General features: G+C 38.1%; 2 protein-coding genes, 1 long non-coding RNA gene and 1 pseudogene across 4 annotated transcripts; 2 read left to right on the top strand and 2 right to left on the bottom strand.

Moving 5' to 3' along the window:
* Nucleotides 1-5,734: 5,734 nt before the first annotated feature.
* Nucleotides 5,735-6,498, bottom strand: LOC127432242 (transcriptional and immune response regulator-like). The gene has a single exon (XM_051683161.1). The coding sequence runs from the start codon at nucleotides 6,361-6,363 to the stop codon at nucleotides 6,070-6,072; it is 294 nt and encodes a 97-aa protein (XP_051539121.1). The 5' UTR covers nucleotides 6,364-6,498; the 3' UTR covers nucleotides 5,735-6,069.
* Nucleotides 6,499-24,633: 18,135 nt separating this feature from the next.
* Nucleotides 24,634-31,311, top strand: LOC127432243 (uncharacterized). Its single transcript, XR_007895731.1, has 3 exons — nucleotides 24,634-27,050; nucleotides 27,140-27,291; nucleotides 28,746-31,311. It is a non-coding gene; the product is annotated as an uncharacterized LOC127432243 (long non-coding RNA).
* Nucleotides 31,312-33,636: 2,325 nt separating this feature from the next.
* LOC127432238 (serine/threonine-protein phosphatase 2B catalytic subunit gamma isoform-like) lies at nucleotides 33,637-95,365 on the bottom strand. Of its 2 annotated transcripts, XM_051683154.1 has the most exons (14): nucleotides 94,884-95,350; nucleotides 75,163-75,360; nucleotides 70,679-70,803; nucleotides 54,408-54,519; nucleotides 51,547-51,692; nucleotides 46,493-46,632; nucleotides 46,238-46,315; nucleotides 46,026-46,120; nucleotides 43,563-43,688; nucleotides 43,291-43,368; nucleotides 41,995-42,079; nucleotides 41,393-41,490; nucleotides 38,134-38,160; nucleotides 33,637-35,793 (listed from the first exon to the last, which is right to left on the bottom strand). In XM_051683154.1, the coding sequence occupies exons 1-14, from the start codon at nucleotides 94,933-94,935 to the stop codon at nucleotides 35,621-35,623; spliced, it is 1,533 nt and encodes a 510-aa protein (XP_051539114.1). In that variant the 5' UTR covers nucleotides 94,936-95,350; the 3' UTR covers nucleotides 33,637-35,620. The 2 variants fall into 2 exon arrangements, with proteins under 2 accessions (XP_051539114.1, XP_051539115.1); XM_051683155.1 differs by lacking the exon at nucleotides 38,134-38,160 and having other exon boundaries at nucleotides 94,884-95,365.
* A 5,679-nt stretch (nucleotides 95,366-101,044) lies between these two features.
* LOC127432239 (5-hydroxytryptamine receptor 7-like) lies at nucleotides 101,045-112,824 on the top strand (annotated as a pseudogene).
* The last annotated feature ends 31,355 nt before the right edge of the window (nucleotides 112,825-144,179 follow it).

Raw genomic sequence — 144,179 nt, forward strand, 5'->3', positions numbered from 1 at the left:
ACACTTTCATTCCCATGTCATTTTTTGGAACTCTTCTGTGAACACAACAGGAGATGCTAGGCAAAATGTTAGCCTCAGACACCATTCCCTTTCATTGTAAAAAAAGAAAGAAAGAAATGCAATAAAAGTGAATGGTGACTGGAACAATCTACCTAATATATCTCCTTTTGTGTTCCACAGAGGAAAGGCATACAGGTATGTGTTTGGTACAACATGAGGGGGAGTAAATGATGACAGAACCTTTTCTTTTGGGTGAATTATCACTTGTTTGGTTTTGCCCCATTTCCGTGAAGATGATTTTAAAGCACACTTTTACCTCAATTTTAATCTCAATTTGTCTCTAGTAGTTTTATTTTGATTTTGGCCTTTTTAAAGTGTGGCAGTGTGGCCACAATGTCCAAAAGTGCCATATTTTGCATGTTCAAATATTGAAGATGTGAGTCAAAAACAACAGCAACAACAGCAAAAATATGTTTGAACACAGAAGTAGAGAACCAGACATACAAATGCATGATCCACACAGGATAACCCAAATAGAGTATTTTTCTGGCAGCACACCTTGGTCTTCCAGTTCAGTATTCAATGAGCTTGCCGGGCAAGATATATTTAGTGAGATATTCCGAGTTGAACTTTAATCAGCAGAAGGCATGACATAGTTCAGCTGTTTATCATGGCCTACTCTGACCTTCAGAGCTCAACACTGTGAGTAAACACGGTGGGAGGGACACTTTTACCAAAACACGTCTTGCTGAAGGAGTTCAGATGGACTGTTTCACACTTTTACTCTGTGATTCTCTTTAACTGTACAATCATTTTTACAGTAAAAAAAAAAACAAGTGAAAAGTTATCATGTAAATTACTCTATAAAAGCAGAACTCTCTGTAGTCAGTCAGACAAGACCAAAAGTATGAATAATGTTGTAACATAGTCAGTCTTTGGGACATGTTTCCACATTTTCTCTGCAGGCAAAAAGACCCCCCACCCCCTCTCCCAAACAACTAAAATAATAATTACTATTATTATAATAAAAACTCCTCAGAACCAGTAACTTCTAAGTGGCAAGGACTGGAAAAAAGGAGACAAAAAGAAGAAAAATTTGATTCATAACAAATGAGTTTAGACAGTTGGACTATATTTAAGGAAATGTGATACTATGTTTGACTACAACTGCCACCATAGTTACTACTACTGAAGACAAACAACAATTTGATCTTGTGACTTGTGAAAACACATCAATCCATCACTAAATTATAGTTTTATTCCTTGGTAAAAACAATTTTGCTTAAATCTGCAATCATTCATGATTTGGAATGTATTGTGGTAAGAGCCAACAGTAATTCTGAAACAGACCCTCATTAACCCAAGAAAACTGGTAATTTGTAATTTATCCTTTTCCAAAACAACTTCATATGTCTGAACCCGTATGATACCCACATTTAAGAGTGTGCGGAGTGGATTAAACTAGATGTAACTGACTCTCGCTCGGGCAATATCAGTTAAACACACTCTTATCTCAATGAACAGACACATTTAGTTCCATGACATCTGTTGTGACTTTGCTGATTCAGCATGTATCGATTGCCAGAAATGATTTCTAGCATCAGAAAGTCTCCTCTGACCATAAAATAATGCTGGCTTATGCAAATACTTTTGAGACAATGAGATGCTTTTTTGAGTAACAAGTTAAGATAATGCTTACTCAAAATAACCACTTCAGAAAAGGGTGTACCATTTCCTGTTAATTTCAAACACATTTGGCATTTCATAACATCTTAAGTATTTTATAAGCAAATGAATCTCCATTGTGATTGGATCAGTCAATGTGAGCCCACTTTGAACGTTCTTCATCAATAAATCTATTCCCCCCCACACTACAATGCATTTTATGAGGGACTATAGCCCCTGCAACAGGAGAGCTTTTTACCCCAAATAATAGGCAGAGACTATTTGCACTAAGTATCTTCTTAACCCTAAGTGCAAATAGTGGCAGTAACTATTTGCACATCTAATTAAATACCAACATACAGTATATGGGCATCACTGCAGTGTCTTTATTGTGTTTACTTAGAATCCCACAGACACCCTATACAACCCCTACCCCTACCCCTAAACCTAACATTACATTACAAAAATTAACCATGGTTTTACTACAGAAACCATAGTATCACCATGGTATTTTTCTAGTAAAATCATAGTAACAACAAAATTAAAACATGGTTACTATATTAACCGTATTCCCTATCATATTACTGTAGTAACTCCATGGTTAATTGCATTAAAACTATGGCTTCTGCCAAAAAATATGGTTACTACAATATTACTATAGCAAAACCAACAGCCACATCACACTGTAGCTCAAGACCAGTTGCCCACTGAAGCTAAGAAGGGTTGAGCCTGGTCAGTACCTGGATGGTAGACCTCTTGAGGAAAACTAAGGTTGCTGCTGGAAGGGGTATTAGGGAGGCCAGCAGGGGGTGCTCATCCTGCGGCCTGTGTGGGTCCTAATGCCCCAGTACAGTGATGGGGACACTATACTGTAAAAAAGGTATCGTCCTTCAGATGAGACATTAAACTGAGGTCCTGACTCTCTGTGGTCATTAAAAATCTCAGGACACTTCTCGAAAAAAAGAGTAGGGGTGTAACCCCGGTGTCCTGGCTAAACTCCCCCCTATTGGCCCCTATTGATCATGGCTTTCTAATAATCCCCATCCATGAATTGGCTACATCACTCTACTCTCTCCTCTCACCAATAGCTGGTGTGTAGTGAGCGTAATGGCACACTATGGCGGCTGTCGCATCATCCAGGTGGATGCTGCACACTGGTGGTGGTTGAGGAGAGTCCCCTGTTCACTGTGTAAAGCGCTTTGAGTATAGAGTCAGAAAAGCGCTATATAAATGTAACATTCATTAAACTTTATTTAATTTATTATTAGTAGTATTAAAGGAAATATTAAGAGTGGAGACAGGAAACAGGATGGGGAAAACTGGGGCAAAAAGGGAAATCAAACCCGGGTCGTCTGTGCGAGAAAACACATCCACAGCAACTTTACACCCCACCCCACTGAAGCAACACAAAGGGGTGTAGTTTGTCTTTAATTTCAATGTTTTCAACATACATTTTGAGTGCAAATAGCCACACTGTGTGGGCAATGCTATTTACACCTAGCGCAAAGAGTCACTCCGCAAATTACAGGTGCATCTCAATAAATTAGAATGTCGTGGAAAAGTTCATTTATTTCAGTAATTCAACTCAAATTGTGAAACTTGTGTATTAAATAAATTCAATGCACACAGACTGAAGTAGTTTAAGTCTTTGGTTCTTTTAATTGTGATGATTTTGGCTCACATTTAACAAAAACCCACCAATTCACTATCTCAACAAATTAGAATACATCATAAGACCAAAAAAAAAAAACATTTTTAGTGAATTGTTGGCCTTCTGGAAAGTATGTTCATTTACTGTATATGTACTCAATACTTGGTAGGGGCTCTTTTTGCTTTAATTACTGCCTCAATTCGGCGTGGCATGGAGGTGATCAGTTTGTGGCACTGCTGAGGTGGTATGGAAGCCCAGGTATCTTTGACAGTGGCCTTCAGCTCATCTGCATTTTTTGGTCTCTTGTTTCTCATTTTCCTCTTGACAATACCCCATAGATTCTCTATGGGGTTCAGGTCTGGTGAGTTTGCTGGCCAGTCAAGCACACCAACACCATGGTCATTTAACCAACTTTTGGTGCTTTTGGCAGTGTGGGCAGGTGCCAAATCCTGCTGGAAAATGAAATCAGCATCTTTAAAAAGCTGGTCAGCAGAAGGAAGCATGAAGTGCTCCAAAATTTCTTGGTAAATGGGTGCAGTGACTTTGGTTTTCAAAAAACACAATGGACCAACACCAGCAGATGACATTGCACCCCAAATCATCACAGACTGTGGAAACTTAACACTGGACTTCAAGCAACTTGGGCTATGAGCTTCTCCACCCTTCCTCCAGACTCTAGGACCTTGGTTTCCAAATGAAATACAAAACTTGCTTTCATCTGAAAAGAGGACTTTGGAACACTGGGCAACAGTCCAGTTCTTCTTCTCCTTAGCCCAGGTAAGACGCCTCTGACGTTGTCTGAGGTTCAGGAGTGGCTTAACAAGAGGAATATGACAACTGTAGCCAGATATCTTGACACGTCTGTGTGTGGTGGCTCTTGATGCCTTAACCCCAGCCTCAGTCCATTCCTTGTGAAGTTCACCCAAATTCTTGAATAGATTTTGCTTGACAATCCTCATAAGACTGCAGTTCTCTCGGTTGGTTGTGCATCTTTTTCTTCCACTCAACTTTCTGTTAACATGCTTGGATACAGCACTCTGTGAACAGCCAGCTTCTTTGGCAATGAATGTTTGTGGCTTACCCTCCTTGTGAAGGGTGTCAATGATTGTCTTCTGGACAACTGTCAGATCAGCAGTCTTCCCCATGATTGTGTAGCCTAGTGAACCAAACTGAGAGACCATTTTGAAGGCTCAGGTAACTTTGCAGGCGTTTTGAGTTGATTAGCTGATTGGCATGTCACCATATTCTAATTTGTTGAGATAGTGAATTGGTGGGTTTTTGTTAAATGTAGCCAAAATCATCACAATTAAAAGAACCAAAGACTTAAACTACTTCAGTCTGTGTGCATTGAATTTATTTAATACACGAGTTTCACAATTTGAGTTGAATTACTGAAATAAATGAACTTTTCCACGACATTCTAATTTATTGAGATGCACCTGTATATCCTTTCACATATTGGACAGTTATTGAAAAACTTTTGATTTAATCACCTTGAACAAAACAGAAAACGACAAATAAGTATTTTGTCTCAAAATAAATGATAATAAATCACAGAATAATTTAATAATAAAGATTCATAATAAAGTTAAATAAATACATTTCAGGGATTCTCATCATTAGCTACATAAATTTGCAACATTTAAAAAAATATTATTAAACATTAAAAATGATTAAATATTAGATACAACTGCCTAAAAATAAACCTTTAAACATTATATGCAATGATCTCATGGATCAGGAAACCTTTGCTGTGCACAGTGACAAACAGGCGTTCAGGAAAGTGCTGTAGTAGTTTTTGTTGCTGTTTAAGTGTTTTGAGAGAAAATCAAATCAAATCCTTGTTTTCTTTAAAAAAAAAAAAAATAAAAAGAATAAAAAAATAAAAAAGCAAAAACCTGGGTTACAGTAAGGCACTCACATTGAATGGGGGCCAATCCATGATGTAATGTGACAAAACCCTAAAACAATGACTTAACTTTACAGGTTTTATTTTAAAAGAAGAATTAATGTAAGTGCTTTTATTAAATTATAAGACTCACATTTCTGCCTTTAAACCCTCCAAAAACTGGCCCCATTCACTTTCATTGTAAGTGCCTCACTGTAACCTTGATTTTTTTTTTTTTTTTTTTTTTTTAAAGAAATGTATGGGCAAGTTGAAATTATTTTCATGTTAATTAACTTTATGACACAAATGTTGTGGATTGAGCTTAACTTGCATTGAACCTGGAATATTCCTTTGATACATGACAACCCTATGTACTTTTTTACTTCCTTACACAACTTTTTTTTTTTTTTCTCAGTGTCTTTATCAAGATCACACAGTTCTGTGTGATAGGACTTCATATTTTTATCAAGTTGGTGTCAACAATAAATGGACTGTATAAACCTCAAATTCAACTCAGAAAATATATTCAGTCAAGTATTCAAATTTTTTATTTGAAGTCAACACTGGAAAACAGACAATGCTAATTCTTTTCATAGTCTCTATACAGTAGCACCTTGCATCAGTCTATATTAAGATGTTCTCTGGGAGCATCAACACTGAGGTCGCACGACATTTCTACAGCCGCAGCTCAGACTTTTATCTCTGATGTTCATACCATACTGACATGGTTCGACTAGGAAACCATCACAAGTTCAGCACAAAGCTTTGAGGTACACCAGAGTCCAGCGTTGGGTTGCACATCCCAATATCACAAGTCATTATGGTCCCGATCTGTGCAAACATCGGCACAATTTCCAAACAAACTTCAACGAAACTTGAACGACTGTAGCGACAGTCCAGTAATAAGCATAAATCTGTCTTTCTTGTCCTGTTGAAGAGCCATGAGCGCTTTGGACACGTCCTCAGGATCCTGGTAGAGCGTGAGGATGCTCTTGGCTCTCTCCACCGCCTTCAGGTCTCCTGCTTTCTCAAAGAGTTTCACCAGAACGTCCTGGTTGATGTTCTCGAAGATGTTCGCCAACGCTTTCTTGCGGTGCGCCGTGTCGAACTTGACGACGCTCATGGCGGGACGCGTGTTTGAGGTGGAGAAGGCAGACATGGCTGTAGAAGAATACGGTTTTCAAGACGTCCTGTGTCTGTTAGAGGTCTGCTGTTGGATCTCTCTGACTGCAGCGCTGGAGATAGCAGCCGGTTTTTATAGGGGGGTTGTCTGTGACCGAGAATTCCCCATTGAAGTGACTTCATACATGACGGTAAGTGACCGCCCAAGTTCAACTGCTGCTTTCTGGAAGCAAGACGCACTCAGGGAGCTCCTGCTCTGACGCAAAGATTAGCTTAGCTAAGAATTCATTAATAAAGAATATGAAGGAAACTTGTTTTAAAGCTATATCCTACCTACCTTAAAATCTTACGGTTGATTTCAGTAACTTTAACACCGTTACAGTAGTTGAATAGGCTATATGAATATTGCTAGATATGGCAGTACTGTACCAAAACGAAATTAAAATAGTTCATCAATAATTGGTCTATAATATAACACTGTATTACAGTATTAGTCTTATATATTCAATTGAGCAGAGGTGTGCAATTATTTTGGTACAGGGGCCACATCAGCCACCAAGTAGAACATGGAAGAGAGAAGATAAACAGTTCTACATAGTTGTATCTTTTAAGCCCTGAAGTAGTAGTGCACTCATGCACTTAATGAATGATGCACAATTTTCTGAAGTGTTACTGATGGGACCATTCTGTGATTGCTTGAAGTTTTGCTGCTACTTTTATGTGTTATGTAAAACTGAATAAAGGCTAAATCAAATTATTGTTTATTTGACCATACTTCAATGCAGTGGTCATTTAGTATTCAATTTAACACTCTACATCAGTTTGGTTTAATAGTAAAATAAAATATTCGGAAATGATAGATTCTATTATAGATTCTATTATAGATTTGAATGTTTGCCGCAAAGTGGATAAAGTTGTTTTATACTCAAAACATTATCAACTCATTAACACGCTCATGGGTCATGATGTGGGCCTCCTCAATGGTTTGTTTGGCACCCTATTCAGCACACAACTGAATAAAACAGGCTGCATGACACTGAAAAAGGATTACTGCCAGAGTAACATTCACATACAGCATTTTACAAATAACACAAAGAATAAACATATTCCTCTCTTGCTTGGTTTTGCTCCTCCGTGTGAGAATGATGCGAAAATCTATTGAGATTTTACTAAATTTCATCTCTGAAAAGGTTTGTTCGCAGACTTGGCACTAAACAGCACACACAGCATCACGAATGGACACGGAGTGGCTGCATCACACTTTTCTTTGAGCATAATATTGCACTATTGAGTGCTAAGCTTCCTTTTTTCCCGAAGAGGAGAGAGAAAGTGCGCTCCCATGCATGGTTGCCAGATTGCATAAATTAAGAATGACATAAGGCAAAATATTTCCAATTTGTGCAAGTATAAATCTCTGCTTGGGGTGTTGAATCTATTATCTGGCAACACTGAGTACATTAAAAGCTTGTGGATTAGCGATAGGTCCCAAAGCCAGAAAAATGATAGATCTAATAAAAAAGTTTGTGATAAATCCACCCAAGGGCAGTAGTTTGCCCTGGTCTGCAATGGAGGGTGCTTTAAGGTTAGTTTGAGGGTGCTTAGCACCCTCAAGCACCCCCATAGAACCGGGCCTGCACTGAAACAATATCACACTTGCAATTGTGCTTTTTTTTTTTTCCATATCAGCGATTCCGGCCAAATCACAACCGTGCTGACATGGAACAACAGCACGATTGCGAGTGTGATGATATTGCTTTTATACAACAGTTCAGCAAACAAATGAACAGCATTAAATAACTTGATTCAGACAAAAACTGACCAGTTATTTCATACATTTCCTCTTCACAGCTAAAGTTATAGTAATCGGGGAATTTTTTTTATTTCTGTATGACTCTCGGTTTCCAACTATTGGTGCTTTATTCACAAATGAATCTTTTGAACAAATCTTTTAAGTAAATTAATTGTTCTCGTTGACTTACACTGGTTCGGTGGTGAAAAGCCCTGTGTTTTAATGAGCCAGTTAAGTCAATGTTTGAATGACTCACTCATAACATAAAAGATGCTCACTTGTCACCATCTACTGGCGTAAATATTCAATCTCCGGAAATGGCGACTGAACAAATGAGTGAATTAAGTCAAAAATGAACAACAAATCAAAATCCCCAAAACTATTGGGAAAGCCACTAGCACAGATGTAATACAAACAGTAAAGTGTCCCAGTGCTGTTGGACTGTATATCAGCACTTTTGGAACACCGCTCGTTCAATCAGATTCAAGGATCGGACTAATTGTTGTGTATAATATTATAAGCAGGATAATGTATAGTCATCCAGTTGTTTTTGCAAAATAAACCAAGACAGGGTGAGCAGGTCCCCGTCGCGAAGCGTCTTGAAGTTTTTTTTGTTGTTGTTGCAATAACAACCAGCTGACTGTACATTATCCCACTTATTACATGGCTACTGATCAATTAAATAAATAATTGGACATTAAATATTGATTTGCGTTGAAATAATGTTATTAGGTGAGAGGTAATAAAATGCTGAACAGCTGAAATCCACCAGTTCTGTTTGTTTATTTTGTAAATAATGACTATCTGACTCCTCACTAAGCATCTTATTACAAGAATACTTGCCAAATAAATAAATAAATGGAAATGAAACATTGATTGGAGTTTAAATGATTTTATTAGCTTACTTGATGAGATTGCACAGTGATCAAAGAAGCAGGAAAGATGACTCGCAATACCCAGATAAGCGAGAAGGGTATAGCTGCAGGCATTGCTCCAAAAGGGGGGGGGAGCTCCAAACCGCCATTAAAGATATAGGGAGCCCCTTACATAAACCTTTCCCTACCTTAACCATGAGTGGAAGTGACGCCCCTTTTTGGAGTTGGCACAAGCCCCTTTTGGAGTAACCCCACCCTCTTTGGGAGATTCCACCCCCATTTGGAGGTCTCCGGCCTGCAGCTATAGCTACTTGGGATGAACGGTCTGATACAAGGAAGTGTGGTTGTTTCTTAGAGATTTCAGACCACTAGATGGCGCCACTGACCAATCAGAAAAGAGTATTCCAGAGCGCCGTGTAATATAATATAACTTTTCTTCTTATATTTAGACTATATTTGGTTCTAGTTGGTCTGTCTAGTCAACGACTGCAAAAATGTTTTGCCAGGTAACCTTTAAAAAAATTTGCTTGTAACATCTACAGGTGCATCTCAATAAATTAGAATGTCGTGGAAAAGTTCATTTATTTCAGTAATTCAACTCAAATTGTGAAACTCGTGTATTAAATAAATTCAGTGCACACAGACTGAAGTAGTTTAAGTCTTTGGTTCTTTTAATTGTGATGATTTTGGCTCACATTTAACAAAAACCCACCAATTCACTATCTCAAAAAATTAGAATACATCATAAGACCAATAAAAAAAAACATTTTTAGTGAATTGTTGGCCTTCTGGAAAGTATGTTCATTTACTGTATATGTACTCAATACTTGGTAGGGGCTCCTTTTGCGTTAATTACTGCCTTGTGTTATTCAATTCGGCGTGGCACGGAGGTGATCAGTTTGTGGCACTGCTGAGGTGGTATGGAAGCCCAGGTTTCTTTGACAGTGGCCCTCAGCTCATCTGCATTTTTTGGTCTCTTGTTTCTCATTTTCCTCTTGACAATACCCCGTAGATTCTCTATGGGGTTCAGGTCTGGTGAGTTTGCTGGCCAGTCAAGCACACCAGCACCATGGTCATTTAACCAACTTTTGGTGCTTTTGGCAGTGTGGGCAGGTGCCAAATCCTGCTGGAAAATGAAATCAGCATCTTTAAAAAGCTGGTCAGCAGAAGGAAGCATGAAATGCTCCAAAATTTCTTGGTAAACGGGTGCAGTGACTTTGGTTTTCAAAAAACACAATGGACCAACACCAGCAGATGACATTGCACCTCAAATCATCACAGACTGTGGAAACAACACTGGACTTCAAGCAACTTGGGCTATGAGCTTCTCCACCCTTCCTCCAGACACTAGGACCTTGGTTTCCAAATGAAATACAAAACTTGCTCTCATCTGAAAAGAGGACTTTGGAACACTGGGCAACAGTCCAGTTTTTCTTCTCCTTAGCCCAGGTAAGACGCCTCTGACGTTGTCTGTGGTTCAGGAGTGGCTTAACAAGAGGAATACAACAACTGTAGCCAAATTCCTTGACATGTCTGTGTGTGGTGGCTCTTGATGCCTTGACCCCAGCCTCAGTCCATTCCTTGTGAAGTTCACCCAAATCGATTTTGCTTGACAATCATAAGGCTGCGGTTCTCTTGGTTGGTTGTGCATCTTTTTCTTCCACACTTTTTCCTTCCACTCAACTTTCTGTTAACATGCTTGGATACAGCACTCTGTGAACAGCCAGCTTCTTTGGCAATGAATGTTTGTGGCTTACCCTCCTTGTGAAGGGTGTCAGTGATTGTCTTCTGGACAACTGTCAGATCAGCATTCTTCCCCATGATTGTGTACCCTAGTGAACCAAACTGAGAGACCATTTTGAAGGTTCAGGAAACCTTTGCAGGTGTTTTGAGTTGATTAGCTGATTGGCATGTCACCATATTCTAATTTTTTGAGATAGTGAATTGGTGGGTTTTTGTTCAATGTGAGCCAAAATCATCACAATTAAAAGAACCAAAGACTTAAACTACTTCAGTCTGTGTGCATTGAATTTATTTAATACACGAGTTTCACAATTTGAGTTGATTTACTGAAATAAATGAACTTTTCCATGACATTCTAATTTATTGAGATGCACCTGTAAATGAACTGCTTAAAAAAATAGCACTTAAAATTACTGAATCAACCTGACTAATAAAAAAAGCACTTTTTAAGAGTTAGATCAGTTAGCAGTAGCTCATTAATGTAACAACAGCACATCACCACTTTTTACAGCGTAGCAGATCACTCAAGTTTGTAGTTTTCTTGCTTTACAGAGGTTGTAATCAGCTTCCCCAAAGTATGTTGTCATAACATCTGGTTTATTGATGACGAGGGAGACACACAGGGTGAGAGCAGTACCTTGCTCAGTGCCGATGATTTCATCTGTACAAGTTTAACATTTTAATGTTTTATGTCACCTGGGAAGTACCTGCATGATGCTCATATACTTAAGCCTTCAAACTTCATGTAAACAACCTCCGTTATTTAAAATTTCAGCACTCATCTTCCTTCAGTAGGACAATACAGTACGTAAAGTAAATGAGCTACAGTACTGTATGTGCTTCATTGGAAGATTAGTGGATCTCATCAGGGATGCTGGTTTGAGGAACAACATGCATTCTTTTAGTTTATGACAATGTCCAAAAATAAGCGCTGATGTACTGTAGCGCATGACGTATGCCATGCATGCATGTCAGATGCATTGAAACGCATGTGCCATAGCAAGGGGATCATACAATGAATGCCTGGCTTTTATGAGTGTAGTAGTTTTTGCCACACATTGCAGAGCTAGCAAACATCTAAGTTTAAGGTCCTCTGTATAGCCTACCCTAGTGTAACGTGGAATTGTATGACAAATACTGGATAGGAATGCTGTGAGAATTCACTGTCTCCCAAAATCTTACATTGAAAGCAAATCTGCACCATTAAGATTATCTACATTTTATTTGATAATTTTATTGATTTCGCATATTTACACACTTTGCCACAAAGTTGTTTGAGTCTGGCTGAATGGACATGAACTTCAACTCACTAATGCAAAGGTTCAGAGCAACATTCATAGCAATCAATTCATTTGAAGTGAACTGCTGTGTGATTAGACTGCTGTCATTAAGTACTAGATAGTGATTTGAGAATAGCGCCCTCTAGTGGTTGAAAAGAACACATAACTGATTTTACTGATCACTGCATGCAAGTGATCATCACAGTTCCTGATAGACTGTGAAGAAACTTAAGCCTACAGCCTAAAGCAGCCAGTCTTACAATTAATTACAAAATTATGAGGAGCAGTAACCTTATTAATAACTAAAAATAAGCAACCCCCTTGACCTAGCCCTCATAATTTTCTGAACATCTGCACATCAGTTAACAATTTTAGACAAAAAGGCACAGAATACAGTTAATGCTGAACATATACAATATGCAGCCTACACAATGACATTAACTGAAAGGTGCATGTACAGAAAATCCGTGAGGAACTTTATTTCCTTGGTCTTTAAACATTTGCATTAAAATATGCCGCCTTGTGGCTTTGAAACATAACGTATTCTAAAAACATGGGTTGTTTACAAATACAAAATAGTTTGTAGATTGTAAAAAGTAGATTCATATATGCAATTTATCAAATCACGTTTCTTGTCCCCATACAACATAAAGACCTCTGAATCACCTTTACCATATGTATACAATATATATTTGCATCAGTCTCATCCAAAAAGACTTGACCTACTTTGTAGACTTCGTTTTCATTTTTCCAGAGAAAGCAAACAATCACACAAAAGGCTATGAAGTAATCTGAAGACTTAGTCATCTTTGCTTTTTTCAGCTTGCTAATATTTTCTGGTGCTTTCTAAAATAACACTTTCTTGTTCCTTTTTTTAGGGTTCAAGTTTGATTATTTGCAAGAGAAGAAAGAATGTTGTATGGGTTAAAACAACATGGGGTTGGGTAAATGATGACATTTTCAGGGCTGGACTGGGACAAAACAACAACAGAAATGGTATATTGGTATATTACATTATTATTGAATCTTAAATGCAGTTAACAATATTAATATTGCATATTTTTGTCATGTAAAAATGCACATTTGACAGTAAAGCACTGGGTTTGAATGCAAATGTTACTGATATTAACAACTAAAAAATCTGTAAAAAGTGAATTAACACAATTTATGTAAGGCTATGTTCAAACATTCTGACAGTAGGACTTCTATACTGATATCAATCTTTTATCAGGCTCTTAATTACTGAATGAACTTTTTCCATTAAAGTTCATTAGAATTAGAATTTATAATTTAGATTATGGTAATCATATGAAAAACCATGCTCCTCATTACTATGGTTAGATGTAATTATGGTTTCTAAAAAAAAAACCTGGCCATATAAAAGTGACTTATAGTCCCCTAAAATACAATATGTAGTATAATTATAATAATAGTAAGATTTATTGTAAATAAATACAATATTTCTGCCAAAACACTATAGTTTCTACAGTTAGTGTAACTGCTATAACTGAAATGTAATAAGAATAGTGATGTGTGGATTGAAAAGCCTGTAATTACTGTTGTGGATGGCACACCGTTTTCCTGTTTACCTCGTCACTGCTGTTCATTATGCTGGGGCTGTTTAATCTGTTTTCAACAAGCTTTGCATGGAGCCTTTAAGGTTTCTATATCTCGCGCTGTGTTTACCACTGTACTGCATGGTGTAAGCGCAGAGTGGGTTCATCAGCGCTCCGCAGGTGGGCCGGTCCCACTCTGCTCTCACGCTGTGGCCAGCAATGCACTGCGCAGTTTAATCAGGCACCACCGTTTTGTCACACTTTCGGAGCATTTGGTGTTTCCTGTGCGTAGCAGTAAATGGCAGCACTTAATAAATAAGAGTGGGACAATTTTGCAGTCGCACGGGAGGGAAAAAGCAGTCGCAAAATGCGACCATAGCCCACTACTCGACCAGCCCACCAGGAACAATCCCAGTGCTCCAGATGGCCAGTCTATCCCTGAAGAATTTTCATTTTTGGGTGTACTGTCATTTTAAGCATGTTTTTGAACTTTTAAATTAGGTCGCACACAAACCAAACAGATCATGAGGGATAATCGAGGTACAGGCTCTTGATTAAACGTCTTCACACATTGCAACAGACTGTACTGTAGATCAACTTTTGAACTCAGTGTCTCACAGTCACCTGGTCATGTTTAAAAGAGCTTAGTGAAAGAGCTTAAAGTTTGAGTTGTCGACTCTAACATCATTAATCACATCAGCAAAATCACAAAGAAAACATCTGATGGATTTTTGGATGGAATCATTTTCAGGAAATTACATTTAATACTATTTTAATCACATAGACTTTTTATATGATTAACATAACATAATCTTACCTGACAGAGCTAGAGAAGCCACCAAAACTAAACTCCACAATGAAATCAGTGCTGCATTCATATTTAGATTCAATGATGCAAGAGTTAAACATGGGCTCCTAGTAAATGAGCCTCAGTTTTTCATGCTTTTTTGGAAAGGCCTTTCTTGATAGTCTTTCTTATAGTCCTGTCTCTGCATATCCAACCCTCATCCACCTATTCATCATCCTGTGATATGGACATAGCATGGTTTAATTTTTCAGCTGGATTTACAGTATGAATTAAAAGTGTGTCAAAAAAATGTGTGACCACATTAAAGAAAGGAAAAACAAAGGCATCCAGAGCTGAGACCAAATAAGCATAATATATGGACATCAAGGCATCCAACTCAACTTTTATTATTTATTACTATATGTAAAACATTACTTATTAATAGTCTTAAATCCACTTAATAGTGTACTCTGATCAGGGATGTGCACAGGGGAGGGGCTCGGTGGCCCAAGCCACTGCCCCTTTGCCCTTCTGGGCTGAGGTGCCCAGAAATTATATTTGCAAATATTCCATTTGCAGACACTTTTTATCCACTGTGTCAAAGCGATTAAGACATGATGAATAGTAAAACACTCTCTGCGTAATTTTTTTATTGTTTATGTAAACATGCGCTAGATGACCATCTTCGGCTGTTGCATCACGTCTCTTGTTTTGCAAGGCAGCGGATCAGGAGCGATGGGGAGGGGTGCGCTTGGCACTTGAGTGGGCCCAAATGCATTAAAAACGTGCATTAGTTCATAAGGTGAACAATCAGATCACAGAGCTAATGCAAGTTCCTAAAAATTTTTTGTTGTTATTTAAACTTGTGTGGTCTGTCCAGTTACTACAATTGCTGCACAGCTAAATCATAAAGTTATAATATAAATGATAAAGTAAGATAAAGTGAGCCCTTAAACTGTTGCTAAACTGAATACATAAAGCAAGCTGTTTTCTAAAATTTACGGTGTATTAAAGTATACATAAAGCCAATGTCAGTCCTTTACAGTTTATAAAAGTGATAATAACATTTAAGTAACCTTGGAATTTAACTGCATAATGTTAAATAACACCAGGTCTAAATTTCAGAAATCACATTATGCTTTGCATATTGTATGTTCAAAATGTGTGTTGCACACTGTTTATAGTAACACACTTTCACAAAAAAGAAGATGAGACAGAAAGACAAAGAGCGGAGGGAGGATGCTAAAGGGAGTGTTTCTTTGCAAAGCTGGATTCAAAACACCAGAATGCAAGCAGGTGAATCATGTGATGAAAATATAGCAAAAGATCCTGCACAGTGCACACTGTGTCTCCAGGAAAGTATTTTTTTCCCCCCTCAAAATCATTTGCCATGGGAGAAAGTAATATATAACTTGCTGTTTGCAAGTAAAGCATATTTAAAGTAAAACTATAGTTATATACATTAATTTACATGAGTTGTGTATTTACAGTGCATTCATAAAGTATTCAGACCCATTTTTTTCACATTCTGTTGTGTTGCAGCCTTATGCTGAAATGCTTTAAAAACATCAATCTATACTCCATACCCCATAATGACAAAGCAAAAACCAGATTTTTGATAAATTTGAAAATTTATTTTGCATTCCAAATTGGGGAGAAAAAGGGGAGAAAATCAAAAAAAAAAAAAGAAAAATGGAGGCCACTGTGCTCTTGGGAACCTTCAGTGCAGCCGAAATGTTATTGTAGCCTTCCCCAGATCTGTGCCTCGACACAATCCTGTCTCTGAGCTCTGCATGCAGTTCCTTTGAACTCATGGCTTGGTTTTTGCTCTGATCTGCATTTTCAGCTGTGAGACCTTATATAGATAGGTGTGTGCCTTTCCAAATCATGTCCAGTTAATAGAATTAGCCACAGGTGGACTCCAATCAAAGTGTAGAAACATCTCAAGGATGATCAGTGGAAACAGGATGCACCTGAGCTAAATTTCAAGTGTCATAGTAAAGGGTCTGAATACTTATGTCAGTGTGATATTTCAATTTTTTCTTTTTAATAAATTTGCAAAGTTATCAAAAATATGTTTTTTGCTTTGTCATTATGGGGTATGGAGTGTAGATTGATGTGAATATATATATGTTTAAAGCATTTTAGCATAAGGCTGCAACATAACAAAATGTGAAACAAATAATACTTTCTGAATGCACTGTAGCGAGCGGTGACAAACAAATGAAATAAACAAAACACACTCTAGCTATATGTAAACATCTAATCTGAGTAGAGTAGTTTAGGTACAGTAGGGCGTACGTAAGACTAAGACTCGAACCCTTTATAAACTGACCCTAAAAGTGGAACTTTGAGCAATCTTGAGCATTACATTAGGACTTAAGTTCTAAGTCTAAGGAACAAGAATGTGCAAAATTTTTATATATGTACATGTACCTTTTAATGTGCTCTAGAGTTCAGTTTTTGTTCCAAGGATCTAGGACCATCCTGAGCCGAGCTAGAGGTTTCCGTAAACAGCTGTATAACCAAAATTTGTTGTGTGCCATGACAGAAAGATGCCGTCGTGGTTAAACCAAGTAAAATAAAATAAAAAACTGGTGGCTGAGAATGGCCAAACTGGTTCGAACTGACAAAGTCTACGGTAAAACAGCGCCAACCCGCATCTCAGAATAGCAATCTGAGAAGATATTTTTCTCACCACAATTGTACAGAGCGGTTATCTGAGTTACAGTAGACGTTGTCAGTTTGAACCAGTCTGGCCATTCTCTGTTGACCTCTCTCATCAACAAGTCGTTTCCATCTGCAGAACTGCCCCTCACTGGATGTTTTTTGTTTTTGGCACCATTCGGAGTAATTTCTAGATGCTGTTGTGCGTGAAAATCCCAGGAGATCAGCAGCTACAGAAATACTCAAACCAGCTCATCTGGCACCAACAATTATGCCACAGTCCAAATCACAGAGATCACATTTTTTCCCCATTCTGATGGTTGATGTGAACATTAATTGAACATTAACCTGACCTGTATCTGCATGATTTTATGCACTGCTGCCACACGATTGGCTGATTAGATAATCGTATGGATGATTGTTGGTGCCAGGAGGGCTGGTTTGAGTGTTTCTGTAACTGCTGATGTCCTAGAATTTTTACACACGACAGTCTCTAGAATTTACTCAGAATGGTGCCAAAAAACAAAAAACATCCAGTGAACAGCAGTTCTGTGGACGGAATGAATGAATTCTGTGGACATCTCAGAATGCTATGCTGAGATGCAGGTTGGCGCTGTTTTGGCGGCACGAGGGGGACCTACACAATATTATGCAGGTGGTTTTAATGTTGTGGCTGATCGGTGTATATATAAATATACAGTATTTATATATATCAATAATCACACTGGTGCCAAAGGTTTGGAATAATGTACAGATTTTGCTCTTATGGAAAGAAATTGGTACTTTTATTCACCAAAGTGGCATTCAACTGATCACAATGTATATTCAGGACATTAATAATGTGAAAAATTACTATTACAATTTGAAAAAAATGTTCAGAACTTCTTAAACTACTTCAAAGAGTTCTCATCAAAAAATCCTCCATGTGCAGCAATGACAGCTTTGCAGATCCTTGGCATTCTAGCTGTCAGTTTGTCCAGATACTCAGGTGACATTTCACCCCACGCTTCCTGTAGCACTTGCCATAGATGTGTCTGTCTTGTTGGGCACTTCTCAAGCTGATCCCACAAAAGCTCAATGGGGTTAAGATCCATAACAGTCTTTTCCAGTTATCTGTTGTCCAATGTCTGTGTTTCTTTGCCCACTTTAACCTTTTCTTTTTGTTTTTGCTTCAAAAGTGGTTTTTCTTTGCAATTCTTCCCATGAGGCCTGCACCCCTGAGTCTTCTCTTTACTGTTGTACATGAAACTGGTGTTAAGCGGGTAGAATTCAATGAAGTTGTCAGCTGAGGACATGTGAGGCATCTATTTCTCAAACTAGAGACTCTGATGTACTTATCCTCGTTTAGTTGTACATCTGGCCTTCCACATCTCTTTCTGTCCTTGTTAGAGCCAGTCGTCCTTTGTCTTTGAAGACTGTAGTGTACACCTTCGTATGAAATCTTCAGTTTTTTGACAATTTCAAGCATTGTATAGTCTTCATTCCTCAAAACAATGATTGACTGATGAGTTTCTAGAGACAGACGTTTCTTTTTTGCTATTTTTGACCTAATATTGACCTTAAGACATGCCAGTCTATTGAATACTGTGGCAACTCAAAAACAAACACAAAGACAATGTTAAGCTTCATTTAACAAACCAAATAGCTTTCAACGGTGTTTGATATAATGGCAAGTGATTTTCTAGTACCAAATTAGCAATTTAGCATGATTACTCAAGGATAAGGTGTTGGAGTGATGGCTGCTGGAAATGAGGCCTGTCTAGATTTGATCAAAAATGACTTTTTTCAAATAGTGATGGTGCTGTTTTTTACATCAGTAATGTCCTGACTATACTTTGTGATCAGTTGAATGCCACTTTGGTGAATTAAAGTACCAATTTCCTTCCAAAACAGTAACATCTGTACATTATTCCAAACTTTTGGAGCCAGTGTGTGTATATATATATATATATATATATATATATATATATATATATATATATCACACACACACACACATATTAGGCTTGTTAATCAATTAAAATTATCAATCAAATTAATTACATGACATGCTGATCATTAACTGAATTAATTGCATATCAATATTTGCTGAGAAAGGCCCCCCAAATAAAAATAATACATAAAAACTCAGAGTATTGATTATTTTCTTTTTTTAAGTGTTTCTATTGTGCTTTGTCCAGCTGTCAAGAAAGTGTAATTTTTAAGTATTTAAAATTTTTTAACGCTCTGTTTTTTATATAATTAATCACACTAAATTAACAAGTTAAATAAATATAGATATATAGGGATGAAATTGAATCTTTGTAAAATTCCCATTATACTTATTTTTGTTTATCACTGCACACTATCCCACTCATTATATGGCTACTTACCAAATAAATAAACAAATACATGTATATGAAATATTTGATTGAAACTATTTCATTATGCGAGAAGAAAGAGGCCATGGTGCGATACAACATGGAACTACCACTGCTATGCAGGAAACTGGTTGTCTGAAACAATGAATTATACAGTTTAGCCATCATTATACAAAAAGTATTTGACCGCAGAATGCCACTGTTGTCCTTTAAGAATCAAGTATTCCAGAGAGCCTTACATGTATATTTAATAGTGTGTTCACATCATGTCGGAATTACTGCAATCACAAGATGGAAACTCATAGATTCTACTGGAGCTATCCACGTCCTCAGACCTTGTAAGTTATAAGTTCCTATGGCAACACTTATAACACCAAAATGTCTGTTGTTAATAACAACAAAATATTTATCACTTCATAAATTCACCCATATACTGTATGTTCTTGTTAAATGTTTCAGAACACACACAAAAAAGCTCCAGGCATAAATGGCATTATAAAATGGTATATCAAACAGAAATCTGTGTTCACTACCTTCAGCTGCTGAGGCTGCTGCCATATTTACATGATGTTACGACCATCAAGTTGGAGCTGTCATAGAATTCAGAGTTCACAACTTATAATTACCAGTTCTAAAAGGACTTACACTTTTTACAAGTCGGAATCTCGTAAAAAAGGTGATTCCGACATGATGTGAACGCACCAAAATTCGGGTTAAACTGGGATTCTACCTCTTGGCTGCACTTATGGGATAAGAAGAACCTGCTGTGCAGTTGGTATCATGCTAAAAGTAAGCAATGATGCTTATTACCTCTTTTTCAGGATTATGCTTCCAGTGCGGCTCTGGTTGGGGTGGTTTCATCCCAGAAGCTGGGTCAGAACTTGGGCACGGAGCATGACGAGAACCCACAGTGCTCCTGCTCTCCTAGTACCATCATGGCGCCCTCTCTCAGGTACTGGCCAGTAGTATAATCCAAAACGATTTAAGCCTACACTTATAACAGGAACTGGCTTTAAATTACCAGTCTAGGATGTTTACGCCACACCATCCCCCACATTGCAATATACTGTTGAGAAAATTTACATTGTTATACAAGATTTAATGTGAATCTTTTGTCCATGTTTTGTACCAAGGCATCCAAAGGAGCTTATTCAGTTGCAAACTGACTAACTAAAGAACTAACGCAATGCTTTCTTCTGTAGTGTCAGTGCTGCACAGCAGTTCAGTAACTGCAGTATAGAGGATTACAGGTGGATCTTAGAGACTTACCCTGGTCTGCAGTGCCTTGAAGACCAGCCTGATGAGGATTCACTGCTCTCTCCTCCAGTGTGTGGAAGCACTTCCGTAGAGGAAGGAGAAGAGTGTTACTGTGGACATGTAGAGGTAAGAATGCTGGATTTTGAGAACGATAAACAATAATCTGATGGGATGCAAATTAAAACATGTCTTGGTCCCAGTCCCCTTCTCTGTCCCTGTGATTTCATGTACATTGTCTCTACTGCCCCAAACATTGAAAAACAGAAAATTCTTCATAAGAGAACAAATGTTGCTGTGTAATACACTGCCTGGCCAAAAAAAAAAAAAAAAAAACGCCGTAATGTTCAGATTTAAGGCAGTGTTATGATCTGGGGTTGCTTCAACGTCTAGGCTCAGCAATGTTATGCAGTAATAAATTTAAGTCAGCTGACTACCTGAATGTACTGAATGACCAGGTTATCCCATCAATGGATTTTTTCTTCCCTGACGGCACGGGCATATTCCAGGATGACAATACCAAGATTCATCAGGCTCAAATTGTGAAAGAGTGGTTCAGGGAGCATGAGGAATCATTTTCACGCATGAATTGGCCACCACACAGTCCTGACCTTAACCCAATTGAAAGTCTTTGGGATGTGCTGAAGAAGACTTTACGGATTGGTTTGACTCTCCCATCATCAATACAAGATCTCAGCCAAAAATGTATGCAACTCTGGACGGCAATAAATGTTGTGACGTTGCATAAGGTTGTCGAAACAATGCCACAACAAATGTGCGCCGAAATCAAAGCTAATGGTGGTCCAGCGAAATATTAGAGTATGTAATGTTTTTTTTACAAAAAAAAAAAAAAAAAAAGTGTAGTTAACCAAAGGAATAGTTAAAAAAAATAAAAATGTGTCAAGTAGTCCATGTAAGTTGTGCATCAAATTTCACATTTTGGTGAGAAACAACCCAAAATGCAAGCAATTTCAGTCATCGTTTATCACTAAAACAGCACAAGTTCTCACATGAACATGTGTCACTGTGAACAAGCTTCTCTCATGGACTCATGAATGCGCAACTACGACGCCATTTTAGTGCCATGAGGAAAATAAATTAATTCTAAGATTTTGTGAATAAATTCATAATATTTTGAGAATAAAGTCAAAATTATGAGAATAAAGTCATATCACTACGAGATTTAAGAGAATAAAGTAAAACTGATGAGAATAAAGTCATAATATTTTGAGAATCAAGTCAAAATTACCAGAAACGGCACATCATTATCACAACGATACAATGCCGAGCCAGCAGCTTCATCAATGCAAGAAATTGATTTAGATGATTTAGTTAAATCATACTTTAGTTTAGGATTTAGCAAAAAAGAAATCCACTTTATTATATTTTGAAGAACAGAGGACAGAAAAGTCGATGTGCATCTCTGATACGCTGTTTGATCAGAGGAGTGCAGCAGGAGTGTGTCTCTGGAACATATGTTGGCAAAACCGCAATTGTGTGTGCAACTGGGGATGACGATGTAATCAGATATGGCTATATTTTTTTCAACAAATATCATGAATATATTTTTTTCATATCGCCCAGCCCTACTGTGTACTTGTAGCCTGACATTATACAGAATGCAATTTGTGACTGCCATATAAACAGACTAGGACTATTTGAATCATCCATTGGAGGGAGGTAGAGGAGGAGGAAGAGGGAGAATGAATCACTCATTGCACACTCTCCCCCTCCTTTGTTAACCATATTTTAATTATTTATTTTAGTCTGTTTTAAACTGCAGGGTCACATTACTCACATGTGTCTTCTAAGCAAATCTGTCCAGTAAGAACATATCTTTCTGTTGCCATTACAATTACCCTTATCAAAGAAGCACAATAAAACGTTATACTGTGTTATGTGTCATGTAAATTTAGATCTATCTTTAGACCTAATTTACACCTATCACATGGCATGCACAGACTGCCTATGAATTTGAATGAGATTTTTTTCAATACTTTTTTTATCCTCTGAAACCGTGTACAATGGCTTTCCAATGATCAAAACATATTAATATAATTTATTAAATGTCCCTTTGTATCTGATAAACTGTGAAAGATGCGAGAACAATACGAGTAGTAATTTATGGATTTAAGAGTGGATCGTAGCTCTTGTTAATTTACGAGCGTTTTTATGTGCTACTTAGATGACGATGCTTTTGGAAAACGTGCTGTAGTAAGTACAATTTAAGTGCTACTAATGTTCAACTGAGAGCATCACCCATGCTGAGCAGGACTGTGCGAACGTCTGTCTGGTTCTTTCTCCAGAATAAATTAAATTCACAACCGCTGCGGTGTCCGGATCCCAATAATAACTTCGTGCTGATGTGCCAGAAGATGAAAAAGGATTTCTTTGTTGCTAAATCCTAAACTAAAGTATGACTGAACTAAATCATCCACATCCATTTCTTGCATTGATGAAGCTGCTGGCTCGACATTCTATCGTTGTGATAATGACGTGCCATTTCTTGTAATTTTGACTTTATTCTCAAAATATTATGACTATATTCTCGAAATATTAGATTTTTTTATTTTTTTACGTGGCACTAAAACGCCGTCGTATGCAGCAGATGTCAAGATTTATACTAAAAAATTACTTACATTTTGGGTTGTTTCTCACCAAAACCTATTACATGAGCCTAATGTACTCATGATCCCCAGTCAACTGCCATTGTATTAAAATGACAGACCAGAATAGACAGAAGTTTGAAGGTGAGTAAATGAATTTTCATTTTTGGGTGGACTATTCCTTTAAAATGGCAATGAATGCTTCTAACTGGGAGTGACACAGAATGAGACTTTACCGTTTTCTTGAAGAACTGCACAAACCCCAGTAGTTGGATCGCAGTGTGCCCAAGGTGAATGCTACGAGAACTGCAAGGTATGGGGTCAAGCACATTAAATGCAAACAATGCAAACTTGGCATTCATTATATCATTGAGGCAGTCAACCCTGTTTACTCACTGAATTATTTATTCAGTACTGCATGTTCCTGACGTACAGCTGTGGCGATGTGGCTCATGTGCCATTTGATTTATAGCTACTGCCGTTCTCCAGAGAGTGCAGGAACAGTACAGGTGAGTGTGACTTTCCTGAATACTGCTGGGATGTAGAGCACAATAACTGAATATGCAGTTAGCAAGCAAAAAAAAAAAAAAAAAAAAAAGGAATTACACAAAAAAATTCCATGCATTTAGGTAAAGACTGTGGGTATCAGAAGACCCTTAATTATTTTTGTATTAAAATTTTCTGTCTCAGACAATGCAAGAAAACTTCTCTAAGGTTAAAATAGACATGCAATAAATCTGTAAACTAAAATATTTGAGGATTCAATAATTATGCCTGTTGCAATTATTACATTGTCTGATATTGAAATCTGATATACAGCCTTGTACGAACAAATATAATTAGAGTTCATATATTTGAGCATTTATGTAAAAATTTAAATTCCACAAGTGTTTAAACATTTTGAATATGGCTTATATTACATATATGAAAATGGCTATTTGTCATATTTTGAAATATGTTGCATAAATGTTTTTTACTGATATAAAAAGGTCACATATATGAACATTTACTTTCAACATACAAGTGTTCAGCATATATTGCCATTTTCAGATTCGTAGCTTACTGAAAGAATAGCACTTCAAATTCTAATCACATTTTATTACACAACTAATGGGGATTTTAAGTGAATGTTAGGGATTCTTTGTATAAGCACTCAGGGTGAAGATTAAACACAAGCTGTGTGATGTACGTGGCATGTGTGCTGTCTGCGATCCCGCAAAAGTTTAGACAAGGATTTTAATAGTGAACGCACAACGTAGAGGAGAAGAGACGGAGACGTTACACTGTTACTATGGAGATGATACAACTGTTTAATGTCAGCATGTTAATATATATATATATATATATATATATATATATATATATATATATATAATTATACAGGGTTGGGGAGTAACAGAATACATGTAACAGGATTACGTATTTAAAATACAAAGTATAAGTAACTTTCCACTACAGTTACAATTTAAAATAATTTGAATACAGTTACATTCAAAAAGTATTTTGATTACTGAAGAGATTACTTTGCATTTTATTGTCATTTGTTTCATTTAATATTTAGTCCTTTCAGATGGAAAATATTTATACATATAAATGATGTGATCCAAAGTGCATTTGAACAGCAGTGAAACACTTTCTTATGATGTGTTACATTCATACGAGCAGACAGAGAAGTCAGTTTGAAGTAAGTTTGGAGCAGAAGAAATAGAAATAAACCTTGTGTAAATTGTCAGCTTTACGCTAAGCTAAAATGCTATTTCTAGCCATTTTACATGCACATTACCAGGCACGATCATATTTTTTATCAAGAAAATTCACATTGGATCATAATTTCTTTGTTCTAGTAAAATATTTGATATTAGGGCAAAAATCTAAAAAAATCCTTCAAACAAGATCAATTTGATTTATCTTGTTTTAGAAACAACATTGCATAAGATATTTCGGTTTTTCAGAGAATGTATTTTTAACATGTGTATTTTGTCTTACTGTACTGGCAGTTTTTATAGTCAAAACAAGTGAAAAAATCTACCAGTGCTGAAGAAGTAATCCAAAGTATTTAGAATACGTTACTGACCTTGAGTAATCTAATGGAATACGTTACAAATTACATTTTACAGCATGTATTCTGTAATCTGTAGTGGAATACATTTCAAAAGTAACCCTCCCAACCCTGTATGTATATGTATGTGTGTGTATATATATATATATATAAATCTTTTTTTCACATGCGCAATTGAAGCCTAGGTGACAACAACAATCATGCATGCTTGCATTCATCAAAAAACAAAAAACAAACAAAAAAAATGGTTACATCTACAGTAACTGGCAAAATCAATGGGAGCGATCTAAACTAGAAGTTGATGGACACTTTTTGTTTTTGATGCACTGCACAGCTACTCTAGATACTTTATTTTGCATGTCTGTCTGTAATAGTGATTTTATTTGGAAAACATAGATGAATGGGTGTTTCTTCTACAGTGGGCGCTCTACACAGTTTTCCTTTGCTGAAAATGTTTGCTTTTGAGAAGAATACAATGCTTCAAAATCGATTCTAATGAAATAATTGAGTGATTTTAACCCAAATAAGAAAAACACAAGAAATGTTGTTACCATTGTAGAAGTAAAAGTCTTCTAGAAAGTCTCAACTGAAGCCTCCACTGGCTCAGATGTTCCTTGAATGCAAAATAGAATGTAAACTGAAGTTAGCCTCAGAGTTTGCCATCTTACATTTTGGTCTTTAAATAGACTGATTTAAGTTTTTATGCAACTGACTGAAAAAAGTTAAGAACAAAATTTTAGATGACTAACTAGTTAGACTAGTCTAAAACAATTTTATGCAACCGGCCACTGGATTCAAACTCTCGACTCCAGGGGTGGTTGCAGGGCTGCCCATTTTACAGTTTTAGCCTTGTTCTATACCCAGATTTTAATATTAAACTATGAAAATCCATTATAAAAATACAAATTACTGTATGTTTAAAACATGTTAATATAAACAGAGAGTAAAATGATGTAACAAACCATTTAAATGATTTTTTCAAAAACTATGACTGTCCCACAGTCGCCAAACAAGTTTGTTTTATTATTTTTTTTAATTAAAAGTGATGTTAAAAGAAATCAAAGAAAATTCCAAGGTAAAATCTACTTGAAGTCCATAGTGCTTAAAGTGCCCGAAGTTAAAGAAACACCCATGTATTAAATTTCAGACATGTCTGGACTGGCTGCGATTTTGTCGTGTTTAGAGTTTTTGCTTTGAGAGTGGACAAAAAAACTAAAATAATTGTTGGAAACATGTGGCATCATCCTTGGTGAGGACATACTGTTATTGAGTGTATGAAACCTCCACTGTTACACAATGTCCTAACCAGCCAATACTGTGACAAAACACTTTATCGATCGCTTGTTTTTTTTATTTTTGTTGTGGCACATTGGTTAGCCCTGCCCACAGCTTCTTGTTGGTCCAAATACCCACACCAAATGAAAAATGGTATTGATTTTGTCAGCATTTTCACTTACAGTGTGAACAGAAATTACATAATACTGGAAACTTGACCTGGTTGGGACATGTCAGAATAATAAGCCAGTTTCTTTGGAAATTATAGCATCTGACTCAGGGTTCAGACTTACTTTGCAAGGTTGCAGTAAAAGATGAACCGTCGCTTAGCATAGGTAAGCATATATTTTATTGGATTCTTTCAGCTGCTGTGGTTGCCATGGATTCCTGCTACAGTCTGAATGCTGAAGGCACACACAATGCCATACTGCAAGCACCAGACACCCAGAGGAATACATAGGGTGCCAGCAAAGGTATGGTGATCAATGTTACTTTAATCAAGAAAAACCATGAATGAACCCCTTCTGTATATATCCCTGACCAACATATTTTTATGCCATAGGGATGTGATGGGTGGGAAACCATTCTGCTCTAATGGCAATGAAGAGCCATTATTTGGACACAAGGTCACTATTGGGTCATGCAAGAGTACAAATTACAGTGACTGCAGATTATGGGCAGATCTTAACCGGGACAAAGTGTGGAGATGGTTTGGTAAGAAATGTTCATTCAACAGACTCCCTGTTAGCCACTCATTTGTGCTGCTTAATGTTAAGGACACAATGCTATAGGCTTCAAAACATTTTACAAGGACCTATTATTAGTAATCTCAGACTCACAATGTGTTGTATGGATCTAGGTTTGTAACAACAATGAATGTTTGCCATTGAGAGCAGTGTATGGAGACAGTAAGAATGGTTCCTCAATACATTTTATAAGCAGTCCACTGACCTTCAAGGCAAAATGGAACATAATTTAGTTCTGTTCAGTGATGCATTTCCAAGTGAAACCAAATATGCATGTAGGGTGAAACTTGATTTTACTCATCAGAATTTGATTGGATTGTGCAAAGTTTGGCTAAAGGCCCAAACAGCCTTGAATATGTCCGCAGAAAAGTCATTTTAGAGTTTGAGACAGTTGTTAGTTTTGATGAAAGTGTGAAAACAAACAGGATATTCAACAATGAAAATGTTAACCATAAAATATTATTGGATCAAGACAAGGGGTAGTTTCATAACAGAATAAAGTCAGGTGGTTGGAGGGGAGTGGTCGAAAAGTAAGAGGGATATGTGACGACAGCCGAAAAAGAAAGTTGTTTTAGAGGCAACGCAAGTTAATACATTTTGATAAAAGATTATGAAGACAACTATTTAAAACATGCACTGATGAATCATGCACAATAAGATATTAAGAAAGTAAAAAGGGTCAATATTGCATTTGGTATTCATTTTGTATCACAATATTGCTTGTGTGGGAGATAGCAAGTAATGAACTAGCATAGTGTCATTAATTACACAGCAAAGAAAGATTGGCACAGTCACTGTAGTGATATCTAGTTTTACAGTGTCTGATGCGGAACACATACAAAGATAATTTGAAGGATGAGGTGTTTTAAGATTTACAAGGTGTTCTTAAAAACGTAAAGTTTGGTCTGTTTCCCCCCCCCATAGCAATCGTATCACTTCGGCAAACATAGATCAAACCATTCAGGTCTTATGGATTACCTTTTTGATGCATTTATCTGCTTTTTGGAGCTGTACATAAAGTTTATACTTAAAAATATCTTTGTTTGTGTTCCGCAGAAGAAAGTAAGTCATACGAGTTTGAGATGCCATGAGGGCGAGTAAATAACGAGATTATTATTTTGGGTGAATTATTCCTCAAATGTCTAAATTTGTCTCACATGTGTGTAATCACAAGCAAGAGTGACAGTGTGAGCCAGGCTGGATGCTTCCAAACTGTTATGAGATGAACAAATACCCTACTGAGTATTCTCAGGAGAGTAATCAAAATCTATGCAAAATATTGGCTTTTAAGTGACACTTTTTGTTAGATAGCCCATTTGTGAACCTGTATTTCCCATAGTTTACTCTTTTGTAATTTGTTTCTCTATCTTTCATTGTAGCACTGTTCAGGGCTCTAACTGTTTGGTTTCTGTCTTCCTGCAGAGGGCTGCATTGCAATAGGCATCGGTTTGGGATTAGGTGTCTATATTCTTGTTTTGGCTATTTCCATGGTCCTCAAACTAAGAACCCTTCGCTCCAGGCACAAGAGGTACTGATTCAACGTTACTGTGAACTTGTGAAGCAAGTAAGTTTGGCCAAAATGGCTAATTGCAATGGAAAATTCTGCCAAAATGGGTATGTCCAAGCTTGAACTACATTAAAAATCCTTTACTGCATGTTTCTTATTTTCTCTTTCGCAAGTCGCCAACTGGTCAAGCAAACGATTACCTCAAATTATAAGCAGACTGGGCAAGTGTACAGTATTCAAATGAACCTAACACTGGCAAGGTCCTAGAATCAATGGGTACTAGAATTCATTGTATATAACTAAATTAACAGTTAGTGCAAGATAACATTCACATTCTGCTTTAAATGTTTAAGATGCCAGGTAAACTAAACCCACAAGTCGGAGACAGAGCCCTAGTGATGAGGCCACATTTGTAAAACCACCTGGGTTAAAATGGCCAAACCAGCAAGTGTCAGTGAGACAGCAGAGGGAGCTCTCTGCACGTTCTTTCTCTTATGAACAGAGCAATTTGAGGTCATAGTTGGATGTTTGAAGCAAAAGATACAGGGGTTTTATTTGCGAAACTTTTTTTTTGATGTTTCATCCATAGTGGGCAATTAAATGAAGTAGTTTGCACTGCTGATACACATAGGAACTGTGTTTAATTGAACACTAAAACAGCAAGAGTGAGATATCACTCAAATTTGCACAGAAAAGGATGTATTATGTATTACTTTGGTAATAAAGTGCTTTTACTGTGTGTGTGTGTGTGATTAAATAGTTTTTGAAAGCTGTGACTAAAGTATCCAATTCTCCAAACTAAAATTCCAATATCATACTTTGTTATAGTTCGATAAAAACAAGTGAATGCAATAAACCACACTAGCAAGGGTCTACTAGATAATGAAGGCAGATTTTAACTTCAATACAACAATACAAGTGTTTGTCATAAATGTCAAGTTGGGGCAATTTGTCATGTTTAAAATGCTATAAATATATTCAATTTATTAACTACAATATTTGGTACGACATACACAATGATATGATTTGATACTTTTGTATGTTATTATGTACATTTTTGCTGCTTCATGAATTTTGTGTTTTGTGATTATTTTAATGTTTAAATTTAGCTGAAAACCCAATAATGGGATGTTTAACGGCATGTTCCATTGTGACAACTTACCCCATGTAGTGTGATGGCATGCCTTGCTTTTGGACACATATGGTTATAATGTGTTCAATCAATGGCATCTTTTTCCCCCATGGAAATGTTCAATAGCTTTTTTGTAGTCAAGACTTTAAGGTATGTGGCTATACAGAAATGGATGTTCAAGTATAAACCTACCCAAAGAATTGTTCACTAGAGTAAAAAGTGTGACAATTGGCCCCAGTCTCCACTATACTGATAATTGTGTGATCTATATTGCTCTCTGGATCTCACACTGAAGCACCTAAAATAAATCAAACTCTTATAACTCTGCTCTTTAGTAGGGAACACTGAGAATGGCAATTTTGAAAGATTTTCATGAGATCAAGATTTTCAGTAAGAGAACGGCCTTGACACAAATAGCCTAAGATAAAGAGAAATGAATGACAAAGAACAGCTATAAGTATAGTGCCAGTGCATGGGCAGCCAATTGTGCTATGCAAAGCATTTCGGCCAAAACGGGTAATTGTAAGCTGTCAACTGTTTGGCTATTGCTATTAGTTACATGCTTAGATATGCATTTCATTAAGTAAATAGGAGTCTTCCTTGATGAAAATATCAAGTACACAGGTTTACAATAGTGTTTCTTTCAGTCAATTGAAATTTAAGCTGGAAATGTGTAGGTTAGCTTTGACTGAATAGAACTGCAGTTTGGTCACAGAAAATAACATCCAGTTGAGCTACAAAGAGATAAAAAATGAGAAACCTCTGCTGGTATTTTCAAAGGCAACCATCACTATTATAATTGGTCATACTAAAGGTTAGGGATTGAAACAAACCCCAAACCATAAGTGATAAACTTTGAGACGTAATTTGTCCTGCATGTTTGTGCTACAGACTTTTTACCTCAAATTTTGCCGCTTGTATCTAAAAACTACTAGGTGGAATGTAGTTTTGGTTCAGAGCTTATTCAAATCGCTCAGATATCATCGCTAATACTGACATCTGTGAAGAACATCCTGTCACTTCCTGAAATATTCTTTTAATACCTCAGCATTAAGATGTTTGCTGACTGTGGGTTATATTCTATCACACATCTTCCTGTATCTCAGTGAGAATGGTGTGCAGTATTAAAAGCTAAAGGACCTTCACATTACCAGCAAAAAACAAGAAAGATTTTTTTTTTCTTTAAAAAAAATGTGCGTGATGCAAAACTTGTCGCTGTAATGCTGAGTTGCTAAGGTGTTATGAGGGTTTTTAAGTGTTTTGCCATGCACTTGCTTGGAAGTTGCTAGGGTGTTCTGGGTGGTTGCTTTGTGGCCCAAGTCCCCATTAGTCTCTGTGTATAGCTCAAGTTCCTCCATCATCTTGATTAGAAAAGTAAAAGCTCATCACTCTACCAAAAACCTCACAATTTGAAAATGTTCATTGTTTTGTGCCAAAGTTTAATGCTTAGGGTTTGCAAAGAAAAAAATACAACTACAGTACCTTGACAACATTATATTTAATCCGTTTAGTGCTAACACATTCGTTTTTTGGGTAGCATTGTTCTGTTGTTTCCAATGTGGCAACTGTGTTACTGTATGTATCTTACAACAAACCAATCTACAGTGTCTGTAATATTGGGTATTGGCAAATGGTCATCAGTTTAGTAAATGTGCATCAAGGGAACAATCTAAAAAAAAAAACAAAAAAAAAAAGTGGACAAACATGAAGGCAGGGGAAAAAAGATCTCTTTTAAAAGCATCCGTTATCATCAGATTACAAAAGCATTATTACAGGTAAAGATAAAGGATCCCTCTTAGATTAAACGTCGAACATAATGATAGCATTTCATCTATTGGATTAGATAATCCCATTTCTCATTGACCATAATGGATCAGTTTGGCTTAAATAAAATAAGCCAGTTTACAGTTAGTTCAATAGCATCTCTACGTGGACAATGTGCTTTTAGAGGATTGTAACAAGAGCTTTGGAGCAAATCACAGGAGCAACAAAAGCATCAGCAAGCCTGACAACAATGAGGCAGAATAGCTGTTAAAACACCAATGCTGATATTCAAGTCAGATATCAAATTTCCTGTAATATATGTGGAAAACACTATTTGTCTGTCTGTATATCTACCTTTTCAAATTTCAAGGCTTTTTAAAACCTTTAGACAAGTCTTTGTCAAGACAATATTCAAAGGTAGTCTAGTTTTAATGTTATTGTTTCTGTTATTCCTTGGTTCGAATTGATGAGCATTCCCATTGCACCAAAATCATTTTTAGCAAGTCAATATCCACAAGTTATGGGTATAGTTAGTAGCCTTGTATACCTGAAAAACAAGATGTAAGAACTAAAGGTTAATGGAATATAATGTGTATTTTCAAAGAAAGCATTAAAGAGCCACTGTCAGTGACACTTAAATCCATAATGAACTCCACTCTGTCAAGCCACAAATGAGAGCCTGGTATTTCACAATGCTTCACTATTCGGCAAGAGAGCGCTATCTACTTATGCCATGATTCACTACCACTGCTTTTCAATCAACAGATCACCTGGTAAAGTAAGCCAGTTTCAATTAAGCAATCCTGCATATCCACACATTCCTAAAGCAGTCTTGAGATTTGTCATTCTACCGGACCACTCATGTTAACTAAGCATAGGCATTATAGGAACAAATGTGAAGTCTACATATAAGTTGCATTACATTTTAATTGTGTCATACTTTTAAATATTCCTTGTAAAACACGTTCATAACTGCATTCAAAATTGGTAAAGACTAGCTATCCAGTTAATAACCAATCTGCTATTAATATGGTGTGCAACTTTTCATTACGGGATTCGTTTTCCACAGTAATTTAAATGCACGATCCACACAATTTGCTGAGGTAATAAGGAACTAAGTGTTTATAGCTTTTCTCTAAAAGCTTGTATTGATTGGGAATAATCAGCCAAAATGCACTGAATAGGTGCTTGTGAAATATTCTGTGGTGCAACAAATGTTATTCAAGAGCCTGCTTCAATTCAAGGCCTTTCAATGAAACAAAAGCATCATTTTATTTTGTTCAGCTGCATCCTTTACATGAGAGTACAGGAAGCTGAAAAACCTACAGACTAAAAAACCATTCAACAAGACCTTCAGACCAGAAGCCTGAGCTTTTTAAATGTTAATCATATGTTAAGGTATAAAACAATATGAACACATCAGCATTTGAACTGACAGTGTATTATTAGTGTATGCCCATAATTGCTAATAAATTGCTTAAATTAAACGTTTGAGTTTTTTCATATATAAATTCTTATGTCAAAAGCAGGATAAACTGTATACTGATCAATATGAAAGGTAAAAGTTTTTCAAATGTATCCTGTTGTCTATTCTTAAACCGACCAGTACATAAATCCTATAATCTCAGCCATGCTCGGCATGTACTGCGCTCTGTTCAGACAGGTAACAATACACCAGCTGTCCTTCACCACGCTTAAGGCACAAAACATTCAAAATTTTGGAGTTGTAATCATAGAAAACCTTGACATGAACAGACCTGAACAGTAATGAAAATGACAAAGCACTAGTTTGCCGCCAGTCAACAGCTCAAACTGCTCAGTTGTAAAAGCAGACACAATATCAAGTGATCAAGTAGAAAAAGGACACAATTCTAAACAATTAACAAGACAAATAATGAAACAAGACTAGGTTCTTTTCCCAACATTTTGTTGTATTTCGTTTTACTTTTGTTTTCCTTTTTTTTTTTTCAATGGAGTGATACATCACCATAAATCGACACAATCGGACACAACGTCCTCCACAGTCCTTTTATTAGCTATTAAGAAAAAAAAATCTTACACATTTTCTGTAGATTCTGCAGGATATGTTTGGAATTTTTAACAGATGGCAAAAATGAAGCCCTCCTACAATGGGATTATTGGTCTAAATGCCCCAATTCTTCTCCAATATTTCGAACAATAGCCCCACCTCTAAGCACCCCTCCCACCCAAAACACACGACTCTCTCAAACCATAGCAAATATCCCTTTTAAATTAAACATGGAGGAAAACGAACAAAACCAAACTGAAGTCTGCAGAAGCTCTTTACATAAAACAGAGACTTGAAAAGACAAACACTTAAGTGGACACAAAAAAGGTGGTTATTAGGACATGACTACCTACTCAGCACGTTTTGGTACCTGTTTAAGGATGTAGGCCTCCCTCAGGTGTGCTTTAAATCACAAAGAGTAAAGCGTTCAAGGCTCTTTTTCCTTCCATTGTTTTTTTTTCTTTACAGAGTGTCTAAACAACTAAAAGGCTGATTGAAGCACTTGCCTCTTTTCAAGCAAATGGAGAGGTAACAACCTTATACAATCAGCAGTTTTTTTTGTCAATGATACAGCCATATATTACATTAAAACAATGATTTTTCTTTGGATGAGAGTTCCTTTTAAATACAGTATTGATAACATGCAAGTTTACCCTCGCAGAGTCTCCTTGTTTAAACGTGTGCACCACAAAACGATGAAGTATTGCGCAAGACATATGGAAACTGGATTGCTTGCGGTATTAAATAAAATGGAAAATACATGTCGTACTGTGTGCAATCTCAATGCATGCACACAGAACTTTTGCTATATGTATTAGCATGGCACATAACCTCAAATGTATAACGTACAGGAAGTCGGAGTTTTTGCACAGCGGAATCGCCAGTTGCCAATAATAACAGTATCGTACAGAAAGGAGAACACAAATGAACAAAATGAGAAAATAAAAAACACACAAGCAAACATAAGCGCTCCTCAAACCATCTCAAGGGCTTTTTGGGATGCCTTTCACTCTTTCACCTTTTGTAGTCTGAGTTACAAACAGGAAGAAAACAAATGAAACAAAGTAAACATTACATTTGGTTGAGGGAACACTCGAAAATGTAAATGTACATAAAAATGTCAACACTTGAGTTATTAATGCACTCCCTTATCTATAATTGGCATTATGAAGTTTTTCCCCACATTTTTTTTCATAAACAAAAACATGTTTTGTTGTTTTATGTCATGAGACTTTTTTTTGCTTTTCTTTTTTTTTTTTTTGCTTCAAAGATATTATCATACTAGCTTTGTGTATTCACAAATAAGCACTCGATATAATTATGTTGGGCACAAAATTCCCATGCCAAGCGCACGATAAACAACATTAAAGAAATTCTGCTGAGCAAGTCTTGGTTGTTTAAAAAAAAAAAAAAAAAAGTCAGAAATAAATCTAAATTATTAACGGAAATTTACAAAATGGATTCTTTCTTTTTCCTTTTTTAAACTACTGAATCTAAGATGAACTTACACCACCCCAATGCTATGTCTATATATATATATATATATATATATATATATATTCTGTATTTAATATACACGTAATATTTATCATGTATTTATTCATTCATCTCGATTTTTTCCACTGTTACAGATCTTACATTTCTTATCATCTATATCAATAAATAAATAAGAACCATAGTTTGTTTTTCACTACGCCCTCTTCATGGTATGTGCGATTCTCCCCCAATCTGGTCCAGGAGAGTTTTGCATGTAGGGGGTATCACCTCTACCAGAACGAGGGAGAACGGGAAGGAAAAGAGAGACAAAAAAGATAGAGAAAGAAATGGATGAGGGAAAGAGAGTGGTAGGCAGCTGCTGCAGGTTACTACGCCTGGTTGTTGGTGCCGTTCTTGTCGGGGGAGTTGGCTGAGTTGGAGTTGGCAGTGCCGCCCGGCAGCATGCTGTCCTTTCGTGGAGGCATTCTCTCGTTTATTCGGTCCAGACCACGTGCTTCTTCGAAACTCTGGATCTTGTGTTGAGGATTGAAGCCTTGGATGGCTGGAAATGGAGGTGGGATAGCAGGAAGTTAGCTACTGCTAGCATCATAGTAACTTTGTGATAACAGCAACAATCCTGGTATAAACTTTGAGTATATTTTGTTTCCTGTTTTGCATTTTAGAGCATTTAGCTACTATTTTAAGTTTGTTGTAAACTAAAAGTAAAAAGTTTTTGTGTGTGTGTTTAAAATAGCCATCATAGTACAGGAACAATTAAATTGTTGGCATGAATGTGTTTTATTCTTGATTAGTAAATATATGTTAATGGGAAAACAAACTGAGGCCTTTGAGAGTTACACTATGGTATACTTTGTGATGACTTGCTAATGCAGGCTAATAACAAATAATGAATCATCATACCACACAGCAATTACAGCCTTCCAGTGAACTATTACAAATACACTTAACATGACAAGGCAAAAAAATATAAAAGAAAACGCTTAAAACATGTTTTTAGCATCTGTGGCATACTGTCGATTACTAGAAAATAATTTGACTCGTCCCTCAGTTTGTAAAAACAAACTGTGCTAACAGTAATTCATTTACAATGGAAGTTTATGTGGCAAGAAGGTAAGAAAAGCATTAATTTGAAGTTAAGCGCTGTTAAGCACTTAATTTAAAATCGGCATACAAAATTGTTATTTGGGCCGTAAAGTTGTCTAAATTGTCCTTTTAGCAGAGCAGTGACTAATGTTTTGGCAAATTATCTTCAGGTTACGTGTTACCAACATACTGTGGGTAGATTGCAAGGAAGTGTGGAAATTGACCGCTTAACATTGGAAGGGATAGGAATTTAAATATTGGATAGGCCTAAAACGTTGCACAGACATGGTTGAAGACTAGATCACACTAGTCTTATGTTAACAAGTATAAACTTTTTAGTCTTGTGTCTAAAATAAATTTTTTATAGAATTTTAACGATTTTCCCGGTGCAATGCCTAGCCACATAGACTTCCATTCTAAGCGCATCATAGTGTAAACAATTTCAGTTTCGATTTACTAAGTAAGGATGAGATTGAAATGTATTTCTGTGTAAACTAACAGCCTGCCACAGGTGCTTTCGACAGAGCTTCACTTGTATTGAACCTGAAACATTCCTTTAACTGGGATCAACAATTCAAAGATGACATATATGCAGACATATTTATTTATTAAAGATACTAATCACATTTTTCTAAGGCTACTGTAGATCACTATCTACACTGCAGAACATCTGCAGTCGCTAAATTAGTTTGTCTACCAACAGGGGGCCATTCTTCCCCAATCAGCACCCAATGAGATAAAAGGTTGCTGAGATAAAGTTAAATGTAACAAAACCAGTCAGCTAAGATAAGAAGAGAGAGAAGTTGAGGTTCTACAGTAAAACTAGTTTCCCAAACCAAACAGATAGCATTAACCAGAAACGTTGGTGTACCCACATCACGGCTGACATTAAAGGCTAAAACAGACCTAGATTTGAGCTTATTTGCACGGCCAGGGCTCACTGCCTTCTTTGGTCAGGAAGTGAAACTGATAAAAAAAAAAAGACTGAGTCTTACGCTGTGGTCCGCTCACACCCCTGATTTTGGCTTTCCCCCCTCAAAACAGCTATGCTTGAAAATGCATTTCTGATTCTGTGCCTTTCTGAAACCACCCTTTCTCAACTGCCAGATGTACCAAAGACAATCACGGCACTGACTCGTATATGAGGATGGAATACTTTCAGGCAAGAATTGTAGCCAAGAGAATTTATCCTGGAATTAAGTCAACAAGAAATACAAATTTATTAACTTTCTTGATACGTTCCTGTTCTTATTGTGAACGATTAATATATATTTTTTTCGTAGTCTTTCTTTAAAATGTAATAACTTGCTCTGCCTCTCAAACAAATGTCAGTTGACATCAACAAGGCCTCTTAAATAAATAAAAAAAATGGGTGTTGTTGGTGTTTCAGGAGGGGAGTAGCTCTTCACAGTTGACTATAAACTTGTTTGGAAGGCCCCCGTTTTACAATACAATCAATCCTCAGTGGATAAAATCAAGTTCCACCTACTTTTTATTCTTGTTACATTACGTACACATACGTCACATTACGGAAGTAAAAAGGGTTGCAAATGTCATTTTATGTTGCCTTTAAATGTTTAGATGAACAAATGAAACTGAACAAAACAAATAAACATCAATAAAATGAAAGAGTAAGCCTGAACATCACTAGTATGTGCACTGCATACAATAGACACACACAAAAAAAGAAAGCAGAGACTACAAAAGGACAAAAGACACACAAAGGACAGACAGATAATCACGGGGGGAGGGTCACAGACAGACAACATTGAGAAGGTTCTACAGATGTCTTGCGTACCTCGTGCTTCCTCTGCTTCTACGGTGGCTGTGTAAGCGTGAGTAGTAGTGCCATGCCCAAAATGAACGGGGAAAGAAAGTGTCAAGTTATCAATGCAATCATTAAAAAAAAACCATCAATCAAATTCCCCTCCCACCATCAGTTCAAATGCTTCAGACAGCACAGGAAAAAATTTGAGAAGTGTTAGTTGAGTGAAGAAGCTTTATCTAGAATATTTTTTTTTTTTCCTAGTATGGTTTGTTTTTGAGAAACCATGTTTTTGAACCTGAAAAACTAAGCCTTCTAAACATTTCTGCAATGGACTGGAGTCTATTTTTAAAGCTTAAGGTATACAATAGCCAAACAAGGAGAGGCTTTCAGCATAAAACTTCACAAGATGTACTGTATATGTGTGATGACAGTTTATAGGTGGTCTTCACAGGAAGATGAGAAGCAAGGCTGGTTTGAGCTCTATTTTCTATTTCTATTCAGCTACTGAAGAAACCTTATTTACTTCTCCTCCCCCAGTTCACCACTGAGACTATATAATCAACAGACAGTGTTGTATGACCTCACTTCACCTTTATGTTTGTCATATAGTGTGTGCAGGCCATTCTTTACAAATACTCAGCAGGCCTGAAAAGGTAAACAATCTTTTTTAATGTAATTGTTTTGTCCTTGGTGTAGTGGTTTGTGCACAAGCTCCGAGTCTGAATTTGGCTCGTGTCATTCTGCAAACCTGTTCCCCCTCTACTCCCAATTCCCTGTCCTCACTATACTGCTATCATCAATTAGTTTTGAACACCTCCTGAAGAAAATATGAGTGGTTCTTGCTTGTGCACAATGCTGTTGTGGGTTGTTGCCAGGGCGTAGTTATGTGATTGTTAAGGTCTTTTGGGTGGTTACAAGGGCGTTAAGAGTGGTTGCCAGGGAGTTACTAGGGCATTGTAATGAAGTTCCTAGGATATTCAGGGTGGTTGTGAGGGTGTTTTGGGTGGTTGCCAGGGCATTGCTATGCAGTTCCTAGGGCATTCTGAGTGATTGTTAAGGCATTGCTAGGCGGTTTCAGTGGTGTTAAACGTGTTCTGTGTGGTTAAGGTGTTGCTAGGTGGATTTGAGGGTGTTCTTGGTGTTGCCAGGGAGCTACTTGGCAGGTAGTTGCTAAGGCATTACTATGCAGTTTCTAGGGTATTTTGAGTAGTTGTTACGCCAATACTTGGTGGTTGCAAGGGTTTTCTGGGTGGTTGTTAGGGCACTGTGAAGGAGTTTTGGGTGAATGCTAGGATGTAATGGATGGTTGCCAGGCAGTTGGTAGGCAGGTATTTTCTAGGGCACCGTTATGCAGTTCCTAAAGTATTTTGAGTGGTTGTTAAGGTAGTGGTTGTGAGGATGTTCAGGGTTGTTGTCAGGGGGGAGCTGCCAGGCAGGTAGTTGCTTCAGTATTACTATGCAGTTCCAAGGGTGTTCTGGGTGGTTGTGAAGGTGTTGCTAGCTGGTTGCGAGAGTATTCTGGGTGGTTGTTAAAGGGATAGTTCACCCAAAAATGAAAATTCTCTCATCATTTACTCACCCTCATGCCATCCCCAGCTGCGACTTACTTTCTTCAGCAGAACAAAAACGATTTCTTAAAAAAAAATATCGCAGCTCTGTAGGTCCATACAATGCAAGTGAATAGTGATCAGACCTTTGTAGCTCCAAAAATCACAAAGCAAACATAAAAGTAATCCATATAACTCCAGTGATTAACTCCATATCTAAAGAAGCTATATAATAGGTGTGAGTGAGAAACAGATCAAAATTTAAGTCCATTATTTTTACTCTAAATCTCCATTTTCACATCATAAAGTTACATGTGGTGCCTGTTTAGTTTCACTTTCACATTTGAAAGGTGAAAGTTAAAGTGGAAATTGAGTAAAAATGGACTTAAACATTGTTCTGTTTCTCACCCACTCCTATTATATTGCTTCTGAAGACATGGATTTAACCACGGGTGTCTTATGGATTTCTTCCATTTCCTTTATGTGATTTTTTGAGCTACAAAGGTCTGATCACCATTCACAAGCATTGTATGGACTTACAGAGCTGAGATATTCTTCTAAAAATCTTCATTTGTGTTCTGTTGAAGAAAGAAAGTCATACACATCTGGGATGGCATGAGAGTGAGTAACTGATGAGAGAACTTTCGTTTCTGGGTGAACTATCCCTTTAAGGGGCTGCGAGGTGGTTGTGAGTGTGTTCTGGATGGTTTCTAGGGTGTTATGGGTGGTTGCCAGGGAGTTGCTAGGCAGGTAGTTGCTAGGGCATTGCTATGCAGTTCCTAGGGTATTCTGAGTGGTTGTTAAGGCATTGTTAGGTGGCTGTGGGGGTTTTCTTGGTGGTTAAGGCATTGCTAGGTGGTTGTGAGGGTAAAGAGAGTTTTTATTAAGATCTACAGATGTTTTTTGTTTTGCCCATTTTATAGTGAGCAAGTCACTTAAAAAAAAGTAATTGCACACTTCTTAACAAGCCACAGCATGACTTGAGTTATCATTTATATCTGTAGCAGAAAGGGTCCAGGGACCAGTTGTAACATGGTTTGTTTAAATTCCAAACAATAAGCACAGTAAAAGTAATGCTTTCTTTTTCTAACACCACAAATAAAAGTGATAAAACGGCCATTTTCTTCTTAATTTAGTATTTCCAATGTGTTACGAAATCTGAATCTAACATAGATGTTTAAAGGCATCTATGGTTTCAATAGAAACAAACCAGACTGTGTTAATGTGCTGTTAGTAGGAGAGCAGCAGCATGCAGCAGGCCGGTGAGTTTAAAAGTGAAGGCCAGGAGAAAAAGCAAGGCACACAGACAGAAACTGGATAAATTGGGTCATATTGTGTCATAGTTATAAGCTCACAGCGGCCCCTCTCACAGTGACAGCATCACCCACAGCAGCCTTTTGGCACCCGTTACAATCTTAGCACCACTTGAAAGTTTTTCAGGTTCCTGTCGGGACAGGAAATTTGAAGTATGTTGACTGATCGATAGTGATATTGTTTAGAGATGTGAAAAATGTAAGGAGGTTTTGGTAATGAAGGGAACTTGGGAATCGATGATGGGTGAGCTGTACCGTGAGGGAGGCAGAGCTGTTGGGCAAGGTGGTGACAGAGATAGACAGATAGAGGTGGAGAGAAAGGTAAAGACAGAAAAAGAGAGTGAGATCGAGCATGAGATTGATGCAGAACAGGCATTGCCCTAAACACCACAGCATAGTAAGTGCAAGAACGACAGGGGCAAGACTTACCGCTCTGTATGGTCTGTCTGCCTCCTGACAACACACCCAGTGGCAACGTTCCAGTCGGGGTCAAGCCCTTTAACTGCAACACACTCTCATTCTCCTCTCTGCAAACACACAAACACAGTACTTGTAAAGTCTCTTACAAATCTAACATATTAATATTTATCATGGAATTGTTAAAATACCAGTCTACCAGGTTTGGACACACTTGTCTGAAATTATATTTCTCATGATCCTAAAACCTTTTGATTTAAAAGGCTTTTGCTTAAAAACTTACATTTTGGGTGTTGTAAATAAATTCATTTGAGGCACAATTTATATTGGTATTAAAAAAACATATTTTATAACTTATTCTAAAATGCTAAAAATAGTAATAATAAAGATTATGTTTGTACAAATGTATGACTGGTATTGTATTTTTTAGAGGTTAATCATGTTAAATATTGAAGGAGCCATTACAAAAAGCAGAACATCATTATGATGTTTGTTTGCGTAAAATATCGTTGTTTAAGCTGAGATAAAAAAAAGTGCATGCGTGCGTGCATGTGTGGCTGCAAGTGCAAAATACTTGGTCATGAGGGTTTTGTATGTGAAGCGCATAATTTCACCTAAGAACAGAGAAAACTCTGGCCATCTTGCCAATGGCACGAATCTTATTTCGGATCACCTCCTTGCGGACTGCCGGGGTACCACCTACCACACACATGCACAAAAGGGGAGTAAGAGTGAATGAAAAAAAGAATAGATAAATAGATAGAAAGAGCTGTTTCTCTGTCCACTTAAAAATTCTTGGACTCAAATAAGCTGCTTTCTATCCAGAAAAATAAACTTGACTCAAGAAAAATACAGTATATATTTTTTTGCCAAGAAAAAAAGCAAAAAATTATAGCATATTCATAACTTAAACAGTCTTATCATAAACATTAATATCTGCAAACATCCTAATTGGCTAGGCATTCAAACTCCATATCAAATAAGGCATTATATCCTGAACTCCCTCAAGGAATAAATAAATCCCATTTCGAATCTAAAGGTTCACAGAAACACAGAGGAAGTGTGTCAGGCCAAGATAAAATTATGCACCATTTGAAAAAAAAAAAAAAAAAAAAAGGACAAATCAAATGGGCATCGAGAACAGTAAATGGGACACTATATTCCTTCATGACAGCTCCTCAGATGTGAGGGGGAGGAGGAGGCACTCAGAATGGGTTCATCTGGTTTCATTACAGCTGAAGAGGTAGGACTGTACTTCATAGGTCTTGAGTAAAGAGCGTTTATACTTTGGATTTAAAGTGAATGGACTGAGAGCCAGGTTGTATTATCTCATGTAAACTGTTGGGTTTTACAAAGGGTACTGCTTGTTTGGTTAGAAGTTTAATGATAAAAAAAAAGAAACAAACTAAATGAAAAGGCTTTAAAGGTGTTTTAGTACAAAATAAACTTGCTTATCACACTATGTACTTCCTGTCCCTGCAGTTTTATATGCATCAAAAAGATGAAATGATACAGTGAGACAACCATTTCTCACAATTAATGCTGAGCTCATTTAAGGCAAGAGTATAGTGTTCTTAATAGCAGTATATGGGTTATTCACTCCATTAAGAACTTTATTTTTTTGAAAAAAGGGGCTTGCTGTAATTAAACTGAGCTTAAATCTATATTGAGAGGGCAAAAAGAAAGGGGAAAAATGAAAAGTTAAGCAAGGACACAATTTTCCAATGCAAATGTCCACAAATGTTTATTAGGCTTGAGTTCTTGAGTGGGGAAAGAGGGGAACAAACATCCTGTGTTTTGATGGGATGCATCTTAATAAAAAGACTTGCATACAAAGTAAGCCAAAATCTAACACAGACTTGGTTATTTAAAAATAATAAATAAAAATGTATCCTTTTACATGTTCTTACCTTCACAGGTGTCATCTCCCTCTGACATGAGTTCGTCATCTGAGCAGATGTTTAACACATTGACGAGCATCTCTGTTACTGAGAACACACAAGAGAGGACTGGTTTTAACACACCATCCCACAAAAAACATTATGTACGTACTGTATATTTTAATTCATGTATACATTTCTGTTTGTTTATATTTGTTTTGTTGATATATCTATAGCTTAAACACATAAATGTGGGGTGATATCAAAAAAGGTACAGTATATGACTCTGGTTCGCTTTTTACCTTTCTCCCCGACGAAGGGCAGTGACCACGTGAACACATCCATGAAGTTGGGCAGCCAGTACGGGTGAGGAGAGCAGTTAAACTGCCGGATGTTCATGACGTTGTTCTCATATTTCAACACAGCAGCTTTGGGGGGGGGGGTGTAAAATGGGCAAAGGGTCAGAAAACCTGCACCAGGGTTCCCACTCTTTTCAAGGCACAATTTTCCAGGACAGTTACAGGACATTTTGTGTGCCACACGGTTGTAATATTTAAGCAAAAACACATAAGAGGCCATTAAAATTGTGGTTTAGACAATTATTTTTTCAAAATTCCGTATTCGAGAATTTACTTAAATTTCATTATCAAAATGGTGTCTAATCAAATGAATTTGTTAAAACTTTAATCAAATGAAAACAACATTGCACTATATTTATCAAATGAAGTGTTTTTTAACAAAATCCTCACAGCACAATCTGAAACACTGGAGATATTTTTGTCAAATGAAGTGCTGCACAACAAAACATCACAGATGTGAGATATTGCTTTAATACATTATTATTATTTAATTGCATTAAACATGATCTTTTTCCCATTTCACATATTCATTAAATCATGCTTTTATTTTGGCATTGTGTGTTTTTGACAGTAGTTTCTCACCTCCGGATAAGCAGTTTGCTACATGGCCCAGTGTGATAATTAAACCCCAAAAAGCTATGATTTCATTAAAATTAATATTTATTCTGTATGTGCTGCAAGCTTCAGAGCACTCTGCTCACTGTCATCTACTACACACATACATAAATCCAAAGCACGCACGATGCTCAGTGTTTTAAGCGTATGAGCAGCCAGCTTCTTAGATTCATTTTGAAGCACACAGCACATGCAGATTATATACAGAGCATTCATAAAGTATTCAGACCCATTCAGTGTTTTCACATTTTGTTATGTTGCAGCCTTATGCTAAAATGCTTTAAATAAAAATGTTTTCACTATTCCCCGTTAGGATGGTATTGCGCAGGTGATGAACGGTGACTGGTTTCCTCCACACATGACGCTTGGAATTGAGGCCAAACATTTCAATCTTCGTTTCATCAGACCGGAGAATGTTGTTTCTCATAGTCAGAGTCCTTTAGGTGCTTTTTTGCAAATTCCAACTGGGCTTTCATGTGTCTTGCACTGAGGAGAGGCTTCCGTCTGGACACTCTGCCATAAAACCCAGATTGGTGGAGTGTTGCAGTGATGGTTGTCCTTCTGCAAGTTTCTCCCATCTCAACACATGATCTCTGGAGCTCAACCAGAGTGACCATCGGGCTCTTCTCTTACCAAAGCCCTTCTCTCCCACGATTGCTCAGTTTGACCGTGCGGCCAGCTCTAGGAAGAGTCCTGGTTGTTTTGTACTTGTAAACATTTTTTGTAGCCTTCCCCAGATCTGTGCCTCGACACAATCCTTTCTCTGAGCTCTGCAGGCAGTTCCTTTGATCTTATGGCTTGGTTTTTGCTCTTGATATTTTTTGTCAGCTGTCAGACCTTATATAGACAGGTGTGTGCCTTTCCAAATTATGTCCAACCAATTGAATTTGCCACAGGTGGACTCCAATCGAAGTGTAAAACATCTCAAAGATGATCCAGAGAAATGGGATGCACCTGAGCTAAATTTCAAGTGTCATAAAAAAGGGTCTGAATCCTTATGTCAATGTGATATTTCATTATTTTTTTCGTATTTTATAGCTAATGCAATTTTTATGACTGGATTCAGTGATTCCATCCGTGTTTTCCAAATCAGAGCCTATGTGGTAGGGTAATGGCGGAATAAGCAGACTCTGAATTATTGAAAATTAATTTACATACCAAGGTATAAAGGTCGCATCACCACGCTACCACCTTGGGTGTGAATTAATTTGTTTTTTAAATCTGCGTTCTGACAGTTGTTGTTGTCTAAAGTTAACAAATCAAATGTTTTTGTAATTTACACTACATCAGTGTTGCAACGAAAAAAAAATTGCACTATCAATACTTGTAAGAAAAATCTTGTAAGTGACAATCAAACAGTTTTATTATACTAAAACATTTTCAAGGACAAATAATTATTTTCCAGGACATTTAGGTATTTTTCTGATTTTCTATGACTGGAAAACTGCACAGAAAAATTCCAGGTTTCCCAGGATGAGATGGAACCCTGTTGCACTGATTTCCTGAGGCTTAAGATTCTGATCTGAAAATTCAGCAACTTGTTGTGTATATTCATCACTCACTCTGACTTCAACTTTCTAGAAGTGGTAGACTGACATACAGGGTTCACACATTTTTTGACCAATCAATTTCCACTGATATCTGAATACATTTTTATTTCTTTATTTTATATTTTTTTAAGAAAAGGACAGACGAGCAAAAAAAATTTGTGGCAATCAACATTATGCCACAACTGCTGTCAATTGAGTTTAACTTGTATTAAACCTGGAATATTCCTTCAAGACCTCTTACCTTTATTGTTATACACATCTAAGTAGTTTGGTGCAGAGAAGATTGTGATTAATGAGGGAAAGCCTGTTGTCTGACTTTTTCTGTACATTCGATACCTGCAAGAGGTTCAGTGAAGTGGAACAGAAATCGACAGGAAGAGAGTTAATTTGAAAGAGCCATTCAAATAGGATGTGAATTTAGGAACTCAGGTGTGTGGTGTGCAATGGACTCACCCTGCATCCTGGGCTTCATGCGCTCTTATAACTGACAACAAGTTATTATTCGTCAGAAAGTCACATACTGCAGGGTAACTGAGAGATGGACAGAGAGGTGTGTAATTAGTGATTTTAATGGTCCTTGCGTCCGTCAAAACCTCAGTGACTAACATTTAAAGCTTCTATAAATGTGCAATTGTGAAGTCAGATACATGGAATGAGTAGGCAGCTACCAAACAAATGTGTGAGTGGACTGTCTGTGGGCTGAAGTACCTGTAGAAATAGGAACATCCTCGCACACTGTTGTGACAAAAGTGCTCTGAGCTCTTTTCGCTGCCATAGTCCTCCCCGGGGTCAGACCACAAAAGATCACACATCGGCCCGAAAGCCGGAGGCTCTTTAAACCTGTCTAACTACAGAAAAACATTCCAAACCCAACAATCAGACTGCAAAAACTGATCAAATCTGCTTTCCAACACCAAATCAAGCACTGCAACAACAGAGTCAATCTGTTTGCATTTGCTTAAAATGAAAAAAATTGTAAAGAGACTTTCAAATGGTCAATGTTTCTTATTAAACTCCAGTATAATTGTCAAGGAAACACTCTTGTACTTACAATATAGACCATTATATTATTACAACTGTTATTATTATAAGGGATGGGAATCATAAGAAACGTATTAACTCCATCCGTTCCATTCAGATACCACTTAATGATTCTGGCTCATTAACTCCAGTACCAATTGTTTTGGTGCTCGCCATCTGATTCAGTAAGTCGCTGAACCGTTTCAAAATCAATAACTTGTTAGTTTAAGACTGATCTGTGAATCTTTGACTGATTTATTTAAAAGAACCACCACACAAGATTCATTACCTCACAAAACTGGACTACATTGGTCGTGCCAGTATGTTTTTTTGTTGTGTATCAAGAGCATCCATTCATAAATATGCATTGTCAAGGCTCCAGACTGTGACTAAAATGGTCGCAAATGCAACCAAAAATAAATGACTGCAACAATCATTTTGAATCTAGTCCCCATTGGCGACAGTCAGGATGTGTGCTTTCACATGCGGTTTCGTCAGATATCATCTTGTGAGTTACTGAATACATCTTTAGAGCACCAGTGTGTCTTGCGCCTCTTTTCACCCTTTCTGTAGATGATACGAGCTCGCTGGCTGCACGCAAACAAACACAGCTCGAGCCATGATATCCGATTTGTGAACAATGACTCTTTTGAACAGGGTCTTTATAATGAATCACCCGACAAGAGCTCGTTTGAACTCAGGAGCTCAGGTAAGCAATTTCAAATCAAGTCACTTTCTCAGCAAATCAGCTATCACAACTGGGAGTGCATATCAAAAATAGACATGTCAAAATAGTAGTCCCATGTGTATTTTGGGCTTATTTATAAATAAATGTTTATAATATACAAATACAAATATGTATAATATATAAAATCAATTTAATATATGCACTCATACATACATATACATACACATATACATACACATATATATATATATATATATATATATATATATATATATATATATATATACATACACACATATATATATATATATATATATATATATATATATATACACACACATACATATATATATATACACATACACACATATATATATATACATACACACATATATATATATATATATATATAATATATATACATATATATATATATATATATATATATATGTATGTGTACATATATATGTATATGCATGTATATATATATATATATATATATATATATATATATATATATATATATATGTATGTGTATATATATGTATGTGTACATATATATGTATATGCATGTATATATATATATATATATACACACACACATACATATACATATATATATATATATATATATATATATATATATATATATATATTTATATATATATATATATGTATGTGTGTATATATATATGTATATATATGTATGTGTACATATATATGTATGTGTGCATATATATATATATATATATATATATATATATATATATATATATATACACACACACACACACACACACACACACACACACAGATCAGCCACAATATTAAAACCACCTGCCTAATATTGTGTAGATCCCCCTCGTGCCACCAAAACAGCACCAACTCACATCTCATGCTATTCTTCTCACCACAATTGGACTGTTGTACGTGAAAATCCCAGGAGATCAGCAGTTACAGAAATACTCAAATCAGCCCATCTGGCACCAACAATGATGCCACGGTCCAAATCACTGAGATCACATTTTTCCCCCATTCTGATGGTTGAGGTGAACATTAACTGAAGCTCCTGACCCGTATCAGCATGATTTTATGCACTGCACTACTGCCACATTAGATAATCGCATGGATGATTGTTGGTGCCAGATGGGCTGGTTTGAGTATTTCTATAACTGCTGATCTCCTGGGATTTTCACACACAACAGGCTTTAGAATTTACTCTGAATGGTGCCAAAAACAAAAAACATCCAGTAAGCGGCAGTTCTGTGGATGGAAATGCCTTGTTGATGAGAGAGGTCAACAGAGAATGATCAGACTGGTTCGAACTGACAAAGTCTACGGTAACTCAGAATAACCGCTCTGTACAATTGTGGTGAGAAGAATTCCACAAGCCTTCCACAAGCTTCTCACAAGAAGTTGCTGGAATTTTTGCCCATTCCTCCAGACAGAACTGGTGTAACTGAGTCAGGTTTGTAGGCCTCCTTGCTCACACACGCTTTTTCCGTTCTGCCCACAAATTTTCTATTGGACTGTGGTCAGGGCTTTGTGATGGCCACTCCAATACCTTGACTTTGTTGTCCTTAAGCCATTTTGCCACAACTTCGGAGGTATGCTTGAGGTCATTGACCATTTGGAAGACCCATTTGTAACTGAGCTTCAACTTCCTGGCTGATGTCTTGAGATGTTGCTTCAATGAATCCTCATAATTTTCCTTCCTCATGATTCCATCTATTTTGTAAAGTGCACCAGTCTCTCCAGCAGCAAAGCACCCCCACAACATGATGCTTCCACCCCCATGCTTCATGGTTGGGATGGTGTTCTTCGGCTTGCAAGCCTCACCCTTTTTCCTCTAAACATAACAATGGTCAATTATGGCCAAACAGTAAAAATTTTGTTTCATCAGACCAGAGGACATTTCTCCAAAAAGTAAGATCTTTGTCCCCATGTGTACTTGCAAACTGTAGTTTGGCTTTTTTATGGCAGTTTTGGAGCAGTGGCTTCTTCCTTGCTGAGCAGCCTTTCAGGTTATATCGATATAGGACTCGTTTTACTGTGGATATAGATATTGTCAACCTGTTTCCTCCAGCATCTTCACAAGGTCCTTTGCTGTTGTTCTGGGAGTGATTTTCACTTTTCGCACCAAACTATGTTATTCTCTAGGAGACAGAATGTGTCTCCTTCCTGAGCGGTATTACAACTGTGTGGTCCCATGGGGTTTATACTTGTGTACTATTATTTGTACAGATGAACGTGGTACCTTCAGGCATTTGGAAATTGCTCCCAAGGATGAACCAGACTTGTGGAGGTACACAATTTGTTTTGGCTGATTTCTTTTGATTTTCCCATGATGTCAAGCAAAGAGGCACCGAGTTTGAAGGTAGGCCTTAAAATACATCCACAGGTACATCTCCAATTGACTTCAATTAGCCTTTCAGAAGCTAATTGCCTAAAGGCTTGACATAATTTTCTGGAATTTTCCAAGCTGCTTAAAGGCACAGTTAACTTAATGTATGTGAACTTCTGACCCACTGGAATTGTGATATAGTCAATTAAAAGTGAAACAATCTGTCTGTAAACAATTGTTGGAAAAATAACTCGTGTCATGCACAAAGTGGATGTCCTAAACGACTTGCCAAAACTATAGTTTGCTAATATGAAATCTGTGGTAAAAAATGAGTTTTAATGACTTCAACCTAAGTGTATGTACACTGTGTGTGTGTGTGTGTGTGTGTGTGTGTGTGTGTGTGTGTGTGTGTGTGTGTGTATATATATATATATATATATATATATATATATATATATATAAAATATATTTAATAGTGATGTGAGAGCCAGCTTTTGATACTTAGGACCACTAAGGGACTTATACACAACTATTACACAAGGTGCAAACATTCACTGAATGCTCAAGTTGGCAACACACTACTATATGCATATCATACTTTATGTAAATACCAGTTATGTAGATTCTGAAGGGCAGTACTAAATTAAAAAATATATTTTATCTCATATTTGTATAAATTCTGAAAGGGGTGTGAAAACTTATGAGACAAAAGGGGAATGCAAATTTGTGCACTGAACTATACAGTATATATATTAAACACCCGATTAATGAGTTATCATTTGTCTTTTCTTTTTGGCTTTTTCTTGTTTTTTAACAACAATCTAACTCAAGCAATTCTGTTGTGTGGCAACTGAACCATTTGGCTCATAAATGTCATTTTATTTAGTCTGGAGCCCTGATTGTCTATTTACTGGCTTTGTGTTATGTGGAATCGAGTCTTTCTCTTTAGGGCTTTTCACACTTGAAATCGTTAACCATGGGCCATTCTAAACCTGAAGGAAACAGAATCCTGGGTTATCCTGTTTCATACTGTTCATACTTTATCCTGGAATAATAATTAATCCTGGGTATTCATTCTCTGATGTTTCACTGTACATTTGTAAACCTCGGGTTAATGTTGTTATTTGCATATTTGTGGTGTTGATAATGACTGGATGAAAACAGCTCGCAATGAACACACAACCTGTCAATAGAGCTGCTCTGCTCTTCTGTGGAAATGTCAGCAAGCAATTCAGCTCATTTTGTCTTTCATCTTCTGAAATATGCCACAAAAACTTGGAATACTGTCTCTTCACCATGGCAGTTATCACATTTGCCACCACTGTTCTACACTTTACTGGTTTCCCTTAGATGGATAACATAAAAAGTGTGTGAAAGTTTCAGCGATGGTACATAGCACATTAATATTTAATGAGGTAAGTACTGAGGCTTTATATGATTGGTTATCTGTTGCTAAACAACTTTCTGAAACATTCGAACACTGCAAGGTTTCACGCTGTATATCTTTGGCACCGCAACACGGGGTTAACCCCGCAAATGCGATGCTAACCCTTCAAGTGTGAAACGTTGCTTTACCCGGGGTTAAGCGCGGTGTGAAAAGCCCTTTTCATTACATTCTATTAATCAGATTCAATTCAGACACAACTATATATTTTATTCTCACAATTCTATATCTATATTGCGGCATCTCTTCATTAACAACACACTTACTTTCCGAATGTCATCGAGGCAGGTGATCTCGGGGGAAAGGCCTCCGTGTACGCACAGGAACTGCTGGTTGAGCAGAGCTGCCAGAGGAAGGCAGTCAAATGCCTCCATGCAGGCATCATACACGCCCTCCGAGTACTTAATCTTGCCTGTGAAGAGAGCACCACAATAAAAACACCCATATTTCTTTAAACTGGCACAGGAGTGAACAAGCTTTTCAAGCCATGGCTGTCACACTGTCCATTTGACATATCGCAGTAATGCTGGGTGGGTGAGGGCAGACTGGGGCTTGCCAACTTTCCAAGGATGGAGGAAAAGATGGAGGAGGTGGTCACATGCCTTGTTAGGTGATGTTGCACTAGGCCCATATGCTAACTGGGAGTAACTGAGGAAACCAGCGCAGTGGGAGGCTGATTAAAAGAGGCTGAGGCTGGAGACAGGTTACACGTGGAACAAGGCTGCATACCGCCAGTAAAAACTTTACATTTCAGAACAGGTCAACTGCGCGGTGCATTGTAAACAGCAGCAGTGACAAATGAGAAACAGGCTGCCTTACGATGAGTGGAGAACAATACTGCAATCTGTCAATTACAGGGGAAATGGCACTTATTATCAAAGGCTCTTTGATGAGCTGGATGACGTTTATCTGCAACAGGGTGGTCACAGGAAGGTTCCTGATTGGCTAAATTAAGGAGCTTTCACACTAAAGTTTTGGTGCGAAGTAGGGCTGGGCAGTATATTGAATATTCACAAAATATTTGTGATTTTGCTGAAGATACCACATTAGGAATATTGTTAATGCAATGATTTACAGCACTTTTTATTTAGCAACTACTTTTCCAAAAGAGCATGTCATTTCACGATCCTTCAGGGCAACACAATTAATCAAAATAACATCAAAATCATTATATTTTCATGTGTGATTATAAAACCGCAAAAGGCTGCAATTAATGACACAGATAAACATGGTCTGGTGTGCTTCTAAATGAATGGGGAACATGCTGTTCTATGTGCTCCAAGGGCTCATGATATGCGGTTTTCATCTGTCTCATCTTTCATCTGTTTCATCTATGAGTGGAATACGTGCATTTTGAAAGCAAAGTGCTTCAGGTTCACAAATTCGTGCAATTCATTTGTAATGAGGAACATTGTAAACTGTCAAATATACATGGCACTTCAAGTTTCCTGCCAAAATAAAGGCTTCATGTCAAGTAAATGTGACAGAAATATATAAATAATGTATAAAACAAATCTAATCCTCAAAATAACAATAATTATTCAGAATTACAATAAACTTGACTGGATCCAATGATAATAATCCAGTATTACAATACTATTCAATGAGCTTCACAATTAAGTGAATAACTGTAGTTTTTACATACCCTGTACCTTCACAAAAAATGTTTTAATAAAAATATATAGGTAAATAATGCTCTTTATTCCTATGTATTGTATGTTAGGGTTAGGGCAATAGGGTTATATTAAATATGACGAAACTGTGTAAAACATGCCTTAATTATTTCTAACTATATTTTGACTTAATGTATTTAACATTTCTAATCTACATTGATACAACAGCTTTGTTTATTTCAAGTTTGGTTAAAATGATCAGTTCCTCTGATAAAACAAAATATTCCTTTTAAAAGCAAATAAATAATTATAAAGATATGCCTGTATATTGAATATAATATAGATATCATTTTGTAATCATATTGCTCAAACCAAGTGCGAATTCCATTCGACATCAGAGTTTGCTTGTCATGAGTGCTTTTTTCTGAATTCAGTAATTGAAATATGTAAATGAAATAAATCAGGTCCAATCTGAAGAAGTGAACCACTACTGATGACATGAATATTTCACGTGTTCAATTCAACTTGACGACAAACAGAACTGATGTCCTGCAAGCAGTTAAATTTGTCATTGCTGCTTGTTTATGAACAAATTGCTTTTGTTCAAGAAGCTAGTATGTTTTACATCTATTGAAATGCATCTGCTGTGGACAGATGCAACTACAAAAAAAGTGAGGTGAATCTATTTTGGTACCTCTCCCTCCATCAGTACCTGTTTATTTATAGTGGTAAAAAGTTGCTGCTAATATTTACAGCGGTATTCAAGTTAATGACTCAAATGTACGGATTCAGATCCAAATTATACAATGTGAAGAGACCTGCGGGGCTGGAATAGAACCAAACTTTTCGGCTGAAACCCCATAGACCTTATTCATGCTAGCGCCATCTTTGATTTTTAATGGGAATGACAACAAAGCTGTGAGGCATAGACTTACCATCTCTTCAATGGGCTGAACTGCAGTTTAAAGTGTTTTTGGATCGTTCTGCGGACAAAACATTGATAAAATATCTGTCCAAGGACATTCAGTATACAAAGAACTCCAGACAACATGAGTTGTGGAAAATCGAATGTGATTTAGGAGCTTTATACAGCTTTATACCATTCGTGCCATTGAAGAGATGGTAAGCCAATCCCTAACAGCTTTGTTGTCATTCCCATTAAAAATCAAAGATGGTGCTAGCGTGAATAAGGTCTATTGAGGGATAGACGATGAGGGTTTCAGCTATCTGTCAGTATTTGTCATGACTGTGATGACGGCTGCTGTAAATCTAAGCGGAGAGTGAAGAGCCCTGACGAACGCCGAGGGATGTGATTGAGCGCATCATCATATAATACTCCTAAGACACAGTCTCTTTCGGGGTGCCATGATGGTAATGGGCAAAAAAAATGCCATGACAGAGTTGAGAGATAGGATGTTGTACAATCTCATTTCACTTTCTCGATAACCATTACACACATAAAGACACACACACACACACACACACACTCTGAGGTGTTAAATAGCTGAGCTTACATTCTTGTTTAAAAGTGAAGTACTCTGTGAGATGCCGACACTCGTGGTTGCCTCTGAGGAGGAAGAGGGTGGTCGGGTGGTTGATCTTCAGGGCCCACAGGTAGAGCACACACTGCAGATGCAAAGAGAAATTTCAAATATGAAATGTAGAACATCAATACCAGGAATGGGAATTTAACAATTATGGTTCTGATTCCACTTAACAGTGATATTAGTAAATAATTTGTTAAAAAAAAAAAAAAAAAACAATGACTGGACCTAACTAAAAAATTCCTACTTTTGGTAACATACTGAGTTTTTTTTTCAAATGTACTTCTTTAAAACTATGTAATGAATGTGAATCTTAACCTACAAGTTGTCATAGGAACAGTCATTAATTGCACTAACAAGCCTTAAAGGGTCATGAAACCCCCAGTTTCTGCACAGTTCAATTCTTACCAGTTCAGTTACCAACCCAAATGAATACACACAATCAAGTAAACAGAATGAGATCAATGTGATTAAGGCTCGAAAAGAATGTGTGTTCTGCAAATATAAAACACACACAATCTTGATTAACATGATCATAACTAGCATTATGATGGCGCCGCGGATGGCTGCCTCGGTGTGGAGTGCTCCTATTGTTTTGTTGTTTTTGTTTGTTTGTCCTGTGTTTAGTAATCTTTTTCCAGTCAGTTTTACCAGAGACAAACTGCTGAACATTCGACAGCATATACCAGACAATCTTTTCCTGGTTTTTGAATATTCAGACGTTTTGCTGGACATTTTAGTTGGAGGCGCAACTCTGCTGTTCAAGTCGCAGGCGAGGGAGATGAGCCGGTGCGCTGGTCAAACTCCGTCGGCGTGGATTTCGAACAGCTCTGCAGAGTATTCATCTAGCAAATCTCCGCTCTCTTCCTAACAAAACGGACGAACAACATCTCCTCACCCGCACAAACAAGGACTTTTCAACCTCTGCTGCCTTGTGCTTCACAGAAACCTGGCTGAGTGAAGCCATACCGGACAGTGTGTTACATCTGCCGGGCTTTCAGCTGTTCAGAGAGGATCGCATCACGGAGTTAACAGGGAAAACGAGAGGCGGTGGAACATGCTTTTACATCAATGAAAGTTGGTGAACAGATGTAACAACGTTAAAGAGGATGTGCTGTCCTAATTTGGAAGCGCTCTTTTAACTGTAAGCCTTTCTACTTGCTGCGGGAGTTTTCCTCGTTTATTCTGGTGAGTGTTTATATTGCGCCAAATGCGTGTGAACACAGCGCTGCAACAGCTGGCTGATCAAATCACAGGCACAGAACAACAATACCTGGACTCAGTTATTATTATTCTTGGGGATTTTAACAAAACAAATCTCACACGTGAACTGCCCAAATATAAACAGTACATTACATGCCCCACCAGAGACAGGAACATACTGGATCATTTTTACACAACAATAAAGGATGCATATCGCTCTGTCCCTAGAGCAGCTTTGGGACTCTCTGATCACTGTCTGGTTCAACTTCTTCCAACCTACAGGCAGAAATTAAAATCAACCAAGCCAGTAATAAAGACTGTAAAGAGATGAACCAACGAAGCACACCTGGAACTACATTCCTGCTTTGACTGCACTGATTGGAGTGTTTCTGAGGCTGCAGCCACAGACCTGGATGAGCTCACAGATACTGTTACATCATATATCTGTTTCTGTGAGGATATGAGCATTCCTACTAGGACTTATTTAAAGTTCAACAACGACAAACCGTGGTTTACAGCAGAGCTCAGGCAGCTTCGTCAGGCCAAAGAGGATGCTTACAGGGGTGGGTATAAAGTCTTGTACAATCAGAACAGGAACACACTGAACAAGGAAATCAGAGTGGCTAAAAGAAGATACTCTGAGAAGCTGGAAAACAAGTTTTCAGCTAATGACCCTGCATCAGTGTGGAGTGGCATGAAACAACTCACAAATTACAGGACTCCTACCCTCAACCCTGTGGTGGACCAACAACTGGCTGATGGCCTGAATGTGTTCTACTGCAGATTTGAAAGGCCCAATCTCACACCCCACACCCACTCTGACCTTAAATTCACACAAACACCAACACCTCCTGCAACCCCCCCTCCTCCTACTCAACCTGCACTTAAGATCTGTGAAGATTATGTGAGCCGGGTCTTTCGGAAACAAAAGACGAGGAAAGCTTCAGGCCCAGCTGGCGTCTCACCAGCGTGTCTTCGATCCTGTGCTAACCAGCTGGCCCCCATCTTCACACAGATCTTCAATAGATCACTGGAGCAGTGTGAAGTCCCATGCTGCTTCAAACGCTCAATCATTATTCCTGTCCCAAAGAAACCAAAAATCACAGGACTTAATGACTACAGACCTGTCGCCCTGACGTCTGTGGTCATGAAATCATTTGAGAGACTGGTGTTGGCCCACCTGAAGAACATCACTGGACCCTTTCTAGATCCCCTTCAATTTGCTGAATTACATTTGACTGCAAATCATATCATATCCTGCAACATCTGGACAGACCAGGGACATATGAAGGATCCTTTTTGTGGACTTCAGCTGGCTTTCTACACCATCATCTCAGCTATACTCCAGAATAAATTACACCAACTCTCTGTTTCCATGTCTATCTGTCAGTGGATTACCAGCTTTCTGATGGACTGGCAGCAGCTTGTGAGACAGGGGAAACTCACTTCTAGCACCTGCCCCCCAGGGATGTGTGCTCTCCCCATTACTCTTCTACCCCTACACCAATGACTGCATCGCCAAGGACCCCTCTGTCAAGCTCCTGAAGTTTGCAGACGACACCACTGTCATCGGCCTCATCTGAGATAATGATGAGTCTGCATACAGAAGGGAGGTTGAACAGCTGGCTGTCTGGTGCAGTCAAAACAACCTTGAGCTGAACACGCTCAAAACGGTGGAGATTATTGTGGACTTTAGGAGGAACACCCCAACACTGACCCCCCTCACCATTCTAAACAGCACTGTGGCAGCAGTGGAGTCATTCAGGTTCCTGGGCACTACCATCTCACAGGACCTGAAGTGGGAGACACACATTGACTCCATTGTGAAAAAGGCCCAGCAGAGGTTGTACTTCCTTTGTCAGCTGAGGAAGTTCAACCTGCCACAGGCACTGCTGATACAGTTCTACTCAGCAGTCACTGAGTCTGTCCTCTGCACTTCAATAACTGTCTGGTTTGGTTCAGCTACGAAATCAGACATCAGAAGACTACAAAGGACAGTTCAGACTGCTGAGAGGATTATTGGTTGCCCCCTGCCCCTCCCCTTCAAGAACTATACACTTCCAGAGTGAGGAAAAAGGCTGGAATAATCACTCTGGACCCCACTCACCCTGCCCACTACCTTTTTGAACTGCTGCCTTCTGGCTGACGCTTCAGAGCTCTGAGCACCAGAACCGTCAGGCACAGGAACAGTTTTTTCCCTCAGGCTATCCATCTCATGAACAGTTAAATTGCCCCATTGAGCAATAACGATGTTCAATACACAGTTTAGTCTTTTTTTATATTTATCCAACACATCCAACCTCTTCTGCCATTTCATTCCTCTGAGAGAAAAAAAAACAACAAAAAAAAAACATTTGCAATGTACATAACAGATTTGTATTTGACCTGTACATAACAGATAACAGATTGTATTAGATTTGCACTACCTATGTGTATGTATGTATGTTTGTGTCTGTACGTATGTGTATAATAATTTTTTTTTTTTTATTATTATCTATGTCTTGCTGCTGTTTTTGTATTGTTTTTTGTATTGTTGTACACTGGAAGCTCCTGTCACCAAGACAAATTCCTTGTATGTGTAAGTATACTTGGCAATAAAGCTGATTCTGATACAGTGGCATGGAAAAGTTTGGGCACCCCTGACCAAAATTTCTGTTGCTGTGAATAGTTAAGTGGGTAGAAGATGAATTGATCTCCAAAAGGCATAAAGTTAAAGATGAAACATTCTTTTCAACATTTTAAGCAAGATAAGTGTATTATTTTTGTTTTGCACAATTTTAGAGTGAAACAAAAGGAAAGGAGCACCATGTAAAAGTTTGGGCACCCCAAGAGATTTTAGCTCTCAGATAACTTTTACCAAGGTCTCAGGCCTTAATTAGCTTGTTAGGGCTATGGCTTGTTCACAATCATTGTTTGGAAAGGCCAGGTGATGCAAATTTCAAAGCTTTACAAATACTCTGACTCCTCAAACCTTGTCCCAACAATCAGCAGCCATGGGCTCCTCTAAGCAGCTGCCTAGCACTCTGAAAATTAAAATAATTGATGCCCACAAAGCAGGAGAATGCTATAAGAAGATAGCAAAGCGTTTTCAGGTAGCCGTTTCCTCAGTTTGTAATGTAATTAAGAAATGGTAGTTAACAGGAATGGTCGAGGTCAAGTTGAGGTCTGGAAGACCAAGAAAACTTTCAGAGAGAACTGCTCGTAGGATTGCTAGAAAGGCAAATCAAAACCCCTGTTTGACTGCAATGGACCTTAAGGAAGATTTAGCAGACTCTGGAGTAGTGGTGCACTGTTCTATTGTGCAGCATTACCTGCACAAATATGACCTTCATGGAAGAGTCATGAGAAGAAAACCTTTTCTGCATCCTCACCACAAAATTCAGCGTCAGAAGTTTGCAAATAAACATCTAAACAAGCCTGATGCATTCTGGAAACAAGTCCTGTGGACTGATGAAGTTAAAAGCTAACTTTTTGGCCACAATGAGCAAAATGTATGCTTGGAGAAAAAAGGGAGCAGAATTTCATGAAAAGAACACCTCTCCAACTGTTAAGCACAGGGGTGGATCGATCATGCTTTGGGCTTGTGTTGCATCTAGCGGCATGGGGAACATTTCAGTGGTAGAAGGAAGAATGGATTAAATTAAATACCAGCAAATTCTGGAAGCAAACATCACACCATCTGTAAAAAAGCTGAGGATGAAAAGAGGATGGCTTCTACTACAGTATAACAATCCTAAACACACCTCAAAATCCACAATGGACGACCTCAAGAGGCGCAAGCTGAAGGTTTTGCCATGGCCCTCACAGTCCCCCGACCCAAACATCGAAAATCTGTGGATAAACCTCAAAAGAGCAGTGCATGCAAGACAGCCCAAGAATCACAGAACTAGAAGCCTTTTGCAAGGAAGAATGGGTGAAAATCACCCAAACAAGAATTGAAAGACTCTTAGCTGGCCACGAAAAGCGTTTACAAGCTGTGATACTTGCCAAAGGGGGTGTTAAGAAATACTGACCATGCAGGGTGCCCAAACTTTTGCTTCGGGCCCTTTTCCTTTTTTGTTTTTTTGAAAAAAAAAAAAAATATTAAAGAAATGTGTCATCTTTAACTTTATTCTTTATTAACTTGAATCGCTTAACTATTCACAGCAACAGAAATTTTGCATGCCACTGTACTGAATTACCCCAAAATGATATGCTGGAAGGCCACAACACAACAGGTTTTTAGGTTTAAGAGGATTATACCTCCATTCTCTTGCTTTTCTATTAAAAGGAGTGTTAACCCACAAATGAAATTTCAGCCATCATTTACTCAACCTCACGTCTCTCCATACCTTTATTGCATATCTGTGGAACACAAAAGTAGATATTTTGAGGAATGTTCACACTACTCTTTTTTTTAAATTTTTTTTTCTTTTTTTTTTTTTTTTATAAAATCCAAGAAAATGGGCACATACTCAAGCTAGAAAAGACACAAAAAAGCACCATAAAATTAGCCAATATGACTTATGTACTATATTCAAAGTCTTCTGAAGCTACAGCTTTTCTTGAGGAACAGACCAATTTTTAAGTTGTTATCCCCTCCCCCTTTTTGTAGCTTTACGTTGTCCATCCCTATTTACTTTCATTGTATAGAAGAGCAGTGTGGTCATTCTGAAAATCATTGATTGAAAGGACACGAGGGAGAGAAAATGATGGCAGAATAATGAATGGATTTCATTTTTGGTGAAAACTTCTATTAAGAATCTTAAGGAAGTGAATGTCATGTACTCCAAAAATGCTGAACCACTAACACACCAGAGCAGGCAAAGCACACTTTGGTGCATTGGTAAGACAAAACTATGATTGTGATCTTTTCACATTCACTTCTGATATCACCTCTCAAGCCAAAACCTCCCAATCTGACATGTCAGACCGGGAATTTCCGGAGCGAAACAAAACTGTCTGAAGTGATCAAATGGTCTGAAGTTGCTTTAAATCTGGACCTGCCAGTCAAGCTTCTCAAATACTCCCTCAGTGCACTCCATTAGCTCATCTTCAATATCCCATTAAACACCCACCAGGCTTTACAGTTCACACCTGGTTAGGTTAACCACAGAATCCAGCTACATATCAGCAGACAGGAATTGCACTGTTAATCAGCACAATAAACATTTCTCTCTCCTTTCTCACAGAAAGGATATGCTGCATTTAGGTCACAGTTATCTGTAAAGAGGCCAAACAGCAGTGCCCGTTTCATCAACCCGCTGGAAGTCCTGAGGCAGAAGCTTTACGCTGAAAGAAATACAAAAATGAAGCATTCTCCACACAGTTCTGCGTTCAGCATTGCGTATTAGGGCGGGGCTAAGTCTGCTGGTATAACCTATGGAAGCGTTTGATGACTGCAGTGCCCCAGTCAAAGGGCATTAGCAGGTGGTGTGGCGGATGACTGAAGTTCAGTCCTTTGTGGTCTGTGATGTCCAGGGAGGGAGTAGGAACTCGGCGTGGCTTTTGTTGTGAAACACACACAGACTGTTTTTCAGTGTGTCTCAGGTGGCTTGCAGTCCCTGGACCCTCAGCTGTGTTTGATGGTATTGAGCAGCGGTGTGTCCGCTCTCTTATACCAGCTCTTTTAACTATGACATTTCTCTCGCCCCTGAACTTTGCAACCAAAGCTCGACACAGAGGTGGAAGCTTTTTGAGAACTTGCACTCGCTGGTCCATTCAGAACAAAATCAGACATCAAGGCCAATGCCATAAAAGCTGCCGGCTGACAAACCGTCATACAAATTGTCATATTTCTTAAGGTGTAATTGTGCTTTATAAACCTTGTCTTTTTACATATTTAACCTCAAATATATAAATCAAATAATAAAATAGGGATATATGATTTACTTAAGGCTTTAAAACTATATGAATGACATGAAAATAATGTTTTAAATATCAAAATATTTAGAAATACTTCAAATATGTCTATTTTTTTGGTCTACATTAGTTTTGGTCAGTTTTACTTTTACACTTGTTTTTTGATATTTTAGTTTTTAAAAAATATATAAAATATATATTTTTATTATATTTACATTATATAATACTATTTTATATTATGCAATAGTAAAATATTTCTGTCATAATGTCTACACTTTTAAATATTATTTTAATGCTCTTTGATTAAACCTAGGAGCCCTTATTTCTCATGAAGCAAAACCTTTGAGATTTCCTTTCATCATTTTATCACAAATAAAGAATGCATCTCCTCTGCATCACTACGTGTCATTAACACTGCGTGTATGAACCCGTTATGACCAGGAATATTTGCCATTACACGGTTGTTTAAAGTGAAATTTAAGCGCTTTGCTTTCACTATCAAAGTTTATATTTGTTCCTTTATATTTTAAATAGGATTTAAAAAGGATTTTGGCGCAAGCCTCTGCTGACAAAGTGTCCCTCAGAGCGCTTGAGAAGCGCTTCAGATGCTCTTCTGGACAGGAGCTGCTCTGGTTGACAACCATGGTGCAGCTCAGTGATGCTCGGAGTTAAACTGAATGACACACAAACAGCTGATGGCATTTACACTGGTGGCCAAAAGTTTGGAATAATGTACAGATTTTGCTATTTCGGAAGGAAATTGGTACTTAAATTCACCAACGTGTCATTCAACTGATCACAAAGTATAGTCAGGACATTACTGATGTAAAAAAACACCACCATCACTATTTAGTCATTTATCAAATCTAGACAGGCCCCATTTCCAGCAGCCATCACTCCAACACCTTATCCTTGAGTAATCATGCTAAATTGCTAATTTGGTACTAGTAAATCACTTGCCATTATATCAAACACCGTTGAAAGCTATTTGGTTCGTTAAATGAAGCTAAACATTATCTTTGTGTTTGTTTTTGAGTTGCCACAGTATGCTATAGACTGGCATGTCTTAAGGTCAATATTAGGTCAAAAATGCCAAAAAAGAAATCGCTTTCTCTAGAAACTCAGTCAATCATTGTTTTGAGGAATGAAGGCTATACAATGCTTGAAATTGCCAAAAAATTGAAGATTTCATACAAGTGTGTACACTACAGTCTTCAAAGACAAAGAACTGACTCTAACAAGGACAGAAAGAGATGTGGAAGGCCAGATGTACAACTAAAGAGGATAAGTACATCAGAGTCTCTAGTTTGAGAAATAGATGCCTCACATGTCCTCATCTGACAACTTCATTGAATTCTACCCACTTAACACCAGTTTCATGTACAACAGTAAAGAGAAGACTCAGGGGTGCAGGCCTCATGGGAAGAATTGCAAAGAAAAACCACTTTTGAAGCAAAAACAAAAAGAAAAGGTTAAAGTGGGCAAAGAAACAGACACTGGACAACAGATAACTGGAAAAGAGTGTTATGGATCTTAATCCCATTGAGCTTTTGTGGGATCAGCTAGACTGTAAGGTGCGTGAGAAGTGCCCAACAAGACAGACACATCTATGGCAAGTGCTACAGGAAGTGTGGTGTGAAATGTCACCTGAGTATCTGGACAAACTGACAGCTAGAATGCCAAGGATCTGCAAAGCTGTCATTGCTGCATGTGGAGGATTTTTTGATGAGAACTCTTTGAAGTAGTTTTAGTTCAAATTGTAATAGTAATTTTTCACATTATTAATGTCCTGACTATACATTGTGATCTTTGGTGAATAAAAGTACCAATTTCTTTCCATAAGAGCAAAATCTGTATATTATTCCAAACTTTTGGCCGCCAGTGTATATTTTAGCTTAAAATTCCCTTATTTGGGCATTAAAATGTGATTGGAATTTAAAGTGCACAATAAAATCGCAGTCATCTCAAATAACTGTGGTTAGAGCAAATAACAGGGATCAGATGGTTATTTAATAATCGTGACAGGCCTAACTACTATATAGGTAGGCTAAAGTTTGTCAACACAAACTTTGATGATGGCTTGACAAAGGCAGGCCTGACAGTTTAACATCTTGTTCTGCTTTTAGCACTGGCACTGTCCACATAATGAAACTGCATCCGAATTGTCCAGTAATCATTAGCTGATTCTTCGAAAAACCTGTGTCAACTGCACCAAAGTTCCAACAAGCTAGCCTGCCGCAGCAGTCCCTCATCAGTCCCATGTATCATGTATTTGGATTTCAGTTAATAGTTAAGACTTGATGTGCTTCTGTGGTATTTATAATCTGCCTTACAAAGGACGCAAAGTTCTTTATTTTTGTCGAGTCCCATCTGGGTTTGTTTTGTAAGAAGTCCTATCTTCATCACTTAATCATTGACACAGAATCACTGTTGTGTGTGTTTTTGTGTACGTCAGTGTAATGTCCCCGGACACATTGCAAAGGTTCCGCCCAACTGCAACCAGCGTTGTGCAAAATTCAGAATTTCAGAATTAACTCCCTTTCAATTCATGAGTTGGAATTTTAATTTGAATTGGCCACACCCCACAGGAAGCTGAATTGGAATGACAGGAAGTGGAATTTACTCAATTGCAATTCAATGATTTTCAACATAGTCACTATACAATTTCAATAGTCTAAGACTTTATTATTTATTATTACATTATTATTTTTGACCAAGCATTCCTATTTATTCCCATAATAGGTAGAATTATAATTTTTTAATTTATAGACATAACATTTCTCTCTCTCTAAAAACAAACAAAATAAAAAAATAAAAACTACAACAACAAAAAACAATCAAAATATTTTGTTTTTGCTGTACAGCACCAGAAATGGTTCACCACGTTGTTTTCAGATAGTTTCGTAAAAATACATTCAAAATATGAATCTATTGATTGTTTAATATACTGAGCAAATAAGAGCATTCTTGGAAAGAGTTCCTCCACTATGGTCCATCAAATGAAAATGTTTTAAATATAGTGAAATAAATGAAATACAAATTTCTATAGGTGGCATTTTAAACATTATTACATTTTATTATATTTATTATTATTAAAACTATAAAAGTGATGTTTGTACAACAAAGGAAATAAGTTTACATTGCTTTTGTAAGTTGAGTTTATCTGCTTCATTTTAAGTAACTTAAAATGTCAACCTGCTATGTGCATATGCATTTTACTTAATTTAAATATGTAATTGTTAAATAAGTAACTAAGAAAACAACTTAAACTCTGTCAACTTAGTCCAAGACAACTGATTCCTTTATTTACAGGATTATTAAACCATCACTATTCTAAGCATCTCATGTACATTTCTAAACATATATGTACTGGAGAGTGATGTGCTTGCTGTCTTAAACCAATAATATCACATTTTTACTTACATGAACACTTGAGTAAAAAAATAAGATGCAGTATTTTAAAATAGCACATACAGACTTTGATACTTGGTACATAAAATATGCTTACAAATTGATAAATTTATTAGAGAAACAAACTCATCCTGACGTCGCAAAACAGCAAGTTACCTACCATGACAAGATCGATAACAACAAGTAAATAAAACCATGCAAATGGCCAAATGATGCAACAATATTATTCATGCCCCAGTGCATGCTGGGAAGAGGGTACATTTTGTGTATGCCAATTTGAAATCAAATAAATGCATTAATCCAACTCCCTGCTGTGCTTGTTGGTTCGACTTTAAAATAATCTAAGCATGTTCTAATATAAAAGCTGCACTGAGATGCATTACTTGTGCTGAAAAATCAGCAAAGGAAATCTTTCAATGTTTTTTCAGCATTGCTTGATTTAAGAATTTTTTTTTTTACAATGTAATGTTTCTGGAAATAATCCATTTGTTATGCATATGATAACGTTTCATGTTATACTGAAAAATCTAATGATTATTAAAAAACAAAACTTGAAAACAGTCATATGAAATTCTTTGAATTTCTCAGTTCAAATTCAATCCAAATTCAGGAATTGAATTGGAATTCTTCATTCAATTCTGAATGGTGCACAACCCTGATTGCAACCAGTGTTTACGACTCACACGAAGCTGAATAAAATGTCAATCTATTGTCAAAATTGGTAAATGCATTAATTGAGTTTACAAAAACAAATTACGAATTAAACGTTTAAAATTATTCGCATGCATTAACACGTTATTTTGAAAGCTCTAGTTTACATCCATACAATGCAAGTCAATGGTGTCCAAAACTTCAGATTCTGAGCTTCAAAAAGGACATAAAGGCAGCATAAATGTAATTACACCTCCTTGCGCATGACGCATCCGCAGTGTGTACAGTGCTCTGTGCATTGTGTCAAGCATGAGCAAGTGTAATCGAGCTTCAAATCATGATGGCGCCAATGAGACTGCTGATGTCAAGATTTATAATAAAATAAAGCTGCAAGCAGCGATTACCGGGTTCAAGCCGCTTAGGGCCTTTAAGTGCATACAAATTAACAACTGGATAACATAAGACAAGTACTGTTGTACAAAGTTCCCTGTATGTCATGATAACGGACTGGTATTATCACAGAATGTGATGTTTTGCTGATGAATGTAGGAAATTTTTGGATGCCATGATGAAACTTATCAGAATGAAAGTCTGGTCATTATGTTGTGTTACATGAAACTTGGATGTGGGATATTTCTACATGATATCTATGATGTTTTATCATAAAGGCATTTCATTGCATGATGGTCATAACATTATATACTATAGCCACAAGCGGCAATCACCAAGGGGGCTAAGCACAAATGGATCTTATTCAAATAGCGTCATATTTGGTTTTTGACGGGATGAAAATGAGGGTGTGAGGGACAAACTAACAGTTTCTTCAAAGGGTTGTGCTGTTGTTTAAAGTATTTTGGATCATTTTGTGGACAAAACATTGAAAAAAGATTCTTTCCAAAAATAAATAAATAAACAAATCAGTAGACCAAATAAAAGGCCAAATAAAAGAAAATATTTAAGGCCACTTTCGCAAAAAATAAATAAAACATTTAATAATTAATTAGCAGGTAAATACAAAACTACTGAGTCTATTTGGATGTCTCTGAACATGTTTTTTTATATTTTATTGTGCATTTATAAAATAATATAATACAACATTAAAACTCTAAGTGAATTCATTATGAATGCATGTAGCCTAAAGTATGTAGCCTATATTGTGACCCTTCTCTTTAGTCACTTGTTTTCCAGCAAGACATGACACAATTGACCTTATTCACAGTAGCGCCATGTTTGATTTTTAATGGGAATGGTAACGAGGCTGTGAGGGATAAATTTACCATCTCTTCAATGGCATGCATGGTATAATTCTGTAAAAAAAGTTTTTTGTCTACTAAGTGCTCTTGAAAAGATATTTTTGCCTGCGGAAAGATTATAATAAATAAAGAGTTACATTTTGGTCTGTTTCTCACCCAAAACCTATCCCTTGGCAGGGTTCCTACAGCTAAAGGCAAGTCAGATTTAAGACTTTAAGACTTTTTTAATGCCACTCAGAATGAAATTTAAGACCAACTTTACAATAACCAAATTTGAAGAAAAAAAACAACATCATTTACTTAGGGTTAGGGACAATTTTGCCCAAATGTTTATTGTAACAAAGCATGCCTTTTTTTGGTCCAGTTAAAAAGTTAGATGATCTACTTCAAATGCTGAAAAAAATGTAACACTTTCTAGAGTGGAACACATGGAAAACATTAACATAAAACAACATAATCATGAATCATCAGTAAAAAGGCACAATTGGCTGAGAACTATAATTCTCGTATTCATTATGTGCTTTAATGGCGGTATGCATATTCAAAATACACAACTAAAAAGCCAATAATAATGTGTCACTTAAATGTGTCAGAATAAGTCTCCAACTCCCTCATTTGACTTTTATGATTGGTGTTTTGTCACTGTGTTCAGACGCCACAGTACCTCTGCTTTCAGTGTAGTTGTACACCCGAATGTTTTCCGGAGATCTGTTGCTGCTTGCCCTGGTGCTGGTATCGGAGATGGGGGTGGAGGCATGGTGGAGACGAGGGTAGAACAGAACTGGGAAATACCTGCTGTCTGTTGGTGGGCTGACTTGGAAGTTTTGTGTTTCTCACTTTGCACGTGGGATTCCACAGCCTTGATTCCCATCGTGCCGAGTTTGGAACAATTCCTGCATAAAATACACCATGCCTCGTACAGAGCATGTGAGCAAAGCGGAGCGGTATGACACTCCTCTCAATAACCCACTCCAGGCGTGTGCGCTCCGCTCAGCCGCTCACGGCCCAAGCGGACACTCCGCTCAAGTACCGCTCACGCTCAATGGTAAAAAAGCGTTCACTCAAATCCCGCTCCGACATTAAACGTCTCTGTAGTATACTTGGTTCCAAGCACGTACACGGGGTAGCAAGCAACTGCCCCTTTGCCCACATGAGCTGAGGTTCCCCTCTGGGTGAAATATAGACTATAGGTCGACATTTATTAAATTATCAAATGATTAGTAATGTACACATCTGAAATTATGTGACTGTATTGTTGTGTTTTTGTATATAAAATCTCGCTGTTTATTTTGGACTGGTTTACAACGGCTGTTAGATAATCGGGTCTACCAGACATTCCTTATCATTTGTAATCAGTCAAATATTTCTCTGTTAGCACATACAGTATGTCATTGAACATCTTCAAATAATGCCTTAAATTTCTGTTCTAAATGACCTTTATTTAAACAAGTCATCAAACACGCCTCTACACGTGATAAAACATATGTGCGTTGGCACGGAAACCCGCATACGCACAAATTTGCGCTTTTCAGTTTAAACTGGACCTGAGTGATACAACCGACCCAGAAAACCACAATCTTTTCAACTTTAAAGTTTGTACGAGTCGTTTATCGCAATAATGAAAACATGGACTGATACCAGGAAAAAATACTGCAGGAAAAAGTTACATTCATAATTGTTTTTCAGTTGTGTCCAAGGAATGATTATACTGTAGATTTGATACATTAATAGGTTTCTGATTTAATGCTATCAGACTTTGGGTCTGTAAATTAAAATGAGCAATTTCTCATCCTTATTTTGTGTTCAGTTTTAAAGGGTGTATTAAGTTATCCAGAAAAGAGCAGTGAATGTTTTTCTCTTTTTCAGTGTTGTTGCTTTAATAATATTCCCTACAATTTTATATGTACAAATCATATGCAATCTAAAGGACTGTGGTTATTTATATAATAATTATTATATTAGTAGATACCATGTGCCCCCTTTGTTTTTTTCTTGATATTTTTAAAGCAGCATAAAGTGAATCTGGACTTTATATGTGTCAAACGATCATGTCTTGTGCTTGCACTCTTTTTATGTACAGCAAGGTTTAATCATGGATTTAACAAATAAAAAATATTTGTCCTGCATAAAGTGAGATTTTGTCCAATATATATATTAGATAAAATCATGTGTACTGATCCTACAACAAATAAAAATTATTTAATTCACAAATTACACTGCCTTTGTTTAAGAAAAGTTTTTTTTTTCTAATGTACAATCATTTATGGCTTTTTCTCTTGTTATCTGCAACCACTAATCTAGAGTAAATAAAATCTTTACATTTCACTTATCGTTAAGGTGTGGATTTGGCTTAGGGATACTGACCAGCAGTTATGTGCCACTTTATCCTGAAGCAGAAATCGAAAGCAACAAGCGGTCGATTAAGTGAGATAATTCCGCTATGAAATTCTCTATGCGAGAGCAGAAATCTTTACCAATTAAATGCTCAATTGTACAATGGAGGCATGAAAGCAAAATGCTCCACCTGCAAATTAGGACACACTGATCTGCAAGATCATACATGTTTATTGGTTTTGATGCAGGGTTTTTTTTGTGTGCGTGTTCGCCTGGATTCAAGGAAATATGCTTTGCCAATATACAGTATTATTAATCTTACATTTTCAATTGAGGGTGCTCTTATGTTTGCGACCCCCCTACTAACTCACCTTTTGCTGCACCATCATGTAGCACATCCTCGTGCTCTCTGGCAATGTGACGAGTACAATTCCAAAAGGAATATTTGCTAATTCTCACGGTCTCGCCACACTCCCTTTCAATTTCCTCGCTCTTAACTTTTATTTATACTTTGCATTTATTTAGGCTATAAGGTTTGCAACTTCACTAAAACAAAGTTTGAGCTCCATAACCTCAAGCTTATTGCTTATTTCGCAGATTCCCAAACCAGCATATCACAAAGCACATTCTGGGTTGAGCGAGCGGCACTGAGCGGCCTAAGCGGAATCTTCAAAAAAGCGCTCGCCACTCAGGTGGAATTATCACCGCTCCACTCAACGATCCGCTCTCGCTCCGCTCACATGCTCTGGCCTCGTATACATTGCCTGGTACCGGTTTCAGCCATGCCACAAAATCTTGGTTGAATAGCCAATTTTCATTGAATTTGCACATCCCCATGTCATTGCTAGATAGCAGACAGTGCATCTGCTCTGAGCATCCCGGCTGCAAACAAAATATGAGTGTTGTTGGTTCCGCTATCCTGATATGCGTGGCGTTAATGTGAGAGGCATTCAGTAAATTATTAAAAAAAAAAAAAAAAAAAAAAAATAGATGTTACCAATTATTTTGAGATTTTAAATTGCATTGCCAGGAAACAAATGATTCATAAAATCTTACTTCCCATGTATTAGCATTTTTAAGATTTTTTAAAGATTGATTTAAGACATTTTAATACCAATTAAGGCCTTATTTTTAGATTAATGAATTCAATGCCTTTTAAGACTTTAAGGATCCGCAGGAACCCTGCTTGGCTTCAGAAGACATGGATTAAACAACTCGAGTAAAGATTACCTTTATACTACCTTGATGTCCTTTTTGGAGCTTGGAAGTTTTGGACCCCATTGACTTACAATGTATGGATCATACATCTATGAAACTATCTTTGTGTTCACCAGAATAAAGTCATATGCGTTTGAGCCGGAATAAGGGTAAGTTAATGATTAGAGAATTAATTTTTTGGTGAATTATTCCTTTTAAAAAATTGGACATACAGACAAACATATAGATGTTGTGCCATTTATCAGCAGCACAGCTGTGATTTGGCCATAGGCCACAATGCACGCATACTCTGGTTTTGAACTAAGGTAAATGGTAAAACACAACACTCACCTCAATACTAAAATAGCCTCGATCCACGTAGTCTCCCAAAAATAGATAGCGTGTGTTGTGCGGGGAACCCCCCACCTCAAAGAGCTTCATCAGGTCGAAGAACTGCCCATGAACATCTCCACACACTGCAGATGGAGACAAAATACAGGAGAAGAAACACTTAAAGAGCCCATATTATGCTAATTTACAGGTTCATGATTTTATTTTGGGGGTGTACTAGAATAGGTTTACATGCTTTAGTTCAAAAAACATTATTTTTCTCATACTGTACAATTCAGCTAAACCCATTTTCATCTGGCTCAAACGCTCTGATTTATGTCCTCTCTCTTTAAAGCCCCCCTTTCCTAAAAGCCCAGTCTGCTCGGATTCGTCAGCTGGCCTATTCTGTTGTGATTGGTCAACCGCGTAGAGCGTGTGTCGGAAATGTAACGCCCCTTACCATAACTGAGTTTCAGGCTTCCTTAACAGCTGTAAACACTATTGTAACTATGGCTTCGGTTTTTGCCATACCAGTTTGAGTCCGATAATGAAAGTTTGGAAGAATAAGTTGATCGACTCGAACCACCTTCGCAAGCATGACTTGAGCAGGACATTTCATAGTGGTAAGTTTTACTTTTGTAGCTTTCTTACAAGTACACTGTTGATTATTGTGAACCTAACAAAGCTTTAAGTAAAAGACACATAGTGCATCTAAATTAGTCATCTTTTGCTGGAATGGGTGTAGCCGAACTTTTACTCGCCAGAGCTATGAACGAAGAACAGAGGCTTACTCCCGGTTAGTAAGCAAGTTAACTGTGGACTACTGTGGACAGTGGCCGTAACATTACAGTTTGTAATTATATAATTATATAAGACTCTTGAGATTTTGTTACACAGTTTTAGGTAAAAGCCGGCCCACAGCTGAATAGTAAACCCTTACCAAAACAATAACATTACACAGCAAGTTAGCCGAGCACTACCGTGGATTGCAAAAGTACCGTTTGTAAAAATAAATCCATCTCCACACTTGATCACTATTCATGAAAGTATGAACGACAAACAATCTGCATAATTCTACACAATTGTAGGTAAAAGTGGGCCCGTAGCTGATTAGCAAAACTATTTCAACACAATAACATTAGCTAGCAGGTTAGCAGAGGCCTACAGCTGTGCACTGGGTGTACACCGTAGCTACAACACAAAACTCTGCATTTAAACCCTCAGTAGCAGATAAATCCACAAATAATCAAGCATACTTACAGGTTGTGATCCTGAAGCACCAGATTGTCCCAACAAAGTGGGAATTGCACCATCTTTCAGGAGTAACCGTCTTGAAAATCCGGCATTGGCGACAACCCAACTCATCCTGGCCTCTGCTATAACTACATTTGTTTGAGGGTGGGCCAAAGTAGCCCTTAGGCGGGCATTATGCAAATGTGTTACATAGTGACGTAGATACTTTACAGAAGAAATGGCTGGACTACAATCCAGCCGTTACTTGTAGTTCTTGAGCAGCGTTGTCTGTGGGAGAGAATAACTCCCTTTTGCATGAACTTTGTGCTTTGTAACTTTTCAGACCTTTACATGCACAAACAGCTACATTACACACTAAAGGAAAGGTAAAATCCCCAAAAGCATAATAGGGCCTCTTTAAGATTGTAGAAGCAACAAAGTGAAATCACATCAACAGCGGACATCACTGGAAGGATGTGGCCGAGCTAACATCAGTTCCTCCAAAATATTTACAAGGTGAAACATCGTAGACAGAAATGAAGAAATATCAGATAGTGTCTATTGGGAGTGGGATGCTTCTTCTGGTCAAAGAACAAGGACATCTCTTAATGCAGATAGAAATGTAGTAGAAATGGTAAACGTAGTAGCACAAGAGGGTGCACAAACACTAAAACCAATAAACGGAAGTGCACAAATACTACACTCACTCAAAACTGCACAGTAAAATCTATCGATAGTGGCCACCACAGACAGGATGTGGCCCAACCAACACCACTTCCTCTTAAACCTTCACAAGGTAAAAAGTTGTAGGAAATACAAACGGACAAAAAGGCAGAAAGTTATCCACACCGCAATTCCACAAACAATGACTTTTAATGTGTCTTAAGTTTTCTCTTGGGTTAGGGTAGTGTGTGTTATGAAAAACATAGGAGTGTGCTGGGGGGGGGGAGGCCGGGGGTAGATGGATGTGGATACACATGCCCATTTATATCCACACACCTGTTTGTGTGTTTGCTCAAGTGTATGGCGAGTGTTGGGGGTTTCCTGTGGCCTCCCCTGGGGAATTAAAAGCATGCAGATGTGGGGGTGTGTGTGTGAGAGTGATCCCTAGGACAACTGCTTCTCTGACCTTTATAGAGCAAGCACATTAGGTGTTGTGGAAGACTAGATCTGTATGAAAATAATCACGCTCTTCTCACTGGTTTGAGGATTATGTCAGGGTCGAGCATAATCTAAAAGATTAAGGATGATATCAGAGACACCAGATCAAGTAACTAATGAACCTTGAAGGTAATTTCATGTATCTGTCTGAGGTAACGTTCTTCAAGAGAAGTCCTCTTGTTGGTACATTTTAACTGTATTTAGGGCTGGGAAATATATTAAGTATTCAGGACAAACATTAAGTGCATTTACAGGTACACCAATATGCTAATAACTACCAAAAAACACATTATTCCAAAAATTCAACAAAGCAAGAAAAACACATTAACAGACTTGAGACATCAATCATTGGTTTGTTCTCTGCTTTGCACATCAAAACGTAAACATGTACACGTACAACACTTGCATACATTGGATATGTCAGTAAGAATACAGATAAAAGTGTTTATACGTAACACGAAATCGGGGTAATGGGCAAAAACCTACCTGTGCCAATCGTTTTTTTGCCTAAACCATTCATCACCTTAAAAAGAAAAACTGTTCAAGAAGTTTACATAACCTTACATGTTGTCAGCTTAAGCATAATTAAAGGGATAGTTCACCCAAAAATGAAAATTCTCTCATCATTTACTCACCCTTATGCCATCCCAGATGTTCACGACTTTCTTTCTTCAGCAGAAAAACAAATTATGATTTTTAGGATATATTCTCTGAAGGTCCATAAGTCCACAAGTGAATGGGTGCCAAAATTTTGACGCTCCAAAAGTACATAAAGGCATCACAGTAATCCATACATCACCAGTGATTAAATCTATATCTTCTGACGTGATATAACAGGTGTGGGTGAGAAACAGATCAATATTTAAATCCTTTTTTGGTAAAAATTCTTCTCCCTGCCCGGTAGGGGGTGATATGCATGAAGAATGTGAATCACCAAAAACACAAGAAGAATTGGAAAGTGAAAGTGGAGGATTATAGTAAAAAAGGACTTGATCTGTTTCTCACCCACATTTTTCATATCACTTCTGAAGATATAGATTTAAACACTGGAGTCATATGGATTACTTTTATGCTACCTTTATGTGTTTTTCTGAGCTTCAAAATTTTGGCACCCATTCATTTGCATTGTATGGACCAAAAGAGCTGAGAAATTCTTCTGAAAATCTTTGAGTTCAGCAGAAAGAAAGAAAGTCATACACATCTGGGGTGGCATGAGGGTGAGTAAATGATGAGAATTTTCATTTTTGGGTGAACTATTCCTTTAAGCATAATCAGTGTAAGGTCATGCATGTAAACATGCCCATTGTGAATTTCACAATGATTTGAATGCACTTTCTATTAGCATTAACATTTCCTAAAGGCCATGTCATTAGACTAATTCCAGAATCCCTGCTTATAAGCACTAAGAGATGTTTTACTAACTTCAATGCTAGAAACAGTGATAGAGTTAAGTTCGGTTCATTTACATGAATCAGTTCAAAATGTTTCAAACCACTGATTCAAAACATTAATTATCATTGAAAAATGCATGGCACTTTTATAAATTAAAATGTTATAGTAAAATGTATGTCGAGTAAATATTTATTTCTACATATTGTTGAAGTTGTGCATATAAATGAAATTATAAAATATATTTCTCCCTTGTGTTCTATAGTGAAACACATGCCTTATTTACATCAACTAGATTTGTACTTGGTTAAAATGGGCCAAATAAATGTTTACCTCTGATTGAAAAATCAATTAATTTCAGAGCAAATCACCTTGATATTAAGCCTAAATCGTCAAAAGGCAGAACATATCTGATTTTTTTGTTATAACAGCCAGCCATAGCCATATCAAACCCTAAAAACCAACATAACACTTTCAACTGGCAATTTAACACTCTCTGATCATCGGTCTTGTTTTTAATATATATCGACAACCAGCATCACTGAAATCAGGTGTGTAGTACCATTGGCACTGGACATCATACTTGTCTGTTGTTGTAGAGCATTAGGTGTAGCAAACTTGTCTTAACACTGTGAGAACCACATCTTAGATGTAGATTTCGCACTAATCATGAATCACGACATGATGAGTCAACAAATGAAACATGGCATGAAACAGCCTACCTGTGATAGGGGCCTCCACCTCAAGCATGCACTTCTCATGGCGGAGGATGTTGGCGCCATCATTGATGATGCGTAGGGCCACGTCCTCCTCTAGACGGCCCTCCTTCACCAAGTGGCTCTTAAGGAGCTCGACTTTGGGCTTGCCATCCTCGTACAGCTCTTTCATGGTGAGCCGTGTCGTGGGAGGGTACGGCACAGCTGCGGGAAACAGGAGAAGATTCAAATCTATTCTCTTGTTAGTCACAGGAAAACCCTACTAGCAAACATTTAATATGTTAGAAAAATACCTGATTCAAACAAGAAGTCATCACACTGAGTTTTTACACAGTCTGACTATGCAAATGGATTATAGCATCATACCTTTAAAGTACAGAGCAACTCGGTGTATACATTCATATTGTTCAAATCACACAGCTTTTATAGCTACCCGATAAAGCATTACATTCACGACCATGCAGTGAGCAGTGAGCCAATTAAAACATAGTGTAGTCTTAGGGTCTATGATAGCATCTGCTGACTAAAGTGTCTCCAGTAAAGGAAGTACGATGACTCCACAGATTCACCATGAAAGCCAGATGGTTAGTACTAAAACTGTAGAAGCAAAAGCAATGCAAATTAAATTTGCTATGATGTTCCTCTAAACATAAATAGTTCACCTCATGATTTTCACAGCACTTATCTGAACTTGATTTTAACATTTTCTGAAGAAAATGTGAGTGGCGCTCACCCATGCAGAACTCGTGGCCACAATATAAGGGTGTTCTGTGTTTTTGCCAGGACATTGCTATGCAGTTGCTAATGTGTTCTGAGTGGTTGTTGGTGTGCTGCTATGTTCTTGCTAGGTGGTCTATGAGATTTTATCACGTTCGCCTATTAGCCAAAAATGTTACGTCCGACCACTTGGAATAGCATGCATTGTTCAAATCTTTAACCCTAAGCAATAATCAGTGCGTTTGAATGCAATTAAAAATGCATGATTTCAGTCTGAATGATTTTTTTATTTATTTTAGTTTTTTTATTTCATGTAAACAGTTTGTTCCACTGAAATCGTACTAGTTGGACTAACGGACCTAGATAATGTGACTGTAGCTTGGTTTCGTCCAGCATGTATTCAGGTTAATCAGACCAAATTGGCCTTGGGATTGTGCAGAGGTTATTAAGATTTTCATAAGTTCAGAAGTTTTTCAAAACAAGAGGTTTTTCAGAAGATTTACAAGCTCTCAATTTGATTCGACTTCAATTAATTTGGGTATATTTCAGTTATAATGTCTATTTTGCTTAGACTTTAAATAAATGATCTCTCAGCTAATGCTATTAATTATATATGGGACCTTCTAACTTGGTACATTACAAAAATACTAATTTGACAAATTTAATTATTAGTTTTTCATAATTTTTCATCAAATTACGGATGTGTGTACGGAAAGTTGTTATTGGGTTAACCGTTCAACGAGCCTGTATCCGAACACCAAAAACACTATTAGGTTATTCTACACATGCAATAGAGGTCTTAAACCTGACAAACCACTGGGTTTCGGGCCGGGTTTTTTCAAGTATAGGGCAAGTTAGGGACTTTCCACATGTGTTTTTGCGTGCGTCTGCGCTGTTTTTCTATCTAAACATGCGCTGGACAGATGTCTTTAACCACTGTATCTCATGTTTTTTGTTCAGCGTCTCGAGCATTATCGCCACATTCTTTAGACACCATGTCAAGTTAAAATTAACTAAATAATAAATTTTTTAAAACGCATCTAGAGACACCTGTGTTTCATTTCATTTGTTGTGCTGCGTCTAGCTTTTTTAGCGCAGGTTTCACAAAGAACTTTCTGAACAAGTTTAGGTTGCAAAGAGGACGTCATGCGACTGTTACACATGATTCCAGATTGTTTTTTACCCTGTAAAGTTTCAGCACTTGATAAACAGTAAGCCAATGCTTTTTTTTCCATTTGCTCTGGAGTGAAAACAATTTCAGAAGTTAAATGCTAAACCAATTAAAAATCGAATCATCCCAAAGGTCTAAAACTAATGACTATTTTAATAATCGACTAATCTAACGATTATTAGAACGATTATTCGACTATTCGGGTGATTTTTGCAACAATTAATCATTAGCTCTTAACAGACTATTCAGTTTGTTCGTTGACTTAAAAGGTTGTAATAAACGTGCTTACTAATGATAGAGGACAAAATTATCTTTTAAAAATACCTCTAAATGACATTCATTGAATTAAAGGAAAAAAATTCACAGCAAAAAATCCTATTGTAATCAAGTGTTTTGTCTTGTTTTCCATTTAAAAATATCTAAAAATCCTTAAAACACGACACATTTACCAGATAGATAAACAACATAAAATATATTTAAACTTGCTTTCAGAGAATGTATCTTGAATAAGTAAATTTTGTATACAAGTGTATTTTTTCACTTGTTTATTCTTCTGCCAGTGCAGTAAAGTCAAAAGATAATTATATACATTCTCTGAAAGCAAGTCTAAAATTCTTATGTTGCTTCAGGTAAATGTATCTTGTTTTAATATATATTAATATATATTTTAAAATATTTAAATATTTAATAGCAGTATAGCTCCTAAAGTAAATGTATTTTAAAGGAGTTTTAGATATTCATATTAGAAACCAAGCCAAAACAACAACTATGAATCCATCAGCATATCGCTGATTTTCTTCACAATACGATACACACCGCAACACTTGTATTATGATTCACTATGTGGCGAGCCATCCATCACGTTGTAATCTAACTGGAGCAAGCGTGCGCGAGGGATGAGCGTGCCCTCGCCAGAGTGTACATCAGCTGCGTTCAGTTTCAATCTCTCCCCCTTAGATCGGGTCACTTCACGCAACTCATAGAAGTGGTGCTGACCGCACAGAGATATGCCAGTTTTGGAGTTTGTACTTATTTACATGACCTGCTTCCCAATTATTTGAACTTTAATAAAGGATGCATTAAAGATATAACGGCTGGGTGTTTCTTTAAAGACGCTCTGACATGCAAGTTTTGCTTCAGTGGAACGGCAGCTCCGGCTCCGCTTATTCCACAATGGGAGTGCTTCTGTATTTAGTTACTTTGTATTTTTTTTATCATTTCCTCATATTTGGTGATCTACATCACCTGAAGCTGTTTGGAAATTTGAGTGCGTCTGGACTGTAAGCTGTGTTTTCTCTCCTCAGTCAGGCGCGAGATGCAGTGCTCTTTTCATGTGCCATCATTAGTTTCATATCTGATCTCATGTTACATTAAATTAGATAAAAAGAATATTCAACAGCGAAAATTTGTGTTGACAATTTTTTTTTATTGTCGACAACGCTGACTAATCGTTTCAGCCCTAATGACAATACTCATATTCGCTTCCTTACAGAAATGTGAAACTGGCCGAACAAAGCACTTATCAGACTTGACACTTGGTTAAGAATATACAGGCAGTGACAGTTTGATTATTTTTGTTTGATGATTTTCATAATTTAAAGATCTATGTATTGTGCCATGTGTCCGACACTGCAATAAACGTTCTATATTCCAGAGTCCCGTGAACCTTCGCAATGAACCTTCGGCTCTGACTGCATTGAGAAAGGCTCATCTCAGAGTTCGCACTATTTTAGAAGACCTTCTTCTTTATTATTGAACTGTTAGGCCTAGATATGATCTGAATACATAATACAAATATTGATACATGGATCTCAAGTATTAATACAATATTGTGAGACAAAGTATTGTGATTTAATTGATATATGATTGTATCAGCACAGCCCTAGCTGATGCCTTTCTTTCAAATATTTGATTATGCATTATGTTATGTATACTTGGACAGACAGATGAAGACAGCAACTCAACTATGCAAAAACTTGCTCTTATGTACATACTGAATAGTTAATTAGCCTTGCTCCACTATAACATGTTTGCTCAAATACAGGCAAATTATAATAATGTGTCAAATTTCATGGTTGGAAGTCAACAGTGTCTGAAAATGAAACACTTAAATTTACACTAAGCCAGACACTAAAAGTGAATCATACACACGGTAACTTATTATTACTCAGGATTTGGGGCTCTCCCACAAAGCTATGTGGGTTATCAGAACACATATGGCCATAGCTGCTCCTGCTCCCTTCCCCCAACCAATGTGTGCAGCCCTTGTTAAGACGACACTAAGTCCTAACTGTTGTGTAGAAGGCATCTTAAATTAACCCTAAACAACCTGGGGGCTGGGATTCCACATGCAGACACCGTTTGTATAATGCCACACACCAGAGATCCCTTAGACAAGAGCTGAGATGGGCGGCATGCAAACAAATGCCTGCTGGAATCGCTCTGCATCCCACACGGCCTTGAGCTATTTTCAGTTGCAGGAATTCCACAACATTCCAACCAGTGTCAGAAGACTTGGAAAGTTACATCCTTACAATTCGGGTGGGGTAGAAGCCCAGCTGTTGGCAGCGATATGGAATCCTCTCTGCCAGGGTCACAGACCAGGTTGGCAATGCTCGGTCTACAGAAGAATGTAAGTTTGGCCGACAGCCATGGCTTTCTGCAAAGGGACCACAGGCATGATCTGCCACGATAAAGATTCGATCTTGGATGACTATGTGCCTTCCAGGAACTCCAGTGCCTGAATAAGGATGTAACTCTAAGGATCAGTTTAGGTTTACAAAAGAAAATGGATTTCAATAATTTTAGTCTCTTCAGACTGCACAATTATCAAAAAAGTAATGAGTATTCGAACCAATAACAGCTGAGTTTTTTCATGCTACTAAAGCAGGTCAATATGAAGTTTGAAGTTTATAGTGTACTGACAAATAAGACAGAATAAAGTAATTCAGCTCAACACTTCTTAGTATATGTAGCCTATAACAAATATGGCATAAATTTGAACATATATGAATCTAATGATCTAATGTAACTCCTATTAAACACAATTACAATATCAGGGGCGATCATCGACAATTACAATTTGTGGTACTTCAGACCAAAGTCCAAGCAAAGCATATGAGAGAGTGTTGGTCTAGTTACATGCCAGTACAGGGAAAAGAAAGAGGGTGCATCTTTCATGCCTGACAGAATAAATGCAGGTCACCTGCTCATTTGCCTGTTTTAAATAAAGCAGTAATGGAGCTATTATCTGGCTTGAGTTCATCTTTCTGTGGTGATGGCAGCGAAAATGTGCAACCTCTCAGTGTGGCAAATTTGCATGTGAAAATTAAGCTTTCAAGATGTAAGGGGGATTTTCCAATCAAAGTATCAAAAACACACATTTACCCAACATTAAGTGCTATAGCTGGTGACTGTACAACACGTGTGGTCTAGCAACCATTGATGACATCAAAACCTAAGTCGATGATAAAGGCCCAGTTAAAAGGAGGTCAGTTTTGAAGAGTGAAATCACCCTGGTAACTTAGTTTAGCTCACCAAAGCTCCTCCTCCTGCCTCTCAAGATTGGTTTGTTTTGTGTGCTTCACCAATCTCTGCAGGTCTTTTAGTTTTTCATTGGACAACACCACATGCAGTTTAATAAGGAAGCAAGAAAAGGGTGTAACTTCCTGTGCTCTGATGATCAGTGGTTTTATCACAATAACTGGGTCTTAGACTGATATTAGTGAAAGTCTCACAGTTTGATCAGGCACTGCATCAAATGGACTTAAGAGATTCTTAGCTAAGATGACGAGTGCTATCTTGGGCATCACAAGCAGACTTGAAGAGATAGCGGTGAAATGGTGAGAGATGGGGCCTGAGGTCTGTTAATCATGCATGAGGACAGAATAATTACACAAGCAGGGTGACGCTGACCCTGACAGCTCTAGTTTCTAACTGTAAATAAGCCAAAAGTTTAAAACATCAAATTCACCAACAGCCTGAGAAGGGTCCAAAACATTATGGCATCAAGCCCATAACTCACTCATTTCCAGACAACATGCACTGGATATTGATATGATTTCAGGGTGGGCCAGTGTTGATGTTGAGCTAAGAGCTATGCTTAAAGGGATATTTCAGACAAAAATGATTATTTTTGAATTATTTTCAAGTAACAAATTCATTCATTTTGAAATGCCACAAGGGTGAGTGACAGAACTTCCATTTCTGGGTGAATTATCGCTAATATTTTGGGTTCAATACAAGTTAAGCTCAATCAACAGTAGCCCTGACGCGATTATTAAATAACCGTCTAATTGCTGTTATTTGATCTAACCACTGTTATTTGAGACAACCGCGATTATTGGGCATTCAAATTCCAATCACATTTTAATGCCCAAATAAGGGAATTTTTAAGTGAAGATACTGTATAAATGCCATGAACGGCATGATTATGTGTCTTTTAGTCGAGTCCAAGCATCACTGAGCCACACCGCGGAGGTCAACAAACTTCTGTCCTGAAGAGCGCGTGAAGCAGTGTGAGCAGAGGCTCGTGCCAAACTCCCGTGAAAATATAAACGAACAAGTATAAACTTTGATAGTGAACTGGTTTCACTTTAAACGATCGTGTAATGGCAAAAGTTCCTGGTTCAGACGAGCTGTTAACACGGAGTGTCAAAGAGTGTCACTTACTCTATTTCTGTGGAGTGATACAATGATAAAACTAAATCTCAAAGGTTTTGCTTCGTGACAAATAAGGGCTTGTGGGTTTAATCGGAGCATTAAAATAACGTGTGAAAGTGAAGAAATTAGGGAAAACAATTATTTTACTATTGCATAATATAAAAAATATTATTATTATTATTATTATTATTATTATATTAATATACACACACACTACCAGTCAAAAGTTTTGAAACACTTATTCTTTATTATAATTTTTTTTTTCACATTTTAGAATAATAGTAAAGTCATTAAAACTATGGAATAACATAAATGGAACTATGGGAATTATGTTGTGACTAAACAAAATCCAAAATAAATAAAAACTGTGTTACATTTTAGCATCTTCAAAGCTGTCACCCTTTGCCTAGAATTTGCAGACATGTACTCTTGACATTTTCTCAACCAACTTCTTGAGGTATCACCCTGGGATACTTTTTAAACAGTATTGAAGGAGTTCCCATCTATATGCTGGACAATTATTGGCTGCTTTTCTTTATTATTTGGTCAAAGTCATCAATTTCAAAACTTTTTTTTTTTTTTTAATTAAATTTTAGTTTTATAATGAAATAAATTAATATTTTCAAACATTTAAGCATACAACTTCAGATCAAAAGGTTTTTAAGATCATGAGAATCATTTCAGTCAAGTGTTTCAAAACTTTTGACCAGTAGTGTGTGTGTGTGTGTATATATATATATATTATTTTAAAAAAATTATAAAATGAGTTCAAACAACAAGTGTAAAATTAAAATTTACCAACATTAAAGTTGACCACAAAGAGACATATTTTTATGTATTTAGAAATATTTGTATATTTAAGACATTATTTTTCATGTTATACATAAGTTTATAAAGCCTTAAAAGGAAATCATAGTTTATTCCCATTTTATTTTTTTATTTATATATTTGAAGTTAAATATGTAAAAATGACTTCTTAAGGTGTATGAAGCACACATTCAGAAAATAAGTACACCTTAAAAAATATGACAATTAATCGTGAAAGCCCTTAAAAGAGTAGTTCACCCAAAAATGAAAATTTGCTGACAATTTACTCACCCTCAGGCCATCCAAGATGTATCTGAGTTTCTTTCTTCATCAAAACAGAATTTAAATTTTCATTTCAGGCCTCCTCCTCTAAAAAATGCAAGTGAATGTACTCCATTTTTTTGATGGTCCAAAATGCATATTTAGGGTGCATCAAAATAATCCACATGACTCCAGTCGACAAATAAAGTTCTTCTGAATGCAAACGATTAATTATTTTGAGAAACAAAACAATACTTATATACTTTTTAACTACAAATGTTCACTTCCATACATCTCTGTGACATGTGCTCATGAGAGGGATGACGTAAGCTCGTTGGTAAGGTCACGCGTCATGTGGAGTCAGAAGTGCGTAGCCCTAAAACAGACAATTGTCAATCACAATTATTTGTTTGACAATTAATCGTCAGTCAAATTTCATAATCATAACAGCTTTAATCGACAGCATTTGTGGAAAATGCTGAATACCACAAAAATGATTTTTACTTGTACCTCTTTTTTTTCATTTTTTTTTTTTCAAAAGCAAAAATCAAGGTTACAGTGAGGCACTTCCAATGGAAGTTAATGGGGCCAATGTTTTTTTTTTTTTCTTTTTTTTTGAGGGTTTAAAGTTAGAAATGTAAAGCTTATAACTTTATAAAATAACTTTAATTCTTCTGTAAACATTTTTTTTTATTATTTTAGCTGTAAAGTTGTTTAAATTGCTGTTTTTCAGTCGTTTTTGGGTTTGCTGCATTACCTCGTCCTGACAACTAAGTTGTAAAATTGGATAGGCTTTAACTTTACACAGAAAAAAACACCCACTGGAGGAAGAAAGTTTTGTGTCTCAAAGGTAACAGTTTCGCAATTTCAGTTCCTCATACACCGCTATTTTATGACATTAGAAAACGTGTTAAATAGCACGAGTCACTGAAGAATACAAAACTCAAATCTTCTATAAGAAAACTCCATAACCTCATGCCCAGGGGCACTACACTGAGAAAAAAAAAAAAGTTGGTTTAATAATTCAATAGTGGATACTGGTTTCACAAAATGAAAATGAGTTTCCTTAAATTGAAATTGAAATGTAAGTTCTACTCAAATATTTTTTTGTAGCAAAACATAACTGAATTCAGTTTCCCTAACTTCAATTTGATCTGTTCAAGTAACATGCAAAGCATGCTGGGAAATGTAAATCCCCTGCTCGGTTTCAGTAAAACATCAAAATCAGAATGAGCTTTATTGCCAAGTGTTCTCATGTACACAAGGAATTTTTTTTGGTGATAGGAGAAACAAGTGCAAACAGAACAATACAGTGAGACACGGAATATAAAACAAGGTAAGAGTAAAAACAGACATACAAATAATAGGACATATATCAGAATGCTGTTTGCACATGTGCAAATGGTAATGTATGTGCAAGGTAAGGGTATGTACAGAATTTAATTAAATATGTGAATTTACATATGTACATGAGATACACTGGCGGCCAAAAGTTTGCAATAATGTACAGATTTTGATCTTATGGAAAGAAATTAATACTTTTATTCACCAAAGTGGCATTCAACTGATCACAATGTATAGTCAGGACATTAATAATGTGAAAAATTATTATTACAATTTGAACTAAAACTACTTCAAAGAGTCTCATCAAAATATCCTCCACGTGCAGCAATGACAGCTTTGCAGATCCTTGGCATTCTAGCTGTCAGTTTGTCCAGATACTCAGGTGACATTTCACCCCACACTTCCTGTAGCACTTGCCATAGATGTGTCTGTCTTGTCGGGCACTTCTCACACACCTTACAGTCTAGCTGATCCCACAAAAGCTCCATGGGGTTAAGATACATAACACTCTTTTCCAATTATCTGTTGTCCAATGTCTGTGTTTTTTTGCCATCTCTAACCTTTTCTTTTTGTTTTTCTGTTTCAAAAGTGGCTTTTTCTTCTCTTTACTGTTGTACATGAAACTGGTGTTAAGTGGGTAGAATTCAATGAAGCTGTCAGCTGAGGACATGTGAGGAGTCTATTTCTCAAACTAGAGACTCTGATGTACTTATCCTCTTGTTTAGTTGTACATCTGGCCTTCCACATCTCTTTTTGTCCTTGTTAGAGCCAGTTGTCCTTTGTCTTTGAAGACTGTAGTGTACACATTTGTATGAAATCTTCAGCTTTTTGACAATTTCAAGCAGTGTATAGCCTTCATTCCTCAAAACAATGATTGACTGATGAATTTCTAGAGAAAGCTGTTTCTTTTTTGTCATTTTTGACCTAATATTGACCTTAAGACATGCCAGTCTATTGAATACTGTGGCAACTCAAAAACAAACACAAAAACAATGTTAAGCTTCATTTAATGAACATGGATTTCAATTCATTTATTGTTATTCAAGGATAAGGTGTTGGAGTGATGGCTGCTGGAAATGGGGCCTGTCTAGATTTTATCAAAAATTACTTTTTTCAAATAGTGATGGTGCTGTTTTTTTAAATCAGTAATGTCCTGACTATACTTTGTGATCAGTTGAATGCCACTTTGGTGAATTAAAGTACCAATTTCCTTCCAAAATAGCAAAATCTGTACATTACTACAAACCTCTGGCCACCAGTGTATGTATTTACATTATTGTACTATGGTGGAGTCCTGAAGCAGTTTAATTGTTCGTGTAAAATGGCCTGAGGGTAAAAACTGTTCTTGTGCCTGGATGTCACTCAGTGCTCTGTAGCACCGGCCAGAGGGCAACAGTTCAAAGAGGGAGTGGGCAAGGTGTGTGGGGTCCAGAGTGATTCTACCTGCACGTTTCCTCACTCTGGAGATGTACAGGTCTTGGAGGGTAGGCAGGGGGGCACAAATTTGAGCTTGTTCAGCTCAAGGTTGTTGTGACTGCACCAGACAACCAGCTGATCAACCTCCCATCTGTATGCAGACTCCTCACCATCGCGGATGAGGCTGATGACCATGGTGTCATCTGCAAACTTCAGGAGCTTGACAGAGTGGTTCTTTGCAGTGCAAAGAAAGTGTACAATTCGTGTACAGGGAGAAGAGCAGTGGAGAGAGAACGCATCCCTGAGGAGCGCCAGTGCTAATAGTGAGGGTCCCAGATGTGAGTTTCCCCAGTCTCACTAGCTGCTGCCTATCTGTCAGAAAGCTGGTGATCCATCAAAAGATTGGGGTGGGCACCGACACTGGGGTCAGTTTGGTTGAGAGAAGATCAGGCATGATGCTATTGAAGGCTGAACTGAAGTAAATAGGATCCTTGCATAAGTCCCAGGTCTGTCGAGGTGTTGCAGGATATAATGCAGTCCCATATTGACAGCATCATCCACAGACCTGTTTGCTTAGTAACAAACTGAAGGTGGTCCAGCAGGGGTCCAGTGATGTCCTTCAGGCAGGCCAAAACCAGTCTCTCAAACGATTTCATGACCACAGACGTTGAGCAACAGGTCTGTAGTCATTAAGTTCTATTTTTTGGGGGGGGGGACCAGAATAATGGTGGAGTGTTTGAAGCAACAGGGAACTTCACACTGCTCCAGTTATCTATTAAAAATCTGTGTGAAGATGGGGGCCAGTTGGACAGCGCAGACATTCAGACAGGCAGATGAGACACCGTCTGGGCCTGAAGCTTTCCTAATCTTTTGTTTCCAAAAGACCTGGCACACATCCACCTCACAGATCATAATTGCAGATTGAGTAGCAGGAGGGGGGTTCCAGGAGATGTTGGTGTGTGTGAAGATCAGCGCGGGGGAGGGGTGTGAGACTGGGCTTTTCAAACCTGTAGTAACAGTTCATCAGCCATTAGTTGACTCTATACAGAGCGAGGGGGAGGTGTCTTGTACTTGGTGATGCTTTTCAGGCCTTTCCACACAGATGCAGAATCGTTGGCTGAAAACTGGTTTTTCAGCTTTTCAGAGTAGCTTCTTTTAGCCATACATTGATGCAACAAATATTATTCACATAATCTCAACACAATTGGATTAAATATACCTATATGGATTGTACAATTAAATTAAACTGAGACCAAACACAAACGAATTGTGTTGCATTAACCTATTTTAATTAAGCAAGCAGTAAAAATCACATTGCGTGAAGACCATCCGTAAGATGTCTGAATCCATATGAACATTTCGTAGCAATGTAATCATATTATTTTTTGATGACTGTGCTGAATTTCACTTGGACTTGAATTACACAATATAATTGTGTACTGGTTTAGTATTTTCAGTAAAGCTGCTTTCCCCTTTTTTCAGTGTATAATGTCTTAATCCAGCCCTGTTGATCATCATGACATTATCTGAAAAGTTCAATAAAAGTAGCACACTACACTAATACACCATCTTTAGAATTTTGGTACAATTCTTGGTGCCCAACCCCTACTTTTGAAGCTGAGTATTTTAACATTTACAGATTGGACCCATTCACTTCCATTGTAAGCGCCTCACTTTAACCCAGATTTTTGCTTCTTTTATTTATTTTTATTTTTTTTAAGAAAACAAGGAACGAGCCAAAATTAATGTTTAATGGTAATCAACATTATGCCATGAAGGCTGTCAACTGAGCTTAATTTTATTGCACTCTGAATATTCCTTAAAGAGTTCCAAAAAATCATCCTAAAACAGGCCTGATTAAATTGTTCTTTTTTTATAAACTTTGAAAGACATGCATAACATTTCTGATCAACTTGGCAACTCTGTTTTAATACACAGCAAGAAAAAAAAAAAGAAAAAAAAACACTAAATTGCTTGTCCTCAGGAGGAGAAAGTATGAAAACGAGTTGTGTGGAAACGTCAAGCGACTAATCAAAGCTTTTAAAGGCACTTAGCCCCATCTTTCCTCCGCCTCCGTCTCATTGTTCCAAGCATGGCTCTGCTGATGAGTGCGGAGTAGAAAAATGGCATGGCAATCCTTGAATCCCCATGATTTGTGCTTTAGCTGTGGGAGGACTCATCAAGATGCGGCCTTGGCGAGAACCTCAACTCCCACTCACCACTTCAATCATGCTAGAGTTCATTCTTACAGAGCTTATGTTCCTTCCAAACAAGCTATAGTCATTTACATTCCAAAACATTTGTTTATTTTTCTGGATAAAAATGACAAAAGAAGAGCATGCCAATATATATATATATATATTATTATTATTATTATTATTATTTATTTACGATTGTTTTACAAATTGCATTGAATTGATAATTGACTCAGAATTTTGGATGTAAAAATCCTATTCATTTTCTCCATAGCAAATTTTGTTGTTGTTGTATGTTTATATATTTTTATGTACAGTACTGTGCAAAAGTTTTAGGCACTTGCATAGTGAGGATGTCTTCTAAAATAATGCCATAAATAGCTTTCATTTATCAATTAACGTCATACCAAGTCCAGTAAACATAAAAAATTCTAAATCAATATTCGGTGACCACCTTTGCCTTTAAAACAGCCCCAGTTCTCCTAGGTACACCTGGACACAGTTTCTCTTGGTTGTTGGCAGATAGGATGTTCCAAGCTTCCTGGAGAATTCACCACAGTTCTTCTATCTGTTTAGGCTGTCTCAATTGCTTCTGTCTCTTCATGTAATCTCAGACTGACATGATGTTCAGTGGGGGGCTTTGTGGGGGTCATGACATCTGTTGTAGGGCTCCCTGTTCTTCTATTCTAATCTGTTCTATCTGAAAAAGTAATGTTTGGGAGTCTAACATTTATATTTCCTATTGACACACTAAAGCTGAAGATATAAATAACCATCTTAAGACAAATGCTTTTGTGAAACATCTTATGTGCCTAAAACTTTTGCACAGTACTGTACATTTTTAAAGGTTTATAACTAATAAACCTGTACAGACTAGGGGTGTAATGGTTCGAATTTCTCACGGTTCAGTTTCTATCATGGTTTTACAGTCACGGTTTTGTACAGTTCGGTATTTCCTTTGTTTAGAAAAAAATATTACTGCCAAATCCAAAGAATAATCTATTTGGTAAACACTTCAACAGGTTTGTCCTTAAATAACAATCATGGTTTTACAATAGTAACCATAGTTTAATCATGTTATTTGCAGTAAAATCATAGTAACCACAATATAAACATACTGTCATGGTTACAATATATAGTAAAATCATGGTTAATATATAGAAACTATAGTATTACTGTTATAAAACCGTGGTTAATTGTATCAATGCAATGATTTCTGCTCAGAAAACCATGGTGATAGCACTCATGGTTACTACAATATTATTATTGTAAAACCATGGTTCATTTTTGTCAGGGTCCTTTACTAAAAAACAAAAAAACATTTTCTCTAATTACTAAATCAACATTTTAACTTAATACCTACACTAATACACTACATGCATAAACATAAATTGTACTTCATATTAATCTCAACTAGGGATGTGCAAGAATAGTCGACTAAACGGTTCTGATGCTGCTAGTTGACACGGAATTACTAGTCGGTTAATATTTCCCCCCATTAAACTGATCATCATTTTTACACATTTACGTTTGGCTTTATATTTTTACAGAGGCTGCACTTAAGTTACTGTCATATTATTGTTACATATTTTAAATAGAATTAATAATACAAATATTATAAAAAAAAAAAATAAAAAAAAAAAAAGAGGATAGCTGGAGCAGATACAGAGTTTAATTTCACCTCAGGCGGCGCGTGCAGGAAAATGTCCTCTCGCTAGACAAGCAAACTCAGTGAAGTAGTTATGAAATCACTTTGGTGGTGGTGCGGGAATCGGCTTTCCAAACGTTTGAAAGTCCCTATGGATGTTGTCACATTTGAGTCTTCTTTAAATCTGTGCATGCTTATAAGTTATTTTCCCGCCGAGCGGGCTTTTTCAAGCGCAGGATAGGCGCCTCAGGTGAGTCAAGTCCCGTCTTTCACCGGACCATGTTGACAGGTTAATTTTACTCATCAAAAAAATTTATGCTTTTGAGTAAGTAGCCTAGAAAATGACTGTTTTAGACTAGGTATGCCATTTCTTTTAATCTGCTGATTAAGAAGGCTATTTTCAACGAGATGCCGACTGATTAACGTGTTAAACTATCTTTTATTCTTGTGTGCACGTCATGTTTAGAATACATTAGGTTCATTGTAGGCTACATCACAGACCTATTTATTCTATAACTACTTTTTTTTTTTTTTTTTTTACATTGTAACTGTTATTGGTTGACGTTCTTTACCGAACAGCTGTCATATTAGATCAATGGTTAATGCACGACTGCACATCATGAAATACGCGCAACTTTTCAACGCATTTTTTCTCTCTCATAGATTTGGCTTACCTGTTAATTATTTTCAACAATGTCCTGACTGTTTTAATATGTTAAGTAACTTTTACTTGGTGATTTCCATTTAAAACAGGCTTTTAATGGTTGTTCCATTGATCCTGCACTATTCATTCAATTGTTTTCAATAAATATGCCTGTTAAATATTCGCAAACGTTGATTCAGTGAATGCGTGTCATGTTCTATATTTAATGTACAATTATCATAATTCAAGGCGAGCATGTCGCGGATAAATGCCCCTTTTCAGTGGAATTTAGCTTAGGATTTGGAATAGATTAAGTATTTTAAATGGGTCGCATAAACAATTTTTTTTTTACTGTTTTCTGAAGGTTGGTTTCTCTTAAGACTAGTCAGTTACAAAACTTCTGTTTAAACGATAGTCAAATTAGTCACAGCGCACATCCCTAATCTCAACATATATTCAATATTCAGAATCCGTACATCACTATAAAAGAAATAATCTTGCTATTAAAATGCATACGAGAAGGGATGTTGTGATAATGCTGCTTGAGTAATTTAATCATGCATGGAAATCCCACATGAACACCCCAAGCGATTTAGTTTTTGTTTCATGTCTGTTTGAATTAGCATGGAGTGTCTCCTTAAAAATTGAAGGGAGTGTGTCCAGTTTCAGCTCACCTGCAGCTCTTTCCCTGGGTGATGTTGGCGTAAAGATTTAATCATGTATCAATGTATTACTATAACGGCATCTTAATGCCATTAATCAAAGCGCATTATTGACGCTCGCGATAGATTACAGCCGCGCGAGGAAACAGGAAGAACTTGCATGCCCATTTTAAATAAACCCTCACTCGTGTCGAGTGATGTCTGCAAACAGTACTTGTTTTGTAAACGTCTTTTGACCGTTGCTGTTGTAATTGACTTCAAAAAGAAAATGTTCCTAGAAAGGAGAAACGCAGGGGGCTTCTCTAATTGCCATTTTCAACTACACACAACACGTCCAGAACTGTGATGTCATCAAGTTGACCCACGTGAAACACAGGTGGAGCGTATCCATTTACAGATCCATTCAGGTGCATTAACGGAGGTTGTAACTGTGCCTGTCTGCTTGACGCTTTGTTTTCTTGAACAAAACTTGTGCTCCAGATGCATCATTAAACTTGAGGTGAACCGACCGCGGTGCCAATGCTTCCCAAACCATGGATGGCAAACCGTACATGGCGAACCGTGCGTTTCATTTTTAAAAAAATTATGTTTAATAGCAGATTTCCTAGTCAAGAACACCACCACCCGTGAATCCTGCAGAGAAAGACCCATCAATTGGAGTCACGGCAAAGCGCGCTAAAAGAGCTATGCAGCAACCTCCCACTTCCATGACACACTGTGAATAATGCAATCGAGACGGTCTCCCTACACTCTCAAATTACTTATATATGGATATATTTGAATATTTTGCAGTAATTAAAATAGATTGTTTTATTACTTCTAATCAACAACTTTCAATCAGTAGTTTCAATTATTTCCATTGTTTTCAATTCAATTATGTTATCCATGAAATTGTAGTTCATTCCCTCATTAAAGACAAAGTACGCAACAGGGCTCGACAATAAGGACTGCCCGATGGCCCATGTGATAGAGGCTCGGGCCAGTTGCAAGAACTGTCACTTGCCCGATCGGGCCAGTGCTGCATTTATAATGTTAGTGTTAGCAGACAACGAGTGAGAGAGCACAAAAAATACATGGAGTGAACAAAGTCTTCTAACCGAGCACTCAGAGACAAGAGAGCATGATTATAGTTAGCTCGTAAAAACGAGCGAGCGTATAATATACTGGATGCGGCGAGGCACAGTCACGTGAGCACACAAGACCGTGCAGACAACCGTGGAGTCACGGCTCTCCGAGAACTGTCCTAAATCTTTTCTAAGTGTCTTAGAAGCAGCAATTACCAATGTGAAGAAAATAGCAGAAAAAACAAACTTCAGGAATCTCACAATGGGATTGCACGTCTTGCGCTACATTTTAAGTATCCCTGCACGTTATTCACAGTGCGTGAAATTATCAACTTTTTTCGATTTAACATTTTGGTGAAAATTAGTACACAATGGAACACAAGAAATCGACAGTTTATTTCTGTTGGACTGTCCATCTCTCCCCATGGATCTCTCTCATAATCTCTCTCCGTGCAGCGTAGACACTGTTTAACGTGCACACGCACTTCCAAAGGGACAGCGTTTAAAAAAGTCATCCTCATAACACACCTGTTACATTTCACATTTCTGTAGCCTACAGGTATTTTCTTTCTGTACTTTGGGTATCAGTTTTGGTCTTGTTTCGGTTGTCTAATTTTATGTTTATATCCACACTGGTCTGATATCCAACTACTAGATATTACACATCACAACCGATTTAGTAGCCAGGTCTCCTCTCTCAGGAATTCATATGTTTTATTATATTCAGCCAATAATCAAATCTTTAACTCGGAGACTAAATCTTTGATCCTGCTTGTAAAAACACTACACATGGCCCAAAAGTTGACAGCATGACCAAACGGGTGACCGAAAACCCATCCTTTGCTTCACAGAACTCTTCACTTAAAAACACATGTGTAAATGGTAGGACAGCAGAGGTTAATCTGATTTATGAATTTATATCTGTAAAGCACTTATATGGGATTACATATGGCATAAATCATACCTTGCAAATGATAAATGTGATACAATTTTAAAGGAAATTGCCTTAAAAAATAATATATATTTATTTAGCTTCGGAAACATTATTTTAAAGCCATGATGATAACAAAAAAAACAGCTTTTTGTCATTTTTGTGATGGGGCCAGTGAAAATTTTGGCAGGGCAAGTAAAAATCTGAAGCACCGGCCCAGTAAAATCCTTAGCATTAAGCCCACAGTCTTGTACATTCGTCTTTTTGTCTAATTTTGTCAAATACTTATTTTGCTTCAACTCAAAGTGATTCAGCTCGGTTCTGATTGGCTTGGTTCATAGCTTTGAATTGGATATTATATAAACTTCTATGAAATCCCTATGGAAAACACACATTATGGAATGAAGACAAAGTGAAAAAGTGGGCAGGCACTGCTGCATAGATTGCATTGTATTCACCTAAAAAGGGATGATGTTGTTTTAATTGGTCAGAAATACTTGTTTGTGATTCAGAATCATCTCAAAGGAGGTAGCAGATAACTGCCATTTGCGCACCAAACCGCGGCAGCACTTGACACTGATTGGTGTTTAGGCAGTAGTGGTTTCAAGGTGCCAACAATCCACAATTAACACTTGCATCATTCCACGCACAGTGTTCCCTCTCCACTGGCCTGTTTCTTAGTATAATTCTCCAATATGTGCACACCAAACCTTCAACGACGTGTCTGCCTGGCAACTATGGCCGACAAAACCAATCCCTACGAAAACATTTTTCAGACAGTGTGCAATTACGCATATGCATAGAGTCAAATCCAGGCGCTGGAGTGCTTAAACTGAAAGGAGGCATTGAGTGATGCCTGGAACCAATTTGCCATCGTATGTGGTGAAATGTCATGTTCCTGCAACACAGGCATCACAGATTCTAGAGAGCAAGAGGCTTAAGCTCTGTTTAATGAGGACATTTTTTGCCGTTGCGATTTCGATCTGTCATGTTCACTGAATGACCTGACTCGGAAAGGGAAATTCAAGTCATTACGGATCCAGAAATGGACTACTAAAGAGCCCAGTGACATCAGCTCATTACAGAGGCCTTCTAATAGAGCTTGATCGGCCAAGACACACTGGCACTGAGCTGACAGTAGCACATAAGGGACTGAGAGGGAAGATCAGGTTATGTGCCAGAGGACAGACCAGTTAAAAGGAGTCAAAGTTCCCTGGGTTCTTCTGTACCCATGAAGCCACAGACCTAATGATCCAATTACTGTATTACTCTACTGTCTCAACCCTCTGACATGAGAAACTGCCTCAAGCCCTTTATATGGAGCTGATGCTTAAATGTATCACCTAACCAGAGGTCAATCCTTTTTTACGTCTAAGGCAAGATTATAAGTATAAGGTTAAATGGGATCACACAGATAACTTCAATTAGTTTAGCTGTACCCCAAACAAGCTCTCAGTGGGAGATGCATTCTTCACAGCAATGGTAAAGTGTTGTGACGGTTTTTAAGAGAAATTCTCTGAACACTCCCATAATTAGGGAGATCTCAGTGATGTTGCCTGGCCCACACGGAGGGGTAAAAGCAATGAGATCAAAGCAGCGGTACTACTGTGAATGTGAGCCAATGGCCTTCTTCCCTTGTAGACCTCTATAGAGTTTAAATCTGAAAATGTGACACACTTAATATTAGAGATTATTATGCAGGGTGATTAATTAAAACGCTAATAGAGAGATAATGAAAACAAGGAACCCTTCTCATTCCCAGACCAGATTGTGAGATTTTACAGAAGATCATTACTTATTAAACTGACAGTTGACAGTTTTAATCACATGCACTTTGCACATTCAGACCACCTTAAACATCATATGTTGCCATTGATGATGGTCAAGTTCACTAATAAGAGCTGTCATTCTGCATATTCCACACAACTTTCTATTTATCTTTTTTTATTCATGTTATTTCATCTCATACAGTCTGATTTGACCACCTGTCAAATTACACATAAACATGCGTATGTCATTATAAACTTGACTTCCCAAAGTTATCCAAAAGTCAGTCAGCACAACAGATGTCCTCCCATGTTTGTGTTTATATTAGAGTCAGCCTAATTACACATACACTGAATGTCACCCGTCAGCCAACAGAGAGGGTTGGCTAACAGAAACCCATCTGAACTGAAGCAAAGACAGTTTCAGAGATAAAATTTACCTTTGACGAGCCGTTCAGTGGTGGACTGTTTATTCTGCTCCTTCCCCGACATCTTCAGTGTCTCTCGGTGGAATAATCGTAATTCCTCTGTGTAGCTGAACCCAGCTAGTCGCGTTAGCCCACTAGCTCGGCTAAGCTACTGGCGTTTCACTTGGCGAGGAAGAAAAGTCCCGACCGCTCCGCTATAAAAGCGGGGAAACCGAGTCACAGCGCTCGTCTAACGTCGGTATGTTGATATGTACACTCAAACGGTGAGGGGAAGGGGGGAGGGGGAGCCCACTGTAGCGGCTGAGTTTTATTTTCTGCCGTGTCTGTCCTTCGGGGTTTGCTCACACAGGCGACCCAGCTGCTGTCAATTTCTCTCAGGGAGGGGGAAGAGGGCAGCGTGAGCGCGCGAGGAAATGCGCGATAGCGAAAGGGCTCTGCGCGAAATGTTGGCTGTGTTGCCAGTTTTTGCCACACGGCCACAAACAGTAAATGTTTATTCCTGGTTGTTTTGATTTCAAACGAATAGGTTATGCGTCTTTTTTTCGCGCTTTTTTTTTTTTTTTCGTTTCTCCACTCTTTTTTTTATTTTTATCTGCTGAGTCGTCCCGACTCTCTTTTCTCGCGGATTAAAATCTAATCCACAGAGCAAACGGATTTCCTTCAACATGGCGGCTCGTGCTCCGCGCATAGATGTATGGGTAGTGTAGTTTTTGTAAGAGGTATGTAATAATACATGATCAAAAAAATTGGCAGACGTGATGAAACTACGTAGAGCTGTAAAATTATTCTAGAGGTTAATACGATTTTGATTACATGCATATATTGTTATATATCCAATAAACTCAGAGAGAGAGAGAGAGAGAGAGAGAGAGAGAGAGAGAGAGAGAGAGAGAGAGAGAGAGAGAGAGAGACGGGGGAGGAAGTTAGACCTTGATGAATGGGAAGAATTTATAGGCTACACAGTAGTACAGCATCGTCACCCAGTGGTCAGATGGAGAAAATTCAGGGGCATATCAAGTTTTAAAGCTGACTTCAATAAAGCACGTAATTTAGGTAATGAAAAAATATTTCAAAATATTGAATATTGAAATTATATTTTAAAGTAGTTCTACCAGAACTTTGTTTTATTTTCAAATTCACTTATAATTTAGATATCAAGTATCAAGCTCTTCAGAGACGCTATAGCAGGGTCACACGATGTCAGTCCTGGACATAAAACTGTAAAAGTGGTCCAGACCTTATATTTTACTACCCCACACTCAAACATTTTAAGATCTACGCATTTCAATTTCATAACAAAATTCCATCAAACTGAATTGAGTAATCTGTAACAAAATACAATTAAAAAGTGAAATATTTTAAGTTTATTAATTTAATTTAGTTAAAAAATGGCACAGTTCAATTTGATGGAATTTTGTTATGAAATTTAACTGCATAAATCTTACAAAAAGATTAAAAAAAAAGATTATTTGATGAGAACATTGACCCGAAGGTGAGACACTATCTCAAAACATTTTAGGCTTTGGAGAAGCCCTTGTGTTTTTTCTTGTCAAAATAAAATAGGATCAAATGGTCATTGCCTCAACAACAGAAGGAAGCCTACACTGTGGGGAAAAAATAAAATAAAATAAAAAATCAGTTAGATTTGCTGCAAAACCCCGGCAGCTGTGGTTGCCAGAAATATACCATAAAAATACAGTGACCATGTTTCAGGCTTTACAAAGTTTAATTTTGATGTCTGTATATTTTACGATTCACTACTGTTTATATTAATAAAAGATATGCTAGACATACTAACCTTCTGGAACAAATAAAGTTTGCTTTTCATTTTAAAATGTATAGTTAATTACTGTAGTCATTAAATAAAAGGCAAAAGACAATTCCAAAAGCAATTATAATTAATACACATGTAGAGACCATGCACTGTGTTACTCACACAAACACAAAACACACATGACACTAAAATAACGCAATAAACATTAACAAAACTACAAAACTACAAAAAAAAAAAAAAAAAAAAAATCACAGAACACACAACTGAAATTAAAAATGACTATTCCTATGAAACATAAGGAAATGTGATGGGCCACACAGGGACTTCTGGGAACACCAGATTATTTTTCACTGTAATTTTAACAACTGTTTACCGTAAAAAGAACATTTATTCTCTTGTTAAACATAATATACATTTTTACAGTTAATTATACTGTAAAATCATATTTTTTACATCTAAAAAAACAATTTTTTTTATTGTCTTTTACAATGTACACACCGAATGTGAATGGAGACATTTTTCAGTGAATTATAGCCTATGTATATAGGGTCTGAATACTTATGTTAATGTGATATTTCAGTTTTTTATTTGTAATAAATTTGCAAAGTTATCAAAAATCTGTTTTTTGCTTTGTCATTATAGGGTGTTGAGTGTTGACAGATGCGGAAAAAAATAATTTAAAGCATTTTAGAATAAGGCTGCAACATAACAAAATGTGAAATAAATGAAGGGGTCTGGGTACTTTCTGAATGCAGTGTGTGTATATATATATATATATATATATACACACAGTACTGTGCAAAATTTTTAGGCACTTGTGAAAAATGTTGCATAGTGAGGATGTCTTCAAAAATAATGCCATAAATAGTGTCATAAATAATGTCATACAAAGTCCAGTGAACATAAAAAAGATAAATCAATATTTGGTGTGACCACCTTTGCCTTTAAAACAGCACCAGTTCTCCTAGGTACACCTGGACACAATTTTTCTTGGTTGTTGGCCGATAGGATGTTCCAAGCTTCTTGGAGAATTCGCCATAGTTCTTCTATCTGTTTAGGCTGTCTCAATTGCTTCTGTCTCTTTATGTGATCTCAGACTGACATGATGTTCAGTGGGGCGCTCTGTGGGGGCCATGACATCTGTTGCAGGGCTCCCTGTTCTTCTATTCTAATCTGTTCTATTTGCAAAAGAAATGTTTGGGAGTCTAACATTTATATTTCCTACTGACACACAAAAGCTGAAGATATAAATAACCATCTTAAGACAAATGATTTTGTGAAACAAATATATACATATACTGTATAGATATAAATTATAATAAGCACTGAGTATGAGTGAGTAGGCTTCAATACAAAAGTTAAAGATAAAAGTGCATGAGAGTGGTGACTGACTGTAACAATATGGTGCTAACTCTCCAATTGAATACGTTGGCTCTATTGTTTCTAATGATTCTCCAGTCTCCAAAGACAATCCAAGTAACACATTTTAAACCCGTCAAGCAAGATGCAACACCAGAGGGTGACTTTTTTCTGCATAGATGGGAAATTATTTTGCTATTTTAAGCATGAACATTAAAACACAAGCAATACCTGAATTAGTCCCATTTCTTTGTTTGCTTTATATAAACATTTCAATAGTCTTCTCTTGAATAATTTCAGTTGTGATTGGAATATGTTGGCAGAGGTGTAGGCTATAGTAACGAAGTGCAAATAATTAGTTACTGTACTTAAATATTTCTTTGGACTTTTACTTTCACTTCAATACATTTTGAAGAGAAAATTGATACTTTTACGCCGATAAATTTCTCCAGACCCTTTCGTTACTTTTGCGACTGAATCAAAATCACAAGCGAAGCGTGCACCAGATTACGTGTTCCGTCGTCTGACTCCACTGGGGAAGACAAGAAACTGCTCATGTGAGCTTATTTATTTATTTATTGACTAATTAATTTGATAAGTTTAGGCTTAAACATTATGAAAGCTGTTAAATAATGAAGTTATGAGTCCCGCCTTTCCAGGAGACCTGTTCATTTAAAAGTCAATCACATGCGTTTATATTTTACATTTAAACAAGTTATGATGTGTATGAATAATTACCAGCACTCATGAAAATGTCCAACAATATTTATTTTTATATTTTATGAAGATGTGAATGGTATTTGCCTAAGCAAAACTTGCTTTCTGGTGGTTGCTATAGTGTTTTATTTGCTTTGTAGCACATTAATGCTACAGTGTGTGGTAACTAGGGTTTTCTGGATGGTTGCTAGGGCATGCTATGCAGTTGGTCAAGGTGATCTCTGCTGTGTGTTTTGGCGCATTGCTACAGTATGTGGTTGCCAGGTTGTTACTATGCTGTTGCTAAGTTGTTTTCTGTTTTTTGCACATTGCTCTGCAGTTGACATATTGTTCTAGGTGGTTGTCAGGTTGTTGCTATGCTGTTGTTAAGTTGTTTTAACTGTGTTTCAGCACATTGCTATGCAGTTGCCAGGGTATTCTGGGTGGTTGCATATTGGCCCAAATGAAAAGAACCCACCCCCACAAGTCTCTGTTCTTGTCACTAATATGACTCAACTCCCTCCTTCAGTGTTCCAGTTTTTATGGACTGTTGTGTTCATTTACACTCATCCCATAAATATGATCAGTTTGATGTGACTTGAATGCGTGGTTTCCAGTGGTTTCACCAATGTCTTCTGAACGGATCCAATTGGTTTTGGGTGAGAATTGACCAAAATATAACTCCTTTTTTGACTATAAATCTTGACATTAGCAGTCTCCTTGACAATCAGGATTTCAAGCTCGATGACACTTCCTATAGCGCCATTTAGGACTCTGTGCATGCGTCAAGCACTAGAAAGTGAAATCAAGCTTGAAATCATCATGCCTAGAGATTGCAATGGCAAGATATTCAGTGAAAATTAGTTACAATTTGGTTTGTTCTCACCCAAAACCAACTGAATCGCTTCAGAGGACATGGATTTAACCACTGTAGTAGTATGGATAACTTTATGCTCCCTTGCTGTGCATTTTGTAGCTTGAAATATCTGGCCACCATTCACTTGCATTGGAATTGACCTATTGAGGGCAGTGGTGGCTCAGCAGTTAAGGCTCTGGGTTACTGATCAGAAGGTCGGGCGTTCAAGCCCCAGCACCGCCAAGATGCCACTGTTGGGCCCTTGAGCAAGGCCCTTGACCCTAACTGCTCCAGGGGTGCTGTATCATGGCTGACCCTGCACTCTTTATATGTGCAAACATATAATGTGTGATAAATAAATATAATTATTAATTATTAGAGCTGACATATTCTTCTAAAACTCTTTGTATGTGTTCTGCAGATAAAAGAAAGTCATACACATCTGGGATAGCATGAGGCGGAGTAAATGATGAGCACCACCTATCAAATAAGTTGCCATGGGTTTAATGAACTGTTCCGTAATTTATGCAATATACTTGTACTTTTCATACATAAGTAAATTTAATATCAGTTACTTTATTACTTTTACTTAAGTCATTTTCTCATGAGCTACTTTAACTTTTACTTGAGTCAATTTCCATGAAGGTATCTTTACTTTTACTCAAGTATGACAAAAGGATACTTTATACAACACTGTATGTTGGTTATTTTGAGTTCTGTAGTAACACAAAACCACTGACTGGATGGGAAAGGTGTGAGAATCTTAAACTGGACATAGATCGTTACTTTATGCAATAAAACTGGCAGACATTTCTTATTTATTTCATATTTGGGTAACACTTCATAAGAATTTACATGATTACCGTGACCGTCACCTCATTATTTTTGCTTAACAAATCATTATTGCACTTTCGAATAGAAATTATATATCGAACAGGAAATATATATTTACATGTATAAACTATACATATTTGATTGAACTAACTGATCTTTTAGGCAGTGTGATTTTATATTCTTTAATTAGGCTACAGTTTTGTTGTATTACAAAGAATTTATAACTCATACGATTTTCTGTATAAAAGTATAAAGTACTGAAGGAATATTTTCACTTCAAATAAAAGGAAATAAATAAATAAATAAAAAAGAATACACTTATTTTAAAAAGAAATCTTGCCAGAGGAGGGAGGGTTTGCCCATAACATCTACCAGGGTTCACTGTGTCTATTTGGCGCGAGACAAGAATGGTTCTTTAGAGACCGGTCTTAAAAACTATTGTCCGTATTAGATATTTTTCCCCCTTCTCAACACACCAGACAGAGAGTTCAGTGCGAGTTGCTGGTCTCCTATATCCTTCGTGAGTGTCTTTTCGTTTATTTGGTCACTGAGGACCAGTGAAGCCGGACTCAGAAAGGTCGAAAGCACAATGACGTTCAGTGTCCACTTCAGACGCTCGGAAGGTTTATTCACTCTCAAAATATCGATGCCGTGATGTTCACGACACATGGAGCCGAACTGGTTTTGGGTTCCACAGAGACCGAAATCGCATTTCTCAATGGAACAACTGAGTTTTTTCCCCACTGTCAGAACCACAGCGGATCCCAAAAGTAATGAGTCGTGTGGAGAGCAGCAGACTCTGGACTTGACTAAGACAGTCATAATTGGGATAATGCTCAGCACCATCACCGCGGTCACTGTGATGGGTAACACTTTGGTCGTGATTGCGGTGTGTGTCGTGAAAAAACTAAGACAGCCGTCAAACTATCTACTAGTTTCTCTTGCCATAGCGGATCTGTCTGTGGCAGTTGTGGTGATGCCCTTTGTCATAGTGACTGACCTGACTGGAGGCGTCTGGCTGTTCGGAGAGGTTTTCTGCAACATCTTTATTGGAATGGATGTCATGTGCTGCACGGCATCAATAATGACATTATGTGTGATCAGTGTGGATAGGTAAGTTAATATATATATATATATATATATATATATATATATATATATATATATATATATATATATCACACACACACACACACACACACACACACACACACACAAGAAATAAGAAGTGTTGCCAACATTGTTAATCCGATTGAAATTTATAGTATGGTGATCATATAAACAGTACACTCATAACAAATGTTTAGTCTATTTTAAGATGTAGAGCCAACAATTTTCAACCAAACTGAATTGAGTATTTATTCTTTAAACAAAATTACATTTACGTTTTATTAATTACATTTTGTTAAACGTTATTCAGTTCAGTTTGATACAATTGACATGAGTAAATATTAAAAATACACTTGGGTGATTCTCACAAAACCTGTATTTGTATAAAACCTCCCAAAATCAAAGGAAACATAAGAAATTACAGACTATTTTGCACAAAATGAAGCCTCTTGTAGTTTTAGTAGATTATTATTATTATTATTATTATTATTATTATTACATGGTGACATCATTTTCATGACAGCAAATTTGACCCCCAAGTTCTCATTAAATGTGAAAAATTATATTTAAATTGTGAAGTAGTTATACATTATAGCTACTCCGGTATACATGCCTTCCATTTATGCTGATTTTAATAATAATAAAAAATATATAACAACAACATCTTGCTTAATGCAATACAGTAAAACTGCCCGGATGGGTTACGGTAATGAGAATTGGGGGTAAAAGTGTTCAGGAAATAATGTCAAAATGCAAAAAGTCCTAGATGAAGGCCTAATTTGTTTTTCATTATGCATTTATTTTCTATTTTTCATTGATTTGTGGTTAAATATGACCAGAACATTTAATTGATGCAATTTTATATAATTACATTACAACACCCGTTTTATAATGACACTTTATAATAACTTACATTAGTGACATTAACAACATTTTTACATTTTATAATTCTTGACAGATCTTTATTTGCTTTGAATTGTTAGAAATATGATGAAACTTTGATTGATATAGTGGAAACTGTACTTCAGCTTCTTTTTTTTTCTCTCCCCTGGGTAAAAATGGTAAAAATAGCTTTTTGTTGTCAAGACTTCATGGTAGGTGTCTATAAGGAACTTAACTTTGAAAAATAACCCTGTGAGAAGGATTCACTGCCCCAGTATTAGTGGGACAACTTGCCCCAATTAGACATTCATGAAAAAAATTCATATCCTATGAACACACTTCAGCCTTTCAATGAAAATCTATTGAACCCGACCTTAATGTGTGTGTGGTTTTATAGTGTTTGTCGTTATGGTGTTTTATTGTGCAATTTTTGTTTGTAGAGAAAAATGTCTCAATGTCCTAATTTAAAACAGATTTGAACTAGGTGTTTGAATCCAACAAACAAACCCAGATCATGCATCTGTGTTACTGGATTTCTGACTCAAAATGTAATAGGCCTAATTATCGAGATTATAAGAGCAACAATGTCCCCATGTCCCCACTACATCTGAGTGAGCATGAACTACTGATCTGTTGAGCATTATTTAATGTTTATTAATGAAAAAAAAAAAAAAAAAAAAATTATATACAATATATATATATATATACACACACACGCACACTACCGGTCAAAAGTTTTGAAACACTTGACCGAAATGTTTCTCATGATCTTAAAAATCTTTTGATCTGAAGGCGTATGCTTAAATGTTTGAAATTAGTTTTGTAGACAAAAATATAATTGTGCCACCATATTAATTTATTTCATTCTAAAACTAAAATTTAATAAATTTTTTTTAAAAAAAACAAGTTTTTGAAATTGATGACTTGGACCAAATAATAAAGAAAAGCCAATAAGTGCCCAACATAGATGGGAACTCCTTCAATACTGTTTAAAAAGCATCCCAGGGTGATACCTCAAGAAGTTGGTTGAGAAAATGTCAAGAGTACATGTCTGCAAATTCTAGGCAAAGGGTGACTACTTTGAAGATGCTAAAATATAACACAGTTTTTATTTATTCTGGATTTTTTAGTCACAACATAATTCCCATAGTTCCATTTATGTTATTCCATAGTTTTAATGACTTTACTATTATTCTAATATATATATATATATATATATATATATATATATATATATATATATATATATATATATATATATATATAGAATAATATATATATATACTGTATATACTGTATATGAAAGATATCATTTCTTAATTAAAAAGAAGAGGAAAAATATTCCTCGGCCTCATTACAACAGCCATTTAATTTAAGCAACCCTAAATAAATAAACAGAACATTAAAAATGCTTCCATGTCATTGAAACCCTAACTGAAGCTGCCTCCTTGTGTGTGTGCAATTTTGAAAGTGCTCTTTGATAAACTTCTGAGTACTACATTCTGAAACACCCTGCTTGGCTGTATAATTCGAATAAATGTAGTCCCTTTCTCACGTCTCGATGAACAATCCGGCAACAAGGTTTATAGATTTGTAAATTCAAATACATGGATGCAGCATACCTTTGCCCAGTGGTGTCTCTTACATAATTGATTAGTTAACCTAATATTTGTTCCTACATAATAAATGAATATTTTAGAGAGGCCATTACATCCTAAGGAGTATGAAATATTTCATCCTCATTTAGCAAATTATAGCCTACTAAAATGTTAAACCCTTTAACACTGTGAAAAGTGGCTGATAATGACTACTTATTAAGTTTTAAGAAGATATTAAAGGGATAATTCTGTCATTATTCACTCACCATCAACGGAGATGTTGGTCACCATTCACTTTGTTTGTATGGAGAAAATATTCAATGAAAGTAAATGGTGACTGGGTTTAACAAACTGAAATAAAAACAGTAATGTTTAAAATGTTTTTTTTTTTTTAAACTACAGTATCTCTTTGACTATTTGTGTTTAGCATTTGCAATAGGTTAAACTTTAGCCATCCTATCGCTGAAATCAGTGCAATCAGTCCAGAGGTGGGTAGTAACACGCTACATTTACTTTTAAGAGTATGTTTCATGGTGGGTAATTTTCACTCTCAAGTAAATTTCTGATGACAGTTTTTCACTAGCATAATTCAGACTTTGACTTGCAGCCATAAGGATGGGATTACTTCACTAACATTTAAAGTTAGACATTGAATTTGAAAAGTGCTTGAGATAAATAATTCAGGTATCATAGATGGCTGTAGAAATATTGCCTTTTAAAGAGATTTTCAGCTTTCTATCCAGCTGTAGGCTGTCTTAATTTCAAGTCAACGTTTAATGCTTCATTTAAAAAGATAGACAATCAAATAGCTAAACACAGCTATATGCATGCACCTGCTGGAGGTCATTTCTGTTTTGTTTGAATGATTAAAAAAGTCAGTGAAACTGAATGAAACTATATCAAACCAAATGGCGTTTGTTTTAATAAATATGGGGATTTTTGCCACATTTCTTTTATTGATAGAAACAACAGTAGGCTATACTGTAAAAAGTGGTAATCTGCAATTGTTACCTTAAGGAGCTATTTCTACCTGATCTAACCCTTAAAATTAGTTTTGATGGTGTAACCTAATGTATACAGGTTGATTCGGTGATGTTAAATAATAAAAGCCAGTTAATTTAGATGTTACCACATGAAGCACATTTTGTAGGTTAACATTTTTTTTCAGTGTAGAGAGAGAGAGACCGAGAGGGGGGTGGGATGGGAACACTTTTCAGGTTGTCAAATTAGGGGATCACTGTGGTTCCTCTACAAGAACACCTGTGTGAACTGGAGGGAAACTGACTTTTACGATACACTAAAAATGTCCTATAAAGGGAAATTGGAAAAATGTAAAGTTGGTTAAAATTAATTGCAAAAACTGTGTAATGCAAAAAAAGTATAGTTAGTTCTGTGAAAGAGTCTAGCATGTTTGCAGGTGCCACTTGTTTTGATATTTTTTATACCTAATGCAATTTTATGGATGACTGTAGGAAATGTATGATATTTAAAAGGTTGTAATGGCACACTGTAGAGTCCTTTATAATACTGCTTTTTTTTCCTACTATACAGACTATACAGTACAGATATATTTTTGCAAATGCAAGTGAAAGGGAAAAATACACATAATACTGTAGATTCCAGGTGAAGATACTAATTTATTTCAGGCAGATAAGACCTCTTCATAAAACTATTCAAAACAGGGGCCTGAAATTCAGTAGATGATGCTGAAATGAAAGGACGATTCTCTAATGAAGTCCCCACAGAATATTTGTTCCTCCTTTTGTTTCCAGTACTGATGTTCTCTCATTAATAAGTCTTGATATTAACCATCAGTTTAAGAGTGCATTTCATTACACATAATTGAACACAGAGACAAATTACTGCCCTATAACAATCCTAGCATAGCAAGAACTTCAACTTTGCTTTGATCCATGTTTTTGCTTTTGTCTGAAAAGCCATGCCACTGAAACCCTCGCTACCACACAATGCAGCTATTGCAGCTTTGGACATTGATACTGATGCTGCCGTGACTTTAATTATAGCAATAACTACACAGATCGACATAGAGTAAAGCTTATGTTTGCTGGTCACACTCAGACAGAAATGTATGCATTCATCAGTGCGGTCGAATGAATGTAAGCTTGTTAAGTGTCCGTTTAGTATTAGCTAATTCTAATTGATGTACTGTTTCTAATGTGGGGTTAGATGAATTCAAGTTTCTTCAAAGTGTTTTTCATTAGAAGTGAATGCTAAACATTTACTTGCAAGCAAAATATGCTTACATTCAAGACACCTCTGCATTTATAACTAGCCTGTCCTTGCAGTTCCTTTTTCATCCTCTTGCAATTTTCTTTGCATTGCTCATTGTTCTCAAATAATTTCTGACTAATTTAAATTTACAGTTGACAGTTTATCCAAGGATAGTAAGATGGACAGTGCATGTACAAAGTACCTTCATTTGATTGAACTGCCACTGACAGCAGCTGCTTAATCATAAGAAGAGCACCAGTCTACATTGTTCCATCCCACTTATTAACTGTTGTGTTCTGTGTTAACTGTTCTGAATCCAGTTATTATTTCCTGTCTGAACTGGAGTGTAGACAGTACTCAACATCAAAAGATGCCCAGACTGCAGATTTATTTTGTAGATGACAATGTATTATAGCAAGAAGGGGCTTTTAAACATCTGAAAATTATAGCAATCACCACTATTACTATTTTTCATACTTAGTGTTAGAGATTTGAACAAACCCCTAACCGTAAGTATTAAACTTCGGAACCTAAATTAAGACACAGGCATGAATAAAACCTAAAATTGCGCGTGAGGAGAGGTGTGCTATTAGTTTTCTAAGCATTCACAGTTAGAACAAAAACAAATAGACTCACATTAAAGGAGGGACCAGAGGAATATCTAAGGACCACTACATCATGAGGATGTGGGGGTGGGCTCATTTGACTTAAGCCAGTAAGCAACCACCCAGAACATCCTAGCGACCGAATAACAATGTACTAAAAAGCAGAAAGTGCCTACCCTGTAGCAACGCCCTGGTAATTACCCACAATACCCCAATGATGGAGTGTTTTGCAATGCTCACATTTTCTTTAGAAAACATTAAAATATAGATATTTCATTATTTTTGTTACCTCCAAATGCATACATTGGGTAAATAGTCTATTCCTAAAGGTCAATTGCATTTTAAACTCCAGTTGAAAAAAAAAAAAAAACTGAAATAAGATCAAGAAAGCACATTAGCAACTAATGTGAAATGGTTTCATGGTCCACCGATTTATTGGGAGTTTCTGTGTATATCTACGAAAGGTTTTAACTACCTTAAATGTCCAGTCCAATAAGTTTCACTAAGCCCTTTCCTGATTACCAGCATTCTCATGCATGAAATGAAAGGTTTTATTTTTAGAGGTAGGCAGGGGAATAAAGACTATCTGCTTTCTTAGGTAAAAAGAGAAGTGAACTTACCAAATGATTCATTCAAAATTCAAATCCATAGAATCTGCTAGTTAGATCAAGTCTCTTTGAAATGCCCGCTACAATGAAATAGAGTTTCACTTTGTTTTTACATTTTCTTAATACCATATTTGGCTACTACAGGGAATGATATAAATTGAATGACATACAGCTACACTGGAACACAGTTGCATGTTGCTTTCTGAATGTTCATGTACCCCAGACATTTTGTATGGAAATCAGAAAGTAATCGCATTCACATGAAGAATGGTGAGCATGATTAGGAGGTTGCATTTTCGATCTAAGACTACATTTTTACTTCACTGATGTTAGGTTTAGAGTTGAGGTTCAAGTTAGGGGGTAAAATATTAATTCCTGTTGACTGTATTGCATCATTTCCAACTAAAAATACAACTTACTTTTGCTGCCACACTGTGGACATTTCACCTTGAAACTGGAGCTCACACACGCCAATTCGTTCATCAACACTTCCAGCTTTAGCCACTGAGGGCACTGGTTAGATTTTCGGTAAGCACAGACCAGTTTCAGCAGCAGAACTTTAGACATCCAATCGCTGAAACCATAGTGCAATCAGTCCAGAGGTGGGTAGTAACACGCTACATTTACTCCGTTACATTTACTTTTATGAGTATGTTTCATGGTGGGTAATTTTCACTCTTAAGTAAATTTCTGATTACATTTTTTTACTTCGATACTATGGGTAGTGTTCCTGTCGTTACATTACTGGTTTTAAATACATAAGTGTTAATAAATGCGTAATTCAAAAGATTTTTACGATAATGTAACTTCACTCCACAAAATGCCTTCAATTTACACCAAGACGGATATATTTCAAGATTAAAATTGCAGCTCCAACTTAAGAAAACACGGTGAGGTAAGTTTTAGAGATTGTGACAATTTGGGCTTGTCTGTGTCATGGTGATACTCATTCATTTTCAGCGTGAATCTGTAACTGTGGGCTCTTATGACCTCATTTTCTATGTTTGCATTTTTATTTCAGCGTTGCAACATATCAGTGCCTACTCTATAAATCCTTGTAAACATTTGCGTTAAGTGCAAATGTTTTGCCCTGCCTATCGCAATAGTGAGCATTTATGCACGTGCAAGGTTGGCGCGTGAACAGCATTTGACAGATGCGGGTGGCTTTGTTTTATGGACAACAAGCTTCTAAACACAGAGATTAAGTGCAATATACCCTTAGTGTATAGAACTAATGAGTGGAGTAGAGGGTGTAGCCCACATCTTGGCTTAACAGACAAACTCCTGCAGAATTGATGTTCTGAGCCCAGCCACAGAATGGGGGCAGGGTGATGGATGCTGACACCAACCAGACACGACAATCATCTTGGCCATCAGTTAACCATCACTGAACTAAATTCACACAAGATGTAAAAAGCTGTGAAATGATGACAGAAGGCATGAATAAAGAATGATCTTGCTTCAGTGTATAAATAAACATTATATATAACTTGAGACTGTGTGACATTGTTCACGTTTTTCACCATAATAATTATTAATCATTCTGTAATGCATGTTACCTGAGTACTTTTTTTCAAGTACTTTTACTTGAGTAAAGTTTTTGGCTACTCTAACCACCTCTGGATCAGTCTGCTATTTTCCACCTGCTGTCGGCATGTATAGAACAAGGAAAGTGCAGCTGAAGTTATGTGATCTGCGACAATTCAACACAGTGGCAGAAAAAATCGACTAGTTGGTACAACCCTAGTTCCCTAACTGCCAGGCCATGGCTCAGAATAATTCAAAAGTGCATTTTAATCTAAAAAAATAATGATGTGGACAATTAGATAATTTATAACAGAGGATTTTTTATGTACGTGACATTCAGTTGTGCCTAAGGGTACCCAAAAACACTGTTATTTGATAACTGAACATTAGGATAGAGCAGAGACAGACAAAGAAAGAAAGATTCCTAATGCAAATATTACATATTCATAATGGGGTCCATTATGTGAGTTCTTTTTGAAAACTTTTGAAGGCATCAGAAGCCTTGAGTGAATATTCTAATGCTTTCTGAAACTTTTTGACAGAGCTATCACATTGAAGATCTCAAAGCAAGTTTAACATGCACAGAGAAATGGAAAATATGGCTTTCTTTCTTTCGTGGAATACAAAATGAGAAGTTTTAAAGAATGTTTACACTGCTTTCTTTAATACAAAGAAAGTGAAGGGTGACCAGGAGCTGTCAAGCTCAAAATAAGGATCGTAGATGCTTATTTTGGGGGGTTAAACGATGATAGAATGTTAAGCTATTCTCTTAACAGCTTACTGTGAACCGAATAAACTGCAGTTAATATTAATGAATCCCATATTAATTCATGTCCAGATATCTTATGGGTAAAAACATATCTTCTGTTTTATCTTCTGAGATGCCAGAGATTCAACTGTGAACACAAAGGCTGCTCCACTCAGGTTGTTGGGGAAATTCAGGTCAGTGGAATTTCTTGGGTCTGGTGATTTTGAGGTATGTTGAGCCATATATGGCAAATTATGGGCTGATGAGAAATCTTTGGGTTCATTTGTTTTGAGGAATGAAGCTTCTTTAACGTAAAACATGCAGTGTGACGCTATCTTTCCTGCTGACAAAAGATATAAACACGGAGACAGTGTGCAACAGCGAAAGCCGTCTGGGTAACGCACGTTGATGGAATAACTGTCCGCAAGCTGGTCTTTCTAGCAAGGTTATTAACCGTGTACCGTTTCTACCCTCTGTTTCCACAGATACCTTGGAATCACTCGACCTTTGACTTACCCCGCAAGACAGAATGGACAACTGATGGCCAAGATGATTGTCGGTGTCTGGTTGGTGTCGGCATCCATCTCCCTGCCCCCGTTCTGTGGCTGGTCTCAGAACATCAATTCTGCAGGAGTTTGTCTGATAAGCCAAGATGTGGGCTACACCCTCTACTCCACAGCTGTGGCCTTCTACATCCCAATGGTGGTCATGCTTTTCATGTATTACAAGATCTTTAAAGCTGCCCGCATAAGTGGGGCCAAACACCACTTCACTGAACTTCCCCCAATTCAGTTGACATGTCCCGAGCCAACGTTAGCCACCGTGGAGGGTGTCTGCATGCATGGGTTGAAGAACCCCTCAGAAACGGAGGAGTTCTCCACCTTGTCCTGCCTGTTAAATCGCGAACGTCGTAGCGCCTCAATTTTCAGACGCGAGCAGAAGGCAGCCACCACGCTTGGGGTGATCATGGGAGTTTTTTCGTTCTGCTGGTTGCCCTTTTTCCTCTTCACCACAGCACGGCCGTTCATATGTGGGATGCTCAGCAACTGCGCCCCCGTCTGGTTGGAGCGGGTACTGTTGTGGCTGGGCTACACCAACTCGCTCATGAACCCTTTCATCTACGCCTTCTTCAACCGAGATCTGCGCTGTACTTATAAAAACTTGCTTCGCTGTCGTTACCAAAACATCAACCATCGACTCTCGGCTATGGGAGTGCATGAGGCTCTAAAACTTTGAGAATTCAAGAACAGTCACAGTCTGTTTATATTTTGGGATGGTGCAAGATATATCCTCTTGACTCTACAAGAAGCTAAGCAACACAATTTGTAGAGTATAATCACAATACTTGGTGTCTTGTTCCATCAGGCCCTTTCACATGACTTCAGCATTTCCACTTGTGCCACATTGTGCACCGGTCAAGTAGTGTAGAGTATTACTCAAGATCAAACAGTTTTAACTTTGACCCTGTTTACTGCTGACCTGTTGAAGCATAGCCAATGATTGCCATACAGTTTGCATGACTTATGCAATATCTGTCAAACAAATTGAACACTGACATCAAACAGACACAGGTGTGCACCAAAAGCTTGAATGTGTAAGCACCCTTAAGCCCAAGGTATACTACTGTTTTGACACAAATGCTAAGCATAAGCATATAGTCGATCACTCAGCCTTTTTAAAGTACACTCCATTTGACTGTGCACGCACACATAGGTGGTTGGTGCATGCATGCTATGACTGCTATGAGATGCTGGATTATTTCTCTTTAGGGGTTTAGACCCATAAAGATATAGTCCTTCAGACTTGTGTTATACAGATTCAGATTTCTCCAGATCTCTTCACACATGTTGTTGTTTCCATGTTTGTCTTCTTGATGATTACATCTTCTTCTTGCACTTCTTTGTGTTCAATTGTGAGTGTTGCCACCTTGTGGACCCACTAATTAGTGCAAATAATTCCAGGCACATATGCATACTGCTCGTTCAGAGTACGCGCCGTTAGAAAAATCGGGCCACACGGTCTACAGACTGTCTACAAACTGCATTCCAGTGTAGCTGTTTGTCATTAGATTTGTATGATGGCCTGTAATATCCAAATAAGGTAATATTCTTATGTGAAAATAAAGTGAAAATCTATTTCATTGTAGTGGTCATTTCAAAGAGACTTTGAATTAACTAGCAGGTTCTATGGATTTGAATTTGGAACCTCTGGTAACATTTGGACCACATCGGCTTTTGGTGAACATGTCTCATTAAGTGTTAAAGACAGCTGATTTTGCCCTACGATAACAGAAATCTTTTAGGATCCACAAAATTTGTTTTAGATAGCAAAATCATGACCAAATTCAGTCATAGTAAACCTGGCTGAATTTAAATTCACCAAGAGCATCCCAAGGCAGTTAAGTTTCACGAACCCACATCCATTTTTCTACGATGTATCAAAGTAAATGCCAGGACTGCTTTCTGTTCTAAGCTCAAATAAATGTTTTCACTGTTTACTGTGTATATTTTCCCACTTTCTTGCTACCTAACAACCTCGGCCTTCTGTGTTGCTATCTGCAACGCTTTTCATGTGGTGAGTGAATGCTGTGTTAAAGCCCTGATACAAGTAATATAAAAGGGCCTTTTAACACAGCAAGTTACCTAGCTATTGTGCTACAACAGAATGAACAGAGCCTTGAATTTTACACAAGATTACAATAGCTTGATTTCTCTGGACTTTCTTTAGTCATTCTTTTTGTTGCTGTAAGAATACAGTTTTGAATTCATGAATCCAAATGAATTCATAAAATATCCTGAACAAATGAATAGGCAAAAAACAAGATGATGGAGTACCATTGCTGATGTTTAATAAAAACAGGATGCTTTGGTTCACATACACAGTGAATTTGCATGAAAGTATATTGCTTTATTAACCCTTTAAAAGAGTCATGGCATTTTACATTTGGAAATTAAATATGTAGATATGATTGTCCTTTTTTCTGTAGCTACATCTTTACCAATTTATAAATATGTTGATTGTTGTTTGTGGTTTAGTATGTGTTCTGTAAAAGGATTTTATAGAAATAATGTACTTTAGATCGCTAAATTGAAATAAATGATATTGTGATTAGAAATTTTTTAAAAATGGCTAAAATACACATTTAGTTCATAATTTGACTCTTTGAGTTCTGGTGTACATGCCTAGCTGTCTTAATTCCCATGTTTTCTTAATAAATATTACCCTAATGAATATTCCATTGCACATGAATTTCATTTGCATACTCTTAGAAGCCCAAGTGTCTGCCTTACATGTTTAACATTTGATATGGGCTATGAAAATTAGAAGCTTTAATATATTTTAATAAAGCCACTAGCTGTCATACAGAAAAAAGTTCATTTGTAATTCAGTTAATTAGTCTGGTTTGTTTGCGTTGGGTTCACACCAGGTACAAACAAGTTTTAACATTATAATAGCTCACCATGGTGGCTTGTTTTTTTTTTTTTTTTTTTTTAAAGACCCTCATTTCTCCTGATGATTGTAAAGGATTGCTGTTAGGCTACTGATGAACTTTACTGTAAATCAGTGGCCACCCGTGCAGTTTACGTCTAGGACTTCAGTGCGATTCATGCCATTAAGAAAACACCATTTCACAATTAATAAGGCACTCTATGCCTATGAACATCATACATTACATCACAGCCAACTAATAACACCAATTGACATTTTAAAAAACACGTCCACGACCAAAAGCCAAAACTTGAAACTCCACTGAATGCTCAAGCAAGCCTAATTTTAACTTGAGCATGATTGTTTTGTGAAATGAATGTCTCCCGAACTGACTTTCAAAAATCATAATTTGTCATATGAATCTACCAAGGAGGTCTATAATACCTGGAAAAATGTATCTAATAATATTTGCTTTAAATGTTGCTTGCAATTAATTTAGTTTTTTCAGGGTACATGATTACTTTTCAAAACTTGAAATGACACTGAATTCTCAAGTCAGCCTAATTTATACGTAGAAAACTCCACATGTTGAAATAACAATGCAAAAACACTTACCAATTTACTTAAGGTGAAAATCAGCCCTCCTTTCCTCTTTAACAAATTAAATAATCACATGATCATGCAGAACGTCAAGTTTTTAAATCCATTAAGATCTCTTTCTCAGCGGCGATAGCGCCAATAATGACAGCTAAAAGGCCTTGACTGGGACATATCCTAAATACCACACCCACCAAGAACAAATAAATTAATCTGATTGGCTGATGAATCTGACAATCTGACTTTAGATGCCTATTCACTTTCACTGTTGACGGATTCTGTAGAAATTCTGAAGGCCTAATGGGGTGGAGCTCAGACTCACATGCTGCTGAATTAGAAGTGAAAAGCAATTGGAAATAGGAAAGGATGAAAACTTTCTTTTTTTTTTAGGCATGTTATGCCAGCAGAGAGGGCTTTGCTGGCCCTGAGAATTCACCACTGCTGTAAATCCAGTTGTAGTACCTAGGTGATTAAATGTGCCAAAAAAATCCAATAAACTTACATTGAAGGAGGGACGTGAGCCATTGGGTCAGTAAGCAATCATCTTACAATGCACTAGCAACCATCTGAACAACCACAAACCTCTGAACCTCTTAGCATCCATATATGAAAGTCCTGGCAACCTCCCCAAAATTCTAAATGGAAATTCTAATATAAATCAGCAATTCTTACATAACTTAAAACAAAATTACAGTCATACTGAGCATATTCATGCAGGTGGCTAATAAATTGGTCCTCTTCTCACACATCAGATACAAATTAACCAAATCCAGATTGCCCTAACTCTTTTCTAATTTCTGGCAAAAGTGGAACATGCTAATAAAGGCACTAATACTGTAAGTGAAGGCCATCTACACACCAGCACCAAAACACTGTTTCCCCAATGGTCCAGAGTCTTAAGTTAAAACATGAACATACCAGTGAAATCAAGCTACAAACTCCATCAGCAACTTAAACAGAGGCTTTGATGGACCACACCATAGAGGCATCTACACCAGCACTGAGCCTGGAGGTGTGTTGTAGCTCTAATATGCATTTCTTTGCAATAAGGAAATGCAAGTATGCTGTTTAGAATCATCAAGAATCTTGCTTCAAGATGAGTGCTCCACAAGGCCTTTTGTGCCCTCATTCACTGGTCAAATCCTTGTGTACTAATATGTGACTTATGAATTAAAACTTCTCACTGGAGGGTTTGCCACCTGCTCTGGCTTCTCCATCCTACAACATTGCTCAATCGAAGTGACAATTTTTACCTTCTGCATTTTGCCTTCTGGGTGTTGAAGATGCCCTTAACTTCGCCTAACCTCGATCTAAAATCAGGAAGACAACATGTGTGGGGGTTTTCTGCTCTGGTGTATTAATGCATTGCAACATGTAAAAGCTATCGTGCTAGAAATGTTTACATTTGCCCCACGTCTCAGAGCCATTAGATACTCATATACTCACAGACTGGCTTAAATTACAAGATGAAAGGCTGCCAATTTTTTGCACTTTCATCAAGTTCTGCATAGCAGCTCTTTTACAGTTAATACAAAATGATTATATGATGAGATGATGATAGCATTTTAAAGTGTTACAACACTCAGTGGGTCTCAGCCATAAAATAAGAGTTGAATGAATTTGAGTGTAAATTGTATGCAAAAACATTCTTACATAAATTGTCACTTAAATGTAGAATTGGGAAATGTAGAATTGGGAATTGTAAGAATCCACACTTTTATCTCTTCTAAAAGGTAGTGTAGGATGGGGGAAGACGCCCCCCGGGGCAGGCCCGGATCCAGATCAAAATCACTGAGGATGCTTCTGAAAATAGTGGGGGTGCTCTGTATAAAGTGGAGATGTATCGTAATTACACATTTTTAAAATATATTAAATCATGTTTAAATGCTACTAAAACAACATAAAGAACAGTTTTTTTTATGTACAAAACATTTATTGCTTCTTTTTTCACATGATCTGTCGCTGAAAATGACAGCAAAATGCTGCGCCTGCAGTTTAGGACATACATGATTTGCACAATCATACATGTTTATACGTTTTGATGCAGCAATTGTGTGTTCACAAACCGCAGGGATTTTTGTGTGTTTGATGGGATTCAAGGAAATCTGCTTGCCAATTTACAGTATTAGACTTACATATTCAATTGAGCAGAGGTGTGCAATTATTTTGGTACAGGGGCCACATCAGCCACCAAGTAGAACATGGAAGAGAGAAGATAAACAGTTCTACATAGTTGTATCTTTTAAGCCCTGAAGTAGTAGTGCACTCATGCACTTAATGAATGATGCACAATTTTCTGAAGTGTTACTGATGGGACCATTCTGTGATTGCTTGAAGTTTTGCTGCTACCTTTCTATCACGTGTTAGTAAAAATGAATTAAGACTAAGTTAAGACTTAATTAAGAAGGTATAATTATTAGTTGTTTATTTTACCATACTTCAATGCAGTGGTTATTTAGTATTCAATTTAACACTCTACATCAGGTGTCTGGTTTAATAAATAAAATAAAATCTTTGGAAATTATAGATTCTAAAAGCTTATTTTAATGTTGGCCACAAAGTGGACACATTTGTTTTATTCTCAGAACATTATCAACCTGTTTACACACTCATGGGTCATGATGTGAGTTTCGTTAATGGTTTATTTGGCACCCCATTCAGCACACAACTGAATAAAACAGGCTGCATGACACTGATAAATGATTACTGACAGAGTAATATTCACATACAGGTGTGAGGGACTTCAGCATTTTACAAGTAACACAAAGAACAAACATTTTCCTCTCTCACTTGGTTTTGCTCACGTATCCCCACCGTGTGAGAATGATGCGAAGATCTATTGGGATTTTACTAAAGTTCATAACTGAAAAGGTTTGCACGCAGACTTGGCACTAAACAGCACACACAGCATCACGAATGGACACGGAGTGGCTGCATCACACTTTTCTTTGAGCATAATATTGCACTATTGAGCACTTTAAGGTTTTTTTCCGAAGAGGAGAAAGCGCGCATACTCGCATGCATGGTTGCCAGATCGCATAAATTAAGAATGACATAAGGCGAAATATTTCCTATTTGTGCAAGTATAAATCTCTGATTGGGGTTTTGCATCTATTATCTGGCAACCCTGAGCACATTAAAAGCTTGTGGATGCGCGATAGGTCCCAAAGCCAGAAAAATGAAAGCTCTAATAAAAAAACGTTTATGATAAATCAACCCGCGGGCAGCAGTTTGCCCTGGTCTGCAATTGAGAGTGCTCTAAGGTTTGTTTGAGGGTGCCTAGTACCCCCGTAGAACCGGGCCTGCCCCCCCAAGATGACCCCCCCACTTAACTTTTTCTCTTGACCACCGATGGCACTAAATCTCATCTCAACACCTTTATTGAATGTCTGTGCTCCTCTTAATCTTGATATTTCATCTAAATATCAACATTTGTGAGATTTATTCCAACCAAACAGTTTTGAGGTTAAATTATCTCATTTTTTTTCATTGGAAAATAGTGATCTGTGACATTCTATTATGTTGGATATCAAAGGTTTTTATGTCTATTTGTTAATGGGGGATCTGTGGACACAGTAAAGTATTTAGATTTTTGGAGTAAAATATACTGTTTTAATTTTGGAGTGCCAAGGTATATTTAGACCCTTGGGGTAAGATGAGCCCGGGTTGTTCGATATGCATCTCTAGTGCATTCACGCATCAATTTACGCTAAGAATCGTTTTGCAAACTGTTTGCCAGACATATTGTTAATAAAACCAATCATAACGTAAAATGTTGCAAATGCAACAAAGAATGGTTTTACGAACATTTTACATAGAAATTAATTCTGCTTTTGTTTCAGGAACGAGACCCAATGCACATTATGTACGTACACAAAGGCATGCATTTCTTTTACCTAGACTGAGCACATTGCGTGAGTGTCAAATGTTTATATAACATTGTTGTGAGTTGCCTAGTCTCAGTCATAGTAACATTACATGCACTCATGCTTTTCCAAGTCAAGCCAACTAATACACTAACTGAAATGAGATCAAAGTGGAAGAGGCTGAGACTTCAAAGTGGTACATCTTGAGTGTATGCCTCTTAATAGAAGAGAATATTAGGCTTTACTTCTGATATCTTTGTATTGCCTGGGATCAAAGGACACCCATCCACACCCATATGCACAGACAAAGTTTTAATAATTTTCAATAATTTTCTAAGCAAATTGTTTATTCACTAAGATGCTGCGAAAACTAAATGGACTAGCATGGATGAAATTAAATGAACAAGGCTCACTGCCGTGTATAAAGATGTCTTTAAACAATACATCCACAATAAAGGAATATGTTACCCAAAAATTAAAATTCTCTCATTATTTACTCACCCTCATGATATCCCACAATCCAAAAATCACATAGTCAACATAAACGTCATTGATACCAGCTGTTAAATTAATGTATATTAATAAATTAATATAAATATTTAAGAACTTTTTAAAATCTAAATCCTGCTTCTGTTCTGCAGCAGTATGCGCGTGACGTAATGGCATAGGCATTTGAAACATGCGAGAACTGAGGCACGTGCATTAAAGCCAGAAGAACAGCGCTGTTTACAAGTGAGGAGGAATGCTGTACAGTAACTTGATTGTTTTTGGTTTAGATCTGTATTTATCTGTTTATTTACTCACAATGATATGTTTGTGTGCTCATCCTGGATGTCTCAACTGAGTGGAGAATGTGAGATTACGTTGGTATCATGGCAACGCGGATACGTCACACAAGAGACCGCTTGAACTCCACCCTCTAGAGAAGCCTAACGGATGCAATGGTTTATAGTTAAAAAGTACTTAAATATTAATATTTTTCGCACCAAAAGTGATCTTATCACTTTAGAAGACATGAATTTAATCACTGTAGTTGTATCGATGATGTTTATGCTGACTGTCTGTGATTTTTGGACCTTCAAAAGAGAAATCTCCATTCACTTGAATTTTAAGGATCTACTGAGCGAAGACATTTTTCTATTTTTCTTCAAATGTGTTCTGGTGAAGAAATAAAGTCATACACACCTGGAATATCATGAGGGTGAGTAAATAATGAGAGAATTTTCATTTTTGGTTGAACTATCCCTTAAATTTGGATACATTGCAAATGTGTAACTCTGTCCACACTGCCATTTTCAACCGTTTTCCAAAAGTTGCTCGTCCACACTTAAATCGCCTTATTGCACATGTGAAAAATTGTCGTTCCATGTACGGTGTGAAACACATTTCTATGCGTCGCGTCTGTTGCAAGACTGCGCATGTAATCTGAGACAGCCTCTGTAATGCATTAGGTATTATGGGTCATTATAATCGATTATTAAATTCTTTTATCTATGCATCAAAGTTTTAGCATAATATTGATGCATTTTTACGGGCCTACATATTTTATTAACCATAAAAACTAAAAAAAAGTAATTTCATTCAGGTGTGCAAGCTTTCATTTTTTGTGGCACCCGTTGCTACGCCACTGCTCCGTTGGAGAGGCACCACAGCAAAGGGGCAAGGGCTCAAGCCCCTATAGCCACCACCTCTGCACGTGCCTGTTCAGTGGTGTCAGTTAGCATCAATTTACCGTCTTGGAAATAAAAATGGTTTTGCATGTTTAAATTAGTTTTGCGTAAAAATGTCCTAACGCGATGACAAAGTGATACCTCAGTCACCATTTGCTTTCATTGCATCTGTTTTTTATACAACGAAAGTGATTTGTGATCGAGGCTAACATTCAGTCAAACATCTCCTTTTGTGTTCCACCTTAGAAAGAAAGTTATATGGGTTTTTAACAACATTAGGGGAAGTAAATGATGACATTATTTTAATTTTTGGGTAAATAATAAATTTAACATTTGCTTGTCCAATCAAATAATGAGTCAAGAAAAATATTGTTACTGATTGATATCAGACTATTTGTCATGTTGGAAGTGGAGTGAATTGCATTGTGACATACAGTATTCCATGAGATGAATGGAAAAATCCACATTCATGACAAATTACAGTGTGCCTGATTTTCTAAGCCTTATGGCCCATATTAAAAACAGCAGAACTGGGTGAAATGGACTTGCAACTGAACCAGGCTCGCTGCCGGCTTTAGAGAGGTGTTGTTGCCATGCACTTTCCTTCCCTGGGGTTATCCTTTGTCTTGAGCTGACTCATAGGAGGTCATGTGACCTGTCTCCAGTCATTCTATTGTGGGAGTAAAACAGTCAGAAGCCCATTTAGACCTCCAGAAAGTGAAAGGCATGGCAACAAAGTCTAATGACCTGATGGGCCACCTGAGGGTTTGCCACTCTAATCCCACAATGGAGGTCTGCAGTAAGACTGCTGCTAATTCAATTCAGTTCAAAATTATGGACAGGTTGTTTCATTAGGTGGGTGTAGGAGTAATTTTCAACCGGAAATAAGTAGAAGTAAACTTCAAAAAGTATGGTAGAAGTGAACTTACTACTGTTGGACCTCATGTGCTCAGATAGGAGACAAAGGCAGGCCTACACACCATCATAAAGCCTGACTGAGGCCTATAGGAACACTCAAAGCCTGAAAACAGCACCAAAACAGACTACAGATCCCATCAAGCCTTGCTCACTTTACACCTAGGTGTGGGATCCTGAAGGCTCGAACTCTCAACACTTACTGAATGAAATGCACGACAGAATGCGTCCCTCCACTATGATGTCATTGAGAGTAGAAAACCCCAGAGATTCCTCCTAAGCTTGCTTCCAGTGACAGTATGCGCCGTGTCTAGTTGCAGCCCTGCTGCTCCCAGGTGTAGCCTCGTTGCCCAAGGAAGTAACATACATACCTGAACATTGGCCATAAAATCTCCATCTTGCTGGACAAGCCGAGATTCTCTGTGTTCCCCCGAGCACGCTAACTGATCCGAAGGAGACCGCCGAGCAGTCTGCGTCTCACCCTTATTCCTGCAGAAGTGAAGAAAGAAGATTTCTCTTCCTTCTTCAACAGAGTCGACTTTGCTGATATCTCCGCCAACCCACCAAGAATCAGCCACCGTACCGCCCACCGACAGAGCGAGGAAACGGCCTCCTGTCATCACCTAAGCTTCGAGGAACCGAGTCGGAGTCAAACAACGGAATGAACACACATTCTACCCGTGTCCTCACGCGATTCAAGCAAGCGGTTTATGTCTGGGCAGAGATAGATTATTATAGTGTATTATTCTTGTGTATCAAGGTTTTTGCTTGTGTAGGGCTTTACTGGATGTTTAGATCAGTGTTACTATTAATTACTTATTATTAATATTTAAATTAATTAATTGAATCTAACTCATTAAAACCTCATATAGGGCTCCAGTAAATGTAGTGCGCTACGTTTAGGAGCGGGTTTGGTTATTAGCAAAGATAATTCATAATTCAAAGATAATTATTAATTATTAAAATCAATAGAGCATTGATGAGAATCAATGTTAGCTTTTTTAATCCTTTAAATCAACAATTATCAAAGATAATCACCAATCATTAACATCTATGATAAATTAATTAAAATTAACACTAGCTTATTGATCCTTCAAAATCAACAATCGTCAAAGATAATTATCAATTATCAAAAATCAACAGAATATTAATAAGGATTCATTTTGACGGGGCACCACCCTGGAATCAGGGACTAATAACCAGATAGTATAACAGTCTCAATATTAGATTGTTTTCTTAGGAAAATCGACATCTGAAGAATATCAATTTTCGGGAAAAAAACAGTGAATGAAGGCTTGAATCCGAGCACTGACATCCCGTCAACATGACACAGGTGTATGCAAAACAAACCAAAACACTTCTCTTTGTAATATAACAAAGTTTATTTATGCAGTAATATCAATTAATAATTAATACAATGCAGTCAATAAACTTCCGACTTACAACTACAAACTAAACAGTGATATGATTAGATATGGAAATCAAAATAATCCTATAACACATGAGGGTGTGTGTGTGTGTGTGTGTGTGTGTGTGTGTGTGTGTGTAAGGAGGGACGCGCACAAAATGGCGGACGTGACTCTCGTGGAGAGTATATCAGAGTATATCTGGCCAGAGAATATGGCCGCGAATGTGGGCGGAGAGAAACCAGTCAATGGCGTCTACCAGTTACCGCGTGTATCCGCTTGTACGATAGCTTAGGGACAAAGCTGAGCTTTATCATGAAGCTATCTACTAGCCAAAAATGTGTCCGAGAATGTTTATGAGGGATCACGTGTGTGTGCGTGTGTGTGTGTGTGTGTGTGTGTGTGGTTAGTACGAGAGAGAGAGAGAGAGAGAGAATAAAGTGACGGCCCCAAAGCCGGTTTTGTGATCTGGGAGAGGAAGCAGCTGTTAGTTTATCACTCAGAGACGCGGTGGACGGCTCGTAAACCGTCCAGTGGTCTTTGATTCTTTAATGGATAAACTCAGTTTGCTGGTCTCACCCACGATGGTGGAAATGCACAACAGTCCAATGTGGTTGGACCACAATACAGCAAATCAAATTCGTGATAATTAATACCCTGAGTATTAATAATGAGCGGACATGGCGGTCCGTAAACTGTACAAGCAATAACCTTGGTACACAAGAATAACACACTATAATATTCTATCTCTGCCCAGACGTGAATCTCTTACTTGAATCGCATGAGGATGCAGAATGTGTGTTCATCCGTCCTTTAACTCAGACTCCGTTTCTCGAGGCTTGGGTGATGACGGGAGGCCGTTTTCTTGCTCTGTCATCAGGCGGTACGGCTGCTGATTCTCGGCGGGCTGGCGGAGAAATCAGCGAAGTTGACTTGATTGAAGAGGGAAGAGAAATCTTTTCTCTTCACTTCTGCAGGCAAACGGATGCAGATGCGGATTGCTCAGTGGTCTCCTTTGGATCCGTTTGAGTGTTCGGTGGAACGCAGAGTAATCTCAACTCGTCCAGTGAGATGGAGATTGTATGGCCACAGTTTCAAGTCAGACGTTACTTCCTTGTGCCACGTGGCTGCACCTGAGAGCAGCGATAAGCTGCGTCTACACACGGCGAGCAAAGTTGCTGGAAGCAAATCCTGGAAGCATTTCAGAGGTATTTCTACTCCTGATGATGTCATGGTTGAGGTGCGTTCTGTCGTGTGCCTCATCCAATAGGAGTTGAGAGTTCGATCCTTTAGTGAGCAAGGCTTCATGGGATTTGTAGTCTGTTTTGGACTCCCTTTGTTTGATTTTGGCGCGATTTTTATCAGTATAATCTATGACTTGGTATGTGGGCCTGAGCTAGGTTTTATGACTGTGTTAGGCCTGCCTTTGTCCTCTATCTGAATACATGAGGCCCAACACTTGTACAGTTTACGGACAGCCGAGTCTGGTCATTGCTGCTAATTATACTCAAAGTATTACTGTAACTTACTGCTACCACAAATTATATTTGCTGTTGTAACACAACTTCACAGCAGAAGGGAAGGAGAACACAGGGAAGCGGGTTTCCCAGGCTCAGGTAAGACTTTTAATCGGTCACTTCAATGCTTTACAACTTCACAAACTCATCAGCTTCACAGGCATGTAGTCACTTAAACACATCAGCTTCACAGGCATGTAGTTAGTTAGACACATCAGCTTCACAAACACAACAGATTAAACACAACAGCTTCAGGAGCACCGTAGCCTTCCTTGTGCCAGACTCTCTCTCTCTCCCCTGCTGGTGTCATGGCTGCTTATATGCCGCTCTTCCCATGCTCACTGGAATTAGAGACAGGTGTTAAACATAATCTAGCTCAGGTGCAAGCGCCCTTAACACTTTCTCTCTCTCCGGACGGACACCTGACTACGCCCCCGCTGCCACATATTCGCACTGCCCGAATCAGGCCGGGAGACATCCGGCCTGTCTACCACTCCCCCCATTTCTGGAAAGGAAGTCGGCGACAGCCATCTGCGCTCCCAGTCTGTGGACCACCTTGAATTTAAACGGCTGAAGAGCCAGATACCAACGGGTGATCCATGCATTGATATCTTTCATGTGTTGGAGTCATTGGAGTGGGGCGTGATCCGAGCAGAGGGTGAAGGCCCGCCCCAACAGGTAGTACCAGAGAGTGAGAACCACCCACTTGATGGTGAGACACTCCTTTTCTATGGTGCTGTACTTAGTCTCCCTCAGCGAGAGCTTGCGGCAAATGTACAGCACCGGGCACTCCTCCCCCTCCACCACCTGCGAGCGTACGGCCTCCAGCCCTCTGTCTGAAGCGTCCGTCTGCAAGACAAAAGGGAGAGAGAAATTGGGTGAATGAAAAAGCGGCCCCCCGCAAAGTGCGGCTTTAACCTGAGTGAACGCCTGTTGACACTGCTCCATCCACTGGACCGGGTCTGGAGCTCCATTTTTAGTGAGATTAGTCAGCGGGCTGGTGACATCCGAATAATTAGGTGTGAATTTCCTATAATAGCCATCCAGCACCAGGAAATGTCTCACCCCCTTTTTGGTCTTGGGTCTCGAGCAGGTCGCAATCGCCGCAGTCTTGTCAATTTGGGGACACACCTGCCCGTGGGCCAAATGGAGCCCCACATACCGAACCTCCACCCGTGCACTTCTTGGGGTTTGTGAGTCCCGCTCATCGCAGCGATCGCAGAACCGCCCGCAGATGCTGCATGTGCCATTGCCAATCATTGCTGTAAATGATGATGTCATCTAAATAGGCAGCGGCGTAAGCCGAATGCGGTCTGAGGATTCAGTCCATGAGACACTGAAACGTAGCCGGGGCTCCAAACAAACCGAAAGGAAGCGTCACAAATTGGTGTAATCCAAATGGTGTGGAGAAGGCTGTTTTTCACGGGAAATTGGTGTCAAGGGGATCTGCCAATAACCCTTTGTCAAATCCAATGTCTAATAAAATCGAGCAATACCCAACTGATTGAGCAACTTATCAAAGCGAGGCATTGGGTACGCGTCAAATTTAGACACCGTGTTGACTTTTCTACAATCCACAGAGAACCGTACAGACCCGTCGCTCTTAGGAAATAGAACAGCCGGGCTGGACCAATCAGTGTGGGATTCCTCTATTACCCCCATATTGAGCATTGCATCCAATTCTTCCCGGACAATTTTCTTTTTGTGCTCGGGCAATCGGTAGGGATGGCTACGTACCACCACCCCCGGCTCGGTCTCGATGTGGTGCTGGATGAGGTTCGTACGATCCGGTAGAGGGGAAAACAAGTCTGCAAACTCCTGTTGCATCTTGGCAACCTCTGGGAGTTGATACGGTGAAAGGTGGTCTCCGCAAGTGACCAGGGTGAAATAATTGTGTTTTGTATTTGTATTTGACGTGCGCCACCTCTATCGGTTCGCTTTACCTCATAATCGCGATCCCCCACTTGTCGTAAGGGTCCTTGACATTTGGTGAGTAATTTGGAGCTCGATGTGGGGAGAAATATGAGTACCTTATCTCCCGGTGCAAATTCCCACAGCCAAGTTCCCCTGTCATACAGTCGGCTCTGTCGTTCTTGAGCTTGAAGCAAATTCTCCTGTGTTAGTTTCCTCAGAGTGTGGAGTTTTGCTCGAAGATCAAGAACATATTGAATTTCATTCTTACTGTTTGAAGGTCCCTCCTCCCAAGCTTCGAATATGACATCAAGCACGCCGTGTGGGCGCTGCCCATACAGCAGCGCAAATGGGGAAAACCCAGTGGAGGCTTGCGGGACCTCTCGTACTGCATATAACGGGATCGAGCCATTTGTCCCAATTTCTAGCATCCACCAACTTACGAATCATGTTCTTATGGGTTTTATTAAATCGCTCCACCAGGCCATCCGTCTGTGGATGGTAAACGCTGGTGCAGATTGATTTAATGCCCAATAATTCATAAAGCTTGCATAGTGTCCGTGACATAAAGGTTGTGCCCTGATCGGTGAGGATTTCTTTCAGAATCCCCACCCAGGAAATTATTTTAAAGAGTGCCTCCACAACACTGCGTGCTGAGATGTTGCCCAGGGGCACTGCTTCCGGATATTGTGTTGCATAATCCACTAGGACTAATACGAAGCGATGTCCGCCTGCTGACCGCTCTAACAAGGTCCATACCAATTTTCTCGAAGGGGACCTCGATCAGCGGAAGGGGGCGCAATGGCGCTTTTGGGGTGGCCGGTGGATTCACCAACTGACATTCGCGGCATGCTGCACACCACCTGCGAACTTCGCCGCCAATGCCCGGCCAGTAAAAACAAGCTATTAGTCGGTTCAGTGTTTATATTTCCCCTAAGTGACCCGCCATCGGATTATAATGAGCTGCCTGGAACACCATTTCCCGGTGGCTCCGTGGTATTAAGAGCTGTGTTTTTTCTTTGAGTGTCCTGCGTCACTCTATACAACTGCTCGTTTATAATCGTGAAATAGGGATATAAAAATGCAACATTCGGCTGGAGTTGTTGATCATCGATCGATCTCACTTGATCGAGGGCGTGCTTGAGGGTTTTGTCTCGTGACTGCTCCAAAGGGAAATCCCCTTCGGGAAATCCTCTGAGGGTGGGCGGGGCTGCAGCCTCACCCGCCCTCAAGTCATTCTGACGTGGAGCTGATGAAGACGGCCCCGGCTCCGCCTCCCCTGCCAGAGCATCGCACATTTCACATCTCATCGCTTTTATGGATGAGGCGGGAACTAACCGCAGCCTCCACTCTATGTTTTGTTCTGCGAAATTTTATCACAAGGGTCACCATGGGGTAATTGTGAATATCCCCATGCACACACTTCACCCTCACCCTTTTGGTGGTGCCCAAAGCCTCACGTTGAACCACGCATTTGTGGATAGTGGTTTGATTACAACCCGTGTCCACCAATGCTTGGCGAGTACCCCCCTTGACCCCCCTTGGTATCCAGTATGCTCCGGCCCAATCGGGGGACAGCCTGCAGAGAGTCAGGGATCCGGACCACCGTCCCCAGCTCCATCACAGGGCATTGATCCCGGAAGTGTCCCGGATCCCCGCAACTCCAGCAGGCCGGCCCAGGCGCCACGCCCGCACCTGATCCAGTGGACACTTCCACCTGAGGGGGAGAGCGGTGGGGCACGGTCGATGCTGTGGAAAGCTGCCCAGCTAAGAGCAGAGTCAGATCAGGTAAGTGCAGCTACTGACCTGGCCATCCAGGAAACGCACAGCACCATATCTGACATCAAAGAGGGCCCCCTAGGAAACCAAGGGACACACGCTAGGAGCCAAGCTGCCCCTAGTGGTACAGTCTCTGACTTCGTCCTCCTAGACGCCTTTCAAGCTCCTCCAGCAGCCCGCTGGATGGATGCAGGTGCCCCTCCTTCCGATTGCCCCCCTCAGTCCGTTTTCAGTCATGCCACCTTGCGTTTTGACCAGAGTGATTCCACACCACGAAGGGTGGAAAATTACTTCCAAGCCCAGAGTGGTGTAAGCGGCTCGAGGGCACCATTAGCCAGGGAGCTGTATTCAACATGGGGCCCACCCCCACATGTCGACAGGACTCCATCCCCATCATGAAGGGGAAGAAGTCGTCCTCATCAATATAGCAATCTGAGTGACTATGGTGTTTCGGATGACTCAGACGACCTGCGGTCATACCGACACCAAAGCTTGTGCACTCGACAACTCGAGTCCCTCACAAGGAACATAGAGCGCTTTGACCTGAGTAGTCAAGATTCAAACATCAATGATTATCTCAGAGAAATTGAGCACTGCTTTGCTGACTTACCTCATGCTTCATCGCATGAAAAACTCATATGGAAGACCACTGTGAGGAGTGTCCATTTTTTTATGGAAATGCTGGGGCGGGTGAGGGAGGGCGGGTATCCAACAGCCGCATTGCCACTTGGATGATGGTACTGCAAGGCTATGACATTGAGGTCAAGTACGCCCAGAACCATAAAATGGCCTTGGGCCAGGGCTTGGCTGAATGCCAACACTGTGACTGCAAAGGGCAACCAAGCCTAGAATCCTTACTTGTCACCACTCCGCCTGTCCCATCAAATCATCGTTAATATTATGAGAATACCTGCGCATACCTCCCAAGGGTATATGTAGATGGCTGTTCATTCCGCTATGAAAGTCAGTATTGTTTGGTTCAACTGCAACATCGACGAACCAAACAACTACCAACTGGGCAACAAGACAAGCCAGTATGCTGAGATTGCAGCAGCGCTCATCACGATCCAGCAAGCCACCAACTGACTACTGAGCAACTGACGATCAGTTCCGACTCAAACTATGCTCGTCATAGATTTATCTCTCACTTTCCCACATGGAAAGAGAATGGCATGAGGTCAAGCACACTTTCTGGCTTGCGACCGACTTGGGAATGACATTGTACTGGAAAAAGGTCAAAGGTCATTCCCAAATCTCCGGTCCTGAGATGGTAATGATGAAGCTGACCGCCTAGCCAAGCTAGGCGCGGAACAGGGCATGGCCTGGGAGTTCCGAGACAAGTGGCTTCCAATTACCCCAAAATGTGCGGTAAATGCAATCACCCGTCGGCAGGCAAAAGAAAGGCAAGAATAACCACAGACCTGCCCACAGACTCTGCACCTGGGACAGAGACCCAGCGATGCAGATCTGATCACAATGCAGGAGCAAGACCTGGCCATCCAAACCATCCAGCAGCGGGTAGCAAACCATGCAACACAAGGGGCCTCTCAAAACCCACCGTGTAAGTCGGAGGAGCTACAAGCTCTCCTTTGCGACCAGCCATGTCTTAAACTGGAGAAAGGTTTGTTGGTCTATACCCAAACCAACCAGGAACCAGCTTGCTGGGTTGTCCCAACCAATCATAGGGGAGTGATGCTAGCCCACGCTCATGACTCCCCTGTCAGAGGCCAACGGGGTTACAAGGCCACCCTCAAGACCCTCCAGCAAATCGTTTATTGGCCATCAATGGCCCGCGACACCCGTTCCTATGTCAAAGGATGCCTGGTCTGTAGCCAGTTCCAGCCGTCCAGACCGCTGGATTGGGCTCCCTAGAACCGAGGGATCACATCCTGTGGTCCCACCTCCAGGTGGATTGGATTGGACCAGTCCTCAAGTCCTCACGAGGTAACAAGTACTTCCTCGCGGTTACCAGTGCTTTCACCAAGTGGCTGGAATGCCTCCCTGCCCCTAATGACACAGCGACAACAACCACAGTCCTGCTGCTGAATCATGTGTTCAGCTGCTGGGGGCTACCCCTCTCCATTGATTCTGATCGAGGCACCCATTAAGAAGGGCTTATAGCATCATGGGAAAAGAAACACAACCCTTGCACACTCAGTTCAAGCTTTTGTCCCTTGGGAGGCATCTACGTGGTGTAAGGTGCCTTACAAATCGATATAAATTTACCTTTGTGCTTGTGGCTATTCGACTATGTAATGGGTGATATCAAAGTTTCTTATCATTATTATTGTATTTTTATGTATGTATTTATTTATTTATTTATCTTTAATATTTATTCTCAATGTGTGATCTGGTATGCTGTATTCTTGTTTAGTTATTGTGCTGTTGTGTGAAGCACTGCTGTAGCCCTATATTAATTGCCCCATGGGGATTAATAAAGTTCTAATAATAATACCACGCACCAATACGTGACGGACCCACGCGACCATCTTCGGGCCACATTCGCGTGGGCCCAGAAGAACTTGGAAGCCAGCGACAAGGGATCCAAAGCCTACTATGACAGGAAAGCGTCTCACCGCGAGTTCCGAGTAGGCGACAAGGTACTCTATTTCAGGGTCACCAAACCGGCAAAAATCTCTAAAAAGTTTCTATCAAGTTGGTCAGGCCACATCAGGGTCTCAAAACTAAGCCAAACACCGGCATACAAATGGGTCCATTTGAATCAGATTAAGCCCTTCAAACCATTGTCACACCAAATGGATGAAGACGCACCACAGTAGTGCCATAAGGATAGCTGCGTGCCTCAACCCATCCTGTCAGCATGTACTAACTCCTAGCACCATTCTTCCTCCAACAAGAACAATTACAGGGCCTGGGTAAAAACCCTGTAGGGTACTATAGTCACTGTAAATTTGCACACTGCTCTTTTCAATAACACTTTGCATGCTTTAGGGACTTTGTCAGAGGTTGTCAGAGAAGACATAACTTATGTGCGTAACGTTAGAGAACTAATGCAGGACCTCATCAGGGAAATTAGTTCCCCAGTCAACAGTCTGAGTGGTGGAAGGATTCCAACTTACATGATCTCCCGAGACCTTGTTGAACAAATCCTTAGATCTGCTACTACCTCCGTTGTGCAACCTTCATAGATACACCTGACATATATTTTTGGCAGTGCAATTCTAATCTATGTAAATCCTTAGAACCTCAGAATACGATTCATCCTCAATCTACCCTTCATAGAAAGGCAGAACACATGCCGACTAAAGTCTGTATTGAATGTTGGTTTTCAGAGAGGTAACACACACATTCACCTCAAAACACCACCAACACTCACCTACCACGATGAGGACCCCTCGCTCTACCTTATCCCTAACCTAAGCATGTCTACCAAGACAAAGGACATTCATTGGGTTTGTCCAAGCAACCCCTTTGTTAGAGAGGTGACTAACTACCTCTGCGGCCTAAGAGCCGAATCCCCTGAACAAAAGTGTCAAGGTAGCATGTCTGTCAAAGATGAAGGAACAGAGACAAAGGTAGAGCGAACAGGCAATTGCTGGCTCGTTAACACACTAGCCACCGAAGTTCTAATGTCACACAACCGCCATGATACAGCCACTAAACTAACGCTACAAAACCAGACAGTGTTCTTAACGGTTCCCCAAGGAGCCACCATGCATATTGACGATATTGTCCTCCATCAACTCAGCGTCGACAAACATGACGTGGAAATTGAGATCATGGACGCATTTAGAGGGCACAAACTCACTATTAATGACACCCTTCAGCAGCAGCTTCAGGCTGAAGGGATGAAATTAGTGAAATTCAGTCTTAAACCGCTTTACCACTATATTTCCTAACAGATCGTATAGTATATTTTTCTATATCATAGTGTATTTTTCTATATCAAACATAGAAAAGTACTTGTATAGAATAGCCTGAACTTTGTGTGACCCAGGAGAGAGCATATGAGGATATTCATAAAAATCAAATAAATGCTGTTCTGCAATATCTGAGAAAGACTAACAAAATACTTTAGGAACTGTAACAAGTCCTCAACCCAGCAAAAGCCCAGGGGAAGTCAGGGGTTGGATACTTTCAGTGATCCTTGTCTGACCAGCCTGGTGAAGACTAGTTAAGGATAGACATAAGCTGGGGTTAGAGAGGTGCGTTAAAATATAACATACACTGTGATAATAATTTTAAGCAACAATGACATCAACACCAATAGAGCAGATGTGCTCAATGTATCCAACATGTAAAGACATCATAAGGGAACTTTCTAACAAATGGGAAAAAAGAACAAAAAGCTTAAACACAAAATGGCCAGCAGAGGGAACATTTGATGTGGCTATGTATAGAGAAATGGAGGCATTAATAAACAAATCACAAAGTCAAAAACAAGAGCAGAAAAAGGGAAGACAAGCGAGAAAAAGAACAAAAGGTATTGGATTTATTTAAAAATCATGGAATAAAATTATTAAAAGCTGAAAAACAGGTGAAAAGATTATTGGATGATAAAATTGAAAAAACAGGGAGAAAACCTCCCTATGCACCACCTCTTGACCAACCTGCAAAACAAATGCCTGCCATATCAGGAACAGTAGAAATAAAAGGGAACACAGACATAAAGGATGAAAATAAAGACAGGGACAGTGAAGGGGTAAGTAATAGAGAGGAGATAGGAAATATAACCTCAGAAAATGTGGAAATCATGAATGCCTATCAGAATGTGACATCAGCACTAGAAGGGATGAGAGAAAGACAAGAAGAAGAACAGGATGTGTCACAAATACCAGGGGAATTAAGAAAGGAACAAGAAAAAGAATGGGAAGAAACATCACGGGGACAAATTACACCCAAAAGAGATTTTTAAAAAATGCTGAAGGAATTAGAGCAAGAGATAATAGAAATTGGGAAACAAGTATCAAGAGAGAAACAAGCAATGAGACGAGGCCTGACGAGATTGGAATCTAGAGAAAAACGCAGACTCTTAAGTCCAAGAGCATGCTCAAACAGCCCTAAAAGAAAATATAAATATGTTACAGGAAATCTGGTCCTTGAAGATGTTCCAAAAGAAAAGCCATGCTGGAAAAGGGGCCCACAAAGAAGATTGATAAGAACAAGCATGCATCTACCAAGTGAGTGCCCAAGCAATGTGCATCTAACCAATGCATTTTTAAACAGCGTGGGTCTACTGATGAGCAACCAAAAGACATGGACATGTCTGATGAAGATTCAGGCCATATGCATCAACCCAGAAGATATTCAAGCGATATGCAACTACACAGTGAGGAACTGCAATAACATTTTATGAGTGATGCAGAGATGCCCAGTAAATATCTGAAAAAACAGTGTCCAATTTTAATTAAAGGAACACAAGGACAGTATATGCCATGGGCCAATCAGGACCTTGATGAACTGATAGCCCACCTTCCAGACATCCATGAGGGGGCTGGAAAATGGATCAGAATGGTTGAAGAAGAAACTATGGTAAAACTACTTGCTATTGGCGACATCAAAGCATTACTGGCCAAATGTCTAGGGGGATCCAAGATGAACGAGATCCTTAAAAAAGTGCAACTAAGAGGAGCAACTGATAATACAAGATCCCTGAGAGGAGAACCAATAGATGAAGCAGAAAATCCTACTATTTACATTCAAAGTCAACTGAGAAGATGGAAACAAGAGTTGGAGAGAAACCCAGAAGCAGACCTAGTGATGACTATGCTTTTCAGAACAGACATAGTGGATGCTATGCCACCCCCAGTGAAGGAAAAACTGGAAGATGTAGTTGGACAGAACTCAAGTTGAGTTCACACAGGGAGTTCTGTGAACATGTGACTCATGCTGTGGAATAACACAGGAAGAATGAATCAAGATTGAAACACCAAGAAAGAGAATTACAGAGAAAGCTGACACAACTACAGCTTGAAGAACTAACTGGAAAAAAAGAAGAAGATTCAAGCTGCAGTAAAAGAGAAAGAAGAACAATCAGTAGTAATGGCTCCTGTAAATGTGCCTGCACCTGCTGCCCAATCTGTATTGGTACCACCTGTACCTGTTGTCCAGAATACAATGTCACCAGCTGGAACTGCGTCACAGCCACCAGCACCAATTGAAATCTACATAAAACCAGAACAACCAAATAATGGAAACTGGAACAGACCTCAACAAGGAGGAAGAGGAAGAGTTAGACAGAAGAGTGGCCTAGAAATAATGGCCCACCAGGAATATGTTGGGATGCAATTAGCCTGGACACAACAGAAGAAATTGCCCTATTAATCCATGGCAAAATAACCAACCCCCAAATCCAAGCAGTGCCCCATGGCAGCAAGAATACCAAGCTCAAGCACCAGGTCCACTCAATCCATGGCGTGGACCACAACAGGGCTACTAGGGCTGCCTAGAGGATCCTACGGGGAGGGGTCAGCTTCCAATGATATCATCTGATGCTGATCAAGAACCTATGCTACAGGTTAAAATAGAGGGTAAAACAACACCAGTTATGCTATAGAAGTGTGAATCTTCACTCGCCTCACAGTTTGATTACAATTCATTGGGTAACGATTCGATTATAAAACAATTCTCGATGCATCACGATGCATCTTGTCCTTCAATTTCTTTCTTTTTTCCGTTTCTTCAAAATTTATTTTTTACTCTCTATTTTTTTCCCTTTCAGCTTTTTATTTAACAGCTGTTTTAAAAAATCAGAATGAGTCACATTACATAAACTGGCCTTTTACATTCAGTATGAGCTATGAACAAAACATGGAACATTCACAAGATTATATAAATGGTTCTATAGTTTAAAAGAGTGTCTCAGTTTTTCAGCTTCTTTCTTCAGAACCTCAAGCACAAGACAAAAATATTGGTTCTCCATTAAAACACACTGAATACTATTACTTCAACTGATTATATTATTATTATTTTATTTTTTAAGCATTGTAAATCATTTAATAGTATTTAATTATTATTTAAAATTAATCTATGCCATGCTATTCATTTGAATTTTTAACCACAACTGGAAGTTGCTGGTCCAGGATGAGAGATATATCTGCTTCTATGAGAGTTAAGCTGTCAGCTTCTCCTCTCCTCACCTACACAGGTGATAATAAAGCGGTTTATATAGCACAGTTGTTGCTTCAGAAATTTATCAAGCATCTCGTATGCACTGTTCCATCTGTTTGCTCTGCGAGTAGAAGATCGCACGACCCTGTCGCAAAAGCTAAGATAGATTTCAAACCTTTATCATCAGGTGTACGCACTGTCCTGACAAGTGAGTGACCGGTAATAAAGTGCAAGAGTAGAGAAAGGCATCGGGAAAAAAAAAAGAATTAAATGAAAACATCACCAACATCTCCCGAACCGCTGCCTCGTCATTATTTTCTTCTGTGTTTTCACCCATTGTGTGCAAATCAGTGCAATAATGGGTGCGGGCTCATCTTTTCTGTTGTTTGTTGGCATGTTATCACGAATAAACACACCCGTTGCTATTTGCGTGGGTTTGTGAAAGAATTTCGGGATTGTAGTTTCATTCGGGCACAAATGGTCATGTGTTTATACAGCAGGTCTGCAAACAGTCATGTTTGTGCACTTGACTTTAGTGTATGCACTTAACTCACATCTTTGTTTCTACATCTGTCTTTGGAGCGCGCCACTGCTCTGCCGTGATTTAAACTGAACTCAGGATCGAGTATGAATCGCGATGTATCACTGAAATAATTTTTTCCTCCACCTCTATTATGCTAGATACTGGAGCTACGTTTACGTGTATAAATCCAAATTATGCCTCTCACCTCCCCAAGTCCGGAAAATATGTAAAGACAGTAGAATTCTCGGGACTCACGCAGCTAATTCCAATGACAGTGCCAGTTAGCATAGAAGTAAACGATGCAGAAATAAAAATTCCCATTCTAATATCAGAACAAACACCTGTTAACATGTTAGGGAGGGATGCTATATGTAAAATGAATTTACAGATATGGTGCTCTCCAGAAGCAATATACATAGACAGTAGGGGAATCAAACAAATGACTGTCACAAAATTTCAAGAACCACAATAGCCACAAGCATACATATATTGGCTAGGAGATTTAGGAAAGAATGTAGAAAAAACAGTAAACAGATTGGGAAAGTACATTAAAGAACAGCTCTGTGAACCAAGCCTGCCAAAAACTGAATTCCAATGTACCATAATATATGATTCAGGAAGGGACCCAGAGATTGAAAAGAAATGGCTGAATGACACAAAAGGACAAGAAGTTCCATTGAGCCCACAATACATGATTGTAGGGCCAGAAGGAGCAGCAATACAAATTGAGAAACTTTATTGAAAAATGGTTTCAAGTACCAAATTCAGTTCCACATGTTACTTTATATACAAGTAAGTAAGGAAACTCAGGCAAAAGATTTAGGACCAATGATGAGAAGAGCAGAAAGGAAAAAGCAGGAAGCCACAGAAAATCTTTTAATCTTCGAATCAGCAGATAAAACATACCTAAAAATTCTGTGTTATACTGCTATGACCGGCATTCCAAGGGTTGTGGTGACTACTAAAAAAAAAGAAAAAGTGGATTCAAAAACAGTTTAATTAATGTCAGAAATGGAAAAACATGTACCTGCTGAACTGTGGTCTCAGCATGATACAGATGTGGGTTTAGTAAAATCTGCTAATCCAATTAGAATTAAACTTAGACCAGGTGTGTAGCTACCAAGAAAACAACAATATCTGTTGAAACAGGAAGCTGTAGAAGGAATTAAAAATACTATTGAGGGACTGACATATGAGGTTATTAAATGTGTTTATGCTGCAAGAAACACACAGTACACTCAGCTGCAACAGAGACAATGGTACCATGATACGAGAAAGCACTGGGAAACACAGCTAACTTAAAGATTAACACAGCCGATGGTCAAAGTGACCTTATTATGCTCAAGACTGTTATATTTTATTTACTCAAAATGTATACTTTTATAATAAATGAATTTAAAAGTTTTATTTATTTTTTAAATGGACTAAAAGCCAGGTTTCCACCATTAAAAAGAAATCAAAGGCTCTGTGAAATAATGGTGGCGGAAGGTATCCATTGACTACAAAAAATAATAGACATGAGGTAATACCAGATAACAAACTGTATAAAAGATGAGGGTCTGGACCAAGAGAGTCAGATCTCAGCTGACATCTTGGGTTTGTTGGTCTGCTCAATAAACTCTAACCTTTGACACCTGGAACTCCTGACTTTGAGAGTTTTCTTACTGAGAGGGAAGAAAAAGTTTTCCACGCTCCACGACAATCATCATCTTACCAAGAACACCCTATCAGTCTGGTCGCCCTCGGGCTCCTCCTTAATGGTTGGATCATCACGGCAATTACTGCACACGCCATGTACAGGTACATTCAAAACCTACAGGCCAGACTGGACTCCCTCCTTCTCGTACAGCCAAGTTTTACACACTTTTCTGAGCCCATCCCACAGGTTAACCCCAATAATTTCCAAGGATAAACCTTTTAACCTCTAACCCTCCTTTCCTCTAAATTTTTGGTCCTAGCATCCATTGTCAGGTTCTACTATGATTTTGTGTTATGACCAAAGAACAGCAAAGGATTGTGTTATGGTTAATGCTGTGCCTACCTGTAACTTGGAATGATTGACTTATGTGTGATGAATGTTTAGACTTAGCTAGAAGTTCTATGCCCAGATGTGCCTCTGTGAACTCTACGAACTTTATGGACTGCAACGGTTTTCTTTTCTCTCAGGAAGACACAGACGTCGTAACCCACAGGTTATTGTGAACCTACAGGAACTGTTCAGCCCTTCAGTTGCTCTAAAGATGCTGGACAACAACCAACTCTTCAGACCAAAGGGGGGAATGTTGGGCCTCATGTGCTCAGATAGGAGACAAAGGCAGGCCTACACACCGTCATAAAGCCTGACTGAGGCCTATAGGAACACTCAAACCCTGATAACAAAATCAAACAAAATCAATCAAAATCAAATAAAGGGAGTCAAAACAGACTACAGATCCCATCAAGACTTGCTCACTTTACATCTAGGTGTGAGATTCTGAAGGATCGAACTCTCAACTCCTATTGGATGAAATGCATGACAGAACGTGTCCCTCAACCATGATGTCATCGAGAGTATAAAACCCTGGAGATTCCTCATAAGCTTGCTTCCAGCGACAGTATGCGCCACGTCTAGTTGCAGCCCTGCTGCTCCCAGGTGTAGCCTCATTGCCCAAGGAAGTAACGTACGTACCTGGACTTTGGCCATACAATCTCCATGTTGCTGAATGAGCCGAGATTCTCCGTGTTCCACAGAGCACGCTAACGGATCCGAAGGAGAGCAATCCACATCTCACCCTTTTGCCTGCAGAAGTGAAGAAGATTTCTCTTCCTTCTTCAACTGAGTCGACTTCACTGATATCTCCGCCAACCCGCCGAGAATCAGCCGCCTTATCGCCCACCGACAGAGCGAGGAAACGACCTCCCGTCATCACCCGAGCTTTGAGGAACCAAGTCGGAGTCAAATGACGGACAAACACACATTCTACCCATGTCCTCACACGATTCAAGAGGTTTACGTCTGCGCAGAGATAGATTATTACAGTATATTATTCTTGTGTATCAAGGCTATTGCTTTACAGTTTACGGACCGCCGAGTCCGCTCATTGCTGCTAATAATACTCAAAGTATTACTGTAACATACTGTTATCATGAATGAGATTTGCTGTGTTGTCATCCAACCACGTTGGGCTGTTTGTGCATTTCCGCCATCGCGGGTGAGACCGGCACACTGAGTTTATCCATTAAACAACCAACGACCATGGCGGACGGATTACGAGATGTTCACCGCGTCTCTGAATGATAAAACTAATGGTTGCCGTCTCTCCCACGATCGCTAAACCGGCTTCGGCTGTTCTCTCTCGTACTAACCGCACACACACACGACCCCTACAAACATACCCGCACACACATTTGGTGAACGAATAACTTGGCGATAGAGCCCAGCTTTGTCCCCAAGTTATCGTACCAGCGGAGATACGCATTAAATGGGCAGACGCCATTAACCAGTCTCTCTGCCCAAAATCGCGGCCACATTCTCAGGCCAGAAACCTCACGTGATGTACTCTCCACGAGAGCCATGCCTGCCATTTTGTGCCCTCCTTCTCTCCTCACACACACACACACATTCACACACACATATCTACCCTCCTCTCATGTATTATAGGCTTATCTGTTACCATATCTAATTATGTTACTGTTTAGTTTGTAGTTGGAAGTCGGAAGTTTATTGACTGCATTGTATTGATTATTAATTGATATTCCTGCATCAATAAACTTTGTTATACTTTAAAGAGAAGTGTTTTGGTATTATTCTGCATGCACCTGTGCCAAAGGCTGGCAGGGGATGACAGTGCTCAGATTCAAGCCTTCACTGCTTACCTTTTCAATGTCGATGTTCTCCGGACATCGACTTTCCTAAGAGAACAATCCTATATTGAGACTGCTATACTGGTTATTAGTCCCTGATTCCAGGGTGGTGCCTCGGCAATATTAATCCTTACTAATATTCTATTGATTTTGATCATTGATAGTTATCTTTGATGATTGTTGATTTGAAGAATTAATAAGCTGATGTTGATTCTAATCAATGTTCTACTGATTTTAATAATTAATAATTGTCTTTGATGATTGTTGATTTGAAGGATTAATAAGCTGATGTTGATTCTAATCAATGTTCTACTGATTTTAATAATTAATAGTTATCTTTATTGGTTGTTGATTTGATGGATTAATAAGCTAATGTTGATTCTAGTCAATGTTCTATTAGTTTAATAATTAATAATTATCTTTGATAATTGTTGATTTGAAGGATTAATAAGATAATGTTGATTCTAATCAATGTTCTATTGATTTTAATAATAAATAATTATCTTTGATCATTATTAATTATTGCTAATAAACAAACCTGCTCCTGAACGAAGCCCCAACACTACAGTGTGTGTTTTGTTATCGTACAAGCTTTTTCCTCACAAATTATTTTTCTTTCACAAAATATCTACGTTATCTTCTATTTACCTACAGAATCTACTGGATCTACAACATAATGGAATACAGGCACACTGCTTGCTGTGCAGTATACTTCCTACTATTTAATTATTTAATAGTATTATTTAATTTGTATATTAAATTATTATAAAGTTTTTACATGTTAAACTCAGTTAGTGGAATTTAGTTTTCATATTATTATTATTTTGCATTTTGAATCTAATTTTGTTTGTTGGCTCTTTAAAAGTGATATTTTCCCATCTGTTGCCAGTGACATCACAGCTCAGCATGTAGTTGTTATTGGACAAAAGGAAACAATAGGAAATGTTAGGCAGAACTTTAGTTAGAGTTAATATGACAGATCAATATTTTGCCTTCATGTATTTTAACAATTAGATTCACAGCTTATGACAAAAAAAAAACCTCACATCATCTAGTATGAACTGATAGTTCTTGCTAATTTTTCAACACCTTGTTTGTTTTAAGAGTTTTGGATTTTCATTTGAATTTTGTAGTGCAAGTACATTCAAACCTCATGCTTTATTTAACTATGTTTTTTTATTTTTTTTATTACAAACAATGTTTGAACAACATTTAAACCAGGGCTTGTCAACTGGCGTCCCGCCAGTCATCTTTGTCTGGCCCTCCGACTGGTTTTTAATAAAATTGCCTAGCTATCTGAAATACCAGAGTGCTCTATGCGCGTAACTCATGCTTTATATGCGCGAACCTCAGCAATCAGCGGTGAGTTTAACCAGAGATTCTTTTATTGATGAAATAACAACCTCTACGGTCTATCATAGGAAAGAGCGTAACAGTCAACTAACGTGTTACGACAATAAGTCACCGTTGTGGATAACATTTTAATGAATGAAGGGAGCGTAAAGTGACACCTACCTGTCGCAAAATCATCCATCACTTCTCTTATAAAATATCCATTTATCGTAGTAAACTCCACACACAGTTCATTCCAAAAGCATTGTTTAATGTAAAGCATGTTGAGGATTAGTGGACAGGCAGTCAATTCATAAAGTGATGAGCAGTTTCCTCACAAAAGCAGTTTACTCTGCTTACTTCAAAAAGAACGGCCTCTTGTCTCCTCGACAGTGTGCCACCATAGAATGTCTATGGGAGCGCCGCGTTATGCTATTTTGAGCTAAGTTTTTGAGCTAAGCTTGTAGGATCCCGTTTTCAATCAAATGTACTTATAGAAATTGCAAGGATCCTTTTTGTGGACTTCAGTTCCGCTTTCAGCACTATCATCCCAGCTATTCTCCGGACTAAATTACACCAACTCTCTGTTCCCACGTCTATCTGTCAGTGGATTACCAGCTTTCTGACAGACTGGCAGCAGCTTGTGAGACAGGGGAAACTCACTTCTAGCACCTGTACAATCAGCACTGGTGCCCCCCAGGGATGTGTGCTCTCCTCACTACACTTCTCCCTCTACACAAACAACTGCACCACCAAGGACCCCTCTGTCAAGCTCCTGAAGTTTGCAGACGACACCACTGTCATCGGCCTCATCCGAGATGACGATGAGTCTGCATACAGAAGGGAGGTTAATCAGCTGGCTGTCTGGTGCAGTCAAAACAACCTTGAACTGAACACGCTCAAAACGGTGGAGATGACTGTGGACTTTAGGAGGAACACCCCAACACTGACCCCCCTCACCATTCTAAACAGCACTGTGGCAGCAGTGGAGTCATTCATGTTCCTTGGCACTACCATCTCACAGGACCTGAAGTGGGAGACCCACATTGACACCATTGCGAAAAAGGCCCAGCAGAGGTTGTACTTCCTTCGCCAGTTGAAGAAGTTCAACCTGCCACAGGCGCTGCTGATACAGATCTACTCAGCAATCATTGAGTCTGTCCTCTGCACTTCAATAACTGTCTGGTTTGGTTCAGCTACGAAATCGGATATCAGAAGACTACAAAGGACAGTTCGGACTGCTGAGATGATTATTGGTTGCCCCCTGCCCTCCCTTCAAGAACTATACACTTCCAGAGTGAGGAAAAAAGCTGGAAAAATCACTCTGGACCCCACTCACCCAGCCCACTACCTTTTTGAACTGTTGCCTTCTGGCCGACGCTTCAGAGCTCTGAGCACCAGAACCATCAGGCACAGAAACAGTTTTTTCCCTCAGGCTATCCATCTCATGAACATATAAAACTGCCCCATTGAGCAATAATTAATGTGCAATACACAGCTCAGTCTTTTTATATTATCCAACACATCCAACCTCTTCTGCCATTACATTCCCTTGCACTGCATATAACCGATTTGTATTTAGATTTGCACTACATATGTGTATGTATGTATGTGTGTTTGTGTATATGTTTATATATATATATATATATATATGTGTGTGTGTGTATATATATATATGTGTATGTGTGTATGTACAGGTGCATCTCAATAAATTAGAATGTCGTGGAAAAGTTCATTTATTTCAGTAATTCAACTCAAATTGTGAAACTCGTGTATTAAATAAATTCAGTGCACACAGACTGAAGTAGTTTAAGTCTTTGGTTCTTTTAATTGTGATGATTTTGGCTCACATTTAACAAAAACCCACCAATTCACTATCTCAAAAAATTAGAATACATCATAAGACCAATAAAAAACATTTTTAGTGAATTGTTGGCCTTCTGGAAAGTATGTTCATTTACTGTATATGTACTCAATACTTGGTAGGGGCTCCTTTTGCTTTAATTACTGCCTCAATTCGGCATGGCATGGAGGTGATCAGTTTGTGGCACTGCTGAGGTGGTATGGAAGCCCAGGTTTCTTTGACAGTGGCCTTCAGCTCATCTGCATTTTTTGGTCTCTTGTTTCTCATTTTCCTCTTGACAATACCCCATAGATTCTCTATGGGGTTCAGGTCTGGTGAGTTTGCTGGCCAGTCAATCACACCAACACCATGGTCATTTAACCAACTTTTGGTGCTTTTGGCAGTGTGGGCAGGTGCCAAATCCCGCTGGAAAATGAAATCAGCATCTTTAAAAAGCTGGTCAGCAGAAGGAAGCATGAAGTGCTCCAAAATTTCTTGGTAAACGGGTGCAGTGACTTTGGTTTTCAAAAAACACAATGGACCAACACCAGCAGATGACATTGCACCCCAGATCATCACAGACTGTGGAAACTTAACACTGGACTTCAAGCAACTTGGGCTATGAGCTTCTCCACCCTTCCTCCAGACTCTAGGACCTTGGTTTCCAACTGAAATACAAAACTTGCTCTCATCTGAAAAGAGGACTTTGGAACACTGGGCAACAGTCCAGTTCTTCTTCTCCTTAGCCCAGGTAAGACGCCTCTGATGTTGTCTGTGGTTCAGGAGTGGCTTAACAAGAGGAATACGACAACTGTAGCCAAATTCCTTGACATGTCTGTGTGTGGTGGCTCTTGATGCCTTGACCCCAGCCTCAGTCCATTCCTTGTGAAGTTCACCCAAATTCTTGAATTGATTTTGCTTGACAATCGTAAGGCTGCGCTTCTCTCGGTTGGTTGTGCATCTTTTTCTTCCACACTTTTTCCTTCCACTCAACTGTCTGTTAACATGCTTGGATACAGCACTCTGTGAACAGCCAGCTTCTTTGGCAATGAATGTTTGTGGCTTACCCTCCTTGTGAAGGGTGTCAATGATTGTCTTCTGGACAACTGTCAGATCAGCAGTCTTCCCCATGATTGTGTAGCCTAGTGAACCAAACTGAGAGACCATTTTGAAGGCTCAGGAAACCTTTGCAGGTGTTTTGAGTTGATTAGCTGATTGGCATGTCACCATATTCTAATTTGTTGAGATAGTGAATTGGTGGGTTTTTGTTAAATGTGAGCCAAAATCATCACAATTAAAAGAACCAAAGACTTAAACTACTTCAGTCTGAGTGCACTGAATTTATTTAATACACGAGTTTCACAATTTGAGTTGAATTACTGAAATAAATGAACTTTTCCACGACATTCTAATTTATTGAGATGCACCTGTATGTGTGTGTGTGTATATTTATATATTGTCTATTGTGTATTCTATATATATATATATATACACTTTATTTTATTTTCAATATTTATTTTTTATTCAATTTGTAATTATTTTTTAAAAGTCTTGTTGCTGTTTTGTATTGTTGTGTACTGGAAGCTCCTGTCACCAAGACAAATTCCTTGTATGTGTAAGTATACTTGGCAATAAAGCTGATTCTGATTCTGAAGTTTATAACACTCTCACAATCAACTATGAAGATGAACGAAATCATAATATGGAAGAAATTTTTGCAAGCTTTCACACAGTACTGTAGCCCACAGAACAATATTGCATTTGAACGACATCAGTTTGGTCGCATAAGATGACAGACGGACTATCAGTGGATAAGTCTGTTACAGAGTTACATCAGAAGCCAAAAGACTGTGAGTTTGGCCAAAGTGAAAAATGATATGATAAGAGACAAACTGGTGTTTAGTCTAACAGACACTCGAATGAAAGAGAGACTGCTCAGAGAAACGGGGTTGACACTAATGAAAGCATTAGACACATGCAGAGCAGCTGAAGCAGCAAATAATCAGATCATGGTAATGCAGACAAGACAAGTGGATTCAGAAGCAGCAATTCAAGTGATCAGAAAGTCAAAAATTTGCTCTGAAAAAAAAAAGGGATGACGATGAATTATAAAAGTAAAGAGAAAAATAAGAGTCAACCTGTAAACAAATGTAGGAGATGTGGACAGCTGCATGAACTAAGACAATGTCCAGCATATGGGGTAGAATGTTATAAATGTGGAAAAAACAATCATTTTGCGAAGATGTGTATGACAAAAGGCCTGATTAAAACACGAGCATCAAGAAGTGTTGACAACACTGAGAATGATATTGACGTTGACATGCTCCATATTGGCACAATCCTGCGTATAAATTCAGATACAACAGTAATACAGAATGATAAGGCATGGTATGTTAAAGGTCTTTTGAATGGAATGGATGTCAAGTTTAAACTGGACATTGGTGCCGAAGCAAATGTGTTGCCAATGGAGATGTATGAAAAGGTTCCTGCTGTATATCCGATGAAATCTACAAATACTGTGCTCGTGGATTTTGGAGGAAATAGAATAAAACCAGAAGGTACCATACCGGTTATGTATGAAACACCTAAAGCTAAATCTTTACTGCAATTCTTTATTTGCTCTCAATCCAGTACTCCGATTTTAGGCCGAGAAGCCTGTGAAGCCTTACAGTTGGTGAAGAGAATAGAGGCAATTGGAGTGAAAGGACCAATGATAAGAGATGGAATGATTCAAGAATATTCATCTGTCTTTACAGGGCTTGGTGAGTTTCCTGGTG

This window comes from Myxocyprinus asiaticus, chromosome 42, assembly GCF_019703515.2.
Source record: "Myxocyprinus asiaticus isolate MX2 ecotype Aquarium Trade chromosome 42, UBuf_Myxa_2, whole genome shotgun sequence".
Lineage (NCBI taxonomy): Eukaryota > Metazoa > Chordata > Actinopteri > Cypriniformes > Catostomidae > Myxocyprinus > Myxocyprinus asiaticus.

Bases quoted from the DNA above. Each gene is read 5' to 3' on its own strand.
- LOC127432242 (XM_051683161.1), bottom strand. From the start codon at position 6,363: ATGTCTGCCTTCTCCACCTCAAACACGCGTCCCGCCATGAGCGTCGTC.
- LOC127432238 (XM_051683154.1), bottom strand. From the start codon at position 94,935: ATGTCGGGGAAGGAGCAGAATAAACAGTCCACCACTGAACGGCTCGTC. The intron at 75,361-94,883 runs GTAAATTTTATC...TGTTTCCCGCAG, and splicing joins CACTGAACGGCTCGTCAAAG to CTGTGCCGTACCCTCCCACG. The intron at 46,121-46,237 runs GTGAGTCCATTG...AACCTCTTGCAG, and splicing joins CATGAAGCCCAGGATGCAGG to GTATCGAATGTACAGAAAAA.